The following is a 116,796-nucleotide window of genomic DNA, read 5'->3' as shown; positions in this document are numbered from 1 at the left end:
TAATCATGTGAGGTTTTGTAAAAACAGTTAACAAAAGGTTTACGAAAAGCAGATAAACTCACATTGCTGTCTTAGGGTTTTCAGTAAGGATTTCCTGGGAATAATCTATAAATTACACAAATGCACGTGTGTTAGTATAATAACCCATTTTAACATTAGTAATACCCTCCTCGAGACGGCATTCCAACGACTACGTCGGGCAGAACCACGACAACCGTTACGGAACCCTAGATCAATCGGGCAGAGTATCTAATACGTCTCCAGGGGTTATAATACTTACATCGTAGCAGAACCTCGCTATTTAGGAGGTATAATTGTCACACCCCAACCGATGGCGGAATCATCGGGGTATGGCACTGAGCGAAACAGATTGTCCAGAAGTTTCCATAATAACTATCATTACCATTCAATTTATATAATACGTCCCATACCGTACCTCAAATGGCAAACAAATTATTACAAATAACATCTAGTCAAATATTCTGTTCCGACAACTCAGATTTAAATATAAAAATTTGTTTATCTATGTCTAGAGACTCAAGCTGCAAGATCTACAAACAACTATACTCTCGACTTTTATTCTAGCTTCGCCTTCCTAGCAGATAAGCATTTTAAACATCTGTCACATACGTTAAAATAAAGTCAATACATATAATGTAAAGGTGAGCATACAAGTTTGATAATAGCATAATAGAGTTCGAAATAGTTTACGCATAACCAGCACGTACACAGAGGAAAACGAAGCATGTTAATTATCGACATGGATCTATCGATACCAATGACTGCGGGTTGACTGCCCGAGGCAGTTCGTAATACATGATTACCACCGTAATCCATGCAAGTAATTGTCCTTAACAACCCCCGTGTGAACGAGTGCTGAGTCCGAACTATAGTACTATCGTCGTTAAGGCAGGTAGACAACATTCCACGTGTAAACATAACAACAAGCATTCATTTAGTCACGTAATACATGCGGTAACGGTTAGTGTTTAAAGTAATTGAGTAGTGTGTTTGATTGTGATTTAGAATAAGTAACGTATGTAACACCCAAAAGTGCTGAAAGCAAAAAGGGATCGAGTATACTCACAGTGATTGATGGATTGAAGGGAGCACTTGATAGTAGGGTTAGCTTGAATAGTTCGATAGCATAACGATAAGCAATGCGTAACGGAAAACAAGTATTGGAGGGTCGGACAGCCTGTTCGATCGGACGGTAGGTCCGATCGGACGGCTTGATCATTCGGTTAACCAGTCCATTCGGACAGTCTGTCCGGTCGGTCGGAAGGCCGATCGGATGAATTGTTCGAGTGGATTGTTTCTTCCTTTGAGAAAGATGTGTTTGTGTATGATTGTTTGACTTTTGAAGTTTTCGTTGTAGCATTTGAAAACATTAAAGTTTCCTTACCTTTCAGGTCGATCGATCGAACGGTTCGTTCGATCGGCCGGCTTAACCGATCGGTTAGGTACTTCAACAACAAGTTCTTATCAGGGTGTCACCTGGCCGGACGGCTCGATCGATCGGGTGGCACTCCAACGCGTTGAATAAGTTGAAAATCGATTAAGTGTTGAATCATAGTATCTCATGATCCGAAGAGTAATTCAAATCAGACCGTAGTCCGATCGAACAGCATTTCGTTCAATACTAGACTTCATGAAGTTGTTAAAGTGTGGGGCCATGTGCTAGCCGATCGGCTGGCCTGGTCGATCAGCTGGCTTGTCCGATCGGCTGGGCTGTCCGTTCGGACAGTGTAACACCTCGAAAAATTTCGTCCAATAATGTCTTGACACGTGTCATAAGGTTTCGGTATGTGAAAACATACTTTAGAGGGACTAAAATTGACAAACAGTGAAAACTATGGAACGTAAGGGTCCAAAGTGTCAACAATGGATAAATAGACTCTATGATAACCCTACATAATGTTCATAACCTTAAACGGATGATTCATGGATCATACGACGCGGAAATTGCACAAAAGTGAGGAATTACAAACTATAGGGGCCAAAAGTGTCAACATGTTGAATTTATACCTCTGAGTGAACTTTTGGCAGACCCGAAGCTTTATAATGCTAAAATATACTCACTAGAATATGTGGTAAAAATTTCGTGAAGTTTCGTTAACGTATGAGAAAGTTATGGCCAGAACCGTACTTGAGGGGCTAAAAGCGTCAACGTCGAATTTCATGGCTTTTCGGTTGAGCGCAAAGTTATCCGAGGACATTACCATGTTGGTAAATGTCCTAAGGTTCTTAGAAACCAAGTTTGGGGGTTTACGAGTCAAAATAAGCAGCCGAAACATCGCGTGCAAGACCAGGGACCAAAGCTTTCAATGTTTGAAACTTGTTTGGCTGATCAGAGGGTCAGGCGACCCGCCTGGACATGCCCAGGCGGGCCGCGTGGGACTGCCGTAACAGAAATCGCGAAAATGACCATTTTAGGTCCGAATTTGAAGTTGTAAACAGCTGTTATCACCTCTCTTTTGATCCAATGAAAGTCCTTGCATGCCTAGGCTACTGAGAACTTGCTACTACCTCTGATTTCATCCATAAAACAGATCAAAAGCTCATTTCTTTGAGCTCATACATTGTGATCAAGAACATCCAACTTGTAAAACTCTCAAGACAACTTCCTGGAGCAAATCTGAACGTCAAGGCAACATCCTAGTGTTAACTAAGCATCAATAGGACCTTTGTAAGCTTCTAATTCAGTCCTTAATTCGTTCTTGCATCGATTATTAGTAAAACTCAAACTGATTGTTCATACACTTTGACTTTCTGATTAAACGAGTTTCACTCAGTTTTTTCTCAAATTGAAACCAGATATATGTTGGTATTTACGTGGGAAACAAACCCTCAAAAAGGTATTCTCTGATTCCCACTTTATGCATGCTAATTGTCGAGTCAAACTTGGTTCTAAAAAGTCAACAGAAATGATTTTTGTGAAAAATAGCTTAGATGGTAATGTTGATGACATGCAATCCGTTTGATCATTAAAAATAGCTTTATAATGAATATAAGAATGTGTTTTACTATGATCAACTCGACAATCTTTAGTATAGATACGAATCGGAACCGAAAGTCTTGTAAAACGACTATTTCGTAGACCATCGATTCGGATTCGTACATGCATGTTGGAGATCTGTATTGGAGAGTATTTTTGACCATTTTTATTTTGGTAAAACTTTCTGGAATTTTTGATTCTTGAGTCTATGCTTAGCCGATTCATTTGCATGTTTCCGATATATGCTTAAAGTTGACTATTTTGCCCTTTTTGATATAAAACGTGATCTTTGGAAAAGTGAAAGAGTAAAAATCTTTATTTTTAATATATAAACTTGCACCGAAAGTTTGAGACCAGTTGGTGGTCCAGATTTTGAGTTATGGCCGATAGCGTAAAACTATATTTTAAAATTACCTAAACGGCGCATTTCGCGTATAACCCATTTCAGGCCACGTTTTGATACAAAACTTTTTACCCACTGATGTTATATAATATTTTGGGATTTTTGATGATTTTTATTTAATTATTTGGCTGATCGGATCATACGTCGCTAAGTCGATTCGGTTTATGCCGGTTTTGACCGTTTAAGCCATAAAATGAGTTTTATACATTCTTTTGACTCCAAACCTTTTTCTACTGATTTTATATGTTAAATAAATTATTTTGAGCATTCTGGAAATATAAAAATCTCAGCTTTCTTTTGAAAACCCGGAAACGGCTCTAAATCGCGTTTTAAGCGTTTTTGACGCCTAGTAAGCGTTATACACATTTTAAACATATAAGACTCATACCTACTGATGTATTTAGTATATTTTCATATAATAACAGTAAGTATAAATGTCGAACTCAGATTTCCAGTTTTGGCATTTTTAGCCCTTGTGAAATTACTAAAATACCCCTACGGTGCATAGTTTGATTTTAAATGATAAGTTTTGTCTACGGGTCATACCCTACTGTTATAATATGGCAAATTAAGTATATTTACTGTATAAATCAGACCTGTAACTCAGATTACCAAATTGACTCTTTCATAATCTTTTAAATGACCAAAATGCCCTTATGAGGCATAAATTGAGTTTAAACTTATTCGGGGCATAATAGAACATAACTTGCTGATATTATATCACAATTAAAGCATATTATCTCAGGGAACTTGCATATGACCCTTTTTCCTACCCGTAACGCTCTTTTAGCGCTCGGTTCGGTTTATGTAACTAGTTTGCATAAATTGACCGAATCGTGCCAAACGTTATCATTTTTGTCTCAAAATCCAGAATGTATTTAGTATACCCATATTATACAAGTATTCAAACTTGTCGGGTCTAGATCACGTTCTATCCGGTCTTCGCTTAATCGTGCGCTTGAACCGTATATTTCCTTAAAACTAACCGGTCTAAGCTTAGGCTTAATTAAAGACCCGTTAGTATTCTAATTGGTTATTTATACCATCGTTCCAGACTAGAGCTTTCCGGTAAATTGTACCTACGTTTACTTAGGAATACGGCTGAGTTATTATTCTTGCTATTTAAGACAGGAGCTAGCTCAGGTAAATACTTTTAACTTATTTTCCCTTATACGGGCTTGGGATACGGTATTATAAAAATACCGCTTGGTCGGGTGTAGAAACTGTTTAATCGGAGATGATTAAATTGCATAATCCCGTTTTAATCTGTGTTGATTGATAACAAATAACATTGGGGGTTAATGACCGTGTCCTGGATATCCTTGGCTCATTTTAAAAAGTGAATGGCCACGACGTAAGCACAAGGTGTAGGCAAAACACCTCCTGTTGCATATGTATAACGTATACTCACTCGTGAGAGTATCTTCTTGTGAGATTATATTTGTGGTGTGTCGATTAATCTTGTCCGGCTTGTATTGTATAATCACCGGCCCTAAATGTTGGACAACCATGTAAATCGGATACAAGATTTTTATTAATAAAATTGTCCCAAGTATAAAGATTAATTTGCCTCTGTGCATTTTAATCAATGTGTCAAGATGTTTTGTGCCGTTTGCACACGAATCACTTTTCAAACTCTTTTTCCAAAATGAGTCAGTTAATTGTATTTACCAGTGTAAACTGACGTATTTTCCAAAAGGTTGAGTGGCAGGTACTATGCGTAATTGGCTGGGAGCTCGGGGCGTCACTAGGGAATCTTGCAAGTTCTAGATGCCTAAAGCCTATTGAACAGTTTTCTTTTATTGATCCGCCTGTGGATCCTTTACCTTCCGTTGTAATACTTTGACATTACTTATATTCGGAATGTAATATATTTATCTTTTGCTTCCGCTGTGCATTTATATATTGTGTTGTTTGTCTATGATGATGCCAACTACGTCACTATACTCCCCACCGGGCCCACCGGTGACACGTGGAAAATTGGGGTGTGACAGGTTGGTATCAGAGCCAACATTGAGTGAATTAAACACTATCCTAATGTGTTTAATCTCAGTGACACAATTGCACATACTTGAGTCTAGACTTAACATAGGAATACTCCCGATTCTAATATGGAATTTACTGCTTCCGATTATTTTTATATTGGATACGTCGCCAAGCGAAGAAGCCGTAATAGGAGTTCTCCACACCGGAGCCCGAGATGCTGAGTCTCGTACCGCGGCTAAAATGGAACGAACATCCTAGGAGAAAGCATGCAGAAATAAGATGAAGAAGAAACTCCTTTTACTGAAAATCGTTTTCCTTATTAGTCCTTATAAGGACATAATTATCTTTTAATGCCTACGGGCCAAACTTATTTAAAACATCCATTAGTGATGTAGTGCCTACGGGCCAAACTTATTAAACATCCAATAGTGATGTAGCGCCTACGGGCCATACTAATTGTCATATAAGACAAAAGGCAGTGGTGGTCTATGACTCCCTGTCAAGAAAAGGTAATGAACTTTGATTCACACCTAAATGCCTCGATCCCAGACGATCATGGCTTATAAATTAAACTTGTCCACGTGACTAAGCCTTTTGTGCTATTACTAAATGCCTCGATCCCAGACGATCATGGCTTATAAATTAAACTTGTCTACGCGACTATGCCATTTGTGCTATTATTAACTTATAAATTAGGATTTATGATAAAATCCTGAATAAAATAAATATCCTTCCTTCCCTGCCAGTAGGCATTTTTTTTAAAAAGAATCTTAAAGGTGAAATCTAGCCTACGCGGCCAAGATGGTGAAACCTACCCAAGGGATTCAGATCCTTGTTAACGCCTAAGAACGTGTTAGCACTCCTCACAAATGTGATTCGATAAATCACAACAATCAAACTTATATTGGATTCTTCCAATTTTCTTATCTAGCCTAGTGATTTAGAAATCATGGCTTGTGTCATCCTATAAGATGATCACATTATAAACATCCGATAGTGATGAAGTGCCTCCGGGCTAAACTTGTTGTCCGATAAGACAACGACAGTGGTGGTCTTGACCTCCTGTCTAAAGGTGTTGGACCAGGTCCAAGCATAATAGTCGGTAGGATCCATACGATCTCGACTAATAACATCTGAGAAGATGATCATATTATAACCACCCCTCAGAAGGGAAATGCCCACGGGCTATACTAATTGTCATAAAAGACAAACGACAGTTGAAGTCTACAACTCCCTGTCAAGAGAAGGTAATGAACGCGATTCAAACCTTAATGCATCGATTCTCTGAAATCATGGCTTACAAAAATTTAGAACTGTCCTTGTGACTAGGCCTTATGCGCCACTTTAATATCCTTAATGTTTTATAACTAGGATAAATTATAATGGAAAATGCTAATTAAATATAACTAACAAGTTAACCAATATGGTTTATATTACCATGGTTGATAAATCGTCAAAGATGATGATTCCATAATAATCTCTGAATAAATCATTGTTAATAATTATGTAGCAATCAAGCTACATGGCTAGATTAGATGAAGTTAACAGTCGTTTGAAGGAGAGCAATGATACTACCGGAATTAATGTAACTGGAGCAGAACTGCAGGCAATAATAGATTATGCTGTTACTCGAGCTCTTGATCGACAGAATGATGAATCAAATGATACCCACTCCAAGACTCTATCTATGGCTCGTAGTAAGCCCCCTCCTAAAAAATATGAGTCAAGGGGGGACGATGATCATGACTTGTCAAATCAAAGGAGTATTCCGTCTAGACAAGTTGTGTTTCATCAAGAGGCACCAGTTAAGACCTGTTCATATAAATATTTTATCTCTTGCAAGCCCAGAGACTTTACAGGAGAAAATGGAGCCATCGATTGCATGACATGGCTCGATGAGATGGACGCTGTTGTTGACATCAGCGGTTGTGCAGAGCAAGATGTTGTGAAATTTGTTTCACAATCATTTAAAGGAGAAGCGTTGGCATGGTGGAGATCATTGCTCCAAGCCACGGGGAAAGTTCTACTCTACAACTTATCTTGGGGACAATTTGTTGCTTTAGTCAAGGAAAACTATTGCCCTCAGCATGAAGTAGAAAAGATAGAATCTGACTTCTTGACTTTGGTCATGGAAGATTTGAATTGTCCGGCATATGTGACAAGTTTCAACACTATGTCCCGCCTAGTTCCTTATTTAGTCACCCCTGAACCTAAACGCATAGCGCGTTTCATTGGAGGCCTAGCACCAGAGATAAAAGGAAATGTTAAAGCATCTAGGCCAACCACATATAGGTCCGCGGTGGACTTATCCTTATCTCTCACCTTAGATGCAATCAGAATTAAGTCTGTTAAGGCTTCTTGCGAGAGAAGAAGAGAAAGAGAGGAGGAAAACTCTCATCAAACTAACAAGAAGAAGAAGGGAAGCTCGGAGCGTGGGAAAGATTCCGAGTTTAGGAAGAACTCGAGACTGTCGGATAACAGACCCAAATGCAATAACTGCAAAAAGCAGCATTTTGGAAAATGTACAATAGACCCACGCGCTAAATTGTGTGGAATTTGCAAGACCAAAGGCCACAAAACCTTAGATTGCAAGGGGTTAAAGAACACCACATGCTACAACTGTAACGAGGAAGGGCACATCAAAACCAACTGCCCAAAGCTTATAAAGAAGCCTGAGAGGCCAGGAAAAACAAATGCATGAGTCTTCCGGATGAATGCCAGGAAGGATAACTATATAGCAGGTACTTTTCCTTATCAAGCAGTTTATGCAGAAATTTAATTGATACTGACACATGTGATTCAATAATGAACGATCACTGTTGGGAACTGTTGTCTCCGTCTTAGTAGGGCTTCGGTCATTTTATACGAAGTAGAAATTGGCCGATGACACTTAGAAAATGCTCCAACAAACCTTAGATGGATATTTTATATCTAAATAGGAATCACTCTTTTCTGATATTCCTATGGAAAGCTTTCAAGCTCCCTAAATTCTTTAATATAATAAAGTCAGATGTGACGTTTTGATCCTCTGTCAGAAAGGTAATGGACTAGGTCCAAACCTTTAATGCCATTGATGGTCTTTTGCGACCTAGGCTAAGTAATATTAATATATTTTAAATAACGTTCATTAAGAATGTTAGTGCTATAATAGCCTGTATAGGTGATTGACACCATGGTTAGTATATATTAAGGCCATCAGAGTGAAAAATAGCAGTTGTTGGATTTCAACTAAGAAATTGTTTTATTGGTATTAGGAACCAATATCGAGTATGGCAAACTCGGGTAAGATAACAGTCAATCGCGCCATTGATGACGCGACGCATGCAAATGATGCTGAAATTGTAAACCTTAGAATTTCCAAAGATGTTCTTCAGACTATGATAGACGCAGCCGTTGGAAAAGCTGTAAAGAAGGCTGTGAAAAAGTTAAAGGAGCCCCATGCTGCTCGGTCCAAGTTTTATCTAGGACCACATTTCCTTGCTCTTGAGGAGGATCCTGTTCATGCCTCGGATGCAAAGGATGAACTAAAAAGGAAAGGGGAGGTAGATAACTCCCAGAGTTCTAAGAAAAAGAACAAACAAAAGTCCGACAAGAAACCAGTATGTGAGACCTGCAAGAAGTGCCATTATGGGAAATGCAGGTTCGAACCAAGATCCAAATCACAGCCCAGGGCTTGTGGGATCTGCAAGTCTAAGGGACATAAAGCATTGGACTGTAAGGGCATGAAGAATGCAGTTTGTTTTGGCTGTAATGAGAAAGGCCACATCAAGACTACGTGCCCTAAATATGTCAAAGGAAATGCGGCGGAGGAAGTAAAGCCAAAAATTGAAAGCGCCTAAAATGCCTAAGCTGGCCCATAAATAATGACATCAGGTACAATTCCTTGTTGTTTTATCAGTAATTTAAATGCTAAGAGTTTTATTTTGGTTCGGATACCAGTAAACCCTTCGTAAACTATAAGTATATCAAATTTTAAAACTCTTCATAAGGACTATATATATATATATATATATATATATATATATATATATATATATATATATATATTAAGTGTAAGGTAAAACTTACAAGTAGAAAATTTACCAGGACTATTTTTCCGTTCCTGTGAGAAATCGATAAGTCGCAAAAATGGTAGAACCGGCCGTCCCCGGAATCGAATCTGGGTCTAGGCCGCACCCTTTCGCGCGCATAGCCAACCGAGCTAGGCGCCTAGTTTGTGAAAACTCCCATTTTGATTAAATATAAGCACATGTATAATAATAAACCTTCATAAACCATAAGCCTAGTAAACTTTTATATTAGCCACAAGGTATAAATTACCAAGGAAACCTTAGTAACCAATTCTTCTCATATCGGCAAGGGATCCTTCCGAAAGATCTAAGAGTACTCTTTCTTCGCATAGAATACGACAATATATGTTATTTTAATCATTTTTCTTTTTCTCTTTTCTTCTCATTGTTTTATATCGCCTGCGAATGCCAAACTATGTTTGATAAAAGTGCCATATGAGGTTTGCGTATCCTAGTGTGTCCCATAGATTGCTTCCATGCCTGATCAGTATGGAGGTTTAATGCATGGGATCCCTGAAGATATCCCAATAGTCATATTGTACTAAAGTCGACTAGTAGTATTCAAAGAAGATATCCTATATAAAAATGTCCTTATAAGTATCTCTACTTAGGGCATCTTTGCAATGGTAAGAGGAATGTGTCATTTTTCTGACACCGACAGCGATAGATTAGCCAAAGCCTGAGAGTACGGAAATCTCTGACATCTTTATGTGTCATAATTAGCTTCCTTATAAGAATTACCATGTTCACCTCTTGAGAGGTGATGTGAGTAAAATGCAACATATAAATTACATCAAATGAGGCATAAAACTAACCCTTTTTAAGTACTAATGTTGGAAAAAGTGTGCTTTTGTCTTCCTTTTGTATTTTCAGGGTTAAAAGAGCTTAAATGAACAAAAGAAGCAAAAATGCAGCCAAATCCAACATAAATACAAAGAAAAGGAAGAAACGTGGCATGCCCGACTCTTCGACAGCATCTCCCAAAGCAAAAAACAAGAAGAAAGCTGAGCATGGGGGTGTGCCCAGCTGAGCATGGGGCTGTGCCCAGCTGAACACGGGGCTGTGTCCAGCGGACACGGGGCGTGTCCAGCTCAACACGGGGCCGTGCTCAGCGAGCACGGGGGCGTGTCCAGGATGGTCAGCCCTGGCAGAAAAGACAAAAGTGATAGAAGCTTCTGTTGCCCACCACGGGGCCGTGCCCAGCGGACACGGGGGCGTGGTGAAAGTACAGCAGGTGCATTAATTGTAATTGCGAATTACAATTAATGAGGAGAGAGAGTGTCAGACGGGCACGGGGGCGTGTCCAGCGGACACGGGGCCGTGCCCAGCCTTCTGTTCAGCCTATAAATAGGAGTGTTTGGTTTCATTCCATCTCATCCCTTGGCACACCACCTCTCTCACACTTCATCCACCACCCACCACCACCATAACACCATCATCCACCACCATCATCCATTGTCCATCATAGAGTGTGTGAGTCGTCTCGGGATCCAAGATTGATCGTAAGAGTTCTTGACAATCAAGGCCATGTTTGCCTAAGTCTCTTACATCACTTGGTGAAGACAAGTGTTTAGTATAATACTTTTTATTTTTAATCTTTTGCACTTTTTATTTGGTTTTGTATTAATGACTTTAATAACTAGTTACTTATGTTGAAGGTGATCTTTCCTTATCGTTTGTCCGTGGTGTCTTGGCATTATTTTACTGTCTATATAAAATAAAAGATTTTCACCATTCATATCTCCACGGTCTATATGGAGGTATGTTGGCTACCTGGTCGGGGGTTAAGGGAACGGTTTGGTAAAGGTCTTGCCCTTGTTCAGCGTTTAGAGGTCCTGCTTGGGACCTGGGTCAAATTTAGTAGGATCTCCTTCAATGCCCATAGGTATTGGATGGCGGGGATCCAAACTCTTTGACCCCCTCATAAGCTAACTACTATTAATACTATAACCCGGCTATTTAGGACTGTATCCCTGCTGACTCAGACTACTTAGCCGAGGGTAACGTCACCGCCAAAAGCGGGGCCTACCATAATTTGCATTAATAACTTAATTCATTATCTTTCAATAATCCGACCCTTTAGGATTGTATCCTTGCTGACTCAAACTACTGGGTTGAGGGTAACGTCGCCTTCAAAAGAGGGGCCTACTACAATAACTAAGATAATCTCTTAAACAAGTGCAAAAGTGCGAAAATAATCAAAGGTTATACTAATACACGTGTCGGATCCAAGTGATTCATCTTGTCTATCTGTTTTTATTTTATTTTCTTTTTCAGCATTTAGTTAGTTTTTATTTTTCTTAGTTTAAAACATTTTTCTAACTTTTTGATTTGATTAGACGTTGAGGATAAACCGGTATTAAAAGCTCTTGTGTCCTTGGACGACCTCGGTATCTTACCAACACTATACTACGTCCACGATGGGTGCACTTGCCCATATGTGTGTTTAGTGTTAGTAAATATCGTGTTTTATAAATTTAAAACTTGGCTAAAAGTGTAAAAAGGGCTTAAATATATATCTAAAAATATAACACACTTCACGCACATCAAGTTTTTGGCGCCGCTGCCGGGGACACAAGGATTTTAAGAAAGCTTAAAATCGACGGCCTAATCAGTTTTTCAAAACGCGCGCATTTTTCTGCATTTTAGTTTAGTTTTGCATTTACAGTAGCTTGAACACGGGGCCGTGCTCGCCGAACACGCCCCCGTGCTGCATATTTTTTAGTTAGATACCCAGATACAGAGTCTGAACACGGGGCCGTGCTCACCGAACACGCCCCCGTGCTCAACGTGACCAGTTAATTTAATTAAAACGCCCAGATACAGTCCCTGAACACGGGGCCGTGTTCACTCAACACGGGGCCGTGTCCAGTTTCTGTTTCCGTCTTATTTGTGTTTTCTGGTCCCGAGACTCAGTTGTGGTCTGTTGAGTGATTCTTATGGATCAATACTCAAGAGGTTACAACTACACTTATGATGAGGATGATTATAGGGGTAATTATTGCACTAATTGTCGTAACGCACGCTCGGTTCAATATAATACTTCATATCAACCATCCAATTCATACAACCATTATGAGGAGCCCAGGTACGAGCCATCAACTTCATACACATCCTATGAAGACCAAAGGTATGAACCTCCTCCCTCATACTCATATTTTGATGAACCAAGGTATGAGCCTTCATACTCATACTTTGAAGATTCAACATATGAGCCACCACCTTCATACTCTTATTATGAGGAACCATGGCGTGAACAACCCACCTCATATGAGTACTATGAAGAACAAAGTTTCGACCCTTATCCATCATATACTTACAATGAAGAACAATGGTGTGAACCATCTACTTCATATGAGTACTATGAGGAACCAAGGATCGAACAACCGGATTCAAGCTTTGAGGATCCAAATTCTTTCAATCTCACCGAAGTGACCAATAGGATATTAGAACACATTAAAACTATCGAACGTTGCATAAAAGAATCTCGCGCAAGGGAAGAGGAATCCCGCGCAAGAGAAGAGCTAAAAAATGATAATAACGTAGAGATAGTTGAAAGTGTAAAAATGGAAGAACAAGAAAGTGAAAAACTGACACATGAGTTAAACAACGAAAATGGTGAGTCCGATAATGTTAAAATTCAAGAAGAGTATAATTTTGAAGAAATTAACCTCTTGTCACCTACTTTCGAAAATCATTGTTTAATAACCCCTCATGCCAAGTTTTTAAAAGAGTTAAACACTAGTGCTAAAATCAAAGACTTAGTAAGTGTTAAGTTAACTAATGATCAAACCTCGCTAATAAAAGAAGATCCTTTTGAAATTAACATTACACCGGTTCCATGTTTCTTTCAAAATTCATTTATTAGTAATATCACCATTGATAAAGATCTTTATGTTAACATAATGCCTAACTACATTTTTGAAAAATTAAGTATTAGTGATTTTTCTCCACTTCAAATACCCATTTTTCTATCCGATCGGAAAGTAATAAAATCAATCGGTGTAGTTGAGGATTTCTTGGTTCAAACAAATCAAATGGTTATTCCAACCGACTTTGTCATCCTCGATGACGCTCCTCTAGTCTTGGGAAAACCTTTTGCAAAAACTCATGAAGCTTTGAAAAACCGGAAGTTTAATAATCTACCTCTTCAATTAGGGGCATTCAAAAGGAGCATAGATCTTGAGCGCTCAATGAAATATCCTTTTGGCAATAATGACCCCCTAATTGAAGATGAGCCTGAACCACCCGATAAGGAGGGTCTAGCCAAGGACCCTTATAAACGTGGCGCACCACGGAGGCATTCCGCGGACTATCCTTAGTTTTAGATTAGTTTAACTTTTATGCTTTCTAGTTTAGTTTTAATTTGCAGGAATAAAACACACTCGGGATGGTGAAGGATACTATGTAACACCCCAACCGAAGACGGAAACGTTGGGGCGCCACGTATGATAGGATGCTCAAAGACACATGGCACTAATTAAAGTTCAAATATAATATTAAGTCAAATTTATGTTCAACAACCAAATCAAACAAACAACTTGTCCAAAACAAGACATAACGATCGTTTTAAAGTTTAACTAAGGCAAAAAGTTCCATGATCCTAAGTGATAGAAGGCTTGTAAATCATCATCAATTGTCAGCTAAAAGCCGGCGAGTAACATAGGTTTTATGGTAAAGCATGTGATAAAAATATTTTATTTACAATTCAATATGGCACAAGTAGAACACTAGCATATTGCATTTAACGAGTATGGGTCACGTGTGGCACATTCAAACCTAAGCTGACATGTTTAACGGATTCTATCATCCTCCACTTCCCAAAAGCAAAATAAGCAAAATGTGTTAAATAAGCAAATCCAAATGGAAGTGGAGATGGGTCGTCACACCTATAGCGCTATAATATACTACCGGACGGTTTGGCCGAAATTAATGAATGCACACGTTGAAGTAAACCAACAAGTTTCATACAAAGGAAATAGTGATCACATAAGCCATAAAAAAAAAAAATAATGAATTGTATAATGTTTAAGCAAAATTTAGCTCATCATATGTATCATCCCAAAAAGAGGTAAAAAGGGAACTATGTACTCACCTTTGGGTGCAAGCAAACCAAACTAAACCAACTACAAGTATGTAAGATGTTGGGAGGAATCCCAAATGCTACCCTATCAATTATATGATAAAATTTAGTTGGTAACAAACCTAAGTTTGACGTCTATGCTAGGTGTAGGGCTTCTACAACTAATTTGGGAATTTTAGGGTTTAAGATTAAATATTTTAATTGATACGTTAAAAGGAAACAAAATGTTATTCTTTATTCATAAAAAAAAAATGATTTATGTTATAGATAATTTTTAGTCATTCATTTAAGATCATTAATAGGATATATTTGAAATTAGATAAATAAAGAAATAAACACGAGTAACTTGTAATGATTTCCAAACAACCATACATAATTTAGGTAAATGGGTAATCATTTAAATAAGAAAAAAAATGATCTGCTTATGACTTAGTTATTTTTAAAGTGGAAAATTATTCTATTTAACTAATAACATATATGATGTAATGTATGTAATTCATCCACCAATTAAAATGGTCTATTGTTTAATTGTTTTAAACAAATGATAAAAAAAATCACTTAGTTTCATAAAGTTGATTTATTACAATAACAATTTCTTTTATTTCATAAACTGTTTAGAATCATTTTTATTTCAATCAAATTTGTATATAACTAGTTTATATAAAACAAAAATAATTCTAGCATTAATGTGTCGATTTTTTTTTTTTATTATGCACGTACCCAACACATAGGTTAGTTTTAGTTTACTGTTTTGACATATTACCAATTACGTATCTAACATAATACGTAACCTTCATTAATTTGCTTTAACTAATTGTTTAAACTCGATGGACTCACATGAATTCAACATAATACAATTTATTTGTTAACTCATAATAAGTGAATTCAAAGAAAACCAGTGAGTAACAATTTAACAATGATATACTAACTGGACAAATTAAAACATCAGATTTGTTTGTAAGTTTACTGAGAAAGAAAAAAAGAATATAAATAAAATGGTTATATACAATCACTATTATCAAACAATCACTAGCAGGTTTCAAGCAAAACGAATTTTTATTGTTTTGAACTTTTACGCTGTGTTATATCCTATTCCCAAATTAGTATGAACAATCAAGCCCTTCATCCGTTTTCGGTCTTAACAGACCACGAATCATGTAATTATCGGTTGGTCTGTTGATAAAACTGAATAGAATGAACCAAAGAACTTACTGGTTGCGTATGTTATCGGCGAAATAAAGAACTCCGGCAAGAAGAATTCCGGCAACGGTGTAGACGCGAACCAAAAGAGACGTCGAGCGATTTTTGATGGTGTAAGGATTCGGAAAGATGAGAATGATGTATATTTATAACAACATTGACCCGAAAACACAAATTCGCTAAGGGATTCGATTTGATATAGTTTCCAAATAAACGACAATTCGGTCCGATAATACAGGATTCGGTTGGAGCTTTCAAGTGCAAATGGTTCACAATGATGTCCAAATTCATGATTTAACAAAAGGGAAACAAAATTACGAGATTGATTAGAAGATTTCACGGATTCGGAAGGATCCGGCGAGATTTACGACAACAGTTTGGAGGACAAGATACATATTCAAATTTTTTTTGGAATTTACACAACAGGTCCCTTGTTTTATTAAAGTTTACAATTTAATGAAATATTTTGTTTTACTAACACTTAAGTTGAGAAAAAGAACACTAAGTCCCCATGGAGATTATAAAGTACATATCTTTTATTTATATTTTTAAACTTTAAATTTTACGCATCTTTATATATTTATTTTTTTTTTTGATTAAAAATCATTGAAAATTTTATATTTTTCAATAATAGAACTTGTATCCAATTCAATGAATAAATAGTCCATTTTTTTCTTCCCTAGAATTGTGAAACTTAGGATTTTTGAGAACCATGAAAAATAAACAATAGGCAATGGAAGTTGAAGAATAGAAATAATCACTTGTATAATCGGTTAAAATGAAATTACATTGCAAAATAAAATATAATTTATAAAAAAAAAAAACATTGCAATTTTCTGGGTGGTTACAGTCTCCCCTACTTTTGGAAATTTCGTCCCGAAATTTAGGCAAAGGATCCTTCGGCAAAGAGATGAGGGTATTTGGCTTTCATTTGGTCCTCACGTTCCCAAGTAAATTCTGGGCCACGTTTGGATTCCCAACGAACCTTGACGATTGGAATACGGCTTCGCTTGAGTTTCTTCACGTCACGGTCCACGATTTCCACTGGTTTCTCGATGAAATGCATTGTCTCGTCAATGCGAATGTCTTTGAGAGGAATGTGGAGGTTTTCATCCGCTAGGCATCTCTTCAAATTAGAAACATGAAATGTAGGATGAATGTTGCTAAGCTCAGGAGGTAGATCAAGCTTGTAGGCTACCTTTCCAATCTTCTCGGTGATTTTGAAAGGACCCACATAGCGAGGAGCTAGTTTACCCTTCTTTCCAAAACGAACAACTCCCTTCCAAGGGGTTTGCGTCGTTTATCAGCGTAACTCTTTTGACGACTTCTAGCCACAAGAAGGTTATCACGAATTTTCAAGATCTTATCTGTCGTCTCTTGTATTAGTTCAGGACCAGTGATTTGAGCTTCACCAATCTCGTTCCAACAAATGGGAGAACGACATTTCCGACCATATAGCGCTTCAAAAGGAGCCATGTTGATACTAGCATGGTAACTATTGTTGTACGAGAACTCAATCAAAGGTAGATGAGAATCCCAACTGCCACCAAAGTCGATAACACAAGCTCGCAGCATGTCCTCAAGGGTTTGGATGGTCCTTTCAGATTGACCATCAGTTTGAGGATGATAAGCAGTGCTAATGTTAAGCTGGGTTCCCAAAGCAGATTGCATGGTCTTCCAAAAACGAGAAGTGAAACGACCATCACGATCAGAAATAATGTTCAAAGGCACACCATGACGAGTTACGATCTCGTCAAGGTAGATCTTAGCAAGCGTTGCAGCAGAAAAATCTTCACGAATAGGCAAGAAATGCGCAGACTTTGTCAAACGACCAATGATTACCCAAATGCTATCATGACCCTTGGAAGTGCGTGGCAATTTAGTGACGAGATCCATGGCTATGTTCTCCCACTTCCACACTGGAATTTCTGGTTGTTCAAGCAAACCAGAAGGGCGTTGATGTTCAGCTTTAACCTTTAGGCATGTAAGACATTTGGCTACATAAAGAGTGACATCCCTCTTCATACCAGGCCACCAATAAAGATTTCTAAGATCCATGTACATTTTATCTGCACCAGGATGGACCGAGTAACGAGACTTGTGGGCCTCGTTCATCAAGAAAGTACGAAGATCGTCATGTTTTGGAACCCACAAACGATTCATGAAATAGAGTAACCCATCTTCTTTAGTCTCAAGTTGAAGTTCAAGACTATGAGGCATTTCATCAAGCATGTTGCCTTGGGTCACGGAATTTTGTTGGGCTTGGAGAATACGAGCCTGAATATCAGTTTGGATTCGAACACAATGAAGCTTGACGTGTTCCTTACGACTAAGAGCATCGGCCACAACATTCGCTTTACCAGGATGGTAACGAATCTCGCAGTCGTAGTCATTTAGAAGTTCGACCCAACGTCGTTGCCTCATGTTTAGTTCTTTTTGATTGAAAATGTGTTGGAGACTCTTATGGTCAGTGTAAATCACACATTTAGTCCCATAAAGGTAGTGCCTCCAAATCTTGAGAGCAAAAACGACAGCACCCAACTCAAGATCATGAGTTGTGTAATTCTTTTCATGGATTTTGAGTTGCCTTGAAGCATAAGCTATAACTTTGCCCCGTTGCATAAGGACACAACCAAGGCCAAGATTAGAAGCATCGCAATAAACAACAAAGTCATCATTGCCATCTGGTAGAGTCAGGATAGGAGCATCACAAAGTTTCTGCTTCAGGATTTGGAATGCTTCTTCTTGTTTGGGTCCCCACTCAAAAGGCTTTCCCTTATGAGTCAATGAGGTGAGGGGAACCGCAATCTTAGAGAAGTTTGAGATAAAGCGTCGGTAATAACCGGCTAGACCAAGAAAAGAACGGATTTCAGTTGGAGTAGTGGGCACATTCCAATTCTTCACCGCTTCAATTTTGGAAGGGTCCACATGAATACCCTTATCATTGACTATGTGACCCAAAAATTGAACTTCCTTAAGCCAAAATTCACACTTGGAAAATTTGGCATACAATTGTTCTTTCTTTAAAAGTTCCATAATCAAATGAAGGTGTTTCTCATGATCTGCCTTAGTTTTTGAATAGATTAAGATGTCGTCAATGAAAACAATGACGAACTTGTCCAAGTAGGGCTTGCAAACACGATTCATAAGGTCCATGAAAACCGCAGGAGCATTGGTCAAACCAAAAGGCATGACAGTGAACTCATAGTGGCCATATCGAGTACGAAAAGCAGTCTTGGGAATGTCATCTTCAAGGACACGGAGTTGATGGTAACCAGAACGAAGATCAATCTTGGAGAAACAAGTAGCACCTTGGAGTTGGTCGAAAAGATCATCAATACGAGGCAAAGGATATCGATTCTTAATAGTGAGTTTATTCAACTCACGATAATCGATGCACATACGAAGAGTCCCATCTTTTTTCTTGACAAATAAGACAGGAGCTCCCCATGGAGAAAAACTTGGACGAATAAATCCCTTGTCAGAAAGTTCTTGAAGTTGGCTGGCAAGTTCTTGCATTTCAGAGGGTGCAAGACGATAAGGAGACTTGGCAATAGGATTAGCACCAGGAACGAGGTCAATGCGAAACTCAACTTGACGTGGGGGAGGTAGGCCTGGTAGATCTTCTGGGAAAACTTCAGGAAAATCACGGATAATAGGGATATCTTGAATACTCTTACTCTCGTCCTTCTTTTCTACAACGTGGGCCAAGAAAGCCACATATTTCTTGCGTAGATATTTCTGGGCTTGAGTACAAGTCATGAGTTTAAGCCCATTAGAAGGCTTCTCCCCATAGATTTCTAAGATGTCGCTAGATGGGAGAGGGATACGAATAAACTTATCGAAACACACAACTTCAGCATGATGTTTGGCAAGCCAGTCCATGCCTACTATGATATCAAAGCTCCCAAGTTGCATAGGCGTGAGGTCAATAGGGAAAACGTGATCGTTGAGCTCGAGTTTACAATTACAGATAACAGAGTCAAGCACAAAAGGGTTACCATTAGCTACTTCTACTGTAAAAGGCGTCCCTAGTTTAGTTCGTGGCATAGCAAGTAGAGGTTCAAACTTAAGGGATACAAAACTTTTATCAGCACCAGTATCAAATAACACAGAAGCATAATGGTCGTTAACGAGGAACGTACCGTTCACCACTTCATTAATAGCACGCGCCTCATTAGCATTTATGTTGAACGCGCGCCCACGGGCTGGTTGAGCATTTGCAAGCTTGGGGCATTCGCGTTTAAAATGGTTAGGATCACCGCAGTTAAAGCAAGTTCCAATAGGGTAACGTGGTGGTGCAACATTTTGGGTAGGAGGAGGAGCAGCAACAACTTGGTTCTGGGGAGGAACGATGCGGCAAGTGGTAGCTAAATGACCCAACCGCCCACAACTAGTGCACTGCTTACAAGGAACACGGGCTAGATGATGATAGCTGCAACGGTTGCACAAAGGCGAACCTCCAACATATTGCCTTTTGTTGGGTTGTGGGGCTACTTGATTAACTTGGGTCGGAGCAACAACTGCATAATTCTTTGAAGCCTTTCGCTTTTTAGAGCTATTTGAGGAGGAAGCTCCAATTTTGACGTCCTTTGGAGTTTCAGTAGCAACCTTAGCAGGTTCCTTTCTCCCTCCCTTACGAAACAAATTTCCCTTCTTAACATGAGAATCCGTCAAGGTCGCAGCTAGCTTAATTGCTTCCCTGACTGTAGCGGGCTTGCTACCAGTGACAACATCTTGGATTAGTGCAGGCAAGCCCTCGATATATTTTTCGATGGCACGATCTAAAGGTTCAACCATAGTTGGGCAAAGAAGGCTTAACTCCTCATACCGGTTGGTATAAGCACGATTCTCACCACTGTCTTGTGTGAGCTCATAAAATTCAGTTTCAAGGGCCCTCATTTCATTTCGTGGGCAGAATTCCCTCCGCATAAGATCTCTAAGTTCCTCCCAAGTTAAAGCCATAGCCACATTCGCACCACGATCTCTCATGACCCCATTCCACCATGTGAGTGCCCTCTTCTGAAAGACACTTGAGGCAAACTCCACCTTGCGATTGTTGGGACACTGACAATGGCGGAAGGTGCTTTCAATGCCTTCAAACCACTGTAGGAGCCCTGTGGCTCCCTCAGACCCAGAGTACTTGATGGGGTTACAAGAATTGAACTGCTTGAATGAGCAAGGGGCAGGTGCGTTCACGTTGATGTTGTTGTTGCCTGCGTTGGCCTGATTGAGCTGGGCCACAAGTGTTGGGAGTATTGCAGCCATTTGTTGGGCAATCATGGCAGCAAGTTCGGGGTTCTGTGCATTGTTCTGGTTATCGCGACGAGGAGGCATCCTATAAGAACAACGGAAAACCTATAAGTTCACAAGGATAAGAGAGATTGTTTTGAAATTTAAAACTCTTTATGTAAAACAATGAGAGCATGAAGAAATAAACATAAAGATAGAAATCATTTACTCATTTAAATAAACGAATAAACGAAATCATCGACTAATCAAAGTGTTTGGGTTCTTATAACATTTTGGGAAGACATGCTTTAGCCTATAAGTGGACACTCACCCCAAGAGTTCCCAGGTAAGCACAACTGGTTCCTCGGAAGATTGGAATTTATACGAAGTGCTTGCCTAGACAGAAAACCCGGAGTACAGGCGTCCACCCTTCCAGATTGCACGTGTTCTTAATTGTTATTCAAACCCAAGACTTTGACGAGATTATAAAAACATTTAAGGCTTAAAGCCTAAGAAGTTAAATCATCTAAGGATAGATGATGATTAAGTGTAATATAGAGAACAAAGAATCTAAGGCAAGGGTGAGGATAGGGATAAAGAAAGGGATAAGGAAGATCACACATTAAGGCACATGTAGGTGTCCTAGGAGGGTTATAGTCTAGGTCAAAAGTAATCTAATAACCTAATTCCCTATAACCATGGCTCTGATACCAATCTGTAACACCCCAACCGAAGACGGAAACGTTGGGGCGCCACGTATGATAGGATGCTCAAAGACACATGGCACTAATTAAAGTTCAAATATAATATTAAGTCAAATTTATGTTCAACAACCAAATCAAACAAACAACTTGTCCAAAACAAGACATAACGATCGTTTTAAAGTTTAACTAAGGCAAAAAGTTCCATGATCCTAAGTGATAGAAGGCTTGTAAATCATCATCAATTGTTACCACCTGAAACATATGTGAGAAAAAAAAAAAAAAAAACATGGGTCAGCTAAAAGCCGGCGAGTAACATAGGTTTTATGGTAAAGCATGTGATAAAAATATTTTATTTACAATTCAATATGGCACAAGTAGAACACTAGCATATTGCATTTAACGAGTATGGGTCACGTGTGGCACATTCAAACCTAAGCTGACATGTTTAACGGATTCTATCATCCTCCACTTCCCAAAAGCAAAATAAGCAAAATGTGTTAAATAAGCAAATCCAAATGAAAGTGGAGATGGGTCGTCACACCTATAGCGCTATAATATACTACCGGACGGTTTGGCCGAAATTAATGAATGCACACGTTGAAGTAAACCAACAAGTTTCATACAAAGGAAATAGTGATCACATAAGCCATAAAAAAAAAAAATAATGAATTGTATAATGTTTAAGCAAAATTTAGCTCATCATATGTATCATCCCAAAAAGAGGTAAAAAGGGAACTATGTACTCACCTTTGGGTGCAAGCAAACCAAACTAAACCAACTACAAGTATGTAAGATGTTGGGAGGAATCCCAAATGCTACCCTATCAATTATATGATAAAATTTAGTTGGTAACAAACCTAAGTTTGACGTCTATGCTAGGTGTAGGGCTTCTACAACTAATTTGGGAATTTTAGGGTTTAAGATTAAATATTTTAATTGATACGTTAAAAGGAAACAAAATGTTATTCTTTATTCATAAAAAAAAAATGATTTATGTTATAGATAATTTTTAGTCATTCATTTAAGATCATTAATAGGATATATTTGAAATTAGATAAATAAAGAAATAAACACGAGTAACTTGTAATGATTTCCAAACAACCATACATAATTTAGGTAAATGGGTAATCATTTAAATAAGAAAAAAAATGATCTGCTTATGACTTAGTTATTTTTAAAGTGGAAAATTATTCTATTTAACTAATAACATATATGATGTAATGTATGTAATTCATCCACCAATTAAAATGGTCTATTGTTTAATTGTTTTAAACAAATGATAAAAAAAATCACTTAGTTTCATAAAGTTGATTTATTACAATAACAATTTCTTTTATTTCATAAACTGTTTAGAATCATTTTTATTTCAATCAAATTTGTATATAACTAGTTTATATAAAACAAAAATAATTCTAGCATTAATGTGTCGATTTTTTTTTTTATTATGCACGTACCCAACACATAGGTTAGTTTTAGTTTACTGTTTTGACATATTACCAATTACGTATCTAACATAATACGTAACCTTCATTAATTTGCTTTAACTAATTGTTTAAACTCGATGGACTCACATGAATTCAACATAATACAATTTATTTGTTAACTCATAATAAGTGAATTCAAAGAAAACCAGTGAGTAACAATTTAACAATGATATACTAACTGGACAAATTAAAACATCAGATTTGTTTGTAAGTTTACTGAGAAAGAAAAAAAGAATATAAATAAAATGGTTATATACAATCACTATTATCAAACAATCACTAGCAGGTTTCAAGCAAAACGAATTTTTATTGTTTTGAACTTTTACGCTGTGTTATATCCTATTCCCAAATTAGTATGAACAATCAAGCCCTTCATCCGTTTTCGGTCTTAACAGACCACGAATCATGTAATTATCGGTTGGTCTGTTGATAAAACTGAATAGAATGAACCAAAGAACTTACTGGTTGCGTATGTTATCGGCGAAATAAAGAACTCCGGCAAGAAGAATTCCGGCAACGGTGTAGACGCGAACCAAAAGAGACGTCGAGCGATTTTTGATGGTGTAAGGATTCGGAAAGATGAGAATGATGTATATTTATAACAACATTGACCCGAAAACACAAATTCGCTAAGGGATTCGATTTGATATAGTTTCCAAATAAACGACAATTCGGTCCGATAATACAGGATTCGGTTGGAGCTTTCAAGTGCAAATGGTTCACAATGATGTCCAAATTCATGATTTAACAAAAGGGAAACAAAATTACGAGATTGATTAGAAGATTTCACGGATTCGGAAGGATCCGGCGAGATTTACGACAACAGTTTGGAGGACAAGATACATATTCAAATTTTTTTTGGAATTTACACAACAGGTCCCTTGTTTTATTAAAGTTTACAATTTAATGAAATATTTTGTTTTACTAACACTTAAGTTGAGAAAAAGAACACTAAGTCCCCATGGAGATTATAAAGTACATATCTTTTATTTATATTTTTAAACTTTAAATTTTACGCATCTTTATATATTTATTTTTTTTTTTGATTAAAAATCATTGAAAATTTTATATTTTTCAATAATAGAACTTGTATCCAATTCAATGAATAAATAGTCCATTTTTTTCTTCCCTAGAATTGTGAAACTTAGGATTTTTGAGAACCATGAAAAATAAACAATAGGCAATGGAAGTTGAAGAATAGAAATAATCACTTGTATAATCGGTTAAAATGAAATTACATTGCAAAATAAAATATAATTTATAAAAAAAAAAAACATTGCAATTTTCTGGGTGGTTACATACTAAGGGAAGCTTGAACCAACACCCCATGCGCAAAAACAGAGCCTCTCGACATTTTTTCTTCATTACTGCAAGTTCAGCACGTGGCCGTGCTCACCCAACACGCCCCCGTGCCCAAAAATCTTCAGAAATGCCCAGTTCAGGTACCTGGACACGGGGTCGTGCTCACTGAACACGCCCCCGTGCCCAGCCTTCTGTTTACTTTTGATACTGGCAGTCTGGACACAGGGCCGTGCTCAGCCAACACCACCCCGTGTTCAGCTACCCAGTAACATAAAATCTTGTTTTTAACCCACTTTTACACATTTTAATCAACCGAAAAACTTATTTTTGGAACACATTGAGGACAATGTGTAATTTAAGTGTGGGGGGATACTAAAACCTTGAATTTTGCAAGTCCTAATAACAAGCCTTACACAAAACTCTATTGGAACCGCTAATCACCCCAAATTTTTTCAAAAACTTTTCGTTTTTTTTTACTTGTCTTGGTTTAATTTGGGAATAACAAGTTCTAAAAAGGTTATATTTTTATAAATTTACAACCGATAGCGTCGTGATAAAAAGAACCAAATAAGAAGATTATGAAACGGCATGACAATCTTAGTTAAAATTTGATTATATATACTTGATCACATAAAAACCCATTCCCACAAAAGTGAGTTTTGAGCCTTTATTGAGCATACAAATATACATCTTTAAACTAAATGCTCATTTTTCGTTTCTTGTGTGAATAGCCGCTTGGTTCTTACGACTCTAGAACTTGCCACGACGATACATTCCCGGTCCTTACCAACTTAAACCCGAGTAAGTAAATGATGGAGGCATTAGGACTAACCCCTTTTTATTTCTACACCATTAATTTTCCTTTTTTTTACCACCTACACAAAAATCCCCCTAGTTAACCCCTTTGAGCCTAAACCTTTTCGTTTCTTTCCCCAAAACAAACACCCGTTACCCACCAAAACCTTTTTCATTTTAAACCCTTTATTTTAGTAACAAAGCTCGGTTTTCTTGTGACACAAAAAAAAAAAAAAAAAAAAAAAAGAGATGAAGTTAGCAATAAACAAACAAGCTCATCAAAAGAAACCTTGTTTGAAAAATGCTTCATTAGAAAAAAAAAGTGAAGAAAAAAAAAAAAAAAAAAAAAAAAAAACAAAGTGTTTTACGAAAACCGACGCTTTTTACGCTTTTCGCCCTTTTACTAACCACTAACCCAACCACCCACCTTTAGCCCAAGCCTAACCCTTCACCCAAAAAGTCCTCTTGATATTTACAATGGTATAAAGTTAAAAAGGAGGAGGATTGATTGCTTGGCAAGCTTATGGTAGGAATAAGTTCCATGCCGCTCTCGAGTGATTCACTAAAAATACACCTTCGGCCGAGTGTTGAGTGATCCCCCGTGAGGTATGTGAACTTGTATATAAATGAAATTTTAAAAAGGCATGTTATGCCCAAATAAGTAATTTCTCTTATGAAACGTTCTAAATAAATCATAACGAATAGGATTGTAAATAGTATAAAAATAAAACCCAATAAAGATCTTGGATTCCCGACACTCAAGACAAGCCCAAAACCTTCTCTTCTACCCATTCCATTTGGGAGTGTAAGCCACATATTAAAGAGTTTTGCTTGAGGACAAGCAAAGATTCAAGTGTGGGGGTATTTGATGTGAGTAAAATGCAACATATAAATTACATCAAATGAGGCATAAAACTAACCCTTTTTAAGTACTAATGTTGGAAAAAGTGTGCTTTTGTCTTCCTTTTGTATTTTCAGGGTTAAAAGAGCTTAAATGAACAAAAGAAGCAAAAATGCAGCCAAATCCAACATAAATACAAAGAAAAGGAAGAAACGTGGCATGCCCGACTCTTCGACAGCATCTCCCAAAGCAAAAAACAAGAAGAAAGCTGAGCATGGGGGTGTGCCCAGCTGAGCATGGGGTTGTGCCCAGCTGAACACGGGGCTGTGTCCAGCGGACATGGGGCGTGTCCAGCTCAACACGGGGCCGTGCTCAGCGAGCACGGGGGCGTGTCCAGGATGGTCAGCCCTGGCAGAAAAGACAAAAGTGATAGAAGCTTCTGTTGCCCACCACGGGGCCGTGCCCAGCGGACACGGGGGCGTGGTGAAAGTACAGCAGGTGCATTAATTGTAATTGCGAATTACAATTAATGAGGAGAGAGAGTGTCAGACGGGCACGGGGGCGTGTCCAGCGGACACGGGGCCGTGCCCAGCCTTCTGTTCAGCCTATAAATAGGAGTGTTTGGTTTCATTCCATCTCATCCCTTGGCACACCACCTCTCTCACACTTCATCCACCACCCACCACCACCATAACACCATCATCCACCACCATCATCCATTGTCCATCATAGAGTGTGTGAGTCGTCTCGGGATCCAAGATTGATCGTAAGAGTTCTTGACAATCAAGGCCATGTTTGCCTAAGTCTCTTACATCACTTGGTGAAGACAAGTGTTTAGTATAATACTTTTTATTTTTAATCTTTTGCACTTTTTATTTGGTTTTGTATTAATGACTTTAATAACTAGTTACTTATGTTGAAGGTGATCTTTCCTTATCGTTTGTCCGTGGTGTCTTGGCATTATTTTACTGTCTATATAAAATAAAAGATTTTCACCATTCATATCTCCACGGTCTATATGGAGGTATGTTGGCTACCTGGTCGGGGGTTAAGGGAACGGTTTGGTAAAGGTCTTGCCCTTGTTCAGCGTTTAGAGGTCCTGCTTGGGACCTGGGTCAAATTTAGTAGGATCTCCTTCAATGCCCATAGGTATTGGATGGCGGGGATCCAAACTCTTTGACCCCCTCATAAGCTAACTACTATTAATACTATAACCCGGCTATTTAGGACTGTATCTCTGCTGACTCAGACTACTTAGCCGAGGGTAACGTCACCGCCAAAAGCGGGGCCTACCATAATTTGCATTAATAACTTAATTCATTATCTTTCAATAATCCGACCCTTTAGGATTGTATCCTTGCTGACTCAAACTACTGGGTTGAGGGTAACGTCGCCTTCAAAAGAGGGGCCTACTACAATAACTAAGATAATCTCTTAAACAAGTGCAAAAGTGCGAAAATAATCAAAGGTTATACTAATACACGTGTCGGATCCAAGTGATTCATCTTGTCTATCTGTTTTTATTTTATTTTCTTTTTCAGCATTTAGTTAGTTTTTATTTTTCTTAGTTTAAAACATTTTTCTAACTTTTTGATTTGATTAGACGTTGAGGATAAACCGGTATTAAAAGCTCTTGTGTCCTTGGACGACCTCGGTATCTTACCAACACTATACTACGTCCACGATGGGTGCACTTGCCCATATGTGTGTTTAGTGTTAGTAAATATCGTGTTTTATAAATTTAAAACTTGGCTAAAAGTGTAAAAAGGGCTTAAATATATATCTAAAAATATAACACACTTCACGCACATCAAGAGGCAAGTAGAGTTAAGATCTATATCCCATTTCAGGTATTATATTATGAAACCTTCAAGGTAGCTAGTACCATCATTGGAAGAATCGAAACCCCAAATAAGTAAGTTTTAAAATAAAGGATCCATATAGCCTAACTCGATATCCTGAAGAAATCGGCATTGTTAATTAAGAAAGAAGGTTCATTCTGCTTATGCATTGAATACCACAACCCCAAATTAAGCAACAATTGAGAATTTCCATCAGCTGCCCAGGATCGTCGATTGTTCGACTAACTGAGAGAATTAACTATCCCTTAAGATTAGTTTTAAGTAATGGTTGGAATAAGCATCTCACATTAAGATAAGCATTTCTATAATAGTGATGTATAAGTATCAAGGCTACTCCTTTGGGGACCTTGCTTAGATGGGATGTTAAATTATCTATTGCTAAATAGAAGATTGGTAAGTCCAATCATCCGGTCTGATAGTTGCCTTGGAAACAACGAATAAGATCAGGCAAATCCATGATCATCTGTAAGCTTGCCGGTTTTGGCAGAAAAATCAAAGAGTTGTGAAAATAGCAACCCTCCTAAGTCCTTGTTAAGAAATAAGGTTCATCAAAGACATCACTCTGGAAGGGTGTGCAAATTAATAAGTATCAGGCTAGTTAAACTCTGAGTATATATAAAAATCATTCGAAGGAATCGAATGTATCATAGATCATATAACTTATGAGCTAAAAGCCTATTTAAGGAGCTTGGTGGAGCTCGCAATGTATTACACCCTAAGGATTAAGGGATGTGTTTCGCCAATAAGTCAAGGAGCACTATCACATAACGGTTGGAAGACTTGTGATATAATGATAAACCCGTATCGAATGCGGATTCAAGACGCAGAAATTTTCACTTCAAAGTAGGTGGAAAAGTGTTACTTAAGGTATCGCCCCGGAAGGGGGTGATGCGATTTGGTAAGAAAGGCAAGCTAAGCCTGAGATACGAAGGACCTTTCGAGATTTGTCGAACGTGTCGGGTCAGTCGCTTACAAGTTAAACTTGCCTGAAGAACTTAACGCCATGTGCCCCACATCTGTAAATTGAAGAAGTGTTTCGCTGACGAATCACTGGTTATATCGCATACAGATATACACATAGACGAGAGTTTGAAGTTCGTGGAAAAACCTTTGTCGATTGAGGACCGACAGGTGAAGAAGCTTCGAAGGAAGCACGTGCCTATTGTTAAGGTCAAATGGGATGCCCGTAGAGGTCCCGAATACACGTGGGAAGTGGAATCCACGATGAAAGAGAAATATCCTCATTTGTTTCAGTAAATCTCGAGGTCGAGATTTCTTTTAAGGGGGTGAGGATGTAACACCTCGAAAAATTTCGTCCAATAATGTCTTGACACGTGTCATAAGGTTCCGGTATGTGAAAACATACTTTAGAGGGACTAAAATTGACAAACAGTGAAAACTATGGAACGTAAGGGTCCAAAGTGTCAACAATGGATAAATAGACTCTATGATAACCCTACATAATGTTCATAACCTTAAACGGATGATTCATGGATCATACGACGCGGAAATTGCACAAAAGTGAGGAATTACAAACTATAGGGGCCAAAAGTGTCAACATGTTGAATTTATACCTCTGAGTGAACTTTTGGCAGACCCGAAGCTTTATAATGCTAAAATATACTCACTAGAATATGTGGTAAAAATTTCGTGAAGTTTCGTTAACGTATGAGAAAGTTATGGCCAAAACCGTACTTGAGGGGCTAAAAGCGTCAACGTCGAATTTCATGGCTTTTCGGTTGAGCGCAAAGTTATCCGAGGACATTACCATGTTGGTAAATGTCCTAAGGTTCTTAGAAACCAAGTTTGGGGGTTTACGAGTCAAAATAAGCAGCCGAAACATCGCGTGCAAGACCAGGGACCAAAGCTTTCAATGTTTGAAACTTGTTTGGCTGATCAGAGGGTCAGGCGACCCGCCTGGACATGCCCAGGCGGGCCGCGTGGGACTGCCAGTAACAGAAATCGCGAAAATGACCATTTTGGGTCCGAATTTGAAGTTGTAAACAGCTGTTATCACCTCTCTTTTGATCCAATGAAAGTCCTTGCATGCCTAGGCTACTAAGAACTTGCTACTACCTCTGATTTCATCCATAAAATAGATCAAAAGCTCATTTCTTTGAGCTCATACATTGTGATCAAGAACATCCAACTTGTAAAACTCTCAAGACAACTTCCTGGAGCAAATCTGAACGTCAAGGTAACATCCTAGTGTTAACTAAGCATCAATAGGACCTTTGTAAGCTTCTAATTCAGTCCTTAATTCGTTCTTGCATCGATTATTAGTAAAAGTCAAACTGATTGTTCAAACACTTTGACTTTCTGATTAAACGAGTTTCACTCAGTCTTTTCTCAAATTGAAACCAGATATATGTTGGTATTTACGTGGGAAACAAACCCTCAAAAAGGTATTCTCTGATTCCCACTTTATGCATGCTAATTGTCGAGTCAAACTTGGTTCTAAAAAGTCAACAGAAATGATTTTTGTGAAAAATAGCTTAGATGGTAATGTTGATGACATGCAATCCGTTTGATCATTAAAAATAGCTTTATAATGAATATAAGAATGTGTTTTACTATGATCAACTCGACAATCTTTAGTATAGATACGAATCGGAACCGAAAGTCTTGTAAAACGACTATTTCGTAGACCATCGATTCGGATTCGTACATGCATGTTGGAGATCTGTATTGGAGAGTATTTTTGACCATTTTTATTTTGGTAAAACTTTCTGGAATTTTTGATTCTTGAGTCTATGCTTAGCCGATTCATTTGCATGTTTCCGATATATGCTTAAAGTTGACTATTTTGCCCTTTTTGATATAAAACGTGATCTTTGGAAAAGTGAAAGAGTAGAAATCTTTATTTTTAATATATAAACTTGCACCGAAAGTTTGAGACCAGTTGGTGTTCCAGATTTTGAGTTATGGCCGATAGCGTAAAACTATATTTTAAAATTACCTAAACGGCGCATTTCGCGTATAACCCATTTCAGGCCACGTTTTGATACAAAACTTTTTACCCACTGATGTTATATAATATTTTGGGATTTTTGATGATTTTTATTTAATTATTTGGCTGATTGGATCATACGTCGCTAAGTCGATTCGGTTTATGCCGGTTTTGACCGTTTAAGCCATAAAATGAGTTTTATACATTCTTTTGACTCCAAACCTTTTTCTACTGATTTTATATGTTAAATAAATTATTTTGAGCATTCTGGAAATATAAAAATCTCAGCTTTCTTTTGAAAACCCGGAAACGGCTCTAAATCGCGTTTTAAGCGTTTTTAACGCTTAGTAAGCGTTATACTCATTTTAAACATATAAGACTCATACCTACTGATGTATTTAGTATATTTTCATATAATAACAGTAAGTATAAATGTCGAACTCAGATTTCCAGTTTTGGCATTTTTAGCCCTTGTGAAATTACTAAAATACCCCTACGGTGCATAGTTTGATTTTAAATGATAAGTTTTGTCTACGGGTCATACCCTACTGTTATAATATGGCAAATTAAGTATATTTACTGTATAAATCAGACCTGTAACTCAGATTACCAAATTGACTCTTTCATAATCTTTTAAATGACCAAAATGCCCTTATGAGGCATAAATTGAGTTTAAACTTATTCGGGGCATAATAGAACATAACTTGCTGATATTATATCACAATTAAAGCATATTATCTCAGGGAACTTGCATATGACCCTTTTTCCTACCCGTAACGCTCTTTTAGCGCTCGGTTCGGTTTATGTAACTAGTTTGCATAAATTGACCGAATCGTGCCAAACGTTATCATTTTTGTCTCAAAATCCAGAATGTATTTAGTATACCCATATTATACAAGTATTCAAACTTGTCGGGTCTAGATCACGTTCTATCCGGTCTTCGCTTAATCGTGCGCTTGAACCGTATATTTCCTTAAAACTAACCGGTCTAAGCTTAGGCTTAACTAATGACCCGTTAGTATTCTAATTGGTTATTTATACCATCGTTCCAGACTAGAGCTTTCCGGTAAATTGTACCTACACTTACTTAGGAATACGGCTGAGTTATTATTCTTGCTATTTAAGACAGGAGCTAGCTCAGGTAAATACTTTTAACTTATTTTCCCTTATACGGGCTTGGGATACGGTATTATAAAAATACCGCTTGGTCGGGTGTAGAAACTGTTTAATCGGAGATGATTAAATTGCATAATCCCGTTTTAATCTGTGTTGATTGATAACAAATAACATTGGGGGTTAATGACCGTGTCCTGGATATCCTTGGCTCATTTTAAAAAGTGAATGGCCACGACGTAAGCACAAGGTGTAGGCAAAACACCTCCTGTTGCATATGTATAACGTATACTCACTCGTGAGAGTATCTTCTTGTGAGATTATATTTGTGGTGTGTCGATTAATCTTGTCCGGCTTGTATTGTATAATCACCGGCCCTAAATGTTGGACAACCATGTAAATCGGATACAAGATTTTTATTAATAAAATTGTCCCAAGTATAAAGATTAATTTGCCTCTGTGCATTTTAATCAATGTGTCAAGATGTTTTGTGCCGTTTGCACACGAATCACTTTTCAAACTCTTTTTCCAAAATGAGTCAGTTAATTGTATTTACCAGTGTAAACTGACGTATTTTCCAAAAGGTTGAGTGGCAGGTACTATGCGTAATTGGCTGGGAGCTCGGGGCGTCACTAGGGAATCTTGCAAGTTCTAGATGCCTAAAGCCTATTGAACAGTTTTCTTTTATTGATCCGCCTGTGGATCCTTTACCTTCCGTTGTAATACTTTGACATTACTTATATTCGGAATGTAATATATTTATCTTTTGCTTCCGCTGTGCATTTATATATTGTGTTGTTTGTCTATGATGATGCCAACTACGTCACTATACTCCCCACCGGGCCCACCGGTGACACGTGGAAAATTGGGGTGTGACAGACAGTCAGCCCGATCGGTCAGCTTCCTGACCTGGTCGGCCTGTCGTCTAACACTTGGCTGTTTTGATTGTTTGACGTTATATTGAGGTACTTTGACAACGAGCTGAACCATAGAACCATCGTTCTTACTTGTTTCTCCTGCTCGGACAGGAATCACCCAAATCCTGCCGGTGAACTATTCGGAACGGAGTTTAACGTTTAACCCGAAGTCGGTGAGCCTCGTGGATAGAATCCGGATCTTGAGTCGTGCAACCACCGAAATGATTAGCAAGTCGGCACAAGCTCCGTTCCTATCGGTTTGAAGGCATTGAGTGTAAAAGATTTGAAAGAAAGTTGGAAAAACCATCTTTCAATCATTTTCACCGAGAAATGTTCAGATCTATGAAAGATCTTTGCTTGTTTATGTCGAAATCGGCTAGATCCAAGTGATTCTTGGTGGATTGAAGCCAAAACATGAAGTTCTTCAAGAACACCATGATGACGTCATCCTAGAACACTTGAATCTTGATGATTTCACGGTTAGAAATCAAGATTCGAAAGATAGAAAGGTGTAGGAGTGTGTATAGATCAAGAAAGTACAAGATTTATGATGAAATCTTACCGGAATCGGAAGGAATCTGAGAAAAGAAGGGGAGCACAAGCTGGTCGGTCAGAGCTTTCCAAAAGTGGTAAAGATGACAATGACAGGGGTATTTATAGGCTTCCAAAAGAGGAAAGGGCTGGTCGATCGGCCAGGCATCTCGATCGGACAGCAGTCCGATCGGCTAGGCTGTTCGATCGGCTGAGAGCCTGATCGTTCAGCTGCCTAATTCGAGCGTTCGGTGCGATGATTTTTGATATTTCGATTTCAATTGCGATTGATGAGAATACGATAGAGTTTCCTATTCAAATTACTCTTAATCCCAACCACTATATCTAACATACAATCATCAATGTCTCGCAATGTCTTTTCGCCACCAATTATCATAATTCGATTTTGATTGCGTTCGATTGAGTTTCGAGTTTCGATTCGAGTTTCGATTGATTACCACACATAACATAAGGTAGACATGCACAAGTAACACATAAGGCACACACACACATATATTAATACCAAAATTCGCGTAATTCGAGTCTCGAGTTCGATGAAGATTTGATTGGCTTTATTATTGATTAATTGACTTTATCGCATTGTTACTTCCTACTATTCACAGTCGTTTAGCGTTTCGCATCGATTGAACATTCGATTACTTTGATTAATAACACTTACTCTACATAATACAACTAACGAAATCATAAATTAGACTAGCTACGGTCAAAGAAGTCAGTCTTGACTTTGACTTTTGAAAACACGGGGTGTTACAATAATACCCGCGTATAAAGCCTAATATTCAAAATTTGAGATTTGAGAAACGATTGTGAGCGAATTCGACTGAGATCCGAGGCCTCCTTTATATAGTTGCTGAAACTGGTCCTCACGCGACCCGCGTAACACACAGATAGGGCCTACGCGGCCCGCGTTGACTCCGGTCAACTGCGTAGCTTAGCTGGGTCATCAACTAGCTTGTCCGGGTGTTGGGCCATGTGGCGGCCCAGGGCCGTGCCAGATTTGGGACCCTCGCGGCCCGCGTTAACTATCGAAAATCTTACGCGGCCCGCCTAAACTAAAGAAATCAATGAAATCAGGTTTAAACCTCTATACCGTCCGCGTAAGGTTGAGGTGGGTTCTACGTGGCCCGCCTCAGCTTAATTAAACTTGTTTTTAATGCTATATTGTATTTCGGGCTCAGCTTTCACATATGGGTATATTTTGGGACATATTGGGATATTTTAAAATATATTAGGGTGTCGGGAAAATAATCGAGGGTGTTAGTTTAGCTAGGATTGTTACATCTAACGTTCAAAAGGGAATATTCGGTAGTATCCCTAGTTTATATGAAAGTTAGTTCAATATTTGTAACTATAAATAGAAGGCCAGATCGATAGCAACACACACTTCACACTCTCTGCTCTCGAACTCACACCTATTTTTCTCTCTATTACGCACTAACACTCAACACTTGTAATCGCTGTAACACTTAGTGTCGATCTGAGCCATATCCTGCACTGTATCCTGAACATTGAAGTAATAAGAAGAACAAGGCAGCCGAAAATTGTCAGCTCCCGAGGTTTTATGCCGGAGATCTAGATTGATCAAGGGCTTTCCTCATATATCATGTGTCCATTTTTACTTTTTCAGCTCATTGTTTGATTGTTGATATAGTTTCATATCCTGGGACTATATCCTGAAACTGTTCTTGCAAACTAACAAACCAACATATTTTCCACAAGCATTGCTAGCACACTATCTCACAAAACTAATTTGATCACTTAACTGCTTCAGTAATTTTTGACCAAAACAGCAATGTGAAGAGAATTCAACATAGTAATGTTCTTTTTTCAAGTGTCCCCTTATCACATAAAGAGACATTTTGTCATGAGTCATCTTTCGAGGCCTGTGTGGCACACATGGTTGTTCGGGCCTGTCTATCCTCTTATGACATGGGTCACTAGTTTCAGCATGCCTTAAACTCATTAGGAGAACGACAACGGCTCTATACTAGTGGTGCGTTCACTGTGTAAAAACGGCTAGCCAGCATTTAACTATAAACCCTTAGCAAATGTTGTGTTCAAACATTTGGCCCGTAAAACTCTCCCACCATAATTTCATGCATGTCCTCATGCTTGTGCCTAGCAATCCTATATTTGCGCCAACACTTCGAGAAACATTTAATCTTCTCCTGGTAAGATTAAGTAATATTCAATCTGGATAAGTTGGACCCCCGATAGTTCAACAAGCAGTGATCTTTACCCGGACCGGTCCAAGGGTTGTATCTGACTTTAAGTAGCACAAATAAAAGCCATTAGGTTTCAGGCATATGGGAGCACCAAAGGTTGTTGCCAGTTTGATGCAGCACTGGTAAACCAAGGTTTTGGAAACAATCAAGGAGGTCTTATCCTAAAAATGAGATTAGGGCGGAGCTCGCGATCTAGTACTCGCAACTTACAAAAACCATCGCCGAAGCGACCATATGTGATATGGGGCTTGGATGAGAAAAAAAGTGCTGCCACGTAGGTGACGCATATGTACACTTTTTTCTCACTCAGAATTGCCCAAAGAGGTGTAATGGTAAAGGCTTGGTTGGGGCTTGGTTGAGGATTATGTAATCATTGTTTAATTATTATTATAATTTATTTATGTTAGTTTATATATTAACAAATATAATGTAATATTACTAAATACACTTGTAATTTAAAAAGTTAAAAATTCCATTAAATTTAATTAAAAAATATATATACAACTAAAGAAGAAAAAAAGGGAAAAAAACATATTTTTAAAACAAAAAACATCAAAAAACAAATAAAATAAATATAACTAAGCCGACTCCTCTTCTGAGTCCGAGCCCAACTCTTGAGAATGATAACGCCAAACGTGCTCAGCCAAATCCGCACGAAGGGCGTTACAAAGGTCATCAGAACAAATTTCCGCATGATTTCGAAGCCTCTGCTCGTTGCTTATCGTACAAGGAGGTCATGGAACATCACCTTAATAGCTTTGGTATATCGCCTTACCTTCGTCCTCCAAAATCATATTATGTAGAATCAAGCACGCGTACATAACATCTCTTATTTTTTTCTTTTGCCCACATACGTGCCGAATTGAAAATGATCGCCTAACACTTCTTCAGAACCCCAAATGCACGTTCGACGTCTTTTCTTGCGGACTCTTGTTTTTTGTGAAAGGTTTTCTTTTGTCGTCGTGTAGGTTTGAAAACGCCTTGACAATAGTGCCCCACTCTGGATATATACCATCGGACAAATAGTATCCATACTTGTACTCTTGATCATTCACATAGAAGACTTACCCATGTGCAACTCCATTAATAATATCGTTGAAAATCCGTGATGAATGAAAAACGTTGATGTCGTTGTTGGATCCAGCTGTACCAAAGAAAGCATGCCAAATCCAAAGATCATATTATGCCGCGGCTTCAAGCATAATGCTTGGGCCTGGATGATCGCCTTGCTCATGCTGACCTCGCCAAGCCGTTGGACAATTTCCCCATGACCAATGCACGCAATCGATGCTACCAAGCATACCGGGAAGACCGTGGACTTGTTCATGCACCTCGAATATTTGTTGAATGTCGCTCCATGTTGGCCTCCTAAGATACCTCTTACCATATATTCGTATCACACCTATAGATAATAATAATAATAATTTAATAGACTAGTATTGAAGATACTACTACTAACAATAACAACAATTAATAACATTTAAAATACTACCTTGGCAAAAATATTCAAGACTATCGCGCGATACTTTTTCAGACATTTTTAAGTATTAATCCCACGAGTCCGGTGAGGTCCCGTACGCAAGTTGACGAATAGCCGACGTACATTTTTGTATACCCGAAAAACCGAGTACTCCCGTAGCTTCACGTCTTTGTTGGAAAACTTCAAACGAGTTTTGCAAATCTCCAACTACTCGTAGAAAAAGTCGCCGACTCATACGAAAACGTCGCCTACCGTTTTCTTCCCACCGTTTTCAACTTCTTCTCTGTTTCTCTTCTTTACTAGAAAAAACCCAAGATCTTCTAACTTTTTTTCTCCAAACATTACCATAATTCTCCGATGGCATCCTCCTCGGACCCTCCTCAATTAAAGAAGTAAGCAGGTAAACGGGGAGCGTCGTTGTTGACCGTCCAAAATTTCTATGAAGTAGAAAAGATTTCTAGACCTTTTGACACAATTATGAGCTATGCGAAGAACGGGAGGTTGAGTTTCCGGTCGAGGTCTGTACGATTGCAAACCCTCCCGACGACAAGATCTCTTTATATTCTAAGTTCTTCCATGGTTGCAACTTTCGTATTCCGATCACAATTTTTTATTTTTCTTTGTTAACTCTTTATGGGTTTCACATATCCTAGATGCATCAGATGGAGAGACGGATGGCCCATTTCGAGTTCTTTTGTAAGGTGATATGCGCAAAATGCAACATATAAATCATATCAAATACGACATAAAACTAACCCTTTTTAGTACTAATGTTGGAAAAAGTGTACTTTTGTCTTCCTTTTGTATTTTCAGGATTAAATGAGCTCAAATTAACAAAAGAAGCAAAAAGACAGCAAAATCTAACATAAATACAAGAAAAGGGACAAAAGTGGATTGCCCGACCCCTCGACAACATCCTCCCAAGCAAAACAGAGAAGGCAGAAGACTGAACACTCCCCGTGCTCAGCGAGCACGGGGCCGTGCCCAAGAAGCAGAAGAAAAGACAAACTAATAGAAGCTTCTATTGCCCACCACGGGGCCGTGCCCAGCGGACACGGGGGCGTGGTCAGAGTACTGCAGGCGCATTTATTGTAATTGCGAATTACAATTAATGGAGAGAGAGAGTGTGTCAGACGGACACGGGGCCGTGCCAAGCGGGCACGGGGCCGTGCCCAGGCCTCTGTTCAGCCTATAAATAGGAGTGTTTGGAGCCATTTCAACTCATCCCTTGGCACACCACCTCTCTCACACTTCACCCACCACCCACCACCACCATAACACCATCATCCACCACCATCATTCATTGTCCATCATAGAGTGTGTGAGTCGTCTCGGGATCCAAGGTTGATCGTAAGAGTTCTTGACAATCAAAGGCCATGTTTGCCTAAGTCTCTTACATCACTTGGTGAAGACAAGTGTCTAGTGTAATACTTTTTATTTTTAATCTTTTGCACTTTTTATTTGGTTTTGTATTAATGACTTTAATAACTAGTTTCTTATGTTGAAGGTGATTCTTCCTTATCGTTTGTCCGTGGTGTCTTGACATTATTTTACTGTCTATATAAATAAAAGATTTTCACCATTCATATCTCCACAGTCTATATGGAGGTATGTTGGCTACCTGATCGGGGGTTAAGGGAACGGTTTGGTAAGGGTCTTGCCCTTGTTCAGCGTTTAGAGGTCCTGCAAGGGACCTGGGTCAAATTTAGTAGGATCTCCTTCAATACCCAAAGGTATTGGATGGCGGGGATCCAAACTCTTTGACCCCCTCATAAGTTAAACTACTATTAATACTATAACCCGGCTATTTAGGACTGTATCCCTGCTGACTCAGACTACTTAGTCGAGGGTAACGTCACCTTCAAAAGAGGGGCCTACCATAATTTGCATTAATAACTTAATTCATTATCTTTCAATAATCCAACCCTTTAGGATTGTATCCTTGCTGACTCAATACTGGGTTGAGGGTAACGTCACCTTCAAAAGAGGGGCCTACTACAATAACTAAGATAATCTCTTAAACAAGTGCAAAAGTGCGAAAATAATCAAAGGTTACACTATACACGAGTCGGATCCAAGTGATTCATCTTGTCTATCTGTTTTTATTTTTATTTTTATTTTTCAGCATTTAGTTACTTTTATTTTCTTAGTTTTAAAAATCTTTTCTAACATTTTGATTTGATTAGACGTTGAGGATAAACCGGTACTAAAAGCTCTTGTGTCCTTGGACGACCTCGGTATCTTACCAACACTATAGTACGTCCACGATGGGTGCACTTGCCCATATGTGTGTGTAGTGTTAGTAAATATCGTGTTTTATAAATTTAAAACTTGGCTAAAAAGTGTAAAAAGGGCTTAAAATATATACGTAAAACATATACACACTAGCACGCATCATAAGGCGTTGGGGATTGAACCCAATTGTGAAATGTTTCTTGCTTTCTACAAGTTGAGTGGGCGAACCAGTTGGTACCAGTTCAACCGACGAAGTGGGTAACGACACACTGGCATTCCTCCGCAGAGGTTTCACGATTGGGAAAAAAACAAGTTTTTACGTCTGTGCCGTTGTCATGTCAACCTTGTGGTTATGACCTTCCTCTATTTGGATGCCAAGATTGAGGATCCTAAGGTGATACCTTATGAGAAGGCACGTTGGTTCACTATACTACGTCCACGATGGGTGCACTTGCCCATATGTGTGTGTAGTGTTAGTAAATATCGTGTTTTATAAATTTAAAACTTGGCTAAAAAGTGTAAAAAGGGCTTAAAATATATACGTAAAACATATACACACTAGCACGCATCATAAGGCGTTGGGGATTGAACCCAATTGTGAAATGTTTCTTGCTTTCTACAAGTTGAGTGGGCGAACCAGTTGGTACCAGTTCAACCGACGAAGTGGGTAACGACACACTGGCATTCCTCCGCAGAGGTTTCACGATTGGGAAAAAAACAAGTTTTTACGTCTGTGCCGTTGTCATGTCAACCTTGTGGTTATGACCTTCCTCTATTTGGATGCCAAGATTGAGGATCCTAAGGTGATACCTTATGAGAAGGCACGTTGGTTCACTATACTACGTCCACGATGGGTGCACTTGCCCATATGTGTGTGTAGTGTTAGTAAATATCGTGTTTTATAAATTTAAAACTTGGCTAAAAAGTGTAAAAAGGGCTTAAAATATATACGTAAAACATATACACACTAGCACGCATCATAAGGCGTTGGGGATTGAACCCAATTGTGAAATGTTTCTTGCTTTCTACAAGTTGAGTGGGCGAACCAGTTGGTACCAGTTCAACCGACGAAGTGGGTAACGACACACTGGCATTCCTCCGCAGAGGTTTCACGATTGGAAAAAAAACAAGTTTTTACGTCTGTGCCGTTGTCATGTCAACCTTGTGGTTATGACCTTCCTCTATTTGGATGCCAAGATTGAGGATCCTAAGGTGATACCTTATGAGAAGGCACGTTGGTTCGTGTTGTTGACGCAGATGCCCGCATCTATTAATCCAATCAAGGAAACCGCGTAGGTAGCGTTTAGAATGAGTAGGTTGTGGCATAAGCATAACAAGTACAAGATTTATGCTGTTAACGATAAAGGTATGTAACTTGCGGACTTGTATACTTGCTCTACCCTTTCTTCTTTTATCTTTTTAAATGGTTGTTTCTCGCAAAAACGAATGATGTTTACAGTGCTTTATTTGAGGATGCTATTGAAACCAAACCATTAGTAAAGGTTCGGTTTAAATTTCAGCCGTTTGGATTCAATAACAAAAAACCATTATTAACGGTTTAACTCACGATTTGACTTAAAAACCGTTAAAACCGGACTCTGAAAACCCGGTCAACAAAGCGAAATGACCAGTCATTCTTAGGCCATCCGTAGTCATAAAGCTCTTTGTGGGGCGTTATGCGACACGTGTCGTGCCACGTCACACAGGGGCTTTATGGGGCGTTATATCACTAGAGCCCGTAGTCATAAAGCCTCTACCCATCAATACCTAATTATTAATTTTCGTTTTTATTAATTAATTTAAAAACACTAACTAATTTTTGATTGGTCCAAACTTTGAAAACCAAACCACCGCGCCGTTATAGAGGTCGCGCCCCACCTCAATTTTTCCTTCATACCGCCCCTTGTGACGGTGTTCTTAGGCGTTTTGGGCGTTTTGGGCGCTATGGGCAACGCATACCGTCCCACTAGAGAAGCACTTAAAACTATTAGCCAAGGGGCCCGTGTTAGCAACGAATTCTAGAACCCAATAAAAAAACTTACATTGCACTTTTAGGGCTCCATAGTGCACCCAAACAGCAAACTGCCTATTTATAATCAAATCATCTTCCTATGTTTAACCATCACAGCCTCAATCCTCACTCCAAGTATTGGCTTCCTCTTTTCATTCAACAAAATTATTCCTTCGCTTCCAGCTTATAAATCTGCATGTAGCACCCCGGGCTTCTCCGAAACAATAATCGAATGAAGAAGAAAGCCCCAATGCTCGTGCTATATCAGATCTATTGCCGTCGAGTGTTGCAGTTCAGCCCTCTGTACCTTTTCAATGGCCGCTTCTGTGTCAAATTGACGGCTACACATCATCAATTAACTTTTTCAGTTGTTATTGCCTCACCTCACCTTAAGCGTTTTTCCTAAATGAATTAACTGGAAAGAGGTCTAGTCATGGAGGCATATACTCAACCCTAGGCGGTGTTAACGTGGAGGTTTTATATTTTAATTTGTTTTTCCTCTAAAATTATCCGCTATAAATTGTGTTTTCTAATTGATTTGTGTCGGCAATGATTTGAATGATTTATCCGCGCTTCTGAGAGTAATCAATGAAGTAAAGGATTTAAAATGGTTGAATTTCTTAATATGAGCCGACTATTTTTTTTGTGAAAATATGCAGTGATGATTGAATACACAGCTTTAAGCCAGTTCTGCTTCAGAGAATTCATGATTGATAGAGCTGTTATTTACTCTGAGCTCAACTAAATATGTTTTTTTAATTATTTTCCAATGATGATGTAATCCAATTGTAAGAGGTACGTGGATCCAAGACCCTGTTTACAGGGAGAACCACTTGGTTGAAGCTGTATTTCAATTGATATTACTGGATTTTACTGAGGATTATTAGTTTTTATTATTATTATTGAGTTTAAACTATACTTTTTACCCTGGATTATTAAACGGGTTTGGAGTCTGAAAAAACTCAGAAAGTATTGTGTTGTCATCAGCTTCTTCTTTCGTAACATTCACGAGACTGGAGTTAAATAACAGCACTAAATATTTTCTTATGATAATTTTTTAGTTATTTAGTATATTTGAAAAATAAACATGTTTAATAAATATGACTATTTCAATCGGCAATGACTTGATTGGTTTATCCGCGCTTCTGAGTGTAACCTGTGAAGCAAAAGATATAAAATGGTTGAATTTCTTAATATGAGCCGATTTATATTTTTTTTGTCGACCATTTTGCAGTTATATGATATGTGATTCAGATTTAAACCGGTACAGATCATCTTGCTTTTGCTGGATTGTATGTCGGTGCTGCTTGCTTTGCAATTTGAGGATTATTTGTTTTAGTATCTTGTTGAGAGTGTAAATTATAAATTTGACTCTTATTAGTTAGCTGTGTTATGGAGCCTGAACTATGAACAAACAATTGATAGGCTATTTATTTAGTTTTTTAACGAATAATGGCGAATTTCTTGCTTTAGACATCTAGTGATACTTGAACCCCCAATGCGTTTTAAAAGGCTTTGTCTTGCCACAGGGTATTTCCATGGTTGCTATTTTTACCAGTTTGCGTTTATGCTGAACCATTTAGTTCATAGCTTTATTTTTCTTGAATTTTTATTATTGCCTAAACCTTGCCACTTCACCTATATCAATATTATACCAGCAAGTATATAAAGTAACACCCCAAACAGAGGGCTTTATGTGACAAATCTTTTGTTTGCCGATGATGCTTTGATCTTGAGCAAATGGTTTGTTGAAAACACATGGCGGCTAGCATGGTTGCTTCGGTGCTTTCATTTAGAATTTGGGTAGATAACTGGTTGGAAAGTAGCCCTTTTAGAAATAAATATCCTTGTTCGCGGCTGAAACAATCAAGAATTGTGTGGTGTATGATAGGTATAGCCAGCCATGACAGTTGGAAATGGAGGCAAAATTTTCTGAGTAACACTTTTGTCACTAAGCTAACAGATTTGGTCAATAAGCTGTCTGAATTTTGCTTCAGTGGCTGCCAAGATAAATGATTTTGGTTGGAAGAATAGTCCGGTCTTTTCACTGTTGCTTTAGTAGAAGGGCTGCTGAGATTGAGCTACACCAATAGTAGCGGTTCAGCTTTTTTATTGGAACAATTGGGCGCCAATGAAACTTTAACAGTTTTGGCTGGAGGCTCTCGATTGGTAGATTGCTCCCTTCTGAGGAGTGGCAGAAAGGAACATCGTTTCGTTTGTTTCAGTTTGCAGCCTTTGCGGCTTGGGTAATGACTCGATTGAGCATATCTTCACGGCCTGTCTGTGGCACTGTTGGTGCAAGGTTTCTCATTTTTTTTTCATTTCATTACGGGACATTATGGAGGCTAACAAACAGGTGAGGGAAGTGGAAATGTTTTGTAATTTGATTTTCTTTGTTTGTGGTTGAAGTTGTTTTGCATTCCTAGCGGCTTGCTAGAGGTTCGTTTTTAACGAAAGTCGTCATTAAAAAAAATCTTAAGTAACAAAGCCATGCCACACACTATGGTTGATTCTTGCTTTTGGGCTCAGCTTCTTGCTAACGTCCTACTAGTTTAGTGCAGTTCATAAGAAGTTAGATCTCAGTGTCATAAATGCAACTCTCAATTTAACACCGAAGGGGGCATGGATCATGGAAGGCCATGTGGGCCATGGCAAGCATGGTTCACCGCCCCATGCAAATTCATGTGTGGTGAGCAAAGTGGTGTATCTAGAATAAAAATTAACCAAAAAAACATAATAATAAATACAGTTAAACATTTACCTAATAGATTTCTATTTTTTGGCCGTATCATGCGGACACCCTACTAGTAAGGCTAAATGTATGACACATTCAAATGGAAAAATACACATGCCAATCTACACAAACTCAAATAATAACTCTTTTAAAACAATTTTAAATCAAATTCAATAGAACACACATAAAAAAACCTTACCTTATAAAAAACATACACACATGAACCTTAAATTATCAAGAGAGGATTAAATTACTCAAACACACAAAATTTTCTTTTTCATCATGATTTGTAAATTAGATATTTTATAAGTGTAAATCTTAAACCTCAATCGTTATGAAACACCATTCTAGTAAGAATTGCAAATAATTACTGAAAAATTTAGTAGGATTGGTTTTGCAATTCAAAAGAGCATTACAGCACAATTTAATGTCCGTTTACCTGCCGTTTGTTTTGATGTTATAAAAATAAGTTTAATATAAAAAAAATTAAAGAAACATGATCCTTTTTTCCAGCTTGAACGAAGATGGTGATCTTTTTGCCTTGATGTGAGAAAACGGTTTTGGGATGTGCGTAAAAGTGTCAATAATTAATAATAAACCGTTCGTCATGTACTAGACAAGGGTTGACAACTAAGTGTGAGCGCATTAAGGTTAATGTAACTAACACAATTAATACTCCAATATTTTATTTTTATAAATAATAATAAAAAGAGACATGGTCCACCATGTGTCGAGAAGTGTAAGGTTTGTTGTAGTAGATTCACACCAACTACATCTTATCATCCTTCACAAAAAAGGGAATCACTTTCAAAAAAAAGAATGATCTGGAAGAACGGTCAAACTCCTGTTCCATCATCAGTCGACTGATCAAAACCCACAATTTCACCATGACCATTCTCTCCTACCTCAACAGAGCCTTCAATGGCTTCTCTTCTTCCTCTAAGATTCTTGTTGTTTTCTCCCTCAGGTACACTACTTATTTCCCACTTGGGTTTGTTTGAAAATGTTATAATATGCACTTTCGGAATCATATGCTGCTGTAGATTCAGTATCTAAGTAGATATAGACTCAAATTATGGGTTATTGTAGAAATTGGGTTTTCATTGTTGTTTAAATCTTGAATGATATGCAAAATTTGAAACTTTGAGTGTCTTTGTTGTGGTAAACAGAACCAGAAATCATGGAATCAACCTTTGTGTATGCATACTCAATGTGTCTAAATTTGTCACCACTTTATACAAGTGTATATTATTATAGACTATTTATAGTAATAGTACATGTTTTGTGCTTATCTTAATCAGGTGTCCACTTGTTTACCTTTTATGTGTCAGGTAAGGATCAAATAAAAATAAAATTAACGTACGAAATGTACGTATTGGAGGAAAAACAAAAAAGTGGCGGTGTCATTTTGGTAATTATCAGCAACTTCAAAATTACTGGAGAAAAAGCAAAAAGTGTCTTGTAGAGTAATTTTGAGCAAATGTAGAGTAATTTTGAGCATATGTAGAGTAATTTTGGGAAATGTAGGGTAATTATCAAATTACTCTAGTAGAGTAATTTTGACTTATGTAGAGTAATTTTGGAAAATGTCTTGTAGAGTAATTTTGTTAGCATTTAGTTATGGGGTTTAGCTTTATGGTTTAGTTTTTAGCTTTTAGTTGGGGGGGGGGTTAGGTTTTTGGGGGGTGGGGGGTTAGTGTAATTTTGATAATTACCCTACACGACCAAAATTACTCTACATGAACTTTTACAATGGTTTAGGTTTTTTTAGGTTTTTGGGGGGTGGGGGGGGGGGGGGGGTTAGGTTTTTGGGGGGTGGGGGGGTTAGTGTAATTTTGATAATTACCCTAAACGACCAAAATTACTCTACATGAACTTTTACAAAATTACTCTACAGAAGCTGCTGATAATTACCAAAATGCCACCGCCACTTTTTTGACTTTCTTTCAATTCATACGTTTCGTACGTTTATTTTATTTTTACGTGAACTTAACTCTTATGTGTCAATTCTTACCTTCCATACTATGCATGTCTGGTTACATTCCTAAATTTTAGTTGTTTAGGACCACTAGTTTGATGATGAATACGGATCACATACTCACATTAAGGGGCTGTTTCAGTTCAGACATCTTACTGGTTCAACACTTAATAATTCAGACTGTTTGTTTCCAAGCAGATGTCTAAATGGTTCAGACATTTGCCTCTAAATGGTTAAAAATTATACCGAGTCTCAATGGTTAAGACCTCTTATCTGAATTGGTCAGACATTTGTCTCTGAACGGTTAAATATTATACTAACTCTTAACGGTTTAGAAATCTTACTAGTTCAGTACTTATCCATTCAGAAGTTGCCAAAAACCCCTGAGTTAATATAACCACAAAATACTGTTGAATGGTTTTTATATTTGCAGTGGTGGGGGACTTCTTACATGGTGTAACATGTTGGATGATGATAAAAAGAAATGTCAAGCCTCAAGGGTCTAGTTGAAAAAAAAGAGTAAATTATGTTTTTCGTCTTTGTGGTTTATTGAAAATAACCATTACAGTCCATTAGTTTAAAAATCGCCAAAACAGTTCTTGTGCTTTCAGTTTGTAAAAATCATTAAATTTTATGCAAAAAGTCCAAAGTACCCTTGCATTGTGGGATTCACTTGTTAAAAACACCTTTATATTATAAAACAAAACAAAAAAACACATGAACCTTAAGCGATCAAATCCAGACACTATTACACAAACATAAAAAAATTGGTGTATAGGCATTATGCGATGTATATGACCAGATGATTCTGTTTGTGGCACGATGAATCCAGTGTTCCATCGGTGATCCAAATTTGACATAAAAAAAAATTCCATGTGTCGAGAAATGTAAGGTTTGTTGTAGATTCACACAAACTACATCTGATCATTTTCACAAAAGAATGATCTGGAAGAAAGATCAAACTCCTGTTCCAACAGCCATATGAGAGACAGATCAAAACCCACAATTTCACCATGACCATTGTCTCCTACCTCAACAGAGCCTTCAATGGCTTCTCCTCTTCCTCTAAGCTTCTTCTTGTTTTCTCCCTCAGGTTCACTACTTATTTCCCACTTGGGTTTGTTGAATCTTGGTTTGAAAATGTTATAATATGCACTTTCGGAATCATATGTTGTAGATCAGATTAGGGCTTCTACTCATATAGACTCAAATTATTATGGGTTATTGTAGGAATTGGGTTTTGATTGTTGTTTAAATCTTGAATGATATGCAAATTTTGGAACTTTGATTGGTCTTTGTTATGGTGAACAGAACCAGAAAGGCAGAAACCATGGAATTAACCTTTTTGCATGCATACTTATTAAATATCTAACTTGGGTCATCACTTTATACAAGTTTCTATTATTATACTACATGTTGTTTCCCTTTTATGTGTCAATTCTCACTTTCCATACTGTACTGTGCATATCTTGTTTTATTCCTAAATGTTAGGAGTTTAGGACCACTAATTTTGATGATGAATAGGGATCACATATGTCCTGACAAGTTGGTCTAGTGGTTAGTCACTTGGTTTCTCTCCTTGAGGTCTCAAGTTCAACTCCCACTAGCATCACTTTGAAGGACATTGGTGCTGGCAATGAAGTTTCGTCAGTTCGAAACCGAGTCGAACCGGGTTTTACTGCAGTGGGCCTTCGGGCGATGGGTTTTCCCCGGAATTGGTGGCTTGGGTATGCATCCAACTCTAACCGTTATAGAGGAGGGGACGCATTTGCTCAATTGAGGGCATCCCAGGATGCTTATCCGGTGATTTAGTTGGCCGTTTAAAAAAAAGGGATCACATATACCACTAATTCAACATAAAATATTGTTGAATGTTCATCTGTTGTTTTTGTATTTTGATATTTGCAGTGGTGGAGGGCTTCTTGCTTATTCGGAATCACAATCTAACAGTCCGTCAAACAACGTAGAACATGAGCGACTATCAAATAAGAAAAAGGTTGTTGTTCTTGGAACAGGATGGGCTAGTACGAGTTTCCTCAAGGATTTGGATATTTCTAGATATGATGTTCAAGTGGTTTCTCCTAGAAATTATTTTGCTTTCACGCCGTTGTTACCTAGTGTTACTTGTGGTACGGTTGAGGCACGGAGCATTGTGGAGCCCATTCGTAACATCATTAAAAAGGTCATACTTGTTTTTGAATCAAGAACCCAAAAGGGCAGTAATTTTCAAGTGATTTTTATTACGTATTCTGAGTAGAAGTTTTGATATGTTCTGTTTTTAATAGAAAGATGGAGAAATTCAGTTTTGGGAAGCGGAATGCACCAAGATCGATGCGGCAAACAAGAAAGTTTTTTGTCGTTCTGTTATCGAATCAAGCCTTGTGGGAAAGAAAGAGTTTGCTCTAGACTATGACTATTTGGTTGTTGCAACCGGTGCAGAAGTAAATACCTTTAATACCCCTGGTGTCATGGAGTATTGCCATTTTCTCAAGGTACCAATCTTTCGTTTATCTGACAAATTAGTTTTCGAGTAAAATGCCATTTTCGTCCCTGACGTTTGGCCAGTTTTGCGACTTTCGTCCAAAGGTTTGTTTTTCCGCATCTGGATCCATAAGGTTTGAAATCTTGCTATTTTCATCTGGTTGTTAACTCTATCCGTTTTTCTCCGTTAAGTCAGGGGTATTTCCGTCTTTTTTGTTAACTTAAAGGGCAATTTGGTCTTTTTCACTTTATGTACGAAAATACTCCTGGCGTAAAGAAGAAAATGGATGGAGTTAACGAGCAGGATGAAAATGGAAAGATTTCAAACCTTTTGGATCCAGATGCGAAAAAACAAACCTTTGGAAGAAAGTCACAAAACTGGTCAAACCTCAGGGACGAAAATGACATTTTACTCTTAGTTTTCATCGGATGTATTTTTAAGTTAATGTATTAATTTTCTAAGAAAATACCATGAACTACCAAACAGGAAGTTGAAGATGCTCAAAAGATTCGTAGGAGCGTATTGGACTGTTTCGAAAAGGCTATCTTGCCGGACTTAACTGATGAAGAACGCAGAATAAGCCTACACTTTGTCATAGTCGGAGGGGGGCCCACCGGAGTAGAATTTGCAGCAGAGCTACATGATTTTGTCCATGAAGATATAGTCAAACTATACCCCATGGTCAAAGATCTCGTAAAAATCACACTCATCCAATCCGGTGATCATATATTAAACACGTAAACACGCCAAATCTTCCATCTCGTTTTAAGCGTATAAGCATGATTTTGCACTTAATAATCGAGTTGTATATGTGTATATTATCTTCCATAGGTATGACAGTAGAATCAGTTCGTTTGCCGAACAAAAATTTGCTAGGGATGGTATTCATGTAAATACAGGATGTCGGGTTTTAGGTGTGTCAAATAAAGAAGTCAACGTTAAAGTCAAATCTACCGGTGAAAATGTTTCTATGCCTCATGGCATGGTTGTTTGGTCAACTGGTGTTTCAACCCGGCCTGTTGTCAAGGACTTCATGGACCAAATTGGCCAGGTTTGCTAATTAGTTTTCCCTAGTCAAACCAGTCAATTTATTAATTATTAATTATTAATTATTGATTTATTATACGACATGCAGGGAAAAAGGAAGGTTTTAGCTACCGATGAATGGTTGCGAGTAAAGGGATGTGAAAATGTTTATGCTGTCGGCGATTGTGCCACCATTGATCAGCGAAAAATCATGGTATTTGACCAATAATCATCAAGTTTGACCAATAACCATTTAGTGCATTCACATATATATGTATATTTTTATGTAGGAAGATATTGGTGCTATATTCAATGCTGCTGACAAGGATAAATCGGGCACCCTAACTGTCGAAGAATTTCAAGAAATTATTGATGACATACTCATTCGCTATCCGCAAGTTGGGCTTCATTTACAGAGCAAACATCTTTTGAGCGTGACCGACCTTTTAAATGATCCTGAAGGAAATGCTAGGAAGGAGATCGACATTGAAGGGTTTAAATCGGCTCTTTCTCAGGTTGATTCTCAGATGAAAAGTCTCCCTGCAACAGCACAGGTAAGCGTGCGTCTGTGTGTATAAATCATAACAAAATAGATAAAGGGGATATCAGTCAAGTTACATAATGAGCGTTTATGTGAAAGGTTGCTGCCCAACAAGGGACGTATCTATCAAGCTGCTTTAACAAGAGGGAGTTGGCTAATTTTATACCGGAAGGCCCACGCCGATTCAAGGGTACCGGGCGTCATGATTTCCTTCCATTCAGGTATTCTTTCGGCAAACAAACAAACAATCATACCCATTAATAAGTACTAGGGGTGCAAATGAGCCGAGACTCAGCTTGTTTGTTATCTATTAATTAATATATTAAATAAAAATAATATAAATAATAGACTTGTTTAGGCTCGCGAGCTCGATAAGTGAGGCTCCAGGTCCGTTTACTAATCAAGCTTCTTTTTAGGTTTGCGCTTGGCTCATAAACAAGTTTAAATAAGTTCGACTCGGCTCGGCTCGTTTACTAGACAACTTTAAATAATGAGTAAATGTTATTAAATATTAAAAAAAAATAATATTACACTAAGGCTTGACGAGCCTGACGAGCTTCATATGTCAGGCTCGAGCTCGATAAATAAACGAGCTTTATTTTAGGATCAAGCTTGGCTCGGGCTCGACTTGTTTCGAGCTTTTTGGGCCGATCTCGAGCAGCTCAGCTTGTTTGCACCCCTAGTAATAACAACTAATATCCCACTCATAACTAAGTTATTGGTACGGTCTGAGGAGGGTTGGATGAGGGCAAACCTTTCGTCTTTTTTAATGTGTACATTATAGTAATCCATGTAAAATAAGTTAAATAACATAAAATGTGGCTAAGAAATCAAAATAACAACCATACAAAAACTACTACTAATAATAGCAGTAAACTATGGCTAGCATAAAGCTATTGGTAGGATTTGGGGAGGGTTGGTTAAGGGAAATCAGGTATTATAATTAAGTATTTTTCAGTGACTGTTTGCTGACTACTTTTTTTATTTTGAATTTTGAAATGAGAAAGGTATAAGCATTTGGGGTCATTTGCACCTTTAGGTGGAGAGCAGGCAGCGGCAGAACTGCCAGGAGATTGGGTTTCTGTGGGCCGTAGCACACAATGGCTATGGTATTCTATCTATGCAAGGTAAAATAGTTTTGTTCACGCCGCATTTAATTTGTTTCCGTATTTGATTTTTTTCTCGGCTGAATGTAGCAAGCAAGTGAGCTGGAGAACAAGGGTGCTAGTTGTATCTGATTGGACGAGGAGATTCATTTTTGGTAGAGATTCGAGTCGAATATGAATCACGTGGTCTTCCCAATGGTTGCAAATCATGTTGGGTCGGTTGTTGGAGCCAAAATGGAAGCTGGGTTGTTGAAATATTGTTATGTTCCAAGAACTATGATCTTTACTTGTATCGCGCTTAGTGACATTTATGTTTGCATTCTGCTAGTTGTAATGTTACTGTGAATTTGCTATTATTCACTTCTTTTGGTTACATTTTATAACATGTTTAAACAGAATATAACGCAACATTTTTAAAAGGTATTCATCTTTCTGAATCTTTTTAGCGTAATTCGTAGATTATGAACATGATCATAGTGAGGTTGGTTTCAAAATTCAAATACATAGCAAGATATTTTGGAAACAATTTTTCTCTATTAATTTCATGTAAATTACAATGATTAAATACTCAAAAGACTCACTGACTCATACTAACAATACTACCCTCTTAACTCTTAACTTGTTGGAAATAAACGTGCACTTTACTGACCCACTAACTACATGCATAAACTATCTCCTATTTTAATGCAGTAACAAAATGCAGGAAATAAACATGTGCTTCCATTCCTTTTGAGTTTGACTCAATCCAGCAGTCTTCAAAAGCCTCTTGGGCCTCTTAACCAGCCCAAATAACCTCTCCCCTATAACCTCTCCCCTATAAACAGTGGAAGGATAACAAGCCGGTGCAGCCTTGGCCCAAATAACCAACCGGGTTCGATCTAATGGACTCTCACTTTTTTACTTCTATCTTATTTGTTTAGAATTATATTCTTAAGGGATCTTTTTTTGTTTAGAACTATATTCTGAAGGTTTTTTTCTTCCAATCTTATATACTTTTTACGCAAATATTTCCATTTTTTTGTTTAAATATATTTTGGAGTTTTTTTTTTTCAAATCTTATTTCCTTCCTTTTGACGTAAACATTTCTGAGTGATTTTCAATTCCCGTTTTTTGTTAAATATATTCTAATCTTATTTTTCCCATTCTTTCTATTACGCTTTTCAGTTAAATTAATCAATGTTATGTCTTCCATTCACATTCTTAATACGTTAAAAAATATAATAATCTGATTTTTTACATAATCCCAGTTCTTTTTATATCCATCTTTTTTGTTAATCTTTTTAATCAAGTTTTAGGTTGAAAATTAAAAGTATTTTATACACATTTTCTGTTAAAATAATTAGCATCTAAGATATTTTAAATTATTTTACAGAGATTTTCTGATATTCTAAAAATATTTTTATATAGAAAGGTATCGTGGTAAATGGTAATAAATTAATATGATCTTGATTGCTCAAATATCAGACAAAAATATAAGATGATGGAATTATGGAAAGTCCTACTTATATATGTAAAAACAATAAATTCCATTAATTAGTTACCATCAATTCACACTCTAAAAAAGGGCAGAAAACCGCTCCATTACCATATACATTAACATTATTACTCCTTAATTACATTTACACAGGGTTACGGTTACGCAAACTCTCTGTTGGAGAACGAAGAACAATGAGAGGTTCATACTACACGTTTTACCAGAAAGCTTCTAATGCTTTTCGTGATCATCTTACTTTCTCCAAAATTCTTGTTGTCTGCACTATCAGGTCCTTTTTTCGATTCTGTTACGTGTTTGTATCAGATCTGCTTGTGAAACTTTGATTATTATGCTATATATGTGTATTGATATTGATTTGCTAATGAATATGTAGTGTTTTAATTATTGGTTAATGATGTTGCTAATATTTGTTTTGAAATTGAACGTTAGAAACAGATGAAATTTCGCTGTACTTGTTGATAGATCGTTAAATAGTGATGGATATATGCAATTATGTGTATTAGCTTAAACTTAATTAAAATAAATAATAAAAAATATTTGAGTTAAAACCAAATTACTAAGAATAGATTCTATGTTGGTTATTTTTTGGAGTTATTCTCCAGTTTTTTCACTCTTTTTCCACATTCTCATCGGTCCATGTATGAGTCGATTGTTTGAGTAATCGGTCCCTCATCAACATGTATGTCTAAATGGCTCATGAATCATTTGATTTGGGTTATGCAGTGGTGGTGGACTAGTGGCATATTCTGATGTGAGGCCGTTTAATAACGTTTATGCCGATGCGGCTCAAGCTACCATCAAGAAGAAGAAAGTTGTAGTTTTAGGAACCGGTTGGGCAGGCACAAGCTTCCTGAAAAACTTGAAAGATCCTTCACTAGATGTTCAAGTTGTGTCCCCTTGTAATTATTTCGCATTTACCCCTTTGTTACCTAGCGTTACAGTTGGCACTGTGGAAGCGCGCAGTGTAGTCGAACCCATCCGCAACATTGTAAAAAAGGTACTATTATGCAGTTAATGAACCCTTGGTTTTAGTTCTTTAATGCTTTGCGCACATGCGTGTATTTATTTGTGAAAATGTGATATTTGTATTGCAGAAAGACTTCGATGTTCGTTTCAAGGAAGCAGAATGTTTCAAGATTGATACAGTTAACCAGAAAGTCCACTGCAAGTCCATCCAAAACACCAATGTTGACGGGAATCAAGAGTTCACGGTGGATTATGATTATCTGGTGATTGCTATGGGAGCACGCGCTAATACGTTCAACACCCCTGGTGTCGTCGAAAACGCTCATTTCTTGAAGGTATGGTTTCTTATTATGTTCATTTACAAAAAGGTTTATTCGTATTTATAGTTTTATACGCGTACTTGAAAGGATATTCTTTGCAGGAAGTAGAAGATGCTCTTAGAATCCGTAGGAGTATCATCGACTGCTTTGAAAGGGCAAGTCTTCCGAGTGTAAGTGAAGACGAAAAGAAAAGAATTTTGCATTTTGTGGTGGTCGGAGGTGGGCCCACAGGGGTGGAGTTTGCAGCCGAGCTTCACGACTTTCTTCTTGAAGATTTGGTTAAACTGTACCCTGATCTTGAGAAATATACGACGATAACACTGCTAGAGGCCGGTGATCACATATTAAGCATGTAAGGACCTTAAGTTTTCAAATATGAAAGCATTATACATGATGGTTTGATTAAGCATTATACTCGCCTTTTTGTTGGTCTGTAGGTTTGACAAAAGAATAACTGATTTTGCTGAAGAAAAGTTCAAGAGAGATGGTATTAATGTGAAAACCGGGTCAATGGTGGTCAAAGTGTCTGATAAATCAATATCTCTTAAAGAAAGATCAACCGGTGAAACGAAAGATTTACCATACGGAATGGTTGTGTGGTCAACTGGAATTGGAACCCGACCCGTTGTAATGGATTTCATGAAGCAAATTGGCCAGGTTAATTTCATTATTCATACATGCTTTCTTTCTAGCGTTCATATCGACTTCAACCGTAGATCATTTGTTTGTTGAATTACAGGGAAACAGACGGGTTATGGCAACCGACGAATGGCTTAGGGTGGAAGGAGTGCCGAATGTGTATGCTCTTGGTGATTGTGCTACGATAAATCAACGTAAAGTAATGGTATGTTGTTAACTTATTATAAACACAAAATTAAAAATAAAAATATAAATTGAATAAATGTTATCATGCAAAATGGGTTTGCAGGAAGATATCTCAGCCATATTTAGCAAGGCGGATAAGAACAAGAGCGGAAAGCTGAACGTAGGAGACTTTGCTGAAGTAATCAACGACATCATCGAGCGGTATCCTCAAGTGGAGCTTCATTTAAAGAGTAAAAAGTTGAAGAATTTCGTCGAGTTACTGCAGAGTAATCAAGACGATGCTGCAAAAAAGGCAACTCAACTGGATATTGAGAAGTTTAAAAAAGCACTTTCTGAAGTGGATACCAAAATGAAAAGTCTTCCTCCAACTGCACAAGTAAATCCAAATAACAACTACCTTGATCAATAGAAACACAATCTGTTATTAAATCTAACGTTGTTGTCGTCGTCGTTGTTGTTGTTGTCATAGGTGGCGGCTCAACAAGGTGAATATTTAGCCAAATGCTTCAACAGGATGAAAGAGTGTGAAGAGAATCCCGAAGGTCCGATTAGATTCAGAGATTCTGGTCGACACCATTTCAAACCATTCAGGTTTTTATACACCTTATAGTGTCTTTTGATAAATATGATTTTATTGAAGTGTAAGTAATATGTATATATTTTTTTATAAAATGAATGATGAAGGTACAAGCATCTGGGCCAGTTTGCTCCATTAGGTGGTGAACAAACTGCAGCACAACTTCCTGGTGATTGGGTTTCAATGGGTTACGGCGCGCAGTGGCTTTGGTACTCGGTGTATGCTAGGTACTGCATTGTTGATCTCTCTTTGCTTTTTCTTGTTGTTTAATCTTCGTTTCGATACCTTGAAAAATTGTTTGCGATATGCAGCAAACTCGTGAGTTGGCGTACGAGAATCTTGGTGATAGGTGACTGGGGAAGAAGATTTATTTTTGGAAGGGACTCCAGCAAAATCTAACACAATCAATCAGTGACTTTTATAAAAGAAAATGAGAGTTTTATTGAGATTTTGATCAACGTAATTTTGTTTTGTTATTTATTTATTTATTAAGAATAGTTATTGTAGAAGGTTCTACTTGTAATTTGAATCTTGTTTTGATAAGATGATCAAAGTGTGGTAGGTGATTCTCTTATGATTCAAAACACTACAAGTTAAAATAGCCTATTAATTTCTTTTTTTAGTCGTCATATTAACAATGCATAACCGGTAAGCTGTGTCATACTATATCAATACATGGACAATAGCGCCTTATATGTTACAATCTACATACACAAACAATATATGATGTTTATTTTATGTTATTAGTCATGTTACGATCTAGCAAGACCAGGCCCAAGAAGATGCAAAAGCTACTGATCCAGCTGGAGTGGGCCGGCCCAAAAGAGACAAAAAGAAGCCCGTTCGATTCCAAGAGTAACCTGCAAGAAATTAATCAACAAAAAACTTCCGTTTTTATGAGCACATGTTTCCTTTCTTCCATGAATTGTGAAAGTAGTTTGTTTCTTTTCAAGTAATTCCTTGTTTTAAATACTTGTTTTTGCTTAATGAAAAATGCAAAGAAAATTGTCCCAATTCGTATCCTTTCCCTTCCTTCATTCTTAGGGCTGTAAACGAATCGAACTAACACGATCAAGGCCTTGTTCATGTTCGTTTGTTAAGAAAATAAATGTGTTCACGAACGGTTCATGAACACTTACCGAACGAGATTTTATGTTCGTGTTCGTTCATTAAGGAAATGAGCGTGTTTGCGAACGGTTCACGAACACAAATAAATTTGGCGGACGCGACGAAGGATAAAGATAGATGACCCAGAAAGTAACACTCGAACTTGAATCCCTTATTGTGGAACAGAGGTCGATCGTATTCGCCAATGTAAATAATGATAAATGAAAGAGAAATGATGCATAAACAAGGTGAGAATGGATTCCTAGTTTAATTGTTAGGGTAATAAAATAAATAAAAGTTTAATAATATAAAAAGTACAAATAAAATATAAGAAAGTACAAAGATCTTCAAATTAAACCCAAACATACGAACATAAACGAAAGCAAATCAATGAATGTTCACGAACACGTTCACGAACACCTTACCGAATGTTCACGAACACAATCGAACGAACGAGACCTCTGTTCATGTTCGTTCATTTAACTAATCTAACTAATCGAACAAAATTTCTTGTTCATGTTCGTTTGTTTATTAAACAAACGAACATAAACAAACTTCCCGCCAAACGATTCGCTGAACGTTAGGTTCGTTTACAGCCCTATTCATTCTTGAGTTTGATCCACTGACGAATCGCAACAAGTTATGTCAAATTAAATACCTTTAAGCAAAGTGTTGGCAAAGAAGTTTCATTTGATTTTAAGGGTGAGGATCAAATATGAAGTTTATTTTTGCTAGGAAGTGTAGGAAGTCATCTTAGCCGTTCATCTGTAATTTTTAAAATTAGGAGGCGGGTTTTTTTGTCATTTTACATTATCATATACTCGTTCTAATATTATACGAGATTTTGTTACATCTACATCTCAATTCATCAATTGCATAACAGAATTGCAATTGTATGACCCTAAATCACAATCGATCGTAAATTCACTTTTTTTTTTTCAATCAATAACCTTGTTTCGTTCGTCAATTCGACAACTTCAATGTCTTCTGCAAACTCTGTTGGTAAATTTAGCTTCAATTTTAAGTATTTTTTTTTTTTTGTTATTTTGCTGAACTTCAATCTTTTACGTTTTATAATTCCTCTTTCTGTTATTATTAATTGATTTTTGATAAGTTTAACTGTCATTGTTGTATAATTTAACAGTAATTCGATAAGTTTTGTGACTTTCGTCCAAAAAGGTTTGTTTTTCCGCACCCGGTTCCAAAAAGTTTGCAATCTTGCCATTTTCACCCGGCTTGTTAACTCCATCCATTTTCTCTATTAAGTTAGGGGTATTTCTGTTTTTCTTTTTTTCTTTTTGTTAACTTAAAGGGCAATTCGATCTTTTGCACTTTATGAAAAAAGACCGAACACCCCTAAAAAAGATCGAATTGCTCTTTAAGTTAACAAAAGAGAAGGAAATACCCCTGACTTAACAGAGAAAATGGGTGGAAATAACGAGCTGGATGAAATTGGCAAGATTTCAAACCTTTTGGATCCAGATGCGAAAAAACGAACTTTAGTACGAAAGTCGCAAAACTGACCAAACCTCAGGATGGAAATGGCATCTTACTCATTATTTAAATGTTTTGGTTTCTGAGTTGGTTGGGTGATGAACAGATTCGGTCACAACTAGATGATGCAATAGCAAGTGAATGCCCATTTTGTGGGGATCTGATGATAAGTGAGATTTCGAAACCATTTGTCTCGCCGGAAGAATCATATGTGGTTTCTTCATGGGAGATTATGTCCAAGAATGTTGGGATTGAGAAGGGCATTTCTTTTGTTGTGTAAAACAAGACGGTTTGCATCGAAAACTAAATCACAAGTGTGAGGGTGGTTCTTTCGTTTTGTTTGATATGCATTATGTGTAGGGCTGTAAACGAACCGAACGAACACGAACATGGCCTTGTTTGTGTTCGTTTGTTAAGAAACAAGCTTATTCATGAATTGTTCACGAACGCTTACCGAACGAGATTTCTTGTTCGTGTTCGTTCATTAAGGAAACGAACATGTTCGTGAACTGTTCACGAACACTTACCATATGCTAATTAACTCTAACAAATGTTCATGAACATAAATGAACACAAACGACGTTTATGAACACAATATTCATTTTAGAATAAAATCTACATTTTCATCACAAACATTACGAAAAATCCACAAAAAATAAATAAACATTTAACATAATTATCCGGACACAGTTGCCATGATTATCAAAAACATGATAAACACAAAATTAAGAGTTTGTCAAGCTTTAACACAAACTAAAACTAAAATTGAAATAGTGAAATAAAGGATGTTGTGAGAGGCATATATGATAACTAGGGTTTCAAAATTTTAAAAACTAGAAATAATAAAACAAAATACAACATATAAAAACCTTTAAACGAACTAACACAAATAAATATTAACGAGAATACACATGGGCGAAGCATTGAAGGGGCCGGGAGGGGCGCCCGACCCCCCGAACTTTTTGCTCAGTAGTGTTATGTATGTACGTTTCGTATAAAATTTTTTAGGTATATACGTTTTCAACCCCCCGGTTTTATACAAAAAATAAAATTTAGGTATATACCTTTAGGTCCGGTGACTTCCGACCCCCGGAAGAAATTTTCAAGCTTCGCCACTGAGAATACATAAATGAACTCATTACTGAACGCTCACGAACATAAACGAACACATTACCGAACGTTCACGAATATAAACGAACGAACACAACCTCTGTTCATGTTCGTTCATTTAAGTTGACGAACGAAATTTCCTGTTCGTGTTCGTTCATTTACTAAACGAACGAACATAAACGAACTTCTCGCCGAACGGTTCACGAACTGTTCGCTGAGCGTTCGGTTCGTTTACAGCCCTAATTATGTGATGTTTATGAATACAATATTTATATTAACATCATACAATTGTCTGAATTGACCTTCGTTTGGTGTTAAACACGATGCTATTGTATGGATTTTATGATGTTTCAAGTGAAGATCTGTTTTTTATTTATGTTAGTGAATAGTGATTACTAATTACACGTATCAAGGAGTTATGTGAAATAATATATGTATTTACTTTAACTCGTGTATCTCTCATTATCTATTTAAATTCTTCGTGGCAAGATCTTTGAAGGGTCATCTTTCTTTCGCGTATCAACAATCCCATTAAGGCATTCGTAAATGCATATTCTAACGGTTAGAGGTTGCTAGTGGTGTTGAAGTATAGCTTCTTTGCTCTACATGTCATACTTTACTATTGAAAGATACTTTGTTCCAAAAGCATCAAAACTATATAATTATTAGCAGATTAAATGATCGATTGAATATGGATATCATGTACAATTACTTATTAATATCTCATGAGCGATAAAAACATATGAAATAGTTGACCAACTAATCACGGATCATGGTAGTGGTTTTGTACAAAACCTTAAGTTTTATCGTAACTATAGAGGTCGTGTTTAATGAAACCATGATAGTTATCAGGTAAGTTTCACCACTCACATTAAGGTAGTGTTTGTTTCACATAATGGAATTAAATTTGGATGTAATTGCAATTTAGATTTCATTCCTTATGTTGTTGATCATGTTCGGTTAGCAAAGAAATTAGAACTGGAATTGGAAATGAAATAAATTCCTTCAAACTGCTTTAACCGAAGGAATTCAAAATCCTTCTAAATTTTGAAGGAATTCAAGGAAAGTCATTGGAATCTTCAACCGGTGACCGACGTTGAAAACGTCTTGACACCCAACCCGTTAACAGCCTATAACGTCTCAACCCGACCCGGCCCATTAATGACCTGAAACGTCCCGATCTGAACTGACCCGTTAACGACCCAAAACGTCTCAGTTTGGTCTTATCGGCGGGCCGAGATTGGCAGATTCCAATTCATTTGCCAACCAAACACATCAAGAATGGAAATAAGATTCAAATTCCAACAAATTCCAATTCCCATTGGAATGTTTAAATTCCAATTCCAATTCCTATGTAAATTCCAGTTATATTACATTCCATGCAAATTCTGATTATAATTCCATTACATTCCATAAAACAAACACTACCTAACTATTTCAACCCGATTATATTGGTGTCTAGATTAATTGCAAACCTGAGGATTTGAATCCTGGATTTTGTCAGTTGGGTCCTATAACATGTCAAAAGTTTTGATCAAATTTCAGTAGAAAAACTTCAAAGCAAAGTCTTAAACGAAGAATGAAAGCGCTAAAAAATCCCCTTAATAAACAAAATCAGTATTCCGTTTTATAATTAATTAATTAATATCCTTTAATCATTTATGATTTATGCAACCTTAAAAAAGTTGGATTAATTTCTAATGGGACAACACAAATAATGGAAGACAGAGGGGATAAGAAGGGGACACTTTTTACTTTTTAATCATTCAAATGCATAGACGGGACATCACCATTCACTATCAACGTATGCATCAACCACTTGCATATACATACACGTATATGTATGTATGTATATATGTATATATTCTTTCCTTTCCAAGCAGGAAAAAAAATCTTTTTTATGTGGAGTGTTTTGTTTCTTTATTCAGTTTCTTGTAAAGTCATTTTCCATTACCTAACACCTTGATAACTTAACATGGAACTCCAAATGCTTTTCTATTTTCATATGTAATAATTACTATAAAACATCTACTGTTTTCATAATTTTCCTTAAGGTTAAGGGCTGTTTTGTTAAAGGATAACATTCTAAGTTATTGAGACATAAGATGGGGGTGTTAAAAGTATATATAGAGAAATGTGAGTATGAAAAGTGAAATATATATTGGTTCTACGGTTAAAAAGTGTAAGTTTTTAAAGTTAATAAGAAATAGGGAAAGTGTAAGCTTCTAAAGTTAATAAGAAATAGGGTCTGACTGAAACAGCTCCCAAAGTTTAGGAACTTGTTCGATAAACAATTTACCCTTAAAGGACCAACGTCCTAATTGGTCATGTCTAGCTCTTGGACACCATTTCGAGTTCTAGCTCGAATACTAATGTTACATACCAAATAAGAGAGCTCAATTCAAAAGACTAGTCTGGTGGGATATAAACCCACATTGGTTGCCCATATAACTGATGTGGGACAAGTTCCATACCTTGAAATGATTTCAATCCGTAACAATATGTATGATCATTATTAGATTAATATAGGCTCGCTCTATTCCACGCCCTTGTAGTCTGTTTTCACACCCCATGTACTGCTCTTTGGCCTAAGAGTAGCGTATAGGTATCAGGTCAACGACCAGTGACTGACACTCATCAGTCTTTGTCTATCGGCGAGACCTATATGCTGCTCGCATGAGCATGTGATGTTTTGTTTGAGTTGTTTTTTTGGTGTATTTTGAAACTAAATCATACACAACTAAAACTTATTTACCTAAAGATAGGTAACAAAATTTTATGAAACTAAATCAATGCTATCATTTTGCTTTAATGGTATATTATAACTTTAAAGAAAATACATAGACATTGGAGAACAAACCAAAAAGGAAAGCACTAATACATCGAATAAAAATTATTATTAAAAGATAGAAAAAAACCTAATAACTCACAGGACCCACCAATATCATGCTAACTAACAAATAGGATTAGAAAACCTAGCATGTAAATGGATGATTATGAGTTTAAGACTTAGTATTATGTGTTTTTTGTTCATAAATATATTCTTTGATCATCTCATTATGTGGAAAGCTATTCTTGTTACATCATGCAATATGTTTCACCATTAAAAGTTGAGTGTGTTTTGTTGCTTTTTTTTGTTTTGAAAAATTGGAGATCGAGTAAATTACGTTTTTGGCCCCTGTGGTTATATCACTTTTACTATATTAGCCCAAAATAAGAATTTTTAACATATGTGCCCCCATGGTCTCTATAACTAACTATTTTGGCCCCTGAGTCTAACCAAACCTCAAACTCTGGTTAATTATTACTCACATGATAGGCACATGATGTCTAATATGGTAATTTCCCCTCCCCCACCCCCCCCCCCCTTTTACTAACACATATTAAAAACAAATTAATACTCATTTACATCACAAAACCCCTAAATTCCCATCATCTTCCCCAAGAAAACCCCCAAATCTGCCATTGGAATTCCATTCAGCAAAACACGAGATTTACGACGACGATCAAGTAGGTCAACAATGGTGCTAACCCTGTGGTGGGTGCGTGATTGAATGAAGCAAAAAATTAATATAATTCATCCCACAAACCCCAATCAGCATACAACATGTAATTAGTTTAAATAAAACACAAATCAACAAGATATATTGAAACTGCAAATGTGTTTGTAGAGTAAACTTAGCAGTTAAAATCAGTGGTTTGCACCTCTCTAAAGCTGAATTTTGCTATAAAGGAGTTGCTTCATTTGAATCCGGTAACCCTTTTGCTATTCATCTCAGATATTTGGGGGAAACAGAAGAACTGAACTGAACACCAATTGTAAACTAAACAATCTATTTTTGACTTGTATTAAAAAGCTAATAGTTGTGATTTTTTTGTTGATCTGGCAGATGATTGATGAGAAATGGCATTTAAATTTTGTCAATCAGGCGGGCCTAAATACACATTTATGAAAGAAAACAAATGGTTAGATGACATGGGCTTCATTCTTGAGCTTGTCTACAAGTTCATCCACAGAGGAAAGTATGACCCCAGCCTTTCTCACCGGGGGCGCGGTCACTTGAACAACCTCCAAATCGATCTCAGGTCTACGTTTAACTCGGCCAGGCTCATTTTCTTTATCGGTTTTGACTTTGCCTTCATTATGTTGGGCAGTGTTGCGTACCTTGGCTGGTTCAGCCTTAGATCCGTGCTGCATTCACATTAGGGTTCGAATGACAGAAGGTAACCCACATTGCAAATCACCATCTTTGAAATGTCTGAAATTAGGGTTTTAGAAGAAATCAGGAGGAAGAAGAAGTGACAAAAGAATATTTAGGGTTTTCTTTATAAAGTCATAAAAGGGGAGGGGAAATTACCATATTAGACATCATGTGCCTGTCATGTGAGTAATAATTAACCAGAGTTTGAGGTTTGGTTAGACTCAGGGGCCAAAATAGTTAGTTACAGAGACCATGGGGGCGCATATGTTAAAAATTCTTATTTTGGGCTAATATAGTAAAAGTGATATAACCACAGGGGCCAAAAACATAATTTACTCTTGCAGATTTTAGTTTTTTTAATATATTTAAAAAGTTGTACATTTTTGTTTGAAAAGTTGTTGATTTGACTTATTATGTTATTGTCTTATAAATTTTAACTGATTTATTGTTACATTGGTTCTAAAACACACGAGGCTGACACACCGTTTTACACAATTAAAATAAAACTTTATGCATCGGTAAAAAAAATTGAGCACATAGTTATAAACGTTGTTTATTTCCGACATACACATATCAACTCTTAAAATCCTAGAATTTGTATCGAATTTGTTTTCACTTTATAAAGGAATTTGCTAAAATTCATTTCTTAAGTTTTAAGATTTTGTTTCACAAGTGACAAACTCTTTATATATCAAGTTTAAAAACTTTTAATATATTCGCTAGCAATTTGCTTTTATTGACGGGAAGAACATATTTGCAATTGGTGATGTGCAGTTTCACAAGGGGGAGGGGTTGTATAGGCGTGATGTAGGTTTCGTACCATCTAGCGTCACCACTACAACACCAATCTTGTTGGTTGGTCCTTCAAACCCTAATGTTATCCACAATTATGTTCGTCTATTAGAGAACCATTTCCATGTTCCCAGCAATACTAAAAAAAGTCACCGAGACATACTGGCTATTGAAAGCATTTAGCATGCTAAAGAACCCAAACAACCATTCTCAGGTTTTTTTTCAACATTCCCTCTTTTTGATCTTTATATACATATAGATATTGGATCATTTCATAACTTACACATATTGTGAAAGCTTAGAAGGCCATCGTAATCATAGTAATGTGGATTTCGTACCATCTAGAGTCACCATCGCAACGTGTATACTTAGTTACACGACAAAATAAGTGGACATTTGAAAAAAAATGGCTCGATCTATTCCCACACCCCTTTGGTTGTCTTGATATATTCACACACGCTTGGCTTATTTCAACACCCCCCCTATGCGTTGCTCTTTAGCCAAAGCGCAACATCTAGGTTTCCACACACCCCCTATGCGTTGCACTTTCGCCAAAACGCAACATATAGGTACGAGATCAACGAGAAAAAGACTGCCACCCGTCGGTCTTCGTTTGTCAGCCGGACCTATAAGCTGTTCTTTGCCCAAAAAGTAGTGCATAGGGAGTGTGGAAATAAGCCAAGGGTGTGTGAATATCATAGTCCTTAATATATTTTGTTAGTAATATCGAAATCATAGAGTAACAAAAACAAATTTGTATCCAAAACATAAGGGGGTAGGGGTGGTCATCACTCATCACTCATCATTCACTCACAACTTCCAATCAAGTTTCGTCTTGTCATCAACCATTATTCCATCACTAGTGATGGATTTTAGTGAAAATGCCCATCACTTGTGATGGAATTCCATCATTCACAACTTTTTTTTAAATTATAAATTAACAATAAAACAATAAAATTATAAATTTCATTTAAATTAAAACATACTAGTTCAATTAAACATACTAGAAATATTGTAGACTACAACTAAAAAAACATATATAAAGAAACTCTACTCCTCGTCCGAATTAGGAAATTCCAAACCTAAAGAACCTACTAGTTCAATTAAATCGTATCTCAACCGAAAGTGAATTTCTTCATCACGTAAGTCTTGTTGGATATTTTCGGGAATATGAATTTGTGTAGGAGGATCTGGCATCCAATCTGGAGATATTGCACGTCCGTCTTGTTTGATTAGAATATTGTGCAATATGATACATGCATATACTATGCTATGAATTGATTTCTTATTCATCGCACGGACGTTCTTGAAACCATTCTTCAGTTGCTTCGATATCTCCAACAATCTTTAAAAATAATTCTTTTGGTAAACGAAACCGATCTCTAAACGTTTCAGCATTGTAGACCAGATTCTCCACAAAATAATCGTTCATTAACAATTCGTTGGCATGTATACGATCACGATCCACCATTGTCTTCTTTGGGCGGTTCGAACTTGCTTCAAGTTCGTTATACACCGACACGAAAAATTCAAGCGTCTCATTGTCGGAAGACGATTGGCTATCGAGATCGTTGTCAATCGGAAACAATGAAGATGTAGGAAAATCCATTTGTGAAATATGTATAATGTGTGATATGTGTTTGTGTTTTGGTGTGGGTGAAATGGTATAAAAATGTGAAGTATATATAGATTGTTTAAAGTTTTTTTTTAATTATCAACGGTCAACAAAGCAACGGTAACCAACCAATGTTCGAATTTTGAAAACCATCACGCGTTGTAGATGTTGGTGGCGGCGGTGTTTTGTTACCCATCACGCGTGATGGGAAGGGCATAACGTATCGCCCCGTCCCCCTAATAATATAATGATTCATGGAAGAGTGGCGTTAGTCACTAAATGTCAGTGTATTTAGTGTATTTGACAAGGTTTTAGATTTGAAATATACCGTCTTCTGATAAAGCAGGAAAAAGAAAAGAAATAAAAAAGTGAGAGAGATAGAAGGGGTTTATTGTATTATTGTATATTAATATAATATTAAAGAAGAAGGTCGGTGATATTTTCATATCCCACCTCTCTAACTTTTCATATCCAACCTCTCTAACTTTTAAAATGTACACTTTTTGTCCTTTGTTGATATTTGTCCTTTAGTACAAATTTTGTCTTTGTTCATGTGGTACATCCTCAATTTGTAGTAACCACTGTAGATGTTCTCAGTCACAAGGGGTGTTTGGGAATGCCATTAAACTAACTCTGAACTTACTTTTACTTTGGATAATCAAATTCATAAACACTCTAAATAAATAGCCTCTAGATTTACTGACCATTACAACTGTTTTTTGTTGTGAATGTCTAAAATCTTCTTCAAGTAAGCAAGCATGGAGACAACGATCTTGAGGTACCCAATTCGATTCTACTTCCAGCGTCTGGCTCTTTTTCCCAAGTTTTTTTTTTGCCGGAAACGACCACCAACATCTAAGCTTATTCGCCAAAAAAACGTCGCCGCACTAGCACTGTTCATTCAAGGTAGCTTCTGCATGTTATTGGAAACCGTCACCGGTGAAGAAAATGTTGAACAAAAATGGTTCTGGCTGGGGATGAGATGGGCTCATCGGAACCATCGTCGTCGTCAATTCCGGCCTTTTATGTCACGCGACTATCTAACTCTCACACTATCTTTGTTGTCGATAATCAACCAAGCGACGCTGCAATAGACCTTTATTACCTTTATTACCTCACACGTTATAGCCATCATCGCTACACGTGTATCGAAGTCACAAACGTGATGTTGCCGCCGCAACGCGCGACACCGGTCAAAATTCTAGTTTTAATTGTCTTTGGATAAAATATAGTACACTCTGGTTCCAAAACCTATACAACACCCTATAGTTAATGTCGTTCTCACCCAATCTTTATTCCCGAACTCCCTCATTCTTACCTAATGTTTTGAAAATCGGTTTTTAAATTGTAACGGGTTAGACTCAAAATGGGTTCAACTATTTGAATCGGGTTGTATCGAGTGGTTCAACCGATTTGACTAATTAATCCTATAAATTCTTAAAATACAATTTCTACTCAAAAAAATAATCCAAACCTACATGTTTCCAAAATAAGATAAAATAACTCCAAAAGTTAATCTATAATAAAAAAATAATCCAAAAATTAACTATTGTTACCTTTTTGGACGCTAGGTTTTACTAACAAGGTAAATCGTCATCTTTTTGTGCTCATAAAAATTAAAAGTCCAAATTTTAATCTATGGCCCGACATTGATTTAGTAGAGGGTTCAAATGAGAAAAAAATTCTTGTAAGAATAAAAGCATAAGTTTTAAACCAATAGAAAAATGCTTAATTTTACTTCATTTAATATGTGTATTTAATGTTATTAATAACGGCATATAGGTAAATTTCTAATTGTAATTAATTAGCTAACTAATTAAACTTGTATCTCACTTTTAAATATACTCTTTCAAGATAAAATAATTTAGTGTGAAGGGGAATTTTTTACATGTGTAGGATAAATTTTAGTATATGTGTAGGATAAATTCTTAAATGTGTATGATAAATTTAGATATGCATAGGGTAAATTTCGGTAAGTGTAAGGTACATGTAGGATAAATTTTGAAATGTGTAGGATAAAATGTTTTTTTGCGTTATTAATTAGAGATAGCATAATTAATTGGAGGAGTTATAAACTATTTAATGTTTTACCATTATACCCATCCTTCTTTTACTTCTCACATTAAATTTCTTCTCAAATAAATCTTCCCCTACCGATTTAAACTGACATAACCCAATTTATCGGTGGTACAACTTCTTTGTCATTCCCTCAGTTTGCCGGTATCAATCGTGCCGGCCAAGATTTCGGCATCCGATTTAACCGGCTGGTATGAACCGGTTTTTAAAAACTTGTTCCTACCCCATGCAACGTCAAACAAACTCGGAGTCAACTCTCACTTATTGTCAAATCCACATCAACTAAGAATTTATTTTTCAATTAAATGTTCTAGTTCTATATGCAAACCTATTAAATCTCCTATATAATGAGCTTTTGAGTAAATTACACAAAATGTCCTTTAAGTTTCACCAATCCTGCTGGTTTGAGCTTTAATCTTCAAAACTTGCCAAAGCCAGCCTTTAAGATTAATTTTGTTATGGGTTTCAACCTTTATCACTAACCCGGTTATGAATCCTTGTTAAATGGCCTCACATGCATAGCATGTGAGGGTAAAACCGTATTTTCATGCTTGTGAGGTTATAAAATCCCAGACCTTCTTTGTTCATTATTCCTCTTATTCAACCTAACACATTTGCAACTTTCAAACCCTAGAATCTAATCCCATATTCAATGTCATTTGTTTTATTGTTATGTGGGAGGGAAGCAATATTACGAACTTCTCGGTCAAATAGAAACCCCAGATGACTGTATCACTCGTGTCCATTCAAAGTAAGTTTTCCCCAAATTGACCATAATATGAAAATCAATGTTTAGTTTATGTTATTTTGTTTACAGTCATCACCAATTTGTAAGACTTTCATTGGATAGGCTGAACCAAAAGCTGATGAAGAAGCACAATATACTATTTTAGGTTTATTAAGGACTAACAATGAACTCATGGATTCAAATCAGGAGCTTCATACTAGAAACAAGAAACTTGAAGCACATTTGAAAGACAACAGAGCTGAATAAAAAAATGGAAAAAGTACATGATACTTAGTTGGATAATGCTTTTCACTATTGCTTTTGTTAAAATGGTTAGGTAGTGGGATGAAATCTAGTAAGATCTTGATGTATTTTGTTTTGTAGTTATGAATCATGTTAAGGCAGTAATATATTTTGGATATTATTCATAACAGAACTTGTCATTCTAACATCAAGATTTGCAGCATTAGGTACTTGAGGAGTAACAAAACTAGAGCTTCCAATATCCACTACATATGCTGCATTTTCAGTATCACCTTCAATATGCTTTGTTCCACATTCCACACCTCCACTGTTTTCATTTGATGATTCATACCAGGTCAATGCAAGTCCCTTTGGGTTGTTCTTTTTACTCTCAATCATTTGAGCTTCAAGTTCACTAATTTCTTCTATTACCACACTTGATTGTGAGGGTATCTCCACTAAATTAATATTAGACATCCCATGCTCAATGTACACATCAATAACCTTTTCTTCTCATGAATGATTTCTAACAACTGCAAGACATGGGAATCTTCGGCCAATGGATGAATCCCAAAATCCAAATCACCTTCAGGCTCAAGATAATGGTAAAAGGTAGGGACAACATCATCTTAACCTAACTCGTTCATCATTAGGGCCAATTCATAAATCCCAAATTTCTCATTATCTGCAAAATCAATGAAACTTAAGGAACCATTTACATACATACGACCTGGATTGTTTGTAAATGATCCTCCATGATGCATGTTGATTGAGAACAACGTTGGATAAAGTCCTGCATTTTAAAGATTCAAAATCTAAACTTTATAACAGTAAATGAAAAGGATCGAAGTCAAATATAAAAAAATGAACTTTACCATAAATTTCATCGACATCATAGTCATCATCTTCTTCTCGTATATGAAATCAACCTCCTCTGTTAGCCATTTAGGGTTTTGAATGATTTGGGTTTGAACAGAATGGTGAGTGTTGATCAGAATAGTATTTGATCGGAATTCCAAAAGACAATGAGGGTTTTATGGGTTTTGAGAGATGCTTGAAATGATGAAGACATCTGGGATTTTATTTAGGTTTTATAACCTCACAAGCATGAAATGACGGTTTTACCCTGTGAGGCCATTTAACATGGATTAATAACCGGGTTAGTGATAGAATATGAAACCCGTAACAAAATTAATCATAAAAGTTGGTTTGGCAAGTTTTAAAGATTAAGACTGAAACCAACAAGATTGATGAAACTTAAGAACGTGGGGTATGGTGGGGCGGGGGTTGGGGGCATGAGTTGACACGTGGAGTTCGAGCCCCTCCCCCCGCCGGTGAGTGACGTGTTGTAACACCCCGTGTTTTCAAAGTCAAAGTCAAGGTTGACTTTCTTTGACTGTAGATAGTCTATTTTTATTTTTGTATTATGTGGAGTAAGTGTTGTCTAATCAAAGATCGAATGTTTAATCAATGCAAACCGCTTAACCGACCTTGAATAGCAGGAAGTAACAATGCGATAAAGTTAATCGATCAATAATCAAGCTAATCAAATCATCATCGAACTCGAAACTCGAATTATGCGACCTTGATGTTATTTGATGTGTGTAAAATGCAACATATAAATTACATCAAATAAGGCATAAAACTAACCCTTTTTAAGTACTAATGTTGGAAAAAGAGTGTTTTTGTCTTCCTTTTGTATTTTCAGGATGAAATGAGCTCAAATTCACAAAAGAAGCAAAAAGACAGCTAATTCTAACATAAATACAAGAAAAGGAATAAAAGTAGACTGCCCAAACCCTCAACAGCATCTCCCCAAGCAAAGAAGAGAAAACAGAAGCCTGAACACGCCCCGTGCTCAGCCAGCACGGGGCCGTGCCCAAGAAGCAGCAGAAAAGACAAACCTGTAGAAGCTTCTATTGCCCACCACGGGGCCGTGTCCAGTGAGCACGGGGGCGTGGTGAAAGTACAGCATGCGCATTAATTGTAATTGCGAATTACAATTAATGAAGAGAGATAGTGTCAGACGGGCACGGGGGCGTGTCCAGCGGACACGGGGCCGTGCCCAGCCTTCTGTTCAGCCTATAAATAGGAGTGCTTGGTTTCATTCCAACTCATCCCTTGGCACACCACCTCTCTCACACTTCATCCACCACCCACCACCACCATAACACCATCATCCACCACCATCATCCATTGTCCATCGTAGAGTGTGTGAGTCGTCTCGGGATCCAAGATTGATCGTAAGAGTTCTTGACAATCAAGGCCATGTTTGCCTAAGTCTCTTACATCACTTGGTGAAGACAAGTGTTTAGTATAATACTTTTTATTTTTAATCTTTTGCACTTTTTATTTGGTTTTGTATTAATGACTTTAATAACTAGTTACTTATGTTGAAGGTGATCTTTCCTTATCGTTTGTCCGTGGTGTCTTGGCATTATTTTACTGTCTATATAAAATAAAAGATTTTCACCATTCATATCTCCACGGTCTATATGGAGGTATGTTGGCTACCTGGTCGGGGGTTAAGGGAACGGTTTGGTAAGGGTCTTGCCCTTGTTCAGCGTTTAGAGGTCCTGCAAGGGACCTGGGTCAAATTTAGTAGGATCTCCTTCAATGCCCATAGGTATTGGATGGCGGGGATCCAAACTCTTTGACCCCCTCATAAGTTAACTACTATTAATACTATAACCCGGCTATTTAGGACTGTATCCCTGCTGACTCAGACTACTTAGTCGAGGGTAACGTCACCGCCAAAAGCGGGGCCTACCATAATTTGCATTAATAACTTAATTCATTATCTTCCAATAATCCAACCTTTTAGGATTGTATCCTTGCTGACTCAAACTACTGGGTTGAGGGTAACGTCGCCTTCAAAAGAGGGGCCTACTACAATAACTAAGATAATCTCTTAAACAAGTGCAAAAGTGCGAAAATAATCCAAGGTTATACTAATACACGAGTCGGATCCAAGTGATTCATCTTGTCTATCTGTTTTTTATTTTATTTTTATTTTTCAGCATTTAGTTAGTTTTTATATTCTTAGTTTAAAAACATTTTTCTAACTTTTTGATTTGATTAGACGTTGAGGATAAACCGGTATTAAAAGCTCTTGTGTCCTTGGACGACCTCGGTATCTTACCAACACTATACTACGTCCACGATGGGTGCACTTGCCCATATGTGTGTTTAGTGTTAGTAAATATCGTGTTTTATAAATTTAAAACTTGGCTAAAGGTGTAAAAAGGGCTTAATTACATATCTAAATTATATACACACTACACACGCATCATTATTATACGTGTGTGTGCTTTACATGTTACTTGTGCGTGTTTACTTTACGTTATGAGTATGGTGATCAACCGAATCGAATCGAAACCGAAACTCAATCGAAATCGAAGCGTGAAGTGTAGATGCTTATATGTAGATATAGTGGTTGGGACTGAAAGTAATTTGAATAGGAAACTCTATCGTATCCGTATCATCCTCAATCGAAATCGAAATATCAGAAAACGTCGCCCAAACGTTCGAAACAGGCTGATGATCGATCAGGCTTTCAGCCGATCGAACATCCCAACCAATCGGACAGACCGTCCGATCGAACAGGCTGTCCGATCGGGATGCCTGGCCGATCGGCCAGCCCTTTCCTCTTTGGGAAGCCTATAAATAGCCCTATCAACTTCATTCTTTCCACTTTTGGAAACCCTCTGAACGACCAGCTCGTGTTCTTCATCTTTTCTCAGATTTCTCTCGATCCCGGTAAGATTTCGTCCTAAATCTTGTACGTTTTTTATCTATGCACACTCCTACACCTTTCTATCTTTCAAATCTCGATTTCTAACCGAGAAATCATCAAGATCTAAGTGTTCTAGGATGATGTCATCATGGTGTTCTTGAAGAACTTCATGTTTTGGCTTCAATCCACCAAGAATCACTTAGATCTAGCCGATTTCCACATAAACAAACACAGATCTAATATAGATCTGAACATTTCACGGTGTAACGGATTGAAAAAAAGGATTTTCCAACTTTTCTTTCAACTCTTTTACACTCAATGCCTTCAAACCAAAAGAAACGAAGCTTGAACCAACTCACTGATCATTCTAATAGTTGTGTGGTTCAAGATTCGGATTCTATCTACGAGGTTCCCCGATTCCGGGTTAAGCTTTAAACTCAGTTCCGAACCGTTCACCGGCCGGATTTGGGTGGTTCCTATCCGAGCAGGAGGGACAAGTAAGGACGAGGGTTCTATAGTTCAAAACGGTGTTAAAATACCTCGATATAACGACAAACAAACGGAACAGCCAACTGTTAGACGAACAGGCCGACCAGGTCAGGAAGCTGACTGATCGAACAGGCTGTCCAAACGGACAGACCAGCCGATCGGACATGCTAACCGATCGACCAGGCCAGCCGATCGGCTAGCGCATGGCCCCACACTTTACAAATTAATGAAGTCTAGTATTGAACGAAGTAATGTTCGATCGAACCATTGTTTAATAACATTACTATGCGGATCATGAGATATTATGCTTCAATACTTAATCGATTTTCAACTTGTCCAAAACCTTGGGTGCCACCCGACCGAACATGCTGTCCGATCAGGTGACAGCCTAACTAAGGACTATCACTGAAGTATCTGACCGATTGGTTAAGTCGACCGATCGAACGAACCATTTGATCGATCGACCTGAAAGGTAAGAATACTTCAATGTTTTCAAATACTGCAACAAAAACTTCAAAAGTTCAAACCATCATACACAAACACATCCCACACAAGGGAAGAAACAATCCACTTGAACAGTCTAACCGATCGAGCCTACCGACCGATCGAACAGACTGCCCGAACGGATTGTCCAACCGAACGAACCAGCCAACCGATCGAACCTGCTGTTCGATCGACCAGGCTGTTCAACTATTGACACTTGTTTCCATTTTTCGTGTTACTCATCATATGCTATCGAACTACTCAGGCTATCCCTACTCTCCAGCGCTCCCTTCAATCCATCAATCAATCGCTGTGAGTATACTCGAACCCTTTTTGCTTTAGCACTTTTGGGTGTTACATACGTTACTTATCTAAATCACAATCGAACACACTACTCAATTACTTTATGCGCTAACCGTTCTGCATGTATTACGTGACTAAATGAATGCTTGTTGTTATGTTTACACGTGGAATGTTGTCTACCTGCCTTAACGACGTAGTACTATAGTTTGGACTCAGCACCCGTTCACACGGGGGTTGTTAAGGACAATTACTTGCATGGATTACGGTGGTAATCATGTATTGCGAACTGTCTCGGACAGTCAACCCGCAGTTATTGGTATTGATAGATCCATGTCGATAATTAACATGCTTTGTTTTCCTCTGTGTACGTGCTGGTTATGCGTAAACTATTTCGAACTCTATATGCTATATCAAACTTGTATGCTCACCTTTACATTATATGTATTGACTTTATTTTAACGTATGTGACAGGTGTTTAAGATGCATTCTTGCTAGGGAAGTGAGGCTAGAATAAGGCGTCTAGAGCCCCCAACAAATAGTTGTCTGTAGCAGTCAAACTAGGGGTCTTTAGAAGCAGAAACAATATTTATAATTCTATTTTATTTAAATCTGAGTTGTCGAAACATAAATAATTGACTGGTTGTTATCTGTAATAATTTATTTTCTTATTTGGGATACGGTATGGGACGTATCATTTAACTGAGTAATATTAATAGTTATTATGGAACTTCTGGACAATCTGTTTCGCTCAGTGCCATGCCCCGATGATTCCGCCATCGGTTGGGGTGTGACAGATTGGTATCAGAGCCATAACTATAGGGAATTAGGCTAGACACGACCTAGTCTGGGTCGCTGTCTTAGAGACCTAGACTATAGTTAGGAAGCAACAGACCAAGCTTGTGTGCTATATTCTGCTATTCTTCGCTATCACTGCACTCGAATTTTTAAATAAAGTCAAGCGATTTAGTCAGGATTAGGTGTGAAAACCGCAAACTCCCGACTAAATTACTTGATCAATGCTGATTTCATCAAATTATCAACGATTTCCTCATTATTTTCAATAACTATTGAGGAGAATTATACCAAATCAGGAGTGAAATCCATATTTTGATGAATAATCTCCTCAACTTTTACTAAAACAAGGAAGAAGTTGCTAAGCCAGGGGTGAAACCCTAACCTTGACAACTTATTCCGAACTTTACTTTATCCCACCAAAGCCTCGACAGACTCCAACGACCTGAACTCACAAGTATGACCTAGGGAATGCGCGCGGAATGCCCACGAATCGAGGCAAGACACGCGAATCCCGAAAGTCGAAAAGTGATGACAAGTCTACTGTGAATAGTCGAATCGCTTTGGGTAGTCAATGTCTAATAGCCGAAGACAATCTATCTCTCGATTTTAAGTGTTTCGATTCTGAGCCTGCAACTACTGACTCTGAAGATTTGTCGATTTTATGTGCTTTGTGTGAATTTACCTGTTTACGTGTTTTAATTTTGGGGAATTATTCAGTTTTTGCTATCACTTCGATCGACACACACGACTCGCACTGCTACTCTATCCCAAGACGATAACAAGTCGCTGCAAATTTAGACGATCTTATGCTATAATATACATCCGACATGCTATACGATTATGCTATACTACCCGATATGCTATACGCGACTGCTATATTCGAATACTCGCAAACCTTGAGGTAGTCAGGATACTGTATGTGCTACTATGTACTGATAGGAGGATTACGTGACAATAACTGCCTCTGTGATTGAATGCGTAGGTGTTTATGTGCTACTATGCTTCTGTGCCCTCCCTACTTATGTGCTTCTGTGATTATGTGACTGTCATGTCTATGTGTTTATGTGATTCATGCTTTATCGTGTTCCTGAGCTTTAGTAAGTAGTAGACGTGTGAGGTGAGATTCGATTTGTTGTGTCTGAGACCTACGACGATGTCTATTGCAGACCATGTCGTCATATGGACACCGAACCCCTCTTACTCGCCAAGAAAAGAGAGACAAGCGTCTCGCTGCTATCATCGCCAAGCAAGTGGCAAAAGCTGTGAGCGAGGTGTATGAGAATGTCAGCAAATCGTTGGAGGAATCACGAACCGACGCTCCTAAGGATACTAGCAAGACTGCTTTCAGTTTCAAACAGTTTAAAGCATGCGGACCAAGAGAATTTACAGGAGAAGATGGCCCTACCGCCATGTTCCACTGGTTTGATTCGATCGAAGTCACTCTGCGCCAAAGCGGCTGTCCGGAAAATCTCCGTACCCTCAATGCAACTGGCGTCTTCCAGTCCCGAGCTCTAGACTGGTGGACGGCCGAGCGAAACAAACGCGGAAATGATGCAGCCTATGAGCTGACTTGGGAAGAGCTAAAGGCCATTATGATGGACGAATTCTGCCCTCCCCATGAACGCCAAAAGCTAGAGGATGAGTTTTGGAATATCAAGCAGAAGGACGGAGACAACGCTGCTTTAACTACTCGCGTCAAGCAGCTTAGCATTATTTGTCCTGATCAGGTCAAGACGCCAGATATGGTCATCAGAAGTATATTCGAGCTCTGCCAGATTGTGTAGCCGACTTTGTTTACGCCGCCAAGACATCATCAATCGAGGAGACTTACTTGCTTGCCGCCGAGCTCAATGACAAGCGGGTAAAGTCTGGTTTTTGGGATAAGCCATCCAAGTCTCTGCATCAAGCTACCACAGCAGCAACCGCCGACACCACCACTGCTCAGCCTTCCAAGTCATCACGCCGAAAGAAGAAGCACAACAACAGCAGCTCCAGCAACAAGAACTGTGCTGTTACAACCACTGCTGCCCCTCTGCAAGCCGTACCGGCTCAGCAGCAGTTGCATCACCGACCAGCACCGACCAACCAAGCGCCGCCAGCAAAGCGCGCATACACGGGTCCCCACCCGCTCTGCCCGACATGCTCAAATCACCATCCAGTGGGTCTCGCCTGTCGTTTTTGCGCTCACTGCAACCTCTACGGTCACTTCACTGCGAACTGCCGCTATGGTCCTCGTCATGCCCCAGTTCAAGCCACTGCTCATCAATCTCTACTCCCCGCCCCTCAAGGCCAACAAGCAGCTCAAGCACCCGCGGTCAATGCTCGAGACTGCTTTGCATGTGGTGATCCTAGTCACTTCGCCAACATGTGCCCGGACAGGGTGGTGAAGCAAGAGCCCCAACAGCAACAGCAGCAGCAGTAGACCCAGCAGCAACAACAAGCAGCCCGTGCCCGAACTTTCAACATCAACGCTCGCCAGGCCCAGGCTGACAACAATGTGGTTAATGGTACGTTCCTTGTGAATGGTATTTATGCATCATGTTTGTTTGATACTGGAGCCGATAACTGCTTTGTGTCGTTTGAATTCGAGAAGCTCTTTAGTCATAAGCGGTCTTATCTCCCCTCGTCATTCGAAGTCGAAGTCGCTACTGGAAGAACTGTCACTGTTAACTCTGTTCTCAGTGATTGTACTCTTGAGCTCAACAATCACATCTTCCCAATCGACCTTATTCCGATGCAGCATCGGAAGTTTCGACGTCATAGTAGGCATGGACTTTATTCGCGAAAACCATGCTGAAGTTGTGTGCTTTGATAAAATGATTCGATTCTCGCTCGCGAATGGTGATCAATTATGTGTGTACGGTGAAACAGCTTCGAAAGGTCTCAAGCTCATGTCATGTATCCAAGCTAGCAAGTATCTCCGCAAGAAATACAGAGCTTTCTTGGCCAACATTGTAGTAGCGGAGAAGGAAAAGAAAACGAAAGCCGAAGTTAAAGACGTTCCAATGGTCCGTGAATTTCCTCAGGTGTTCCCTGATGATCTCCCTGGACTACCGCCAAGTCGTGATATCGACTTTCGCATTGACCTCATTCCTAGAGCTAACCCTGTTGCCAAAGCTCCTTATCGACTCGCTCCATCCGAAATGCGGGAACTCTCGAACCAACTCCAGGAATTACTTGAAAAAGGCTTTATTCGCCCGAGCACCTCTCCATGGGGCGCGCTAGTCCCTTTCGTCAAAAAGAAGGACGGGTCGCTCAGGATGTGCATCGACTATCGGGAGTTGAATAAGTTAACCATCAAGAACCGATACCCTCTTCCTCAAATCGATGATTTATTTGATCAGCTGCAAGGTGCTATGTGTTTCTCAAAGATCGATCTACGTTCAGGCTATCATCAATTGCGGATTCAAGAGGAAGACATCCCCAAAACCGCTTTTCGTACTCGTTATGGCCATTATGAATTCATTGTTATGCCTTTTGGTTAACCAATGCGCCCGCGGTTTTCATGGATCTGATGAATCGCGTGTGTAAGCCATTTCTAGACCGTTTCGTCATTGTGTTCATCGACGATGTCTTGATCTATTCCAAGTCGAAAGCCGAACACGCGCAACATCTACGTTTGGTTCTCGAGTTACTCCAGGGGAACCAACTCTATGCCAAGTTCTCCAAGTGCGAATTTTGGCTGGAGGAGGTTCAGTTTCTGGGTCACATCGTTAATAGTCAAGGTATTCACGTCGATCCCGCGAAGATTGAAGTAAGAGTTGGATTACACCAAAGAACCCGTCTGAAGTTCGTTCTTTTCTCGGACTAGCGGGCTATTATCGACGATTTATCGAAGGATTCTCTAAGATCGTTGTGCCGCTTACCGCTCTCACCCATAAAGACAAGTCTTTTGTTTGGGGAACCGAACAAGAGTCTGCCTTTCAAACCTTAAAGCATATGCTTTGCAATGCCCCTGTTCTCACATTGCCCGACGGAAACAACGACTTCATTGTCTCTTGTGATGCTTCCAACCTTGGTCTTGGTTGTGTTCTTATGCAACGAGACAAGGTTATAGCTTACGAATCTCGTCAGCTCAAAATCCACAAGAAGAACTATACAACCCATGACCTCGAGCTAGGCGCGGTTGTCTTTGCATTAAAGATTTGGCGACACTACCTGTATGGTACCAAGTGTACGATCTTCACCGATCACAGGAGTCTACAACACATCTTTAATCAGAAGGAACTTAACATGCGTCAACGCCGATGGGTAGAACTTCTTAATGATTACGACTGTGAGATTCGTTATCACCCAAGCAAAGCAAATGTTGTTGCCGACGCGCTCAGCAGATGGAGTTATATGCTCAGTATTCGCAATACCCAAGCCCAGCATGACCTCGAAACCCTCATCCGCGAAGCCCAGCATGCTTACTTTAACGAGCGCACATTGAAGAAAGAGAGGATCTATCACGATGGAGCTCAGCTAGTAAGCAAATCGAATGGGATCTTCTACTATCTAGACCGAATTTGGATCCCTAAGCGGACCGATTTGCGAAAGATTCTAATGGATGAAGCTCACAAATCCCGGTATTCTATTCATCCTGGTGCCGATAAAATGTACTAGGACTTTCGCTACAAGTACTGGTGGCCGGGCATGAAAAGGGATATCGCCCTCTATGTTGGAAGTTGTTTGACTTGTGCAAGAGTTAAGGCTGAACACCAAAGACCTTCTGGCTTACTCGAACAACCGCCAATTCCTATATGGAAGTGGGAGAGTATAGCTATGGATTTCATAACCAAACTTCCGCCCACGCCATCAGGTCACGACAATATTTGGGTTATAGTCGATCGTCTGACCAAATCAGCCCACTTCTTGCCAATACGAGAAGACTACAAGGTAGAACGATTAGCCCGAATCTACACCGACGAGATCATTTGTAATCATGGTACGCCTCGTGACATCATCTCAGACCGTGATGCTCGGTTCACTTCGCGATTGTGGGAAACGTTTCAAGCGGCTCTTGGTACGTCGCTTAATCTAAGTACCGCACTCCATCCGCAAACCGACGGACAGACTGAGAGAACGATCCGTACTCTTGAAGACATGCTCCGTGCGTGTGTCATAGACTTCGGTGGTAGTTGGAACAAATACTTGCCATTAGTCGAATTCTCGTACAACAACAGTTATCATGCCAGCATCCAAATGGCACCATTCGAGACCCTATATTGAAGAAGATATCGTTCGCCGATTGTATGGCACGAGATCGGTCACTCGCAACTTACCGGTCCCGAATTGCTACAAGAAACGATAAAATCCTCCAGATTCGAGACAACTTGTCGAAGGCCCGGGATAGACAGAAAAGTAACGCCGATAGAAGATGCAAGCCCCTTGAATTTGACGTTGGCGTTTACGTACTCCTAAAGGTATCACCTTGGAAGGGTGTGGTCAGATTCGGCAAGAAAGGGAAACTAGCGCCTCGATATGTTGGACCTTTTAAGATTTTGGAAAGGATCGGAAAAGTCACCTACAGACTCGAACTACCGGAGGAACTTAGTAACGTTCACCCAACCTTCCATGTGTCTAACCTCCGAAAATGCCTAGCTGACCATGATTTAATCGTACCGCTCGACGATCTTCAAGTAAATGAAACGCTACACTTCGTGGAAAAGCCTGTCGAAATCATGAATCGCCAAACCAAGCAACTCAGATGCTCACGCATTCCTATCGTGAAAGTCCGATGGGAAGGCAAACGAGGCGCAGAGTTCACTTGGGAACTCGAAAGCGACATGAAGGCCAAGTACCCACAGCTGTTTAAATGAAGATCTGAAGCGTCAAATTGGTAAAGTCATTCACGGTGTTGTGCAGCTTTCAGCCTAATTTCGGGACGAAATTCCCTAAACAAGGGGAGGCTGTAACACCCCGTGTTTTCAAAGTCAAAGTCAAAGTCAAGGTTGACTTTCTTTGACTGTAGATAGTCTATTTTTATTTTTGTATTATGTGGAGTAAGTGTTGTCTAATCAAAGATCGAATGTTTAATCAATGCAAACCGCTTAACCGACCTTAAATAGCAGGAAGTAACAATACGATAAAGTTAATCGATCAATAATCAAGCTAATCAAATCATCATCGAACTCGAAACTCGAATTATGCGACCTTGATGTTATTATACGTGTGTGTGTGCCTTACATGTTACTTGTGCGTGTTTACTTTACGTTATGAGTATGGTGATCAACCGAATCGAATCGAAACCGAAACTCAATCGAACTCAATCGAAACCGAAGCGTGAAGTATAGATGCTTATATGTAGATATAGTGGTTGGGACTGGAAGTAATTTGAATAGGAAACTCTATCGTATCCGTATCATCCTCAATCGAAATCGAAATATCAGAAAACGTCGCCCAAACGTTCGAAACAGGCTGATGATCGATCAGGCTTTCAGCCGATCGAACAACCAAACCATTCGGACAGACCGTCCGATCGAACAGGCTGTCCGATCGGGATGCCTGGTCGATCGGCCAGCCCTTTCCTCTTTGGGAAGCCTATAAATAGCCTTGTCAACTTCATTCTTTCCACTTTTGGAAACCCTCTGACCGACCAGCTCGTGTTCTTCATCTTTTCTCAGATTTCACTCAATCCCGGTAAGATTTCGTCCTAAATCTTGTACGTTTTTATCTATGCACACTCCTACACCTTTCTATCTTTCAAATCTCGATTTCTAACCGTGAAATCATCAAGATCTAAGTGTTCTAGGATGATGTCATCATGGTGTTCTTGAAGAACTTCATGTTTTGGCTTCAATCCACCAAGAATCACTTAGATCTAGCCGATTTCCACATAAACAAACACAGATCTAATATAGATCTGAACATTTCACGGTGTAACGGATTGAAAGAAGGATTTTCCAACTTTTCTTTCAACTCTCTTACACTCAATGCCTTCAAACCAAAAGAAACGAAGCTTGAACCAACTCACTGATCATTCTAATAGTTGTGTGGTTCAAGATTCGGATTCTATCTACGAGGTTCACCGATTCCGGGTTAAACTTTAAACTCCGTTCCGAACCGTTCACCGGCTGGATTTGGGTGGTTCCTATCCGAGCAGGAGGGACAAGTAAGGACGAGGGTTCTATAGTTCAAAACGGTGTCAAACTACCTCGATATAACGACAAACAAACGGAACAGCCAAGTGTTACACGAACAGGCCGACCAGGTCAGGAAGCTGACCGATCGAACAGGCTGTCCGAATGGACAGACCAGCCGATCGGACATGCCAACCGTTCGACCAGGCCAGCCGATCGGCTAGCGCATGGCCCCACACTTTACAAATTAATGAAGTCTAGTATTGAACGAAGTAATGTTCGATCGAACCATTGTTTAATAACATTACTATGCGGATCATGAGATACTATGCTTCAATACTTAATCGATTTTCAACTTGTCCAAAACCTTGGGTGCCACCCGACCGAACATGTTGTCCGATCAGGTGACAGCCTAACTAAGGACTATCACTGAAGTACCTGACCGATCGGTTAAGCCGGCCGATCGAACGAACCGTTCGATTGATCGACCTGAAAGGTAAGAATACTTCAATGTTTTCAAATACTGCAACAAAAACTTCAAAAGTTCAAACCATTATACACAAACACATCCCACACAAGGGAAGAAACAATCCACTTGAACAGTCTAACCGATCGAGCCTACCGACCGATCGAACAGACTGCCCGAACGGATTGTCCAACCGAACGAACCAGCCGACCGATCGAACCTGCTGTTCGATCGACCAGGCTGTTCGACTCTTGACACTTGTTTCCATTTTTCGCGTTACTCATCATTATGCTATCGAACTACTCAGGCTAACCCTACTCTCCAACGCTCCCTTCAATCCATCAATCAATCTCTGTGAGTATACTCGAACCCTTTTTGCTTTAGCACTTTTGGGTGTTACATACGTTACTTATCTAAATCACAATCGAACACACTACTCAATTACTTTATGCGCTAACTGTTCTGCATGTATTACGTGACTAAATGAATGCTTGTTGTTATGTTTACACGTGGAATGCTGTCTACCAGCCTTAACGACGTAGTACTATAGTTTGGACTCAGCACCCGTTCACACAGGGGTTGTTAAGGACAATTACTTGCATGGATTACGGTGGTAATCATGTATTGCGAACTGTCTCGGACAGTCAACCCGCAGTCATTGGTATCGATAGATCCATGTCGATAATTAACATGCTTCGTTTTCCTCTGTGTACGTGCTGGTTATGCGTAAACTATTTCGAACTTTATATGCTATATCAAACTTGTATGCTCACCTTTACAGTATATGTATTGACTTTATTTTAACGTATGTGACAGGTGTTTAAGATGCATTCTTGCTAGGGAAGCGAGGCTAGAATAAGGCGTCTAGAGCCCCCAACAAATAGTTGTCTGTAGCAGTCAAACTAGGGGTCTTTAGAAGCAGAAACGATATTTATATTTCTATTTTATTTAAATCTGAGTTGTCGAAACATAAATAATTGACTGGTTGTTATCTGTAATAATTTATTTTCTTATTTGGGATACGGTATGGGACGTATCATTTAACTGAGTAATATTAATAGTTATTATGGAAACTTCTGGACAATCTGTTTCGCTCAGTGCCATGCCCCGATGATTCCGCCATCGGTTGGGGTGTGACACGTGTCCGTGGGGTATGGCGGGGCGTGGCTAGCCCGCGTGGCTTGGCAGTTTATTAAAATAAAAAAAACAAAAGTTATAAAAAAATACACACAACATTAAAAAAAGCCTAAAATTTTATTAAATTCCTAAAAATTACAAAAAACCTAAAAAGGATTACAAAATAAAAAAAAACCTAGAGCGTTAGGTAAATTTCAAAAAGAGCGAGCTTGTCGAACGACTTTCGCTCCTTGCCCCGAAACTCAATGTTCGCCACCGCCACCCGGTCTTCGTGGCTTATCTTATCGCTCGGAACAATTTCGTAGTAGGCTTTGAAACGATCAAGCTTCGGCTGTAGCTCATGCCATTTATGTTGGCACGCGTTTAAGTTGTGTTGGTCGTTTCCCACGTTATGCCGGTAGCTAGCAAAAGCTTCCGGCCAGTAACGCGTTTCACCGGGTTGTTGGCCCTTCATTGCGTCAACGACGCTCGTGACAAGAGCTAGCTCTTCTTCGTGTGTCCAAGAGGCCATCGATCAAGTGTGTTTGGGTAGTGGGTTCGATCAAGTGTGTTTGGGTTGGGGTAGCGGTGGACAGCCAACAAGTTTGTTTGGGTTGGGGTAGCCGGTGGGGTTGGGGTTATATATATAGCGATGTTGATTGTTGGGTTGGGGTGAACCGCTTAGCTTGGCCAAACGGTTAGAATTTGAAATTTAAATGCCCCGCTATGACCTAGCCAACAAGCGAATAGGAGCCAGCCACATAGGATCGATAGCCCGCCCCACGCCTGGCTTTAAACTCCCGCCCCTTGGGCCACGCCCAAACCCAAGCCCACCCAAAGTAATGGCTTAGGCGTTTCAGCCAACCCACGCCCCAACCCCGCCCCATACACCACATTCTAAAGGATATTTTGTGCAATTACCCATCTTACTCTAATAGATTAATAGCCCTTATATTTCTTAATTTTATAAACACGGTTGTCAAATCAAACTTATATAATATAATATTATAATAGAATAGAATACAGCCACTTAAAAGATCTTTGCACCTTTATGTTTCTTGATTCTATATACACGGCATCAAACTTAAATGATAAAATATAATAGTAATAGAATAGAACACAACCGCTTAAAAGATCTTTACACCTTTATGTTTCTTAATTTTATATACACGGTATCAAACTTAAATGGTAAAAGAATACGATAAAAGGATTCTATATCATTTAACATTATTGTATTATAGTTGTTTGGTATATTTACAAATCAAATATGATTCTCATAAATTGAAACAGAGTTTCACTGTGTTGTGAGATTTTTTTCTTTCCGAATTGTAATCTAGTGTAAGAATATATTTTATATAAACATATTAAATGGATATTATTAACAGTTATATCTAATAATTAATAATTTTATTACTAATATATCATTAGTTCGCACGTTTAACATAATTATCCTTAATAAAAAGAGTTTCCACTTGGGTTTTCTCTCTCTTAGGCCATGAGTAATGAGCATTAGAGCGGCATGAAAGAGTTTGATAACGCTCCCAACACCATCCCCTTGGGCATTATAGGACATGAAGAGGGAGAGACATTTCTAGAATAATGCCCAAAGAGGAAGAAAAAAATGGTAACTATTGAATGAAATGGCATGATGGGGCATTAACCGTTACATATTTTTTGCAGGGACATTATAATGATGATGCGGCGAAAAATACCCCTTACGAGGCATTAACCATTACACATGGTCATAAAATCGTGGGTTGCATTAACCTGCATAAGTCATCCTAATCCTAGATCTTAAATGAGAACTCGATTAGAATCACAAACATGTCTGATACTCTATCTGTTGTTTCAGGATTATTAGGTACATGTTCTCTATATTCTTGTTTCTATTATATTTATAGAAAGAATTGATCAATCTTTAGTTGATGCTTAAACTTGAAGCCAGGACAAACAAGGGCGATGACACACAATATGATTAAAAAACAGTACACAAACTATCAAATTTCACACATTATAAAATTTTAATTCTATTTGAAATAAAACTTGCTAATTTTTCGATACAGTATAATGTTATGAATTAAGTGTCATAAATAAACAATATCGAGATTTGGTCACTTTAGTTAAAAGGAAAGTGAAATAAGTGAACACTTCAACTCTAAACGTACTTAAGATGGTCACTAAACTAAACAAAATTATATCTATATCAAGATTCTCACTTAAATAAGGTTGTATTTACAAGATGATGCAGATGAGAAATGAAGTATTTTAAATTTTAGACTAAGGAGGTGTTTGTTTTTTCTTCAAACATTTTCAAGGGAGTTGATGTCTGCAGACGTGCGGACGTTACCCTTGAAGACTGTTTTTTTAAACAGGTCTGAACTCAGCTTTTTTCATCTTAAAAAATAAGCTAAGGACCCCTTTTTCAAACATCTTCACAAAAACCTAAATATAATCCTCCCTCATATACGCTTAAAACATCAGCCCTCTTCTCCTCGCCGCAACTCCTCCTCCGACCAATTTTCCGGCGACCTCCCTCTTCTCCTTGCAGACAGTAAAAATCAAACAGTCTTATATTTTCAGTTTGCAGAGCTTCAGACCACATCTTCAATTGCAGACATGAAACAGATGAAATCAGATTGCAGACAATTTATGTCTGCAAAAACAAACAACACCTAAATTGATACCAAAGTAATTCTTTTAAATTCAGTGGGTTAGTTATTAGGTTTAGGATAAAATACAAAAGCTCCTTAAAATAAGAAGTTATACACAGGGTATCAAATGGATTCTGATTGACCACATTTAAGCGGTGTTGAAACCGTCTTATTGAACTTTACGATGTGAGATTTGAGGTTTTCACTTTTTGGATTTACAGGTTGTAGATTTCAGAATTTTTGTTTATTATCAATGTTTCTTTTCTGCATTTGCGTCATTGTGTCTTTTTATGACCCATTGTGTCTTTGTTCCTCAACATTGTATTGTATTTTTTTATATTGTATTTTATTTTGCTTAACATTGTGTTATCTTATGCGATTAACTAGGCCTGTAAATAAACCGAACACGAACTTGAACATATAATCGAATGCATTTTTTTGTTCGTGTTCGTTCATTAAGAAGTTGGGTATGTTCGTTCGTTTAAAGTCTAAATGAACAGTTCACGAACATAAACGAACATAAACAAAAAAATCTAACTGATTGAACAAACATAAATAACAAATAAATACAAACATAAGAAGTTGGGTATGTTCGTTCGTTTATTTGTATTTATTTGAATACAAATAAATAAACAAACATAAATTAACATGATTGAACAAACATATACAAACACAAATGAATGTATTGAACAAATATAAACAAACACAATTTAACATTAGGGTTCACAAATACTAAATTTTAGTTTTTATTATATAAATATTAAGTAAGTGATGAGTTAGGATCTAAGAAAATTTTTGTAATTTCATTTTTTATTACTAAAGAACTTAATTATTGATTAGTTATATTTATATAAGTAGTAAGAAAATCAAAGCTTTATATAAATATAACTATTTACGAATTTTCTAAAATTTAAACCAACATAAACGAACGTTACAAACATAAATGAACAAACACAAGATGTGTTTATGTTCGTTCATTTAATTAAACAAACTTTCCATTAAACAAGTTCATGAACAGTTTATAAACATTCGGTTCATTTACATGCCTACGATTAAGTGGATTAAATGTGTCTTTGCTTAACATTTGTTGTTTTTACTTATTATTCGATCATCCAAAATTTATTGTTTACCAACTTTACTTTTGTCTGTTCGTTGATTAACACGTGTGCATCTAGCATGTGAAATGTTACTATTACGGGCCCCACGCATAACAAGGTGTCACCCTCACTCATGTGCACCCATGACCGTGTGTCCCTAGGGATTTGTTTGATAATTAGGTAGGTAAACTTTCAAATCACCCAATCAAACATTTTCACGTCATTTATTTATTTTGTTTACATATTGTTTAAAAACGTTGATGATGGTTAGACACTTGAATCAGGTAAACTGTTATTAAAAAAACATAATAAATCAAAAGCTGACAACTTCATCTCTCACAAACAACTTCACCCCACATCGGTAAACCTTTTACCGCTCAAACAACTTCGCCGATCGGTAAACACCATCGGCGGCGGTGTTACCGATCGGTAATCGTTTTACCGATGGTGTTTACCACACCACACTGTATACCCTTATATTTTAGAGGCATAAACCTAATTGAGCTAAATTACTCATATAATTATAAAACTTTAATCATTTATATATGTATGTGTAAGTTATATGATCTAGCCTATATGACTTACAAATGTATATGATATAAATATAAACAAAATTCGTGATCTTTTAGTTCTATGAGAAAAGGATAAATATTACGTTTATATTATGTTGAAAATTTTAAAGCTGAAAAAAGCTGATGATTAAAACCATCAAAGCAATATATAATCAACTCTTTGGTAAACAAAATATATTAAAACCAAAGTTGGAACAAGACAACTCAATTAAATTATTAATAGACTTGTTTTGTTTTTACTCGTCTATTTTCTTTTATTTATGAGAATTTTAGAAATGTAAGTGAGTTGTCCGCGTTTTGATTTTTCTATGGTTTAGATAAATTGTGCTACATATGATAATGTATATGCTTAACTGCATTATATAATAAAAAATGTGATAATGAGCTGGCGTATATGAATTTAAAAATTATTTAATTATATGTTTTCAATCGTAATTTTATTGCTATAAAGTAAAAGTGAATTTTGTTAATTTACCTATATTATTAATTTACAAAATACTTATGTTTTAGCTAGTTGTACCATTTGAAATTGTGGTCTTATATGTAACTAGTGCGCTCAACCCCGGCGCGTTGCGCCTGTGGATTCCCAGTGCTACGCGACAGAAATTTGGTCAGCATCCGTTCGTTTAGTTGGTTATCGTACAACCACTCGATATCAACACATGATATTTATATCGATCGAAAACAATTGTTCGAAAGAAATCAATTCGATTAAGTTGTATGTATATTCCACTATAACAAAATTAAATGCAGTAAGAAGACACTCTATCCCAAAAAGAATGTACACAACCTTCGATATGGTGTCAAAAGTGCTGGATTCCCAAAAGGGATTCTCGTTTGCTTGTTTTTTTTTTTTTTTTATTGAGTCAATGTAACATTGTAACCCATCCCATTTGACCTGCACATAAAAAACATCTGTTAAAATACAAGTTAGGGACTTAGGGGATCATCAACTATCTGCTGTATAATCCTATAAAAGTCCTCACATTTCATCTCCAAGTTATTATGATATCAGCCATTTAAGTAATCTTTTTAACTTCGTTTTGCACGATGCTTAATCGACACCATAGAAATTAGCATATATTGATTTTAGCATATGAAACCATATCTTTCTATGACTGTATTCTGCACCCTTTGTCGCAAAAACGTGAAAGTCCGAAATTTCCCAGATTGAAGCCAGCGTTTTCTTTACTACATGATCCAATTATTTATTTTCTTTCTGTTTAGTGAGGATTAAAAGACCTTAGCTATTATGTTTAGAGAAACATTAAAGTAAATATAAATAAGAGCATACAAATATAAACTTAACGAATACAAATACCAAAACATCCATTAAAGTTGTACTAATAAATAATTAACACTTTAACAATTCTGTCATGGTTGATTTCAAATACAAAATTGATACCAGTGACAACAATCTATTTGACTTTTTTACAAAGTCAATGAGCATGGAAATTTCTTGTCAAACAAATACCAAGTACCAACCAACAAATTTACCCAAACACTGTAGGAATATTAGAACAGATAAAAATTTGTGGGAATATACTGATTGGATTTTAGTAGGTATGAAATGGTAAAAAGTGAGGGAATATTAGAGACATTGGCTTTCCCTTTCGCTTTTTACTTATAGTGGTCTAATAGACGGAACACAAAAGATCAAGAGAACCAAAATTACACCTACCATTTTGTCCGGGGTTGACACCAAAATCAACTCATAAGGTCTAATAACCGGAACACAAAAGATCAAGAGAACCAAAATTATACCTACCATTTTGTCCGGGGTTGACACCAAAATCAACTCATAAAAGTTTTGTTCTCTTGTTCGGTTCTGATCAGAACTGGAACACGACACAAAAATTACTTTAATTCCCTTTAAAACTCAAAAAACAGAAATGAACACATATTCAACCTCATGCCAAAACAATCACATAAAATTTGTCCTAGCAACCCATTTTGTTTCAGTCTTTTAATCATCTAAAGTCGAATGAGAATGAAACATTACCTTCAGCAAGCTGTTCGTAAATCACATGCTTTGTTACTGCAGAGAAATTGAAACAACACACAACAAATGATATTGAGTTAAAACATAGCAAATAGTGACGTGTCTGTGGGGTATGGCGGGGCTTAGGTTGGGGGCATGAGTTGACACGTGGAGTTCGAGCCCTCCCACCGCCTAGTGACGTGTCCGTGGGGTATGGCGGGGCGTGGGTGCACCGCGTGGGTTGGCAGGTTATTAATATATATATATATATATATATATATATATGTATATATATATATATAAAATTTAAAACCCAAGGCGAATAGGAGGCCGCCACATCAAACCCAAGCCCGCCCCACGCCCGGCTTCAAACCCAAGCCCCAAGGGCCACGCCCCAACCCAAGCCCCAAGGGGTGGTGGCTTGGGCGTTTTCCCCCAACCCAAGCCCCATACCCCACAGTCTTAGTGCCTCCAATTCTTCTCAAAATTTGGAAAGTTTAAATCAAACCACACCAGGTATAATCAAGATGATACAATTTAGGGTTTCAGTAAACATCAAAAAACACAAATTAAGGTTTAGATATACTTGCTAATATTCTTAAATTCAACATGAAGTTCCATGAATCCAGATAATGTATATTTAAAGACATACATGAGCCCTAAAGCAATATGAGTTATGAGTTTACCTCTCTTGCACCAAGGTACCTTTGATTTAGTCGCACCCATCATTGACTTGCATTTCAAATAGCATGTGTTCACCGCCGGAAGATTTCCCTATCCTGTAGTCTGATGACCCAATCTAACAACCTTGAGCACTAAAAAACACCAGAACCCAACTCAGTCGCCAGATCCACCGGATTATCCCCGTTAACCAGCCAAATTCCATGGAGAAGTTACAACCGGCGACCAATTGACAGATCAGGACTCTAGAACTCGCCGCCGTCATCTCAGACGTCTGGTTCAGTTAGCGGCGTTTGGTGACATCGAAACAAAAGTTACCGCTTCCTCGACGGCGTTTGGAGCTGGTTCTTCCATCACGGTCGCTCCGTTCTCTCGTCCTCGTCTCTCTCACTCCTCTCTCTATCTCCCTGTTGTGCCTGTATGTAGCAAAAGAAAATGGGATTGATAAAATGTGGAGGGCTAAAGAACCTCCCACGTGTCTAGGTGAAATGTCTTAAAAACCCTTTAAGACTGTTCATTCAGTTTGTTTATTATCATATAGTAATAATTAGTTGTTGTACCGTTGCATCGAGTGAGTGTACATCAATGTTGTTAGGATGTGAGTTTGATATTTATGGTTTTAAAGCAACAATAAGAACAAACAATTTATAAATTGAAAGACAAATAAATGCAAACACACAAGCAAAAGGATATATCAACAATTGTTTTCTATTGAAATTAAAAGATTATAATTACAATATGATGATTATACAATCTCCCCTCTGCCTGATCACTCGTAGATCTGTTCGTACAAAAGAAAATGTTCGCAACATGGGAGATCTATTTATAATAAGTACAAAAGGTCTGTTTGCAATCAGTTGACATCACCCTGATAGTGACATTTAACATTCCTAACAGAAAAGATTTCACAGATGTTTGCAAACATATGTGGGAATCTAACATTTGATCTAATATATTAAAACTCTATAACAAACAAAATATTGTTACATAGATGAAACCACTTATCTTCAAACTGGTGTTGCTTCATATCAAACATCTATTTGGCCTGAACAGATATTTGGTTTTCTTGATCAGATATTTACTCCAACAGGGCTTTGGCCTTGATAAGTGCTTGGTTATTCTTCAACGGTGGTTTCCAAGGTTTGAACAAATGTTAGCATGTCCTCAACAGATGTTCTGATTAGTGTTGGAGATTTACTATCTTTGGGAGGAGAATGCTTTATCTACTGTTTATTTCTTAATCATTTGGTCATGTTTTGACTTTTGAATATCATTTGTTCTTTTGTCGGTCCAACAAATGTTTTCAGCACCGGGCTAGATTTTGAATCGTCTCCTTATTGGTCCACTGGTCGAACTGGTCGGATTGGATGTAAGAGTGTAACAACTCTCACCAAAACTATTATTTATTATTTTATTTTGTCCAATAGGAAACCTTAATTGATACCCCCAAGTAGTATTGCATGTCCCCTAAAATTTTCAGAACAGTTGGAATCAGGATGAGGGCCCCTAAAACTCAGGAGGGGGGGGGGGTAAACCCTAATTGATATTATCTAAACAGTTTTCGATAGAATTCGAATTTTAAAGAACCGTCGACTCACCCAAGCTACTGAGACACAGGGCTACCCTATGCTAGGGGGTACCCCTTGCGCCACGCGACAGTCCCTCGCGCCACGCGAGGGAGCTGTTTTTCCAGTATAAATAGAGGAGTTTGGCACTTGAATTTGGGTGTTGGTTCGACGTAAAAACTCATTTTGCACGTTGAGATATCCTCTGTTTACTCCAAAAACACACACACACAGCACGAAACGCTGCCGCGACAACAGGGTAATAACTCGATCACTGCTACGTTTCAAACTGTTCAATTCTTTTCTTTCCTTCGGCTTTTATTATAGTAAATAGTAGCTCGGGATTATACCTTCTAAATCCCGAAACTCTGCTCGTTATTAGGGTAATAACTTTAATCACTGGTACGATACTTTATCCGATCGATTGAAACTATCCAATGGATGTTTAAGTGCCGCCCACATTAGGGCTATGCTTTGTCATTCGTCGTGAATTCGATGGATGTTTAAGTGTTGCACTTTGTCATTCGTTGTGAGGGTTTCGATCTCGTGATTATCGTTAAAGTTGAATTGAGTTAATACACTAATACGAGTTCTTGTGTCTAGAAATTAGAACTCATAATCAGGAAGCTGTTAAACTAGTATATCAAACTTAGCTATTAAGATAATTGAGCAGTTTAGAAAACTTAATAGCTACGGCAACTTAACAGGAAAGGAAACTTAGCAGTTAAGTAAGCTAAGTAAGTTAATTAATCAGCTAGTTACATTATTTAATTAATCAGCTAAGTAAATTACTTGATTAAACCGTTAAGATCAATTAATCGGTTAAGTGAAATTAATTAACTAGTTAAATCAAGATTAATTAAGCTAAGCAAGATTAATTAAGCTAAGCAAGATTAATTAAACATCTAGATAGATATACATGAAAAATAAATATGAGATAGATAATATCAAAGGAAGGTGCTAGGAAGGTGTAAGAGGATATATATGTAGGTAGGAAGCTTCCTAGAAAATGAATAGGTAACTTCCTAGAAAAGGTATATGAAATTTCCTAGAAAGCATATAGGAAACTTCCTAGAAATTTCATATTTCTTACCTATAAATAGGAGCCTAGGATTTCATTCTTCCTTGCTCATTTTCTTTTCTTCTTCTCTCTATACGTTGGTTTTCTAACCAATAATCACCGATTCGATATTCTATCCGATTGATTCAGGAACCAACTAACGAATGCCAAAGTGTTGTACTTTGTGAATTTCGTTAAACGAATGCCAAAGTACTGTCTAAACAAGACTATACTTTGTGCATTTTGTTAAGGTTCGAATCTCGTGACCATCGTTAGGTTTGATTAGGTTTAACACTAATACGTATTCCATTCTGTTAAACTAAATGTTTAACTACTCGAAACTCTACACCATACACTTAGAAATCAAAATGGATGCTTAATCATCAGAAGATTCATAACTATAAGTAGATGTGTAATCATCGGAAGACTTAGAATCAAGACTATATGCTAACAAGGTGAGTCATTCTCTTTTTACAAAATTTGCTTTCAAAATCATGTTTGTTTCCAAAGTTATAATAACAGGGATCAAGTCTTTGTAGTCTTCAATTACAGCCGATATGTGGGGTTTTGTATACATTACTTGATAACCATCACCATTGGACAACGGGTTAGCCAATGGGTGATATGACCATAGTCACAGAAACGAGTCGAGTGACAAATACCTTTGGGTAATTGGTTGATATATAAACATTGTAATCGCTCTTAATACTGTGAATTATAACAAATATGTTTTTGTACAAAAATGAATGAACTCACCAATATTTCCTGCTGACCAAATGTTTTTAAAACGCATTTCAGGTGATTATAGTAGATTGGAATAAGAGGGATGATACTGCACAGAAAGGCTTAAAGAAGTGGCTTATTTTATCAATTAAATTAAGAAAACATGATTTCATATATTTGGGTTTATCCCTTATTAAAGCTACCTTTGTAAAACATGGGTTTTATCCCATCTATTTAAATAAATGAAATCCGGTGTTTTCTAAACTCTGATATTTTTCCTAACTCACGGTCCTGATGAACATTTCCGCTGCAATGTTTTTAAAATAACCACCGGTACCACATGACTGCTCGCGGCTCCCGTCCAGGGTGGTATCAGAGCCACTTATTTAAGCAATTGGGTGTTGTAATAATACCTAAGCTTAAACGAAAGAGTTAGGAAATTGTTATTAACTGGTAGCAACAGGATAGAATTTAGACTTGAACTTAAGAAAGATGCCTTAGTATAAGCTTCGAGATAAGCTAATTACTTGCGTAGATAAAATGTGATGGGTGATTAGTATGCCGTGAGGATGATGACTAGAATGTTGCAAGTATGGTAAATAAGCGATAACACTTGGCCACTGTTATTTCTTGTTTATTGGTACTACTGGATTCTAGAATATGATCCATCATGTGAATAATAATTACCTTGTTCTTTGATAAAAGCTCTAATAAAAGATTCATTTTTAATCATCAAGATTCTATTTATGGGAAATACAAATTACCTCTCCGGCGAGAACCGGGTAAGATGCGTATAGAATATGTCAAACAAGTGACAGAATTCCCTAATAGTATCATGACCTGATGTCTGACTTGTCTTTGGAAATATGAATCTGTTAAATACATTGACCTTATGAATGGTATGTATATTACATTATGTGAAATATATGATTATATAGATATCTATAAGGAAATCCAAAACCATAAGGATTGACAATTTAGAATAAAGCACAAGCATATGTGTCAATAATAATTATAGATTTCTTTATCAGGAATCTCTCGTATACATCTATAATTCCGATATCGAACATTATTTCGTTTGATCATCTGTCTCTTAAACTCGTGCTACAAGAAGTATATGAACCCTTTATATTGGGATGCCATCGAAAGTATAAGAATTCCCTTTGCGTTACCTTAGATCATTAACACATTAGGAAACCTGTAGATAAAGTTGTGCTAGGCACAAGACGTCTTAAAACTTACGCTAATAAGAGTAATTCTACTTTCTTTAAGAACTCTTGCAAAGATAAGAGTAACCACGACTAGATGCACTTACAAAGACTTTCTTCACCTATAATCCTACTAAGATTACCAGAAGCTGTTACGAAATACCTGGGCTGCAAAGGACTAAAGTTGTCTTAACCATTAGTATAATGAAGTAATGTATGCTTCAAAATTTAGACATTTAGATAGTGAAACCCGATCTTCGAAACACAGGATCAAGACATATGCCATGAAATGGAAAGAATGAAAAGAACTGACAGAAAGGAAATCATGTCTGCTTCATAAAAAGAAATAACATGAAAACAATGATTCCAGAGGTGATTGCTGACTTAGGTTTAGGTTTGCAAGCCAACCGGAGAAGTAACCACAAGGAGGCAAGACAGACCAGCCGACAAAGTTCGTCCCTGTGATGAAAGCTGCGAGTTATGCACGGAAGTAAGACATAGTGTATATGGTCTGGGAGTTCATTAACACTAGAGGCATGGAACTGAAGGAAATTTCGACTGACGTTTTCCCAGAGGATCTATTTGGGCTATCACCCGATCGTAAGGAGAAAATCAGAATTCGTCTGTGACTAGAAACAACACCGCTTATTATATCACAAAGTTAAACTTAATGTAGTAGTTAATGCTTTAAGTCATAAGTCTCATAGGAAGCCGAATCAAGTACGTGCTCTTAGATTAAATTGCGGATTGATTTAATAAAATAATTAAAGAGCCAAGTTATGTCGTAAATATTATAAAAATAAATAGGGTAAATTAGTAAAAAAAAATTACTCAAAATCTGATTCGACAATCCAGTTTTTTTGATTTGACCGCCGGGTCCTGGTTCAACTGACCTGTGCACTATAAACTTTGCTAGACTATGCACTTTGATAAATTGTACATTGACCTGTGCACTGCCAAGTGCACTTTGCTAAGTTGTACACTATCCACTGACCTGTTTGTCCACATAACCCCACTTTATGTTTCTTCCTTTAGATTGATGAAACTCTATAGATGATCCACTACTTCTTCCCTGCAGATTGATGAAATTGCTAAGTCCATTCGCTGGTAACCATCAACGTCAGCCTACTCGCATCCGATTTCTATTTTTAATCCTAGGGTTTCCAAAATCAACTTCCCTAATATTTATATGTTTTTAACTTTTTTTTTCTCTACATTCCGGTATAAATTATGTTGAAAACAAACTTTTTTTTTGAAATGGGATATTTTTTTAGTATGATGAACCATATCGATTGTCGGTACCGTGACGAACCGAATCGATACATGTATCAATATTGTTGGAACTGTAACGCTTGCGTCCCTGAAACTTTTAGCTTTTGTCAATTTTAGTCCTTATACTATGTGATTCTTGGCGCTTTTGATACTTATGAATCTTGATGCTATGAAACTTGAATCTTATTGATACTTGATACTTAATTCAATGAGACTTGACTCTTAATACTAGATTCTTGATACTTGATACTTAACTCTAGATAATTGATTCTTGGTGCTAGATTCTTGATACTTGATTCTTGAGACTTGATTCTTGATACTTGATACTTGGTGCTCGACTTTTGAGACTCGTGAAACTTGAGACTTGGTTGAACGAGAGACTAGAAGGCTTGACACTTATGTAAACTTGGAAACTTGGAAAATTTTGTGTTAATTAAATAATCTTGCTATGTGATAATATTGTACAATAATACGTAATGCAACGCTTAATCTAACACGCAAAACGATCCACAGACGGAAAAGTTACAAAAAGGAGTGGACTGTCCGAATGGACATCCGATCGGATGACCATCCGATCCGTTTGCTACACCGCCTTATCTCTCCTCTGTCACTATAAATAGCACCTGTCACATCATTCCTCAATGATGTGACAGAGCCCTCCGATCCAGAAGCACGCACTCTCATTCTTGAGCAATTTTCTTCGATTCTAGGCCGATTCTTGTAAGTTTTCTGTTAGATTCTTGTACAACTTCAGTCTATTCACTATTCTACACGTAATACTTTATCAAAATCCCACTTTTGATCATGAAATCTCTAAGATTTGAGCTCTTGAGGATGACGTCATCATGGCGGTTTGTACAAACAGCTGTGTGATGTCATTCCCGTCAAGCTTTAGCTCAAATCTAAGGAATTTCATGCGTTTTTGTACCAAAGCTCTACTAAATCTAGGTTTTTCAGTCGATTTCATGATTATCCTTAAAACTTTCTTAAACTCTCACTCAAAAACGGTGGAATCCAGACCCAAATGGGCTGTAGACTTGATGATTAGTCTGGAGCCGGCTTGGAAGATGGATTATCGCTGGAGAAGGTGACCGGATTACGGATTCAGACATGAACACTGCCAAGAACAAATACCTGATCGGACTGGGTGATTCCCATCCAATCAGACAGACTGAGCCTTGATGTGTTTTTCCGTTGTCTCAGTACGTACCACGTCGTTACCATTAAACTCGAAACTTAGAAACTTTACAAGGTTGCAAAAGGAACAAGATCATTGAAGTCGAATGGCGATCCGATCGGACTGCCGTCCGATTGAACGGCCATCCGATCGGATGACATGTGCCTTACAACCTTCAACACTTAAACTATTTTGAATCAGAAACTTAAACTTTGAAACTTACACTCGAACGGTCATCCGATCGAATGACTTGGTATCTTGCTACAATGAACGCTTCAAAAGTTAAACATTTTGGAAACACACTACTTGGATCAAGAGACCATCCGATCGGATGGTGATCCGTCCCATTCATATGTCATCCGATCGGATGACCATCCGTCCGGATGGCCATCCGATCAGGTGACTGATCCGACACTTTGCACGATTCTTGTTATTCTGCTCGACGCTTATCCGTTAAACTATAACCAGGCTAGTTCAGAGCTCCCTTTGATCCAATCTATAGGTGTCGATACTTAGCACCCACTGTGAGTATACTCGATCCCTTTTCATTTTAACCTTTTGGGATGCAACATGTATTCTATGAAACTTGAAACTATTTGAATCTAACTCTATCCTCAGTAAATGTGAAACTTGGTACTTTTGCATTCTTGATTCTTGATTCTTTATGCTACGTGAACGTTTAACCCCTGTGTTTAGTTCCGCCTTAACAATAGTAGCGATATAGGAAGATGCACCTCCCCATTATTCTCGGGGGTATTGTTAGGAGGATTCTATTTGCTTTCCTTGATTCTTGGGAAAGTGGTTAAAACATCGGGACACTTGAGCTATCACTTGGATTGCAAACACTAGCATGGCTGAAACTATTTTATCGTTTACATAATGGATATGAGTCTTTTAACCTATTATGCTATATACTCGAACTTGTATACTCGCCAGTACATTTTGTATTGACTTTATTCTAATACATGTTGCAGGCTGATAGGATGCTGGAATCAAAGAAATTGCTAGGTTGCTAGGATACTGCTTAGAAACACATCTTAGTTAATTTAGAATCATTTGATGCTATGTAATTTTTGATACTTGTGTGTTTTGACGTTTAGACTATCTATCTCATGAAATCAATTAATGACTATTATAAATTTGAACCTATAGTGTTATGGAAACTTTTGAGCAATCTGAACGCTTAGTGTCGCGCCCCGATGTTTCCGCCATCGGTTGGGGTGTGACAGGAACCAATACCAATATTCGTTTTATGGTTTTGAATCATTGTAAAGCACATGGCGGCGTCATTTTGGTCATATCTCGACTTTACTTTTTTGTTTTCTCTTTCCGTTGTTGTACCGAGTACCAAGATCGTAATGAATGTAATCCATACCAACTGAATTCCCACTTCATAGGTTGATGTTCACCCCGCATCCTATAAATCATGTATGTCTTTAACCCTAACTTGCATTCATTATCTTAAAAAACTCAAATACACAACTATATTCTAATGTTTTTTATTGATAATAAAAGTTGTATTCAAATATGATATCATAAACTATTACGAATAACATTACGATAACAGTATTGTAACAAAACAAAGCAATACCAACCAAAACCGAATTCTTGTGCTACGACCAGGGGTGGAACCAATGTAGACTTAGTCGTAGCACGGGCTACGGCTCAACCCCGTATTCGCATTCACAGTGTATTTTTTTCGGTTTTATACATAAGATACACTTAAACATATACGAGAATACCATACGAGAATACCCCTAAGAGAAGATTATGAAACTTGATATTATTAATTAAGCCCAAAACCTATAGTAACTAAGCCCAAATAATTAATTTTATGATAATTAAACCCAAATTGTAATAAGTGATAAAACCCAAATGATAAAATAATCTATTTGAACAATGTCATGGTTTGTGCGGTCAAAATAATTTTTTCATAAGGTAAAAGGCGAGAACAAATCTATTAGATATTTGCTTTACTTTATTTATTTGTTATTTTTCTAATATTGTATGATTGCACGCTAATATTTTTTTTTTTTTTTGATACCTCTGATTTAATGGGTTAGTTCGGATTACGAAGTAAAGGATCCCACCAATAGTATTTTATTTTCATTTAGGTTTTAAGATGACTTTATCTAGAATATCAATAGTCTAGCCACGTGCCCACGTATGATATGATATCATGTCAATACCACCTTATCCGGTACCCGGTTTCAAACAACCACCCGCCTATAAATCCCCCCCTTCCTCCACCATTTCTTACATCTACCGGTTAAGATTATTAAACCGAAACCGAACCATTCCGGTCGGAGACCTTGAACAAACAAACATGAGTTACATGAGCCGTGTTTTCTCAACCTACGGGGTTGCAATCGCTAACAGCCACACCGATCAAGGCCACAAACTCAAAGCAGGAATCAAATCTCTTCAACAAGGAAAAAAAGCCTTCACCTCCTCCGTTTCCGGCAACAATCCGGCTGATATCAGACCAATTTCCGGCGTACTAGGTTCTGACGCCGGAGGAATGGTCGCCGGAGATGAGAGGAAAACGCAAGCCGATGATTCTTTCCGGCAAGTGATGTATATTAGCTGCTGGGGTCCGAGTTAATGTCTTGATCGGAGATTGTGACGGTGATCGGAGTTTTCTTGATGAGAAATCGATGATGTGAGTTGACTCGGAGATGATTATTGGGGTGTGGGACCCGATTGCAAAGTTTTTTCTTTTTTCGTGGGCCCTTGGGAGGTTCTGGATGGGTTGAGAATGACTTAACGTTGAAAGATGAGGGACTGTATATGTAATAGTTGGATAAGTTTTGGGACTACAATGTAAATATTTTTCCAAAACAATAAATTATGATAATGAAGTTTGGTATGATGTGACTTTGAGTGTCCTACTAATGTGTGTTGTCACATCACTAGCAATATCATAACTCATTTTATTTTAAAATAAAAAATGTGAAATATTTATCATAATTAAACGATAAAATCAAAATATTAACATAAATAACAAAATTAAAACCTAGATATGCAATTTGTTTTGTTTATCAAAAACTTTACTTGTATGCAAGCGCATAAACTCCGGCATCATTTAGTGCATATAGATCAAACTATTATTATGATTATAAACCGAGTTAGATAATCGTTTTGGACCAATCGAACGGAATTTCTTGTTCATGTTCGTTCGTTTATTAAACGAACGAACATAAACGAACTTCCCGCCGAACGGTTCACGAACTGTTCGCTGAACGTTCGGTTCGTTTACAGCCCTAGTTTTGGTACATATGAAGTTTAACCTAAGAAAACAAAGATAATTGCTTTTGTACATAGATCATGTGACTTTCACTCTCATAGTTCAGATATATCTTATACTATGCATTTGATAGTCAAAAAAGTATCACGTTACATACAAAAAAAGGTTGAAATTGACGGACACCAAATCTCTGAATGAGTAATGAACTACATAAAAACCGGTATAAAGTGCACGAAATTAAATGATGTTCTCTTATGTCTATCCGAACAATGTTTGTTGTTTATGATATTTACTGGTTTCTTTGTTTCAGAATATGAAGATAGGGAAAAGTTTTCGTACAAACAGTCTTATTATACAAAACGTACGAAATATATAAAAAAGTAAAAAAAAACGCGGTGACATTTCCCTTTTTAATGTTAATTATCTACAAGGTTGTTCTTGAAATTTTTAGAGGCTCTATAGTCTACTATAATTTATATAAAAACTGTAGTTACTCAAAATGAGATCCTAAAAATAAAGGTTGAATTCGTGTAATAATTTAGCATATTATTATTTAAATTTTCAGTTAGATATTTATAGTCAAATTTCTCCAAAGCATCATATTTTATCTTTTTCTTAATCTATTATCTTTCTTAATCTATTATGGCATTCCTGTGATAATACAATGCATAGACTTTAGTAAGCTTAATTGAAAAGAAACTTATTTTCCTTGGAAAACACTAACATGAGCCAAGTCCCAGTCGATAATCAAATCGAATAGAAAAGATGAAGAAGAGAATTTAGATCGAATAACTCTCAATCTTATTAATCAGAAAATAACTCAAAACTGATTACAGACTCTCAAACCATAACTCGGTTTATCTTCTCTTGACTCTTATCTTAATAATGCCTAACCCTACCTTGGTTTATATAGGCTTACCATAACTTGATGACCAAGACATTACCATATAACCCTAACTTGATGACCAAGACATTACCAAATATAATTATAATGTAATTAAGAAACTTAACCAATTATGACCAACTTGTCAACATTGATCCCTCAAGTTCACCGACTTGTGACTTGAACTCTTTTGTCACCCTTTCACATCACCTACTTGTGATGAGTCGGGAATTACCGCCAACAATCACCCCCTTAATTTCCGACTCGAAATAAGTAGGCTCCAACATATCTTCTTTGTCTTGATTCTCATAGAACTCATCTTGATTTCTAGCTGTGTTTTTCGGCTCCTTCCTAGCTCGAACATTCTTGCGACCTGGTACTCGACTAGTCCTTTCTCCATGACTCGTCCTTTGGTCATAAGAACTCGCACCACCATTGACTCGGCTGCGATATTGAGCAAACACCCACTTTCTTGGATCATTAAATGTACCTCCTTGGGTTTGAATCCCTTGCTTAACCTTTTCTTTGAATTCTTGAACATTTTTCTTTGGACTTTGAATTTTGGGTTTCTTCATTAAACTTGGATCTTTGAGAAGATTCTGACTCGTACTTGTCGTATCATCTTTCAGTTCAACTCTCTGTAGATCCCTACCCGCAAAATTCTTTATTCCAATCATGTTAGCTTGTGTACCGGGACTTGCTATCTTAAGGTTGATCTTGTACAAACGGTTCTTGGTCCTTGTCACCTTCATCATAAGTTTTCCTGTATCATCATGAATGGTTAGCAAATCACGTTTCATGTGAATGTCGCATCCACCTTCCGTTGCTTGACCAAGACTTATGATATTGCTTTGCAAACTCGGTATGTAGTAAACATTGGTTAATAGGCGTTTCTCCCCCGTTTTCCCTTCAAGTAATACCGATCCCTTTCCCCGTATATCAATACAAGATCCATCTCCAAACTTCACCTTTCCCGTGACACGCTCATTAAGTTCAAAGAAATAAGCTTGATTACCCGTCATGTGATTCGATGCTCCGTTGTCGAGATACCAAGTGTCTTTCTCCATTGGCTCAGTCTCGAAACGCTTTGGATTCACCCATTCTTCATTTAGAAAAACCGTCTCTTGATCACATCTCATCATGAATAATGATGGATCAAAATCATCGTTTTTAGCTAAGTTAGCTTCATCTTTTTTCTTCATACGATCCGGACATCCTGACGCGAAGTGACCAAATTTATCACAACGGTAACACTGAACCTGTGATCTATCTTTCCTTCCTTTTTGGCGATCATTGGTTCTTCTTTGACCCGTTTGTTTTGACCCATGATCTTGACCATCTCGGCTTTGACTTCCATCTTGGTCCTCATCATCCCGGTCTTGACGTCTGCCTCGATAACTTGAACCGCCTCGCCCACGCCCACGCGTATTTTCATAGGATTTGGATTTCGAGGATGACTCACCATTGGCAAACATTAGATTACCTTGATTTTCTGCTAAAGACTCGATACCCTTAATCCTGTCTTCGAACGTCTTCAGTCTACCGACCGCTTCCTGAAACGTCATAGTCTTCAAATCTGCAAATTGTTCAATTGAAGCTACAATTGGAACATACTTCCCTGGAACAGAGCCTAATAACTTTCTGGTAAGTTTTCTGTTTTCATAGGTGGTTCCCAAACTGGCCGCCTTGGTAACCAACTGACTTATTCTGCCCGCGTAAGAATCAACTGTCTCTGTTTCTCTCATCTTCAAGGATTCGAACTCATTTTCTAGTTGCTCAAGTTTTGCCTCTCGAACCCGTTCCACCCCAACATACCGTGTCTTCAACGCTTCCCAGATTTCCTTTGCAGTATGAAACTGAGCTACTTGAAACACGAGTTCTCCGGGTATTGCTTGAAGTAGAAGTGCAACCGCCATGTCATCCTTTTTGGCATCTACATCCTTTTCGCCTGGTTCTAAAGCTTGCTGTATTCCATGAACCTTGAATACTGCCTTGATACGAATCGCCCAGATGTTGTAATTTGTTTCGGTTAACACTGGACACTATAAAGTTGTGGTACTCTGATCCTTAACCACGACCGGTGATGGTCTATCCCCATTCGTCATTGATTTCTGAACAACTTTTCAGAAACGAACGCGTTTGCTCACAAAAACCCGGTCACGAATACCTCTCGAAAACCGAATAAAAAAGATCTCGAATTGAACCCGCTTGTCCAACCCAAATAATAAAACCAAAACTTATTGAACCAAAAATAAATAAACCAACTTGTTTATTATTTTTTCTTAAACTTTGCGAAAAACAATTCTTGTTTTACTATTTGTTTAATAAAAGCAAAAAACTTGTATTTTTTTCCTTGAATACAGAAGAGTAGGGTAAAGATGCAACCAAAAAAGTCAACACCCACCGTACTCCTATGTTTCTTTACAAAATGAACAGAAGCGTTGATTCAAATTGGGTTTAATGGAGTGAATACCAAACAATAATGTTGCCTCTCTCCTTGTTCAATCGCAAAGAAAAAAACAAACCCGGTGACGAGAACGTGAACGGCGGTGACTACAACGATTGAACTCGACTTAGCTCAATCGGAACTTCATGACCGTGACTGCAATGTCTTCCCCGACGACGGCGACTTCTTCCGACGACGGCGGCTTGTTTGATAGCGACAGTGATTGAACTCGGCTTAGTTCAAAGCGAAGATCACAGCAGCAGCAACAAGATTTTCTTCTGGCAACGACGACGGCTTCTTCCGATGCTGCAGCGTATTCGGTTAAGGTTCTTGAACTTGGCTCTGATACCAATTCAAGTCCCAGTCGATAATCAAACCGAATAGAAAAGATGAAGAAGAGAATTTAGATCGAATAACTCTCAATCTTATTAATCAGAAAATAACTCAAAACTGATTACAGACTCTCAAACCATAACTCGGTTTATCTTCTCTTGACTCTTATCTTAATAATGCCTAACCCTACCTTGGTTTATATAGGCTTACCATAACTTGGTGACCAAGACATTACCATATAACCCTAACTTGATGACCAAGACATTACCAAATATAATTATAATGTAATTAGGAAACTTAACCAATTATGACCAACTTGTCAACATTGATCCCTCAAGTTCACCGATTTGTGACTTGAACTCTTTTGTCACCCTTTCACATCACCTACTTGTGATGAGTCCCAATCGAATAATCAAACACAAGAACAAGAACGAATGAAATAACTCTTCAAGAACTTTTATTATAACCAAGAAAATATAACTCAAAAAACTTGATTACAAGAACTCATAAACCATAACTCGGTTTATCTTCTCTTGACTCTTATCTTAATAATGCCTAACCCTACCTTGGTTTATATAGGCTTACCATAACTTGGTGACCAAGACATTACCATATAACCCTAACTTGATGACCAAGACATTACCAAATATAATTATAATGTAATTAGGAAACTTAACCAATTATGACCAACTTGTCAACATTGATCCCTCAAGTTCACCGACTTGTGACTTGAACTCTTTTGTCACCCTTTCACATCACCTACTTGTGATGAGTCGGGAATTACCGCCAACAATGAGTAGTTAATATAAAAACATCCATAAATCTATCTTTTTATTATACAAAGAATGAACATATAGCCTTAAGTGCATATGAGCTATTTCGTTATTATTATCATATCCCTTACCATTCTATAGTGCAACCCCGAGAAAATGCAATAATAAGAGTTTAAACTATACAATCAAATGACGAAACACAATTTGTCAAAAGCAAATAGAGTAAACTGCCTATTTTTGATAATCTTGTTAATTTAAACATAGGCTTACATAAAAACCTATTTAAAACAAGTCACTTTTGAAGTCCGAAACAACTAGTAATATATCATGTGTCATCAAAATGTATTTTTCTCATGGTTTCATGTCTTTGAAGAAAATACAAATATCAATAATTTTTTAGTAATTTGCAAGTCCCGAAAGTTTATGACCTCACACGACTAGTGACCTTACACACCTTATTAGGGACAAGTGGAGCCATGATCATGAATATTCTCTCTATATAATTCATGAATAAAGAAACACCAAGTTAATGTTGGAAATTTGATGAATGAATATTAAATATATTTATAATTTAATGAAATTATAAATATTAATTAGAATATTCATGTGGTATATAAAAGAGTAACTCTTGAGTATTTAATTAGTTTTATTAGAGTTTTAAGTCTCTAATTAAGTGACTAATTAAGTGAATAATTAAGTGAATCCTTTTACTAGTCTTGTCCAAATAGTAGGCTATGTGCCTTTCTTTTTGTTACAACATGAATAGGGTATTGCTTGATACATGAAGAATACTAGAAGTAGTCTGAACACTTGAACACCAATTAGAGAGATGAGTACTTTCTACTTGTTTCCACCACATGAGTTCAAACACTACAATTACCGGATGTAACCTTGGGCCGGTGAGCCATCTCCGGCAGTACAGACTGCTTCGGCTGTTGTACCCTGGGAGACAGACGCGTCATCTTTAGTAGAGGCGCGAAATCTGTTTTAAGGAAAGCGTGTTGAACACGTGTGATGAAACAATAGTTAACCGGGCAGGGTTAACTCACTGGTCTCGTCAAGAAGGGTTAATCCCTTCCTCTCGGGGATCGCTGGCTGGATCACCGCTGGGTTGATCTCCTGCACAAGGAAACAAACCGTGACTCGTAACAAGGAGGATGGGGTGGGGGGTGCTACTTGTTACCACTCTCCGGCGTAAGAATCAGTAATCTGCTTGGGAAGCAAAGTATGATAGTAGTAGTAGTGAGAGAGTTGTGAAGAGATACCTCAAACCTGGTTTGGGGTTGGTATTTATAGCCGAGGAGTGAAGGAGGAGGATGATGGACGGACTGACGACGTGTTGCACCTTTGCAGGTGTGTCAGGCTTGTCGGTTGTGGATGTTACGCCACGTCAGTCCGTTGCTTACGTAGCCCTGACAGGTGACTGCCATTGGTGCCACTTGCACTGTGGTGTCAGTCCCACTTGTTGAGCGTATAGGATGCGGTGCGAGCCGCATCGCTGCCTGCGGTAACATCTGATGTTATCGCGTCTCTTGCTTGTGATCAAGAAATACGCGAGATGCGGTGCTGGCCGCATCGTCGCCTGTGGTGACTGTTGCTGTTATCCAGCTTCCTTGTATTGATAGAAGTGTTCACTGGACGCGGTGCGAGGCCGCATCGCTGTGAATACTTCCGTTTTCATACACCAGATGTGATGCTATGTCGCATCACTCTACCGTTCTCATGTTCCAGGTAAGTCCTCCTCCATCACTAGACAGATTGGATTCAACCCTTGTGTCGATGCGTTCTCGCATGGGCACAAGTAGGTTGTTGGCTAGTGGGGGTTTTGATAAGGGTAATGGTCACTCGCGGTCGATGCTGACGCGAGATCTGGGACCATACCCCTTCAAGTCCCCCCAGTCTAGTGTTGCTGCCATATGCAAGTTGCATGTGGGAGAAGTACTGGACTATGGTGCTTAGAAGGTAGTTTGGAGTCTGGAGAAGATCCTAGACCATGTGGATGGTCTTTTCTGTTTGTAAATCAAGCTGGAGGTCTGGAAGGGTCAATTGACGCCTCTTCCGTACCGGTGAAAATGTTTCGTCTGATGCGAAATTTGCAGCCTTTGGCTGGTTGCCACCTGTTGGTGTGCCGAACCAATTGTGGGAATTAGTTGGAGGAAGTGTACAAACTTCGAACCAATCTCTGAGATGGTGGTTGAAGGTGTGCACAAACTTCGAACCAACCTTTGAGGTGGTGAACGAAGAAGAGAGCGTGCTGCTCCCATGATTGGATATCTAATGATGATTCCTTTCGTGGGGTGTTCATGTTCTTCCAATTAGCTCTCAAGTAACCGCACGTCCTTTGCGGTTACCTCGTTGCTTGACATTGTTGGCCACGGTTGTGGGAACAACGTTGGGTACTTGCGTCATTGTTGGCCATGTTTGGTCGAACAATGTGATTCTGGATAATGGTAAAATAAACATGGTCATAGGCATGGTAATGCCTACCATTGTTTATTCTATCCAACTTACAAGTAGGGTAACAAAGTCATAAGCAGACTTGTTACCGCTTGTTCGATCGCTTGTTGTTCGACAAGGGCTCGTATGATCATTGGGGATCTCGTCCGCATCTCTTCCTTAGGCACCTTCCTTCACGCTCCAATACCGAGGAGTTTTCCTTGAAGTAGTTTCGTTCCTCGATGTGGAGTTAGTTGTGGCTCTTCCGTAGCAACCGTTTGCGGAAGCTATGGTTATGTCCGCAGTGACTTATGAGTGTCTGCGGTTTTGTCACCCCATATTCGCTTGAAACGGGTGTGTTGCTCGGATATGGCTCTTGAAGGATCAGGAGTCAGGGTTGCTGATGTGCGTTCACGTATAGTCCCTTCGTTCTTCTCGTTGAAGAAGTTGTTCAAGCACCCTCTGTGGTTGTGAACCGGATAGGATGGATTTGAAGCTTGAAGTGAGTGAAGGCAATGCGGTTTACCTGTTTCTGAGATGCGGTTCAGTCCAAAGAACAACGCTGGTTCTGAGTATCTGACACACCTGAACGGGCTCGTGTGTGTCATTTCCGCATATTCCACGTGTGCTCGTGGGTAGTGCGGTCAGGTATTATACCCCCTTATAGTGTGGAGATATATATTTTTGCCTATTTTTAGGGGTATGTAAAAAAACGACATGCGGTATGGGTTATGGTGCGGGAACCAGAGAAACCGCATGCCGCTTATAGTTGGATAATGTAGTCGCTTTTTGTTGCATACGTGGCTGACCTCACGTGTGAGTTGGTGGAAGTTGGTGAGGTCATTCTGGCATGTGCTGAAATGAAAGGACATTTGCACTGCCTGAGGCATTAAATGCACTGTAGCAAGGAGTGTAAGGGTCTCTTATGTCAGGCGCATGGGCGGCCACGCGCGCGTGATAACTGTCAGCGGAAACGACGCTTGACACGTGTAGCCGCATAATTGGTTCTTTTTGAACGTGATGATTCGTTTCTCCCTCCGCATTAATTGCGATGGGTATATAAGGGGAAACCGTTCGTGGTTTCCCCTCACTTGTTCAAAATTTCAAAAATTTGCCGGTGAGAGAAACATTTTCTTTGTCTTCTCCGATGATATTTCTTGAACTTCCGGTGAGGTTTTTTGAGTTTTATAGTGTTCATCTTCTATATTCTTGATGGCTGAACCATCAAATCCACATAATGTGGAGGGTGAGAACCCTGAACAACCGGTAGTGGATGCTGATGAAGATGACGAGGAAGACGTGGACGTTGCCGGTGGTGGCTTACCGGTTTTGAAGTGGTCGAAGGTTAGTTTCAAAAACCTGATAACCACCGTTCATATGGCCGACGAGTGGGATGCTACTTACCCACAAGAGGGGGATACCGGTGCCGATGCTCCGGCCGGTTATATTACTTTGTGGGCTGATTTTTTCACCGAAGGCAACCTTAGGTTGCCGGTGACGGTGTTCGTTGCGGAGGTGTTGGAGTACTACCATCTCCATATCTCTCAACTTAGTCCCTTTGGGATGTTCCGAATCAGGAACTTTGAATATACTTTCCGTGCCCATGGCTTGCCCATTACTGTTGAAAATTTCCGGCGATTCTATCAGTTGACGGTGAACTTTGGTTTTTTCTCTTTTACTCAACGACATGGGAGTTTAAAGTTGATGACGCCTCCTAAGGGTGTGACCGGCTGGAAGAAGAAATTCTTCTATGTTAAGGCCTGTGCGGTCTATGCCAATATGTCCTTCCGGAATGTCAATGTTGGCGTTACTGATGAGGATATTCCTGTCGCCACCGCAAAGACTGTGGATTGGTTCTCTAGGCTGCGGCCTATTGAACTTAAGAAGTTCGATAACAACCAGCTGTGGGTGTTGCGGATGATGCTTACTAGGCCGGATAGGAAGGCAAGACCCGTTCTGCGGGAAAAGAGTGGTGGTAAGCCTGTTGCTCTTTATTGTTTTTCTTGCTTCGTTATCCTTGTAGTAATATGCATGCATGTGTTGTATCAGTGGATGCGGTTGGCTTGTGGAGGATGTTTGAGCCCGATTTCAAGGGCCAAGTTGATTTGATTCCGGTTGAGTTACGGGAAGGTTTCAATTTAGAAATTGTTGGTAACTTCCGTGTACCCAAACGTGATGTGGTGCAGGCACCCGTGCCAGAAGGCGCAAAAGGTATTTTCTAAGTTGTACTTGTTTTCCCAGTTCGTCTTTGTAATTTGTTTGCTTGATTTCTCCCATGCAGCTATTCTTGTGGACTTGGGGAAGTTTGAAAAGCGCATCCCCAAGAAGCACGTAGAGAAGAAGCAGGTGAAGAAAACCACGCGGGGTCGTGGTAAGGGGAGGGCTGAAGGCTCAGTTATCCCTCCTTCGGTGTCCCAGGCCGCAGGTACCTATCGATCCTGTTATCGCAGATATACCGATTATGTGGTAGTATCTGATACCCTTGAGGGTTTGGGTGTTCTAAATAGTGGTGCGGCTGCAAGTGGAACTGCTGCGGGTCCCCCTGTTGCTGGTGAGAAGAGAGAACCAGAGCAAAAGGCTGCTGGTGGTAGTGAACCGAAACGTCGGAAGCTGCAGTCTAAAAGGGCTGCTCCGGCGCAAAAGAAACTTGCGGTTGCTGTTGGTAAGTATAACTTTTTGCATTGTTTTGCATGCACAATGTGTTAAGATTAACAGTTATTGTTCTTTGTATTGCAGAATCCGAAGATGCAGGTTTTTTCTTTTTTGATTTTCCTTCGTCTCCCGTGCATACCGCTGCTGCGGACGCGGAGGTGCCGAAGGAACCTGTGATGCCCAAGGAGCCTGCGGCACCTTTTGTTGGGCCGGTTCGCGATCCCACCGTGCAGGTGGAGAAGACGGTGGAGAAGACTGCTTCCCAGATTTTTGATACTGTGGATTCCTCCAACAATCTGATCTCTCCCAATGAGGGTGATGGATTGGACTTGAGGTTTTCAGATGCTGGGAAACAGAAGATAGATGCTGAGGTGCGGCAGCATGGTGCTGAGCCGCAGAAATCTTCTACTGGTGAGAAGGTTACCGGTTCTTCTTCCGGTGGTGCGGGTTATGATGGGCCTCCTATTCAGCGTGGGGAGTCTGAATTGGAGTACTATTACCGCACCTACACGCAGGATCGAAGTACCGCGTATCATCGACCCCCCTGGACTGTTATGCAGGGGGATGATATTTCTAACGATCCTTCCGCGTGCAAGGAGATTTTGGGTGGTCTGGGCACCCCTTTTGAAGTTGAACGTGCCCGTGCCGCACCCCGTGAGCTACGCATCAACCAACTTTCTACAATCCTAGTAGGAAGTTCCATTGTGGCGAATGCCATTTTGGAAGACTACAAAGTGTTAGGCCGCAGGGAAGAAGAAGCTGTTCGCTTGCGGGCCGAAGCTGAAGAGTTGGTAAAGGCTGCTCGTGCGGGTGCGGAGCAGCTTGAAAGGGATAGAGCTGCTTTTGATAAGCAGAAACAGACCGCGGCATGGGCTGCTACTGCTGAGCTGAAACAGGTTCGTACTCTTGCCAAATTACTTTCTGATGAACGCAAGAGTTGGAACGAAAAGTTTTCCAACGAGCGCAAGAAGTGGAATGAGTCTTGGGCTAAGCAGAATGATAATCTGTTTCGTGCTTGTCAGGAGTTGACGAATGCCAAGGCAGCGAACGCTGCTTTGGTCAAAGAAAAAGCTGCAGCTGAGGCGATTGCAGTTAAGGCGCAGCAGGCAGAGGCCGGGGCCGTAAAGGCGCTTGAAGAGGCCAAGGAAGCGGGGGCTCGTGCTGCAAAGGCCCTTGAGGAGGCCAAAGAGAGGGAGAGCCGCTCTTCTAAGGCTCTTGAAGAGGCGAATGCTGAGCGCACCCGTTTGGATAAAGTTGTTGCCAGCCTTCAGGTATGATTCGTTACCTCTGTTGTATATTTCTCTGCCTTTTGAGAATGTTTACTGAGTAAACTGTTTTCTGCTCTTTGAAAGGCTGAAGTTCAGGCCCGGGAGGTCGCGGTTACGTACCTTACAGCCCGCGCGACTGTTGCGGAAGAGCGGGCTAACACTGCTGTTGAGGCCAGAGATGCTCTGACCTATTCGTTTAACCAGCTTGAGGCTGACCGTGAGTGGATGCGGGTTCACGGCATTGAACGAGTAAGTACTCCATATATGTGTGCTTACTTGGATTAGCATGTGAGTCTTATCATCTTTTTATTGTAGATTGTTCAGGCTATCATGGATGCACCTGAAACCGCAGCTGGTTTGGACTTGGTCAAGGAACGTGCCCGCGATGCCGGTTTTAAAGCTGGTTATAACCGCTGCATTGCTCAAATGAACATCATGTCTGAAGGCGGTTTTACCGAAGAGCGATCCGGGTTTCGTGACGTGGACACCGAAGGTCGCCTTAACGCGGCTGTAGCCTCCTTTTATGATATGTCCCTCTCTTGTGTGGAGAAGTTGGACGAATGTTTAGAGGCTGCGGATTACGTTGACCGGTTGCGGATGCTGTATGCCGAGGCAGAAGAGGAAAATCCCGCTGGTGGCGGCCAAGATGGCGCGGGTACCAGTGGTACAAAATAGGGTTTAGGTTGGCTAGTGTGCCCCCTTTTTTGTTTTCCTTTTGTAAATGTTGGAAACTCTATGTAAATCCATTAAGCATCGCGTGGGTGCTTGAATTTTTTGAATATAAAGTTTATTGTTCAATTTATGCAAGTGTTTTCAATTCTTGGATGTTTGAACGTATATATGCGGAACTTTACCCATTTGTGAATGGGGTCAAGTATACTCCACACCTTTGTCGTATGAGTATGCATCAATTCCATTGTTTACCTTTTTAGGGTTTAGGAATTGTGTAAGATTTTTTAAAACCTTGTCTATCTTGCCGGATAGGTGCTTAATATTTTGCCTTTTGCTGGCCTATTACAATATTTGTGTGTGGTTGGCACTTTGTGTGGGTATCGCGAATGAAGATTTTGCCAATCTGTTTTTGCGGATACCGCAAAGTGGAACACGCATTTGTAATAGTAGTAACAAACAATATTGCATTGAATCGTTCGTTTATTTATTTGCAAATGGCCTGCGGCCCGATAGGTTACATGAAAATGTAAAAACATGGCTTACATGTAACAGCGTCTAAGCTGTTGTGCATTCCATGTACGTGCGATAGGTTCGCCGTCTAGCGTTTGCAATTTTTACGCGCCTTTTCCCAAGACCTCATTGATGAGGTAGGGTCCTTCCCACTTGGGGGAAAGTTTTCCTGGGCGTTCAACATTAGATGCTTCATTGTCACGGAGGACGTAGTCTCCCGGGTTGAAAGTACACACACGGACACGCGAGTTGTAGTACTTTTCCAGTTTGGATTTGTACATAGCCTCATTGATGGCAGCGTTTTCACGCCTTTCTTTCAAAAGGTCTAAGTCAATCCTGCGTTCCATACTGTTGTCTAACTTTACAATAGCCAACATTCTGGGTGAAGGGATGCCTACTTCCGCGGGTATCACCGCTTCTGAACCATAGACCAGACTGAAGGGTGTTTCCCCGTTGCTCGTTTTTGGGCTTGTACGGTGAGCCCATAAGATACTCGGGAGTTCATCGACCCAGCCGCGTCTGGCTGTTCCCAACCGTGCTTTTATGCCTTCGAATAGGCTTTTATTGATACTCTCGACTTGGCCGTTCCCTTGCGGGTGTGCCACGGATGAGAATATGTGGTCAATATGCAGTTCTTCTAGCCATTTTTGAAAATTGTCGGCAGCAAAGTTGGTGCCGTTATCGGTAACAATGCACATTGTTAGACCGAAACGGCAGATGATGTGTTCCCAGATGAATTTCCTTGTTATCATAGCAGTGGTCGAGGCGAGCGGTTTTGCCTCTACTCATTTTGTGAAGTAATCAACCGCTACTATGATAAACTTGACCGCACCTGGTGCGTCAGGGAAAGGTCCCACCACGTCGATTGCCCATTTCTGAAAGGGCCATGCGGTAGTGACCGGGACTAAGTTGTTCTTTGGCCGCAAAGTTTTTGGAGCATGTCTTTGACAGTCGATGCATTTGCGCAACTCTTTGACGGCGTCCAGGTGCATGCCGGGCCAGTAATACCCGACATTCATGATTTTGGCCACTACCATGTGTGGTCCGGCGTGTATGCCACATATGCCCTCGTGTATTTCTCTGATGAGGTACGTGGCGTCCTGGGGGGTTGACGCATCGCAGGAGTGGCCCTAGGTATGATTTTCGGTATAAGATACCGTCTCCCATTTGATAGTGGCATGCTTTGTGTTGTAACTTACGTGCCTCTGACTTGCTTTCGGGAGTCACACCTGATTGCAGATATGCAATAATTGGTGTCATCCACGATGTTTCACCGTATTGGATGACATTGACTTGGCGCAGGGGTACTGAAGGGTTCTGCAGAATTTCGATGCGTATTTCCTTTGCCAAGTGTTGGAAGCTGGTGGATGCAAGTTTTGATAGTGCATCCGCGGACTTGTTTTCACTTCAATTAATATGTCGGATATTGAATGAAGTGAATTTTGATGTTAAATGCAGGGCTTGTTCGAGATAGAGGATCATGATGTCCCCCTTTGCGGCATAATCGCCGCGTATTTGTCCTGCAACCAACAAAGAGTCGACGTGTGCTTCCAAGTGTTGCACGCCGAGCTTGACTGCTAAACGTAGTCCCGCTAATAGAGCCTCATATTCTGCCTCGTTGTTTGTGCTTTTGAAATCGAGGCGGATTGCATATGTAAGCTCTTGGCCGTCGGGGCTGACGAGTCGCAGACCTACGCCCGCACCTTCCTCATTGGAGGCACCATCGGTAAATAGTGCCCATGTTTCTGAGGAAGATGGCGTTGGTGCAGGGTTTTGCGCTTCTTCGCATTCTTAGATGCGATTCACCGGTACTTCGGCGGCGAAATCAGCCAAGATTTGGCCTTTAATCGCGGGGCGCGGTTAATAGTTTAGCGTGTGCGCGCCCAGCTCTATCGCCCATTTTGCTAATCTCCCAGAGATGTCAGGTTTGGATAGGATCGGGCCGATCCTGTAATTGGTTAGCACTGTGATGACATGATTTGCGAAGTAGCGTCGCAACCATCTTGAAGCGTGCACTAATGCTAATACCAACTTCTCCAAGATTGAGTATCTCGTCTCTGGGTCATTGAGCATCTTGCTGATGTAATAGATGGGTGTTTGAACCCCCTCCCGCTCCACTATCAACACCGCACCCTCCGCGTTGTCCGCGGCGGATAGGTATAATATGAGTGGCTCATCCTTGCGTAGTGCGGTTAAGGTTGGGAGTTGTATCAAACTCCTTCATTTCCCGGAAAGCGTTTTCAGCCTCTGCGGTCCACTGGAATTGTTCTTTCTTTAAACAGTTCCGCAGGGTCTTGATGAAAGGATAAGATTTAGCTGCATGGTTGGCTAAGAATCTGTTGAGTGCTGCTAGCCTGCCGGCCAGTCGTTGCATATCTTTCATCATTGAAGGAGATGGCATGCGCTCGATCGCCTGAACTTTCTCCGGGTTTACCTTGAATCCTTATTTAGTCACGATGAATCCAAGGAATTTGCCTTGTTCCATTCCAAACGAGCATTTCCCTGGATTAAGCTACGCTTCGCAGAGTCTGGAATGTTCTGTCAATATCTGTGAGCATGGTATCCTCTTCCATGCTCATGACGACTAGGTCGTCCATGTAGATTTCGACACTTTTGCTTATTTGGCCGCGTAAAGTGTCGTTCATCAGTTTTTGATAGGTTGCACCCGCGTTGCGCAAACCAAACGGCATTTTTGTATAACAGTAATTCCCGGTGGGAGTGCGGAATGCCGTTTTGTCTTCATCCGCGATTGCCATTTGTACCTGATGGTACCCTTTGTAGCAATCGAGGAAACACTTCCATCTGAATGGTGCGAGATTATCGACTTTTTTGTCGATTTCCGGAAGTGCGTAACAATCCTTTGGGCAGGCTTTGTTAAGGTCTTTGTAATCGACGCACATGCGCCAGCCTCCGGATGGTTTTTCTACCATGACTGGGTTGGATAGCCAAGTCTGGTATTTAACTTCCCGCAGGATGCCTGCGGAGAGCAGTTCTTCGACCTGCTCTTGCATCGCCTGATTTTTAGCGGATCCAAGGTGGCGTTGGCCTTGGATCACTGGCTTAATACCTGGCAAGGTATTCAAGTGATGTTGCGCGATATCACGTGGGACCCCTGTCATGTCTGAGGGTGTCCACGCGAAAATGTCTTGGTTCCTGAAGAGAAGTTGCTTCAGGTGCGCTTTGGTGGTCGGGGACAAGGCGTGACCCAATGTAACCTTTTGTTCTGGGTATCTCGCGTTGAGAACCCATTTTTCTGGTTGGTTGTTGGGGGTGGGCCTTGCGACCTTGGTCGGGCGTACTTCGTCAGACATCATGACGTCCCTGCGTGCATAGATTATCGCGACCCCCGATTCGGTTGGGAAACCGACAGCGGAGTGGGGGACGGATGTAATCATATTAAAATCTCCTTGGGATTCTCTCCCAAGGAGTACGTCATATCTGGAGGTGTGAGGTAAAACCATGAAATTTACCTCTTCTGTTCTTGTGTGCCTTCCGCTAGTAAGACGCACAGGAAAAGTGATCTGCCAAGGGGAAAGACAGTTTCCCCTGCGAACCCAGCCAACGGGTAATCTACTGCTTGCAACCGATCTTTGTCCTCCTGGTCGAACTGGTTGAAGCATTGTTCGTAGATTATATCAGAAGTACTGCCCGGGTCGATGAATAGACGCTCGGTGCAGTAGTGTGCCAGTTGGCCTGTAATAACGACGGCGCGCCTATCGCGCGGTCCGCCTCGGACTTTTGGAAAGACGACTTGCTCGTCTTTCCAGTCATTGTCCGGCCTTCCCGCCGCTTTGTGCGGCCTACCTTTGCCTCCGTTAATCATGTGGGTGGAGGCCACGTACATGGTTTTCTTCCCGGAGGAGGTGCCTTCACCATGAGGGGTGATGCGCTTGGTGGGTTTTTGCCCACCTGGCAAAAGATGTTGCAGTTTCCCCTCTTTTAAGGCTCGCTCAATCTCCAGCCGAAGACTGATGCAGTTGTTGGTGGTGTGGCCCGAGTCCTTGTGGTACTCACAATAGAGTGTGAGATCCTGATTTTTCTTACACTTCATTGGTTGGGCTGGTCGCAAGAATTGCGGGTCCGCAAGAAGGACCTCGCTTGGCGACATAGTGATCTCGGTACAGTTGCGGTCCCGAGAATCTTTCTTTGACGCCCGGTTGTCCTGTTGGGCGTTGTGGTTTCTTGGGTCAAACGGGTTGTTTCGCGGGAAGTATGGTTTGGAAATACTGTCGCGATTTCCCGCGTCCCTGTTGCGTTTGTTGTTACGCTTGGACCCTTGGT

At 38.7% G+C, this 116,796-nt stretch overlaps 2 protein-coding genes, 1 long non-coding RNA gene and 6 other non-coding genes across 10 annotated transcripts; 8 read left to right on the top strand and 1 right to left on the bottom strand.

The window, feature by feature from the left end:
• Window positions 1-41,635: 41,635 nt before the first annotated feature.
• LOC118489637 lies at window positions 41,636-41,792 on the top strand. The gene has a single exon (XR_004887654.1). It is a non-coding gene; the product is annotated as a small nucleolar RNA snoR134 (small nucleolar RNA).
• A 195-nt stretch (window positions 41,793-41,987) lies between these two features.
• Window positions 41,988-42,076, top strand: LOC118489631. The gene has a single exon (XR_004887649.1). It is a non-coding gene; the product is annotated as a small nucleolar RNA U36a (small nucleolar RNA).
• A 17-nt stretch (window positions 42,077-42,093) lies between these two features.
• LOC118489590 lies at window positions 42,094-42,185 on the top strand. The gene has a single exon (XR_004887612.1). It is a non-coding gene; the product is annotated as a small nucleolar RNA Z223 (small nucleolar RNA).
• Window positions 42,186-42,208: 23 nt separating this feature from the next.
• On the top strand, window positions 42,209-42,323 carry LOC118489598. Its single transcript, XR_004887615.1, has one exon. It is a non-coding gene; the product is annotated as a small nucleolar RNA Z278 (small nucleolar RNA).
• A 51-nt stretch (window positions 42,324-42,374) lies between these two features.
• LOC118489625 lies at window positions 42,375-42,483 on the top strand. The gene has a single exon (XR_004887642.1). It is a non-coding gene; the product is annotated as a small nucleolar RNA snoR97 (small nucleolar RNA).
• A 74-nt stretch (window positions 42,484-42,557) lies between these two features.
• LOC118489633 lies at window positions 42,558-42,646 on the top strand. Its single transcript, XR_004887651.1, has one exon. It is a non-coding gene; the product is annotated as a small nucleolar RNA U36a (small nucleolar RNA).
• A 2,268-nt stretch (window positions 42,647-44,914) lies between these two features.
• On the top strand, window positions 44,915-51,729 carry LOC110926183 (external alternative NAD(P)H-ubiquinone oxidoreductase B1, mitochondrial). Of its 2 annotated transcripts, none has more exons than XM_022169936.2 (10): window positions 44,915-45,144; window positions 48,064-48,337; window positions 48,441-48,647; window positions 49,124-49,374; window positions 49,469-49,688; window positions 49,773-49,877; window positions 49,954-50,217; window positions 50,304-50,425; window positions 51,212-51,331; window positions 51,401-51,729. In XM_022169936.2, exons 1-10 carry the CDS (start codon window positions 45,065-45,067, stop codon window positions 51,486-51,488), a joined length of 1,731 nt encoding a protein of 576 aa, XP_022025628.1. In that variant the 5' UTR covers window positions 44,915-45,064; the 3' UTR covers window positions 51,489-51,729. The 2 variants fall into 2 exon arrangements, with proteins under 2 accessions (XP_022025628.1, XP_022025630.1); XM_022169938.2 differs by lacking the exon at window positions 44,915-45,144 and adding an exon at window positions 47,056-47,248.
• A 1,136-nt stretch (window positions 51,730-52,865) lies between these two features.
• Window positions 52,866-56,071, top strand: LOC110925593 (external alternative NAD(P)H-ubiquinone oxidoreductase B2, mitochondrial). Its single transcript, XM_022169511.2, has 10 exons — window positions 52,866-53,073; window positions 53,529-53,802; window positions 53,900-54,106; window positions 54,193-54,443; window positions 54,529-54,748; window positions 54,831-54,935; window positions 55,020-55,292; window positions 55,386-55,507; window positions 55,601-55,720; window positions 55,805-56,071. Exons 1-10 carry the CDS (start codon window positions 52,979-52,981, stop codon window positions 55,890-55,892), a joined length of 1,755 nt encoding a protein of 584 aa, XP_022025203.1. The 5' UTR covers window positions 52,866-52,978; the 3' UTR covers window positions 55,893-56,071.
• A 32,210-nt stretch (window positions 56,072-88,281) lies between these two features.
• Window positions 88,282-90,806, bottom strand: LOC110922732. Its single transcript, XR_004886389.1, has 2 exons — window positions 89,631-90,806; window positions 88,282-89,466 (listed from the first exon to the last, which is right to left on the bottom strand). It is a non-coding gene; the product is annotated as an uncharacterized LOC110922732 (long non-coding RNA).
• Between the last annotated feature and the right edge of the window lie 25,990 nt (window positions 90,807-116,796).

The sequence above is a fragment of the Helianthus annuus genome, chromosome 17 (genome assembly GCF_002127325.2).
Source record: "Helianthus annuus cultivar XRQ/B chromosome 17, HanXRQr2.0-SUNRISE, whole genome shotgun sequence".
In the NCBI taxonomy this organism is placed as follows: domain Eukaryota; kingdom Viridiplantae; phylum Streptophyta; class Magnoliopsida; order Asterales; family Asteraceae; genus Helianthus; species Helianthus annuus.
The sequence above is the reverse complement of the archived record's forward strand: the minus strand, read 5'-3'. Positions and strand labels throughout refer to the sequence as shown.

What these genes read in the sequence shown, in the direction of transcription:
- LOC110926183 (XM_022169936.2), top strand. Translation starts at nt 45,065, where the DNA reads ATGACCATTCTCTCCTACCTCAACAGAGCCTTCAATGGCTTCTCTTCT. An exon ending in TTCGTAACATCATTAAAAAG is followed by an intron (nt 48,338 to 48,440) that starts GTCATACTTGTT and finishes TGTTTTTAATAG; the next exon opens with AAAGATGGAGAAATTCAGTT. An exon ending in TGGTATTCTATCTATGCAAG is followed by an intron (nt 51,332 to 51,400) that starts GTAAAATAGTTT and finishes GGCTGAATGTAG; the next exon opens with CAAGCAAGTGAGCTGGAGAA.
- LOC110925593 (XM_022169511.2), top strand. Translation starts at nt 52,979, where the DNA reads ATGAGAGGTTCATACTACACGTTTTACCAGAAAGCTTCTAATGCTTTT. An exon ending in TCATGAAGCAAATTGGCCAG is followed by an intron (nt 54,749 to 54,830) that starts GTTAATTTCATT and finishes GTTGAATTACAG; the next exon opens with GGAAACAGACGGGTTATGGC. An exon ending in GTCTTCCTCCAACTGCACAA is followed by an intron (nt 55,293 to 55,385) that starts GTAAATCCAAAT and finishes TTGTTGTCATAG; the next exon opens with GTGGCGGCTCAACAAGGTGA.